At 48.4% G+C, this 141,417-nt stretch overlaps 4 protein-coding genes and 1 long non-coding RNA gene across 16 annotated transcripts in view; 2 read left to right on the top strand and 3 right to left on the bottom strand.

Moving 5' to 3' along the window:
* The window catches only part of GINS1 (GINS complex subunit 1), a 5,047-nt gene extending 2,966 nt beyond the window's left edge, over positions 1-2,081 (bottom strand). Inside the window, exons 1-3 of one of the 2 annotated variants that reach the window (XM_073339966.1) lie at positions 1,920-2,081; positions 1,554-1,618; positions 38-133 (exon numbers count right to left, since the gene is read on the bottom strand). In XM_073339966.1, the coding sequence (XP_073196067.1) occupies positions 38-133; positions 1,554-1,618; positions 1,920-1,994 (236 nt within the window). In that variant the 5' untranslated portion in view covers positions 1,995-2,081. The remainder of the gene's footprint in view (positions 1-37; positions 134-1,553; positions 1,619-1,919) is intronic. The other variant, XM_073339965.1, reaches the window with a different exon arrangement.
* Positions 2,082-8,772: 6,691 nt separating this feature from the next.
* ABHD12 (abhydrolase domain containing 12, lysophospholipase) lies at positions 8,773-60,267 on the top strand. The gene is made up of 13 exons (XM_073339952.1): positions 8,773-9,042; positions 31,101-31,225; positions 33,414-33,519; positions 35,581-35,700; positions 37,126-37,156; positions 40,801-40,846; positions 43,056-43,185; positions 46,651-46,688; positions 47,447-47,526; positions 48,961-49,043; positions 51,407-51,485; positions 53,048-53,175; positions 57,998-60,267. The coding sequence occupies exons 1-13, from the start codon at positions 8,891-8,893 to the stop codon at positions 58,035-58,037; spliced, it is 1,158 nt and encodes a 385-aa protein (XP_073196053.1). The 5' UTR covers positions 8,773-8,890; the 3' UTR covers positions 58,038-60,267.
* Positions 60,268-62,079: 1,812 nt separating this feature from the next.
* On the bottom strand, positions 62,080-104,871 carry PYGB (glycogen phosphorylase B). 5 transcript variants are annotated; one of them, XM_073339946.1, is made up of 20 exons: positions 104,551-104,869; positions 98,881-98,982; positions 93,219-93,297; positions 90,841-90,944; positions 89,750-89,881; positions 84,902-85,013; positions 82,314-82,396; positions 80,953-81,096; positions 80,241-80,333; positions 78,180-78,326; positions 77,485-77,648; positions 75,638-75,752; positions 74,729-74,830; positions 72,506-72,653; positions 71,815-71,873; positions 70,683-70,824; positions 69,123-69,330; positions 67,205-67,339; positions 66,011-66,077; positions 62,080-65,132 (listed from the first exon to the last, which is right to left on the bottom strand). In XM_073339946.1, exons 1-20 carry the CDS (start codon positions 104,791-104,793, stop codon positions 64,980-64,982), a joined length of 2,532 nt encoding a protein of 843 aa, XP_073196047.1. In that variant the 5' UTR covers positions 104,794-104,869; the 3' UTR covers positions 62,080-64,979. The 5 variants fall into 5 exon arrangements, with proteins under 5 accessions (XP_073196047.1, XP_073196052.1, XP_073196048.1 ...); XM_073339951.1 differs by lacking the exons at positions 98,881-98,982; positions 104,551-104,869 and adding an exon at positions 95,822-98,185; XM_073339947.1 differs by lacking the exons at positions 90,841-90,944; positions 93,219-93,297.
* A 3,026-nt stretch (positions 104,872-107,897) lies between these two features.
* ENTPD6 (ectonucleoside triphosphate diphosphohydrolase 6) lies at positions 107,898-132,422 on the bottom strand. 7 transcript variants are annotated; one of them, XM_073339943.1, is made up of 15 exons: positions 132,337-132,422; positions 129,218-129,657; positions 128,221-128,533; positions 125,995-126,071; positions 124,799-124,942; positions 122,738-122,813; positions 120,894-120,929; positions 119,518-119,606; positions 118,749-118,828; positions 117,651-117,715; positions 117,054-117,155; positions 113,061-113,201; positions 112,477-112,533; positions 109,882-109,994; positions 107,898-109,786 (listed from the first exon to the last, which is right to left on the bottom strand). In XM_073339943.1, exons 3-15 carry the CDS (start codon positions 128,477-128,479, stop codon positions 109,697-109,699), a joined length of 1,329 nt encoding a protein of 442 aa, XP_073196044.1. In that variant the 5' UTR covers positions 128,480-128,533; positions 129,218-129,657; positions 132,337-132,422; the 3' UTR covers positions 107,898-109,696. The 7 variants fall into 7 exon arrangements, with proteins under 7 accessions (XP_073196044.1, XP_073196042.1, XP_073196043.1 ...); XM_073339941.1 differs by lacking the exon at positions 132,337-132,422 and adding an exon at positions 132,160-132,296; XM_073339942.1 differs by lacking the exon at positions 132,337-132,422 and adding an exon at positions 130,161-130,554.
* LOC140909801 (uncharacterized) lies at positions 129,211-140,529 on the top strand. Its single transcript, XR_012158357.1, has 3 exons — positions 129,211-129,625; positions 139,396-139,639; positions 139,821-140,529. It is a non-coding gene; the product is annotated as an uncharacterized lncRNA (long non-coding RNA).
* The last annotated feature ends 888 nt before the right edge of the window (positions 140,530-141,417 follow it).

Below are 141,417 nucleotides of genomic sequence, written 5' to 3'. Positions count from 1 at the left end.
CTGTGAAAGCAAGATACACCTTCCATTAGAAACTTACAGATATGCAACAACACATCGTCGATTTCGCAGCAGAGAACAATGACGAAATTTGATTGTTCGGATTAAGTCACTTCGTCCTGATTTAGCCTCATTTCTGGTAATAAGACAAAGGGAAACAGTATTACATTACACTGAGACCAAGAAACTATCAAGCATATATTCTTCCTACTATTTTTCCCAAAACTACACATTTACAAAGCTCAGATGCAGTTTAGTTTAGAATTTCTCTGGCCCTTTGCTCCCACCTCACCACAATCTCGTTTTTATCCCACTAGGAGCTACATACTAATGTTCAGCTAAGTAAATAATCTCTTGACCACATGGGCTAGTTTGCTAGCTGTTTTGTGTGTTCACAGAACTAATTTTTCTGGCACTGGGTGATTTTGTTCTTGGAAAATACAAAACAAAAAAAGAACAAAGGCATCCAAATAATTGATCCTTGCTGCTTATCTCATGCACATGCCTCACTCCATTTTAAAACATATTTTATTAAATACAACTGAAACAGTGACTTTTTTTTCAATTTTGTAAAAAAGTGACATTTAACAATGCATCCCCTTTCCTATATTTGGGGATGCAGCCTTAGGTCAGTAAGTGCATTATGTACAGCTGAGTGAATCATCTATGGTCACGCAGTTTCACATCACAGATACGCTGAAAATGAAATTTGATTAATAGCAGCGCGATTTTTTATTCGGTCCAGTCCAAACTTTTGGACGTTTTGGTGAACATGTTTAATTCAGCTGCTTGATAAATAATTGGATGCAAAGCTGTTCTTAAAGATGCAGCATGCTGGTCCCTTCAGTTAAAGCCCGAGTTTCTAATCCACAATTCCAGGCCTTCCAATGAAGACCTTGAACAACAGGAAAGAGGTCACATCCCTTGTACGTCAGCCTTTTTTTTTTTTAAGCCCCCTGCCCCAAAAATTTAGCGCTTCTTTAATTATCATAAGAGAGACAAAAAATGCACAAACTCTAATGGCCTCTTTAACACACGTGAATACAAAGAGGAACATTCCTGTGTTTGGTTTCAGAGCAGCAGCCGGGTTAGTCTGTATCCGGAAAAAAGAACAGAAGGACTTGTGACCCCTCAGAGACGGCTATTACCAGCAGGAGAGTGAGTTTGGGGGGGGGGGGGCGCGGAGGGTGAGAAAACCTGGATTTGTGCTGGAAATGGCCCAACTTGACGATCACTTTAGATAAGCTATTACCAGCAGGACAGTGGGGTGGGAGGAGGTATTGTTTCATGGTCTCTGTGTGTATATAAAGTCTGCTGCAGTTTCCACGGCATGCGTCCGATGAAGTGAGCTGTAGCTCACGAAAGCTCACGCTCAGATAAATTGGTTTGTCTCCAAGGTGCCCCAAGTCCTCCTCCTCCATTTATTTGGGCATAAGCTTTCCTGAGCTGCAGCCCACTTCATCGGACGCGTTCATTTCTAAGTAAGAGGCTTGCTTTCCCTTTCTTCTGGTGCGCAGCCCGCTGGCCAGCCTTTCCTCCCAGGCACCCACGCTTACACATCAGCCTGGTTCTGTTCATACAGGGCTTTCATCTCCTCAAGGACTTGCCGGAGCCCATCGTCCTGCAAGAGAGGAATTCCGGGAGGTCAGCAGGTAGTCGGGGTCGGCGCGGGGCACAGGCAGAGCCGCCCGCGCCGGGAACGGGAGCGAACTCCTGAGCCCCGCAGCGCAGCGCAGCGCAGGGCAGGGCCGGCGCGGGAAGGGGGCAGCGGGCGGGCCGGGCCCCGGGCGGCGGGACGGAGCCCGCCCGGGCGCCCCCCGGGGGGGAGCGGTCTCCGGAGGCCGGCTCGAGCCCCGCCCGGGGGCCGCGGGAAAGGGGGGCGGGAGGCTCGCCGGGGCCCCCGCGCAGGGGGAGGGGCTCACGTGGAAGGCGGGAAGGTGCCCGTCAGCGGCGCGGTGCAGCCCCCGCACCAGCTCCGCGGCCCGCTCGGCGAACATGGGAGAGGCGGACCGAGCTGGGAACCGCGCCCTTTGGCCGCGGGAGCGCGCCGCCGGCCGGCGCCGCCAATGGGAGCGGCGGGAGAGGGTGGCCACGCCCCTTCCCTTACAGACGCCGGCGAGGGACAAACTGCCCCGTCCTGCCCTTCGCAACGTCCCGCCCCATGAGTCCGGGCCCCGCCCTTCTGGGTGCCGAGGGGCGGGGCGTTCCGTCGCCCCGCCCACGCCCTGCGCTGAACCGGGCCCCCCCGCACCTGTCCTAGGTTGGCCAGCCCTGAGGCCCGTGCCAGGCAGCTGCAGCCCCCCCTCCTTCCCGCCCGGCTGGTGGCGGGGCTGGCTGGAAGACGAGCCCTGTGCAGCCCCCGAAGCGGCCGGCCTGTCCCTGCAGCTCCTCGCAGGAGGGACGGCCGGGGGGCTCCGCGTGCTGCCGTCACCACGAGCTCCGGCTCCGCAGCTCCCATTGGCCGGGAACCGCAGCCAATGGGACCTGCGGGGGCGGTGCCTGCAGATAGGGGCAGCGTGCGGAGCCCCCTGGCCCCTCCACCTAGGAGCTCCAGGGACAGGCCGGCTGCTTCGAGGGAGCCCCCCCCGAGGTAAGCGCTGCCCTGCACCCCAACCCCCTGCCCTGAGCGCCCCCCAGGCCCAAACTGCTGCTGCTCCTTGGGTGCGGTGGCCAGAGACTGCCCCAGCAGCGGCCAGTGCGGCTGGCCCAGGGGCTGCCCGAGCAGCCAGCCGCACCGGCTGCTGCAGAAGTCACAGAGGAATCCGTGATCTCCGTGACAGACGTGGACCCTTAATCATGCTGAAATGTATGTAGCAACATTATAGGTAAAGTGATGAACATAAGCTGCAATTATGACCGAAATGTGTTTCCCAGACAAGTCTGTGGAGGGAGTAAACCTGTTTCTCAAAGACAAAGGACAAGCTGACACCTCTAGCCAGGTGCAATCAAACCTGATTAGCAATCACTGGTCAGGTGGCCATTCTTTGGCAGTGAAGGACGGACAGGAACAGATCGATTTGCATTTTAACAAACAACAACAACACAGAACCTCTGTCCCTGTTCCCCATGAGACTCCATGGCTCCATTCTTGCAGCTGGAAGGAACTTGACCAAGGGGGAACACTCAGGAAAATGCATTTCAAAGGGTGACTGGACTGTAAAAGTGAGGGACAAAACACCCTGGGTACAGTCTCTTTCTTTATCTCTCACTATGTCTTTTACCAAGACAAATGAACCAGACTTTGGACTTTGGGAGGAGGTTTGACCTGAGAATTTAGTCAGCCATGTTGCTAGGAGCATGTGATAAGGTTTTTATCTTGAACCAGGTTATTAAGTCTTAGCTACTAGGAAGGATTTTATCTTTATTTATCTTGTAACTATTTCTGACTTTAATATCTTGTACTTGTACTCACTCAAAATCTCTCTCTCTGTAGTTAAATAAGCTTGTTTATTCTTTAATAAAAACTAATCCAGGATTGTGTTTAAAATGAATTGTTTGGTAACTCCGATTAAAGTAGCAAACCATTGTACATTGACAACGGACCTCTAATATCTGAACTGATCACAACAGCCATTTTTGAGGAAAATTTAGGGTCACCCTGCAAATAGTAACCAAGGCGTCTGGAAGCCAAAGCATGGCTGGTGTATAGCTGGCAGGCTACAACTATACACAGACACTCAGGATTTGACCTGCGCCTGCTTGCTGTTTGAGAGTGGCCCAGGTTGGAAGTTACAACAGCAAAGCGTTGTGAGGCACCCCAAGATGCATGTTGACACAACCCTTCACTGATCTGGATTGCACCCCGGAATGTGATAACACATCCTTGCAGGGGATGAATTCTGTGATTATTTAGGTCTAGGTCAGGGGTGGGCAAACTTTTTGGCCCAAGGGCCACATCAGGTTTGCAAAATGGTATGGAGGGCTGGGTAGGGAAGGCTGTGCCTCCCCAAACAGCCTGGCCCCCGCCCCTTATCTGCCCCCTCCCACTTCCCGCCCCCTGACTGCCCCCCTCAGAACTCCCCACCCATCCAACGCCCTGCACTTTGTCCCCTGACCACACTCTCTCGGGACCCCCCACCCCTAACCACCCCCCGGGACCCTATCCAAGCCCCCCTACTCCTTGTCCCCTGACTCCCCCCTCCCGGGACCCCCATCCCTAATTGCTCCCCCAGGACCCCACCCCATATCTAACCCCCCCTGCGCCCTGTCCCCCCCTCCTGAGACCCCACCCCCTATCCAACCCCCCCTGTTTCCTGACCACCCCCCTCCCCGAACCTCCGCCCCATCTGACGCCCCCCCATCCCCTGACTGCCCACCAGGACCTCTTGGCCCCCCCTTCACTCAGAGCAGCAGGACAGGTTTGTTGGAAAGCCTGGGAGCTCAGGAGACGGGCAGGACGGTCCCACGGGCCGGATGTGTTTCGCGGGCTGTAGTTTGCCTATCTCTGGTCTAGGTCCTACAAGATTATCAGCATGGGTGCAAAAGGTTCACCCATCTGGTTCTTGTTGAGGTCTTTAATCTGGAATACTATTGTCACATAAAATTTTATTTTAGAAATTTTTGCTTAGATAATGGCAGTGAGCCCATAGAAAACTACTGAACCAGTAGTATGACTACTATGAACACCTTCCTAAAGTCTCAAAGACTTTGATTCTGGATATGGTGTGATAACAAATAAACAATTAGAATTGACAAGATACATTCTTTGAGAATCCTGAGATCCTTTTAAACTGTGTTCTTCTAGGCAGTGCTGGAGAAGTGTATTGAATACAATCTCTTTAAAAGAATCTTCATACAATTTTAAATGGTCTTTTTTGTTTATTTGTATGATAGGAACGAGACAGGAGAGGAGGAAAGTAATCTTTTTTTAGCTGTTTATCATCTGTAGTTAAAATATGACCAAAGCAAGATTATATGCGTAACTTTTCCAAATCTATATTAAGATTGCTGTGTTAAAATGTAACTGTACTGGAAAAAAACAAGTGACAAATATGTCCACAAGTCTTTAATTTAAATGCAGTAACTTTTCAGATAGCTGCAGAGCTAACTGGGATATAAAGTCTCCAGCTGTGACAAGGAAACTTGTATTATCAGGCAGAGTGATTTGAAAGATATTAGAGAGGCAAAGTCGGTGACGTAATATCTGGTGAAAGAGACAAGCTTGTCTCTCTCACCAACAGAAGTTGGTTCAGTAAAAGATATGACCTCACCCACTTTGTCTCTCTAATATTCTGGGACCAACACGGCTACAATGTTGAAAGATAATGGTGGGAATATGAAGTAGAAGGTGATGTTTAATGATTGTGCAGGGAACTAGAAGAACATAAAGAGCGGCCATACTGGGTCAGACCCTGCTCCATCTTGCCTAGTATCCTGTCTTTGACAATGGCCCATACCAAATCTTGAGAGGGAGTGTACAGAACAGGGCATTTATGGAATGATTCACCCCCTCTTCCACTTCTGGCTTCTGGTAATCCAGTTTAGGGTCTCCCCAAGCAAGGAGTGCATTCCTTAACATGTTGGGTAATAGGCATTGATGGACCTATCCTCCATTAACTTATCCAGGTCTTGTTTGAGCCTAGCTACACTTCTGGCAATCATAACATCCCGTGGCAATGAGTTCCATGGTTAGGTGTGTGTTGCATGAAAAAGTACTTCCTCTTGTTTGTATTAAACCTGCTGCCTATTCATTTCCTCAGGTGACCCCTGCGTGAAAGGGAAAAGATGATGGGGTCTACGGATCCCACACTAAGGGTAAGGGAGTTGTGGAGCACTATTGGGCCACAAAGGCCCTGTGCCTCAGCAGCTGCAGACCATGCTCCAAATGGAGGGCCTGCTTCAAAGGGGACTCTGAGAGGCAAGCAGGGGGTGAGTGAAGGAGAAACTGTCTGCAGGAAAGCAGCCAGGCTGTAGCTTCTGGGATAGAGGGATCTACGGGGAAGAAACTGGACTGTGGGTAAGACCCAATGGAGAGGCCAAGGGCTTGACCCCTTCTCTCCTCCCCCTTCTTTCTGACAAGGTGGAGCAATGAATTGGGTACTAAAATGTGAGCTGGGAAGCCCCAACTGACTGTCTGAATTATTGAGTTTGTTTGAGCAATCATCTGCTGAGAGGGAAGCTGAGTGCTAGGACCATGCCCCAAACTGAAGAGAGAACAAAAGAAGTAGGAAGTGGCCCAGGGGAGGCTGGCATGTTGTACCAGCCAGAGGAGACTGAGCCTCCCCTTCCCCTGTGGGCCCTGAACTGGGACCTGGTGGAGTGGGAGGGCCTGGGTCCCTCTACCCTTCTCCCCCCTGCAGCTGACCAGGGGACTGTGGGGAGCACTGGGGAACAAGGGATTGTAATAGCTGCCAGATTGCCCTCAGGCCCTCAGATTGCCTGGCAAGACCATCCCAAAACTAGGAGACTGAGCCGTCGCCTGTGAACTAGGCCTGCTGTCTCTGAGTGAAGCCCACTACACTAAATATCATTTTCACTTTCTCCACACCATTCATGATTTTAAAGACCTCTATCATAGTCACCTTCCTTAGTCGTCTCTCTTCAAAGGTGAACAATCATAATCTTTTAAATCTTTCTAATCTTTCCTTGTGTGTAATCTGTTCTGTGCCCTGGATCATCTTTGTTGCCCTTCTCTGAACTTTTCCAGTTCCACTATATCCTTTTTGAGATGAGCAACCAGAACTGGACACAGTATTTAAGGTGTGGGTGTACCATGGATTTATATAATGACATTATGATATTTTCAGTCTTATTTTCTATCCCTTTCCTAATAGTTCCTAACATATTGTTAGCCTTCTTGATCATTGCTGTGCATTGAGTGGAAGTTTTAATAGAATTATCTATGATGACTCCAAGATCTCTTTCCTGAGGGGTAAGAGCTAATTTAGAACCATCATTGTCTATGTATACTTGGGATTATTTTTTTCAATGTGCATTACTTTGCATTTATGAGTGCTGAATTTCATCTGCCACTTTTGTTGCCCCGTTACTCAGTTTTGTGAGATTCTTTGTAACTCTTCAGAGTCAGCTTTGGACTTAACTATCTCAAATAATGATATATTGTCTGCAATCTTTGCCACTTCACTGTTCACCCCATTTTCTAGATCATTAATGAATATACTGAACAGCAGAGGTCCCAGTACAGATCCTTGGGAGACCCTGTAGTTCACCTCTCTCCATTGTGAAAACTCACCATTTATTCCTACCCTTTGTTTTCTATCTTTGAACCAGTTGCTGATCCTCTTATCACATTACTGCTTACTTTGCTTAAGAACCTCTGGTAAGGAACCTTGTCAAAGACTTTCTGAAAGTCCAAATACACTATATCCACTGGGTCAGTGACCTTGGTCTATGTTTGTTGACCCTCCTCAAAGAATTTTAGTAGATTGGTGAGGCATGACTTCCCTTTACAAAAACTGTATTGACTCTTCCCCAACAAATCATGTTTATGTGTCTGATAATTCTGTTCTTTACTATAGTTTGTACCAATTTGCATGTTACTGAAGGTAGGCTCCCTGGCCTGTAATTGCCAGGATCTCCTCTGGAGCCCATTTTAAAATTTGGGGTTATGTTAGCTACCTTCCTGTCATCAGCTACAGAGCCTGATTTCAGTGATAGGTTACATACTACAATGATCATTTCTCCAATTCCATATCGGAGTTCCTTTCAAAATCTTAAGTAAATATCATCTGGTCTTGGTGACTTATTACTTTTTAGTTTTTCGGTTTGTTCTAAAATCTCCTCTATTGACACACGAATGTGGGATAGTACTTCAAATCTGTTGCCCAGAAAGACCGGCTGTAATGTGGGTATCTCCCCCTCATCCTCCGCAGTGAAGATTGATACAAGACTTCAGTGTGCAAGAAATACTACTTCTGTTGTTCTTTGAGTGTTTTATTCCCTTTTTATTGTATAGTTTGTGGGTAGTGAATCCTATAATATTACAGAGAGATTTTTCATTACAGTTTTCACTGACTCATAAAATATTCTAATTTTTTTCTTTTTGGGTGAAACTTCCCAGACTTCATTTCAGTCTAAAGGTGATGTGTGTGTGGGGGGGGTGGACAGAAAGAAAGAGACTTCACAGAGACCTCTTCCCAGAGTTTTGAGGTTTGACAAGGGTATTTTTTTTGCGGGTGGGGGAACAGTTGGACCTGATCAGCTGAATTTTCTGAAAATTCAGGCCCAGGGTTGAAGTCAGGGGGGCTCAGTATTTAGGGAGGGATGCTGTGATTTTCCTCCTCAGAAGGGTTGATGTATGATTTAAGTAGGAGAGGCATGAGGAAAGCGGCCTGCTCTGGACAATGTGGGGGTGTCGTCACGCCTGCAAACCCCCCATTGCACGGCCCTGGCAGGGAAACGTGGGTGCCAAGGAGGGCTGAAGAACCCTGGGTTGACATTTTCTCTTCTGGTGGTCTCCGTAGCTGCCCTGTGGGAGGGGCAGGGAGGGTAGGGGTGGCCACACGCGGTGCAGGGGGGGCAGGTCTGGGGGGGGGGGAGGGGAGGGGATGGAAGAGCAGCCTGCGTTGCCCCACGTGCCCAGACCCGGGAAGGGATCTTCCCTCGCGCTGCCTGTGGAGGCCTAGATACCACCCCCACAGTGCCCGCTTGCCCCCACTCAAGATGGCCGCCGTGGGCTTGTGCCCGCTTGCCCCCACTCAAGATGGCCGCCGTGGGCTCGCTAGCCATCTTTGGTGTGGGCAGGAGAAGCTGGGGCCACCCCCTGCGCCCCTAGCGACGGGCCGTGCCGTCACGTGGTCTCCCCGCCGCCTCTGATTGGCGGGGGCGGGCCGCGGCCTCGCCGCTGCCGGTGCGATGTAGGGAAGGGCCGGGGCTGAGCTCGGGGACAGGAGCCGCCGCCCCCGGTGCTGCCGGCGAGAGACGGGGCCGCGGGATGAGAAAGCGGAACGAGGCCGTCACGCTGGAGCACGAGCGCCCCGCCGGCCCGCCCGAGCCGGGCTGCAGCCTGAGGCGCGGCCTGCGCCTGGCCGGCGCCGCGAGCGCGCGGCCCCCCGGGGAGCCGGCCATGAAGCGGCCGCTCGGCAGGTGAGGGCGGCCCCGCGTCCCTGCGGCGCCCCGGGCGAGCCCGGCCCCGGCGGCCCCCTGGTGGCGAGCCTGAGCCGAACCCCGCATCACCTGCCGCGGGGGCCGGGGAGTCCCAGGCCGGGCCGCTGCGGAGCCGGCGGGCCCCGGGGATGGGCGGGTACCGGGCTGCGGCTGGGGGCGCAGGGGCCCTTGCCCCCGGGGTCCGTTTATAAACCCCCGCGCTCGGGCGGACTCCGGCCTGGCCGGGCTCTGCTGCCTGGGGGCGCGTCCCCCTCCTTCCCCCCCCCCGCCGCGCGCCCCTTGGGGCGCGTCCCCCTCCTTCCCCCCCCCCGCCGCGCGCCCCTTGGGGCGCGTCCCCCTCCTTCCCCCCCCCCCGCCGCGCGCCCCTTGGGGCGCGTCCCCCTCCTTCCCCCCCCCCCCGCCGCGCGCCCCTTGGGGCGTCCCCCTCCTTCCCCCCCCCCCGCCGCGCGCCCCTTGGGGCGTCCCCCTCCTTCCCCCCCCCCCCGCCGCGCGCCCCTTGGGGCGCGTCCCCCTCCTTCCCCCCCCCCCCCCGCCGCGCGCCCCTTGGGGCGCGTCCCCCTCCTTCCCCCCCCCCCGCCGCGCGCCCCTTGGGGCGCGTCCCCCTCCTTCCCCCCCCCCCCCCCGCCGCGCGCCCCTTGGGGCGCGTCCCCCTCCTTCCCCCCCCCCCCCCGCCGCGCGCCCCTTGGGGCGCGTCCCCCTCCTTCCCCCCCCCCCCGCCGCGCGCCCCTTGGGGCGCGTCCCCCTCCTTCCCCCCCCCCCCCGCCGCGCGCCCCTTGGGGCGCGTCCCCCTCCCTCCCCCCCCCCCCCCCGCCGCGCGCCCCTTGGGGCGTCCCCCTCCTTCCCCCCCCCCGCCGCGCGCCCCTTGGGGCGTCCCCCTCCTTCCCCCCCCCCCCCGCCGCGCGCCCCTTGGGGCGCGTCCCCCTCCCTCCCCCCCCCGCCGCGCGCCCCTTGGGGCGTCCCCCTCCTTCCCCCCCCCCGCCGCGCGCCCCTTGGGGCGTCCCCCTCCTTCCCCCCCCCCCCCGCCGCGCGCCCCTTGGGGCGTCCCCCCCCCGCGTCTCTCCGCGGCCGCCAGTGGCCGGACCCGCGCTGGGAGTCTCCTCCCAAAAGCCGAGGCCTGTCGGGGAGCAGGGCGATGGCGATCTGTCGGAAGAAGCCCGGACCTCCCCGAGAAAGGGGATGGTTTTCTACCAGCTGACCCGCGCTCAGGGAGTGGGTGGCCGGGGGGGAAAGGGTTGGTGCTGTTGTTGAGTTCTGGGAGTGAAAGAAAATAAACCGGTTGAGAGTCATCCTTCCCAAAGGCATAGCCACGCGCCACACAGTCCATATGGAAAAATACCACTGCAAAGTGAGGTTTTTGTATTATGTCTACGAACAAACAGATCTTCCTGATCTCCCCCGCAAAAGGGGTGAAGTGCAATGCTGTCCTGTAATAGGCAATACGCTTATCAATGAGAACTTTATTGATGCATCTTTTCCCTTCAGTTTATCTTTTGTAAATGCCCAAAGGTATTTTATAATTGAGACAAGAACTTTGTGGTTTGGGTTGCTGCAGCCAGATTGTATTTATGAAGGATAAAACCACCCTGTAAAACGTTGAGTGCCTCTTGGAATCCTACAGATTATCCTTCTCTTCTGTTGCCTAATTACCAGATAAAGTTTTCATTTATCTATTTTAAAAAGTTATTTTTGTTTAGTCATTTCTCTGTACTGAGGCAAGCTTTTGTGCTGTTTCTGCAAATTTTGGTTTGAACACTGTCGATGAAAGAGGTCTTAAAAGAGAAAATACTTATTGGTAGCATTTTTGCTTAAATTTATGACCTACAGCTAACAGGTGGAGCTGCTGTCAACACTGTGGTACATTAGCACAAGTATTTGATGATGGAGGATGGCATTCATTTGATCTTGCTTCGGATTGAATAACTGCACAGTTGATCAGCTTCCCTTAGTTTTCTATTTGTGTAACAATTTTCAAATCTAATCTATGTCTGAATAGATTACTTTAAAAACAAGTGTTGCTGGAATTGACCTGTCATTTATTTAAGTCTGGTTTTGGTGACTCTCTAAAACAGGACATTCTGGGGCAACATCTGGGAGATTAAAAAAAATAGTTTTTTATTGCATTACCTATTAAATAATACAGTATTGTTAATTGATATTCATTTTTTTCTGGGCTCAAATTGTCAATGTACTGTAATGTTTATACTATACAGATTAATTTATATAAATTGTTTTGGAGAGGGATGTTGAAGGAAACTGCAAGTTTTGGCAGCTGGATGGGGGACATTTAAGGTTTCTGGAATCTAGAAAGGTGTGTCAGACAGTTTGGTATTGTGGGATAAGCATATTAGCAGTATGTTCCTGATTAAGTAGTCATCGGTGAAATAGTTCATGACCACCAAAATGTTAGTGATAGATTTCGGAGTCAGAATGATTTTGGAGGAGAATGGGGAAGTCTGCATTTCTCAGAATTCTTGTCTTGGGCCTGGTCTATACTAGAGTTAGGTTGAAGGAAGCCGCCTTAAGTTGACCTGTTAATGTATGTGTCCACAATACTGGGTCCTTTATGCCGACTTAAATTGCCTCTAATGTCAACTTCTGTAATCCACCTCTGCGAGAGGCGCCGCGCTTAATTAGATTTTCATGGGTCGACTGTGAGGTAGTGCAGACGCAGCATTGTGTAATTCGACTTAATTGGCCTCTAGGTGGTGTACCACAATGCTCGTCTGTGACCGCTCTGGAGATCATTCTCAACTCTGCTGCACTGCAGCCAGGTACACAGGAAACAGACCCTCCCCTGCTAAAGCCCCGGGAATTTTTGATTTCCCATTTCCTGTTTGATCAGCATTGGGAATGTGCCAGCTTGAACACAGCTGATCATGGAGACTACACGCCCCAAATGCGCTCCAGCCTGGTCTGCAGAGGACGTGATGGATCTCATTGCTGTGTGGGGAGAAGAGTCTGTGGAGACAGAGCTCCAATCCAACAGAAGAAACACTGCGATCTATGCGAAGATCGCTCGTGGAATGAGGGAGAAGGGCTACATGAGGGACGGACAGCAGTGCAGCGTGAACATAAAAGAACTTCGCCAAGCGTACCAGAAGGCAAGGGAGGCAAACAGTCATTCTGGTGCTGAACCCCTCACATGCCAGTTTTACAGCGAGCTGCATGCGATTCTTGGGGGTGACCTTACCGGTACCCCCACAAGCAACGTGGACACCTCACAGGTGTGACTCTAGGACAACAGGGAGAACGATATGGTGGATGAGAAGGAGGAGGAGAATGGGAGACAGGCGAGTGGTGGATCCAGTCTCCCTAAGAGCCAGGAAATATTTTTAACCCTGGAGCCCTGTGGGTCGTAGGACATCATGGTGGCTGACTGTGATGTCGGGGAAGGCACCTCTGGGGAGTGTACAGTTACAATCAAAGTCCAATTAAACTTTAGCGGGCACACACGTTCTGTGGTATTGCATGTTTACTGTGAAGAAAAAGCAAAGTTCTGTGGTTCTCAGTTTACGAGAGGCTGCTCCAGCTACGCCCCCGGAAAAGACTTTTTATGTGGACTGGGATAGCTTGGGAATCCTCCATCTCTAGGAAACTTTCATGGAGGTACTCTGCAATACTTTGCAGAAGGTTTCTGGGCAGGGCAGTCTTATTTCTTGGACATTTTCCCACACAACTGCTGAATTAATTCGCTGGCATCATTGTGGTAACAGCATAGCAATATAAGGACCAGCATCTCCTTCCTTTTTGCCTCTGTTACTCTCAGGAGACTGATTTCCCCTAGGTGACCCTATGTGATACGGGGGAAGTTCTCATTAAAAGTGCGCTTACAAGAATAGGGCGGGGAAGCATGTAGACCCACCCCACCCCCCACATTCCGGATCGCCAAACCACACGGCCGCTAATGTGCCTTTACTATGCTCGGCATAGGTCAGTAAGTAATTTAATGGCTGATATTCTCACCACCTGTGAGATTCCGTAATTTGGGAGTGAAAACGTTCCCCCCTCCGCCCTGTTTGTAAACAGCTTCCTTTGGTGCTATGGGAAGGGGCAATTGTTCGACTAGCTACCTCTGCTCCCAACATGAGCATGCCATAAACTTCATTAAAAGTGTGGTCACCTATGACTCAGGGTCGTGGTGGGGGCGCTACTCGCCATGGCTGGCACAGTGAACCGTTGCGGGTTCTGATTATGGCTTGCACCTAGTGAAATAAGTTTTGTTAATGAAAATGTCCTTGCTATGGAAACATTTTATGCATGTACAATGGTACCTTTTTTCCCATGACTGACAGCTGGAAATGTATCCTTTGGCGTGTCATCAACATCTGAAAGCCAACTTTAGCTGATTAGAAGGAGGAAAAAGAGAACGCGGGAGGACATGTTCACCGAGATAATGAACGCCTCCGGGACAGCTGACACAGAACTGAGAGAATGGAGGATTTCATTGTCTGAGAAGTTAGACGTGGACATGGAGAGCAGAAAAGCTTCCCGTGAGTGTGCGGTGCAGGATGAGATGCTTCGGATTATGTGGGACCAATCAGACATTGAGGAGTCTGGGTGAACTGCAGGAACAGAAGCAGGAGAGTAGAGACCCTGGTGGTCAGCCAGCATCACCTGGTGCAGAATCCCCCTACCCCAAGCGTTCCATGAAGTGTGGGCAAAAAGTCCATTATCCCTTTCACTTAACTCAGGGGTAGGGTACAAGGAACAGAAGGCGCCCATTCACGGACCTTTGATGGTCTAGAATGTGGTGTTATGTTACACTGCTGAAAATGTTTCTCCTGTTCCAGCTTCATAACCCCTTTTCCCCAAAGCTAACTTTTTTTGTTCTCCCTCTTTATTTATGTTTGCTAAATAAAGTAAATGGATTTGAGAAATAAATGTTATTTATTGAATAGAAGCAGTGGGCGTTGGCATGGGGTTGGCTTTACAGGGACCATGATACAAGCCCAGGTGAAGCTTTGGGAATACACAATGCAGACAAGCAGCTCACATAACTGTGACTTATTATTGAAACGGCTTTTCAAAGCCTTGTGGATATGCAGCGCTCCTTGCTATACTCTTCTTATTGCCCTGGTGTCTGGCTGCTCAAAAATGGCTGCCATGTGATCTGCCTCAATTGTCCACTCCTGTGGAAAATTCCCCCCTTTTTTTCCACAGACATTATGGAGCAGGCAGCTATAACCATGCGGATTTTCTCTTCACTGAGGTCCAACCTTGTTAAGTTCTCCAGCATCCTTTCAAACAACCAAAGGCACATTCAACCACCGTTTTGCACTTGCTGATCCTATAGTCGAGCCGTTCCTTGCTGCTATCCAGACAGCCGGTGTATGGCTTCATGAGCTATGCGAGCAAGGGGTAGGTTGTGTCCCCCAGGATAACTACAGGCATCTCAATGTCATCAGTGTTCATTTTGTGGTCTGGAAGGAAAGTCCCAGATTGCAGCTTTTTGAACAGACCCCAGTTCCTAAAGATGTGCCCATCATGAACCTTTCCCGACCATCCTACGTTGATGTTGGTGAAACGCCCCCTGTGATTCACCAGCGCTTGCAGCACCATTGAAAAGAATCCCTTTCGGTTTTATGTACTCTTTGGCAAGGTGGTCTGGTGCCAAGATGGGGATATGTGTGCCATCTATTGCCCCACCGCAATTAGGGAACCCCATCGCGGCAAAACCATCCACTATGTCCTGCACATTTATCAGACTCACTGCCCTTCACAGCAGAAGTCAATTAATGACCCTGCACACTTGAAGCACAGCAGCTCCCATGGTTGATTTACCTACTCCAAATTAATTCCCTACTGCCCAGTAACTGTCTGGCAGTGCAAGCTTCCAAATAGTGATCTCTACTCGCTTCTCCACTGTCAGAGCAGCTCTCATTTTTGTGTTGCTGAACTGCAGGGCAGGGGAAAGCTCTGCACAGAGTTCCTGGAAGGTGGCCTTCCACATTCGAAAGTTCTGCAGCCACTGCTCGTCATCCCAGACCTGCAAAACGGTGCAGTCCCACCAGTCAGTGCTTGTTTCATGGGGCCAGAAATGGCACTCAACAGAGTGCAGCTGCTCTGTGACTGCCAGCAGCAACTCTGAATTGTTTTTGTTTTGTTTTTTTCCAATGGCTTGCAGCAGGGCTGCTTGCAGGACATCGCTATGTTCCGCGTGGTGGACCCTACTTTGGCTCTGGAGGTACTGCAAGAGAAGGCGCGAGGTGTTTGAGATGCTCACGGCAAGAGTGCACAACTGAGAAAGCTCTGTGCTTCTGGGGTTATGGCATATGCATAGGGTTTTAAGGCACGAAAACCACGGGGTTGTTTGCCACTGATATGAGGGAGGGAGGACAGTGCATCATGGGATGCCGACGCAATGTTCCCATTCTCCCCTGCGACAGTGTTTTGGTCCCATGAGGCATTGCACAAACTTCCCAAAACACACTACAGCAAGTTGCACGTTAGCATAGCTACCCATGATGCACTGTTTTGTGCATTGATGCAGGCGTTGCTAGTGAGGACATATTCCATCGAGATAATGAGTGTGGTGTGGTCACACGCGATCGACTTAATTAACTGGGAGGCTTGAGGTCGAATTAGTCTACTTAATTTTGTAGTGTAGGCAAGCCCTTAGTCTGTCTGCAGACTCAGAAAAACAATACGTTGGTTAGACTAAGTTAATGTTTTTAACCTTTCTTGCATAAACACTAAAGATCTTTACTTTTAAAATAATAGCTTAGACTGTTGCTCAACTCTGCAGCGAAGGGTGACCCTGTGGCTGATCCTATGATTCTGGAATGCACTAGACTGTGACGGTCATGCCAGTTGTGTGTGTTTACAGTGCTAGTGAATGGTGACTTCAAAGTAGTAGCAGAGTGTTAGCCTGGGCTTCCCAAACAGGATTCTCTGCATTTAAGGTTGCTCAAGTGCACGTCTTCAGAGCAACATAAGCACTAAACAGCAAAGTAATCATAAATTTAGGTAACATTTGCAGAATACAGTACCAATCTACAAGGAGTAGCCTACCACCATCAGTATGTTAGATCACACTAGTAACGTTTCTGTCCCTCTGTTTCAGTTCATGCTGCCACCCAGTGTGCATACATCCCAGAATGGAGAATCACACTGAAGTGCACAAACACCTGTTTAATTAGCTATTTTGTTGTAGCATATTATGAGTATACATTTGAAAATGGTTGTGTACTTTTGGATAAGATTTGTGTGGTTTGGTTGTATATTGTAGTTGTGACTTTTTTTAGTGGTAATGTAGATGTTGCTTTTCAGAAGGTAAGAAATAAGTGTATGGAATCAGTGCTTGAATTCTTTGTCTGGTATATGGAAATACTAAAACTCTAAATATTATACAGTCACATTTTCAGAAATGTTCACTAATTTTATGGACCTCCAATTCCTGTGTTCCTACCTTGAGAAATTTTCAGCCTTTCTGAAAATCAATCAGTTTCTTCTCAGTTCAGGCACAAAAAATTAGTGAATGATTTTGAAAACAGTAGCCATAATTATTAAATATAGCATTGGAACATTCAGGTGTAGGTTGTGCTATGCTCTGAGTTCTTGGTATCTCTCTATGTACAAAAGGTCTCATAATTTTAACTTTAAGATCTAAACTACTTCCACTGCTGGCTGGTTTAAAAGCAGGATCTTCAAGACTGCTGAAGATTGGTATGTTACAAAACAATTTTTGTCCCCACCCCTTTAAAAATGTAAATAACACTGATAAAGCAATATAGTGATAACTTACAAAGTGTGGACTTGATTCTTCTGAATCCAAATTGTATTGGAGATTAGAAACAATTTTAGAAGTGTTAAGCAAAAGCACCACTTAATTTTAAACCATCAGAAATCAAAGAAATGTTATGCTTTTAAAATGGTCACTTGATTCTCTTGTCAAATATCCTTCTCTGTTGTTCCTTTATTTTGTTTTTATTAGGATGGTAATTTCAGAGTGCTTCCTGTCTGAGTTAATAATCAGAACCTGAGCTTAATAAATGGTTGAGGAATTTCACTTGGGTGGTAATCTTATTGTGGGCTAATAGGAAGGCCTTTAACTTAATATTATCAAATCTTAATTTAAAAAATAAGATTAAAAAATGCTACAATTGCTTCCTCCCGTACCCCAACCAAAATTGTCTGTCAAACTGCTGAAATAAATATATAAAATATATTTTTAAACAATTGCCTTTCCTCTCTTCTCTCCTCCCTTGTTTCTCAAATGTGGGGAACAGTGTGTGAGAGAGACCCAGAATGACTAATACAAAAATTGTTCGTAAAGGAAACTTACACCCTGTGGGATGCATTCCTTCAGTGTAAATAACTGTCTTTAGCTTCTGTTTCATGATTATTTCTGATGTAGATACATTCTAATAATGAGTGGACACCACATATGTGTGAACTTTGGGATTGAAGTGAAGGATATTTGAGCGAGGTGTCACATCCTGTTGCACTTATCATAATTGGAAGGCGGAAAGGGCATTCTTCATCCATCCCTCACTCCCAGTTCTCTTCCTTATGAATGGTATTTGGGAAACAGGTATCAGTGGTCATTTGGCCAAAATTTCGACAATTTAGTTTTGTACTACCCTCTGATTTTCTTTTTCAAAGCTTTGTGTAATTTGAGTATTTAAAATGACATTGGCAACTTGAATTTTTTGGAGCAGACTAATTTAACATTAATTTTTCTGATAATACTTCTAAATTTTTAAATTTAAAAAAAATTAAAGGCTTTTCAGGTTCCCTCTCCTGTGTTTGTGAGGGTCTTTTGGGTGGGTCTAAAAGCAATGCCTCTAAACAGGCATGGGCCACACCCTCTCCCCCTTCTTTTTATGTATATGCTTGCCTTTTGCCTCTTCAGTTTCAGCTTTACTGCTGCTACTAGGAAACACCCTCTTGCTGAGCCGGGGGAAGAACACACACATGAGCTCTCTCCAGAACAGGGCATGAGTAATATTGTCAAGTTAGTTTGTAGGACAGAAAGTGCAAATGACCATCAACAAAGCTGTGCCACTGATTATACATGGTGCTGTCAAATACAGAGTAAACAAACTGGAAATATTTTTTTTCTTTCATGTAGAGTTGTTAGGTGTTTCTTGTGACATAGTAAGTATAATGTTTTCAGATGGAAACAGGATTTTCAAGTTAAATGTTTAATTGTTGACACCAGCTACATAAGTGCATCTCTTTTGAACTGTGACTGCTTTTAAGATCAGCACATACTTTACTCCTGGGGGAATTCTGCACCACTGCGCAATGCAGAATTTTGCAGAAATTAACATTGTGCACGCAGCATTTCCTTTCTCCCACAGAAATGTGCTGCTGTACCCGGCAGAGCCCAGCTCATGCATAGAAGACACTGCCAACGGGGGGAGGACGGAAGAGGGAGGGAGCTAAAGGGTTCCTGACAGCTGCAGTTCCCAGCATGCCCTGAGGGAAGGAGACAGCAACGCGCAGGAAACTCCATGCAAGCCTGGGACTGAGCATCAGGCTGTTTCTCCCTCTGGATCCCTGGGCTCTGGGGGTGAGGGGGATGAGTGTTTTGGCAAGGGGGGGGCCCTGCAGCTGGGCTCTGGGGGAGAGGGGGTGCAGGTGCTTGGCCCCCCGGCTGGGCTCTGGGAGGGGGAAAGGGGGCAGAGAAACAGGAACTGGGTTGTCATAGGGGAACTTCCTACTTCTGGGGGAATTTTTGTGTGTGTCTGTATTGTTAGACGTACTTGCTGACAGGTATTTTGAAATAAAAAAAATAATTGAAACTGGCCTAATTATTTAGCATTATTTTGACAAATAACATTTGCAGAATTTTAAAATATCGTGCACAGAATTTTTAATTTTTTGGCACAGAATGTCCCCAGGAGTAATACTTCTCCAATACGTTCATCTGGAGGGGTGATGAGTGCCCATTAAGGCTGAGATTCAGGTATGCCCTTTCTCCTTTAAGGTTCCTTCTAACTCTCATATCAGTGAATCTTCACCAAAGTATTACTGACCTATTTTCTTGTTTTGTTTTCCTCAAACTCTTCTAAAAATTTGGGATTAAACTAAAGAGGGGTAATTTCAGGGGCATTTGGTTTTGTTTTGGTGAAATTTGGGCTTATAAGGGGAAAATTGACCAGAATAACTATTCTATAATAACGCCTTGTGTGGACGCTCTTGTTCCAGAATAAGTCTCCACAGGGGGAGTTATTCCAGAACAGCTATAACACTTTAAATACACCCTGCCTTATTGTGGAGTAAGTTCCTCATGTAGACAAGCCTTAACTCTTCATCAAGTATGGAAGAGCTTCTGTAAGAGGGCTTGAAAAATCCACTTACAAGTTGCGAGTAGGAAACTTTTTTTCTCCCTGGAGGAAGGGCAGCCTAAGCCGCCATCAGCTGCAGAACTAGCTTTCACTTAGAAACAAATCCAAGTCCTCTTCCATAATCTTCTGGCACTTAAAGTTATGAAAAAAGCTTTCCAAACATGAATAAAAGCTATGTTGTTTGCTAAAGCTTGTGACAGACAGCTATCCAGTGTTACTGTTGTTCAGAGCTTTCCTGCGTCCCAGCAGAGTTAAAATAAAATGCTCTGGTTAATTTCACAGCTGATTTGGCAGTAGTAAAGCTTAAAATCATGTCAGTTTTGTTCTGCTGCTGTTTATGAAAGATGTGAACATCAGCAGAGACGGTCACTGGAGCTGTTGATGGGTTTGTAAGGGCTTAAATGGAAGCTGGAGTACTGGTAAATTGGTGGGGGCGGGGAAGGGGAGAGAGGGAAGGTATCTTACTGGAGAAGAAAGTACATTCTTCATTCCAGCTACCAGAGTTGGGCTTAAATTTATTAGACACTTACTAGCCAAAGGACAGTGCTCGCAGGCAGGGTCTGGGGCAATCTCTTGGCAGAAATGCCAGCATCCTTCCTTTTCCTAGCACTTGAACATGCATGTGCTGGACTTTTGTTGTCTCTGAACCTTGGTAATGGTAGATGGGCCTCTGACTAATCAGTGTTTGGTTAATATTTTAAAATGTATTCTTTGATATTAAAGCTTTGTTTACAACACACAAACTAGGGAAATGAAATCTAGATGGAGCTACTATAAGCTGGGTGCAAAACTGGTTGGAAAATGGTTCTTAGAGAGTAGTTATCAGTGGTTCACAGTCATACTGGAAGGACATAACAAGCGGATTCCTGCAGGGATCAGTTCTGAGTCCGGTTCTGTTCAATATCTTCATCAATGATTTAGATAATGGCATAGAGAGTACATTTATAGAGTTTATAGAGAGAGTACATTTATAGAGTTCTCTGGAGAGGGTCCAGAGAAGAGCAACAAAAATGATTAACAGTCTAGAAAACACGACCTCTGAGGGAAGATTGAAAAAATTGGGTTTGTTTAGTCTGGAAAAGAGAAGACTGAGAGGGGACATAACAGTTTTCAAGTACGTAAAAGGTTGTTACAAGGAGGAGGGAGAAACATTGTTTTCCTTAACCTCTGAGGATAGGACAAGAAGCAATGGGCTTAAATTGCAGCAAGGGAGGTTTATGTTGGACATTAGGAAAAACTTCCTAACTGTCAGGGTGGTTGAGCACTGGAATAAATTGCCTCGGGAGGTGGAATCTTCATCTTTGGAGATTTTTAAGAGCAGGTTAGACAAACACCTGTCAGGAATGGTCTAGATAATACTTAGCCCTGCCATGAGTGCAGGGGACTGGACTAGATGACCTCTCAAAGTCCCTTCCAGTCCTAGGGTTCTATGGATGTGTGAGAATTCTGGCTTCAGGTAAGGAAAATATGAAAAGCAGGAGCAGATGAACTTTCCTGGTTTTTAAAAATAAAATAATCCTATGTTGGAAGGCTTTGAGCGCTGGCAGCTCTGTAAGTTAGCCATATGTTTGCTATTTAGTTGGCTTTGCAGCCTTTAAGAACATGTGCTTGTCAGTTGTTTCAAAGCCTGACTTGTAAACAAGTCAGTTGCAAAGGGTATCTGAACTACTTTCTGAAAGTAGTCAGTCAGCTGACTTACAGTCTATGTAATATTTTGGCACCATTTAGTATTCTTGCTGACCTGAATGGGTAGAACCTGTAGGCAGCAGCTGTACCTCGGGGGAGGAGTCAAAGCAATAGCATTACACTTCTTTTTAGATGCTGAGCATAATGTATTTCCTCTTTTTCCTATGGGAGTTCTGCTTGAGGTGTACATGCACCTCTCGCTAGCCCTTGAGTGGAGATTTCTAGCTAGCAGTGTCCATTTGGCCTGCATATACATCCTATGTCGTCTTGTGGCAGACACTGATACTACATAGGAGTGTGCGGACAAACAGTCCTCAGTTCCTTCTCTACTGCCTTGGCCTGAGATGCAACTCTAGCGTGTCTTCCTAGCGCATACTCTGCCTTCTGTTTTTATTGCAGTTAGTTGTAGGTTAGTGTTTAGAATAGTGAGTTCATTTTAGGTGAGAGAATTTTTCCCCCCCACTTTTCACTTTGGGAGACTTGTCTGATCCTGGCAGGCATGCCTGGTTTGTCGGGCTTCAGACATTGCCTGTCTTGTCAGGAGGCTATACCAGTAAGCAACGGGCACTGGTTGCCTCGTCGAGGTGTTTTTTTTAGAGTGCTGCATCTGTGCAGTTTCTGCGCACTAAGTGGCTTGGCAGTGTGTACGCCTCGGGAGTTACCGCGCGCAAAGCTGCTTTAATGTGCAGAAACTTGCCAGTGTAGATGGGGCCGAAGAGAGTCAGCTCCAAAAAAGACCAGGTCCCCATCAAGGTCCTCTGTCTCTGAGGTTACTGTTGGAAGAATAGTAAGAGGCCATTATAGCTCCATTAGCAGCTCGTTAATGACCTATGGATAAAGTGCTAAGGAAGAGTACAAAAGAATAGCACAAGCATGTAGCGACAAAATCAGAAAGGCTAAGGCACAAAATGAGTTACACCTGGTAAGAGACAAGAAAGACGATAAGAAGAGATTCTTTAATTACATTAGGAGCAAGAGAAAGGAAGGAAAGTGTAGGCCCTCTATTTAGTGGGGAGAAGGAGATCTGATGACATCAAGAAGGCTGAGGCGTTTAATGCCTGTTTTGCTTCAGCCTTCACTAAAAAGGTTAACAGTGACCAGATACTCAACACAATTAATATTAACGAGGGGAACACAAGCCAAAACAGGGAGAGAACAAGTTGAAGAATATTAAGCTAAGTTAGCTGTATTCAAGTAGGCAGGGCCTGATGAAATTCATGCTAGGGTATTTGAGGAAGTAGCTGAAGCAGTCTCAGAATAGTTAGCAGTTATGTTTTGGGACCTCACCATCCCCCATAAGTTCTCAAAGAATGGAGAAGGGCAAACATAGTACCTATCTTTTAAAAGGGGAATAAAGAGGACCCCCAGGAATTATAGACCAGTCAGACCTAACTTTAATATCTGGAAAGATACTGGAACAAATTATTAAACATTCAGTTTGTAAGCACCAAAAGGATAATAGGGTTATGAGGAATAACCAGCATGGATTTGTCAAAAACAAATCATCTCAAACCAACCCAGTTTCCTTCTTTGACACGTTACTGGCCTAATAGATAGGGGGAAACCATTAGATGTGAGAGATCTTGGTTCTAGGAAGGCTTTTGACTCAGTCCCACATGATATTCTCATAAACAAACTAGGGAAATGATAATTTCATCTAGAAAACATAAGGTGGGTGCACAGCTGGTTGAAAGCATGTAGGGACAAGAGTAGTTGTCAGTGGTTCGCTGTCAGACTGGGAGGGCATATTGAGTGGGGTCCTACAGCAGTCAGTCATGGGTCAATTGCTAGTCAGTGTTTTCATTAATGACTTGGATAATGGAAAGGAGAGTATGTTTATAACGTGTGAATGACACCAAGCTGGGTGGGATTGCAAAGATTTGGGAGCACAGGATTAGAATTCAAAATGATCTTGACAAATTGTAGAATTGGTCTGAAATCAACAAGATTAAATTCAATAAAGATAAATGTTTAATATTACACTTAGGAAGGAAAAATCAACTACACCAGACCCTCGCTAGAATGCGCGTCTATGGAGCATGAATTCACATATAACGCGGTCACAGCCATGGATCCCAAATTTAATTACTTTAATTGGAATTCATTTTAACGCGGTCCCCGCGCTAACAGTACCGTGCATGGATCCCAAATTCCACGTTCTAGTAAGGGTCCAGTGTACAACTACACAATGGGGGATAACTGGGTAGGTGATAATAGTGCTGAAAAGTGTCTGAGGTTATAGTGGATCACAACTTGAATATGAGTCAGCAATGTGATGCAATTGCAAAAAAGGCTAATATCATTCTGTGGTGTATTAGTAAGAGTGTTGTATATAAGACACGGGAGGTAACTGTCCTGCTGTACTCAGCATTGGTGAGGCCTCATCTGGAGTACTCTGTCCAGTTCTGGTGCCATACTTTAGGAAAGATATGGACAAACTGGAGAGTCCGGTCTAGAGCAAGAAAAATGATAAAGACTTAGAAAACCTGACCTATGAGGAAAGGTTTAAAAACACTGGGCCTGTTTTAGTCTTGAGGGGAAAAAAAAGCTTGAGGCAGGATTGGATAAGTCTTCAAATATGTCAGCGGCTGTTATAAAGAGAACTGTGATCAATTGTTCTCCATGTCCACTGAAGGAAGAACAAAAGGAAATGGGCTTGATCTGCAGCAAGGCAGATTTAGGTCAGATATTAGGAAAAACTTTCTAACTCTCAGGGTAGTTAAGCTCTGGAACAGGCTTCCAAGGGAGGCTGTGGATTCCCCATCACTGGAGGTGTTTAAGAACAGGATTGGTCTGGGGGTTTACTTGGTCCTGCCTCAGCTCAGGGGACTAGACTTGATGACCTTCCAAGGTCCCTTCCAGCTCTACGTTTCTATGATTTCATAACAGAAAAAAGATGCTTTTGAGTTTTTTTAAAATGGAAGCTCAGAATTTGCAGAATGTAGCAAAAAATTGTGAAGAGACGCTGATTCTTTCAGCATAGCAGTTCCAGAAAAAAACAAAGCTACTCTACAAAATCATCTTAAATCCTGTTACATGTGATATTTGATTTCATAAGTGGTAATGGAATGGAGAAAAATGTGTAAAGCATTATCCTGTTATAAAGATGTTCCTAGCACTTAAGACTATCATTTCACACAGGAGCAGTTCTGGTATATAAACAAGATCTGTGTTGCACATGATGAGCTAAAGGAAAGTAAACAACCTTAAACTGCGAATCCCCAGGCCTGGTTTCGATCCCAAACATTCATTGTTGCAACCACCCTTGGGTGCAATTATTAAGTGTTTGCAATGTACTATGTAAGTGCTAAGCACTTAAAATAACTGTAGCATCTGCTTAGTTCTTCTTCCAAGTTTTTTAGGGCAATAGTTTTCTTGTGACATATGCATAATTCCCCTCAACACTAATGTGAATTAGGCTCATATAATGGAGAATAATGTCGCTATTGTCTGTACTGTACACTCAACATATTATGTAAATTTATTTTAATTATTTTGCCACACTTTCCATTCTTATTTTCTGTTACCTTCAAGGGGATGGGAGGATTTGTTTGTGACTTTTTCAGGTTACTTTTACTAATTTAGAGGTGATCTGGAACTGGGTGCCTATTGTAGAATACCAAAAGGGACTAATTGTGATAGATATGGTAATTTCCTGCAATATCCTTGAAAAATCATATTGTATCTTATGCAAAGTTTATGTATATTGTGGGGTGGGGCTGTATGTAACCTCTCTAGCCTGGAGATGTGATGTGAGGCCAGGAAGTTCAAAGAATTATACTGAAATTGTGCAGACAAGAATGGATTTTTGGTGACAAAAAGTGTGGTGTAGATTTCCTGGGAAATACCCAGGGAGAGTTTAATGCAGATTCCCCGTCTCCAGTTATGAAAAAACTCAGCCTTTTGAAGCTATATCATGAGGAAAGGGGTGATTGTCTGATGATTACCTGTTCCAAAGGCCCAACCTATGTAAAGGACCAGGCTTATTGGTCCAGTCTGAGTTCTGGTTCAGAATCTGATACAGTTATGAACTTGTAACCATGGGGAAAACCCAGTTGTGGGTCTCAAAGGACAGATGCCTACCAGAGCCTGAGGTTGGAGTTGAGGGTGACCTTTGTGTAAGCTTTTTAGCATGGGTGTAGGTTCTTTTATTGGTTTCTAATGTTTTCTCTGTAACATGTTCACCTTAAGAATAAATGTGTTTGCATATAAAGAGCAGTGGTGTAACTTGTAACTGCAGGCAGTACACTGGGTGTAGCCTGGAGGGAGAGCAAAGAGCAGACATTAGTCCTTTAGACAGTCTGGCTTGCTGGGGCTATCGCAGGGCAGGCAGAGAATTGTACAGCCTGGAAAACCCTCTGGTCAGGAGGGAGAGACGTGGGTTTCAGCCCAAGAAAGGTGACAGCTGAGAGGAGTGGGTGCTCTTGAGAAACAACTCGGGGGAATACAGGTGCAGTTGGCCTGAAACTGACACTAATAATTAAATCAGGCCCGATCCTTAAAAGTATTTAGGCACCTGGCTCCCAGTAAAATCAATGGAAATTAGTTGCCTAAATACTTCAGGAGGATCTGGGTCTCACTGAATGTTTTTCTTAAAGGAGCTTGCAGCCTTATTCCTCCCTAAACCTGACTTTCTGTAAAATGTTTAGAATCTCTTCTTCGGACTGTAGGTATCTCTTCTGTAATCATATTGTGTATGGAGCTGGTAGGAGGGCTAGTAAGGAGGCCTGGGGTGCAGTGTACTCAATATGCTGATGCCACCTAACTGTTGTCTCTCTCTGATTTGGGTGATGCAGTTAAGAGCATCAGCCAGTGTCTAGTTGAGACCGGGGCAAACACAACAGCAAGTTGGCTGAAGCTCAAGCCAGACAAGAGTAAGGTGATGGTGGATTGTAGAAAGCAACTGGAAGAGATGGCAGAGGTAAAACCCTTTGACGTGATTATGTCCACCATTAGTTACCACAGTTCACATTTAGGAGAGATTTTAACACCCCTGGCTGCTATTTAAGAATCACATTACAGCAGTGACCCAGTCCGCCTTTTTCCCAGCTGTGTCTGCCAAGGTGGTTGCAACCCTTCTTTCTACATGTGGACACTTGACACTATTGTCCATCCTATTGTTACCTCAAGATTAGGCAATTGCAGTGTGCTCTACATGGGACTATGCCTTGGAATCATGTGGAGGCTGAAGTTGGCGCAGAATCCAGCGCTTCACTTATTGAGCAGAGCATCTTGCTCGGCACATGTGACACTAGTGCAAAGTCTGAGATCTGCACTGGCAGCCTGTTGATCTCTGAGTGGAGTTTAAGGTGTTGGAGAAAAGTCAGTATGGAAGTTCTTTCTCTTGGTGTGGATATATTGCAAAGCAAGAAAATAGCTAGTTTAGTTACATTGTTTATTTCACTCCTACAATTTTCAACATTTCCATACTTCAGTAGGGTACCATCTATTTAATGTCCATGAAAGAAGAGTGGTTATAACTATTGATGGCTTGAGGCTTTCGCCTGGTTACATTTTAAACAGGCATCCCCCTAATGACTAAGGTGTAATGTGCCATTAACAACTAGTATTTGGAACGGGTGGCTGAGCAAACCAAGACATGGTTCAGTTCAGTTCTGCTTTCAAAAAATGGGAAATGAAAGACATTGTTGTGCTCTGACTGTGTGACAGATAAATGCAGAGTCATCAACTTTTTACTTCTCTGTTTTTACTAACGTAAGTACTCTGGGGTACTCTGTCAAACCCTTTTTGCAACCTGATTGTTCTTAAAACTGTAGCTTGCTCAATTTTGATAGTGGGTCAGAGTTCTTTCTTGTGTCATCTTGAACAGTATATTAGCTGTCCAGGATTCTGTCCTACGACCTTAGGGCTAAATTCCATTTTGTTTGAAATTAATGGCAAAACTCCAGTTGACTTCAGTAGGATCAGGATTTGGGCCCCAGAACAACTCGTTCCTTCTCCCCCCCCCCCCCCCCCGACTTTTTCCTCCTACAACCAGTCCTTGGCACTAATCATACAGTCATCCTTGGTGAGTAGGTGGTTGATGGCAAAGTAACTCCTTGAGTGTGAGAGGAGAGAAAATTGGAAAATTCTGTTACACTGACAGAGCACTCAAATGAGAGAAACAGGAGACTTAAAAAAAAATAAAAATAAAATAAGAGCAACCCTTTTTATTGCAGATCCCTAAAAATATAACTTAAAAGGAGAGGCTTAAAAACAATGACGAGACTGGTGGCACCTTAAAGACTAACAGATAACGTTAGACTCCTGGTTAGAATCATAGAATATCAGGGTTGGAAGGGACCTCAGGAGGTCATCTAGTCCAACCCCCTGCTCAAAAGCAGGACCCATCCCCAATTAAATCATCCCAGCCAGGGCTTTGTCAAGCCTGACCTTAAAAACTTCTAAGGAAGGAGATGGTTGTTTTTGTGGATAGAGACTAACACGGCTACCCCTCTGATCCTAAAAGCTTAGCTATGCTGTAAGCCATCTGAAACCTCACAACTTCAAGAAGGCTTATATGACACTTAAAATGTTTGGGGTGAGGAGGGATTTTTGTTTTAAGGATGTGGAATATTTAAAATTTTTATTAAAGCTAATGTTAAAATTATATAATACACAGGTTAGGGAAAGAGTATCTGTACATCTGGGTGTAGTGCTTAGGTTATCCAAAAGTACAAAGTTTGGTTTAAAAGTCATAAGATACATATAGTACATAATCTGTAATAACCAAAATTTAGGTGAATAAATTTAATGACAAAGTTTAGATATTAGCATCCAAGTATTTGGGTATATCACTCCTGAAAAGTTATACAGAGAGTTGACTGTAAAATGCAAATATAGGAATGAGTGTAGATTGTCCCTCAGTGATTTGAAAATTTAGGATAGGTTGTCCCTTAGAAAATACAATCCATCAGGGAAGTTTGTCAGTTACTTTCCCGACTTTGCTTCTCACTGGCACTCCAGTATTGCCGATGTTTGGTGATGTGTTCTAGATAGATGTCCCTTGATCACCTGATGGTGTCTGACACCATGAGTTGCCGCATCAGCTGAGCACAGTGCTGACCGATTCCTCATTCTTGCAATACTTGCTCGTTACTGGGGTCCCGTGTGCCCACAAGGTCCTGCTTCAGGGCTTTGGTCCTGGGTAACCCATAAGGCTTCTATCAAGGTTCCAGTTGGTTGTGTATGAGGGTAAGGGAGTACAGCTGATAGGCTCCTCTCAAGCATGGCCACCTTGTAGGTAGGCAAGACTAGTGGGTTCTATTACTACCACAAGAACCCAGAGCCCATGTGGGTTCTTCTGTTCTCTTCTGTTGTCCAGAAGCAGGGTTGGTTCCCAGCATGTCAGATACAAATGGGCAGAAAGTCACTGGCCAGTTATGGAGCTTGTGCTCTGATGTCGACACAGTGTGTGTGTTTTGGGGCCAACTTAATGCCTAGTCCACTGCTCAGTTACCATTCCCCTTCCCTTGTTTTTCCACATTACCCCCACCAGCTCCCTCCCCTCCGCATTCCTAATATCTAGAGAATATGGCAACTGGGGGTAAGGCTTAGAAATGTAATGGAAGTTTTGCTTCTTGTTCACCTCTTCATTGCAGAGTTCTGGACAGGAGGACCCAGAATTTAAAGTAGCTTTCTGTTGAACCATTCAGGATATGGGCTGGTTGGAGGAATATTTAAAATTACTTGAGAAACATTTTGAGTGATAAGAGCTGGAAAAGAGATCCAGGGATTTGATTCTTCCCAGTCTTTCAGTGTTATGGCGTTTAGCTCTGCTTTGGGCACATTTCCTGTGTCAGCTCCTATAAACAGCTCATATGAGATGAATAGCACCTTGCATATTGTAATAACTGACCTCTGCTTTCATATGCAGACAATTCCAGGTACTGAGGACTAGTTACACTTTGTCCTCAGTATATGGAACATAGTTTGCTGGTATATCAGCTTTACAACTATCTGTCGGTACAGAGCAAGGAAATCTGAATGGCATAAAGAATTTTATTTGGATTTTAGGCATTACTGATTAAGGTCTGGGCTGGTTTCTCCACTGCACCTGGCTAGTGGATGTTCATCAACAAATATTTATAAATGCAGTACTGCGTATATACTGTTTTAGTGTCTAATAATCAACTTGTTTTTGGAGAGAAGATATTCAGGGTCTGAAGATCTTATTTGTTGGAGTTGGTATCTTCTTAGAAAAAACTCTGAAAAAAATGGTTTGCAAATATAAGTAAAATTTTTGTGGGAAGTTGTATTTACTTTGAAGCTGTTCAAAGCTCAACCCAGATTTATCAGAGATCTCATATAAGAAACCTTTGTCCTCCTGTTATTTATAGAAATATTTCCTGTATTAAATAATAAATATCCTCTTAGTTGGGCAGAATATAACTTTTAGCTTGTTGTCTTCCATGCCTTTTAAGTGTGTTTATTTTTTAAAGGTGACCTTGGAAAAATGACAACACTTTACTCGAAAGATCTGTTCTTGTGCATCTTCAGAGTAACCACTACATGCAAAACGGTGTGGAGAGCCGGGTAGGGAAGGCTGTGCCTCCCCACACAGCCTGGTGACTGCCCCCCTCAGAACCCCCGACCCATCCAACCCCCCCTGCTCCTTGTCCCCGACCGCCCCATCCCGGAACCCCACACCCTATCCAACCCCCCTGCTCCTTGTTCCCTGACTGCCCCAACCCCTATCCTCGCCCCATCCCGGAACCCCACACCCTATCCAACCCCCCCGCTCCCTGTCTCCTGACCGCTCCCCTCCCCTGAACCTCCACCCCATCCAACCTCCCCTGTCCCCTGACTGCCCCCCGGGGCCTCCTGCCCCTTAATCCAACTTACCCTTACCCTTACCATGCCGTTCAGAGCAGCAGGACAGGCTTATTTGAAAGCCTGGGAGGTGGGCAGGCACAAGCCATGCTGCCCACACGGCGGCATTGCTGCGGGAGAGGGGGGACAGTGGGGGAGGGGCCGGGGGTGAGCCTCCCTGGCCAGGAGCTCAGAGGCCGGGAAGGATGGTCCCACGAGCTGTAGTTTGCCCACCCCTGCATTAGACTATATGTCAGGTACAGGAAAGCTATCAAAATTAAGGCAGGAAAAACTTAAAGGACATGAGTAGTTTTTACCAATCTAGGAATATACAGCCTGATTCTTCTTTTAAAAAGACACGAGTGATTTTTTTTTTTTAACTATTACCTTATTTAGAGTGCATGTTCTTCACAGCAGAAACTATGTAGTCTTCTGTGCCTAGTACAGTGCCAAGCACAATTATCAGAGTTTAATAAATAATAAACTAGGCCTTGAGTAATCTTGTTACCCTGTCCACTGTCTCTGCTCATCCACCCCTTTATTTTGTTTTTTCTTTCTTGTCTTATTGAGATTGTATGCCCTTTAGGGTAGGGACAAAAGACTCTCACTCTGCTGTAAGGTGCCTGGCATCTGTTTGGACTCAGTAAAATAAATAAATGATTATAGATAAACTCACTTGAGTAATTCAATATTTTCTAAACAATGATTTGTTGTTTGTTCATTTAACTTGTAAGTGTGTGTATGTATGTAAGACAACTGTGTAATCTCAGAGGCTTGCTGTTTTAGAGCCAGGGTCTGCTCCATTACACTGCAATGAATATGGTGTAACTCCATTGACTTCAGTGTATCTTTCTTCAAAGTAGTTATTCCAGAAGTACAGCAAAGTAACTGAGATCAGAATCTGTCTCTTAATGATTCCAACAAGAAGTGCACTCAAATATATTTCAAGCAAAGATCAGAGGAGCAGTGTTATGCAAACTACCTCCTCCACACCACAGACTCGGAAATCTGGAAAGTCAGCAGAAAAAATAAAAGCTGTGGAAATCTTTTGTTCTGTTCTTTGGACTGCATCTCTTATTTTCCTGTCCTGATGTTATCAGTCTAAATAATATGGCTACTTTGTTTATTTCCTTTATGTGCATGTATATTATAGAAATATACTGTCCTTTTTTAAGGAATGGCTGTATAAAGTCAAGTATTAAAATCCATATTCAGACATCTTACTTTTCTTTTCTCCTCTTACAGGCGATATGGATTGTGGTTCCGATTACGGAAGTTGTTAATCTGGTTGTTGGGAATATACATAGCCATTCCGTTTCTAGTCAAACTTTGTCCTGCTATTCAGGTGAAGCTGGTCTTCTTAAATTTTGGTAAGTGCTCATGTCCTTTTTTCCTCTCTCTCTCTCTCTCTCTTTTTCTTTTTTAAATGAAGCTGATAAAACTTTTTTTTTTGCCAGAGTTGCTTTTTAAAATTTTTTTAGCAAATCAGACACTGTATTTGTCTTCCTACTTGTGTATGTTAGTCTGACAATTGCACCCATGTGTGACAAATGTGTATTGGTGCTCCCTACTTTGTCCTGTGCAAAAAAGCTGGAAAAATCCTTTGGCCATTGTAACTTCAGCCAACTAAGGCGTAGGGTGTTGGCTGCTTTTTCATATGTGAGGCAGCTGTATTTTTGGTGTCCATCAAAATTCCATGGTGGGAACTGCCCAAAATAATTAGCAAATAAAAAAAAAACCCACTTCTGTGCATTAAGAAGCTCTGAATTTGTTTAACTGTTGTGATATTTGTTCCCCCATCCAGTTATGGTTTGTGAAGGATGTGCCTTTTTATAGGTTTTGTGAATTAGGAGGCAGGTAGCCTCTTCAAGTTTATGGCTTAAATGCTAATTGTGCGTAACAATATGTTTTTATATAGATATAGTAGCCAAACTCCAATTAGCCTCTTAATCTGAAATGATCAAAGACTATACCTGTGGGAAAAGAAAACAAAATAGAATGTAATCTGTAAAGGGATTATTAAAGATGCATATGGAGAGTATTCAGATGATCAAGATCCTATTTCAATTGAAAACAACTGAAATTGTTGACAGCGCATTAATTTTCCAGACTGCAGTTCCTCACGCAAAAGCATTTTTAGGAAAACGTACTGGCTGTAGTAGAAGAAACATTGACTCGTCAGCAGCACATTTACACCATCACTTGCAAATACTACTGCATAGGATTTTCCATATTATCAGATCAGCAGTCTTAGTCTTGTATTGTCTCAAGCCTTATCTATGCTACAAATGCTTTGCCAGCATAGCCATACCACCAGAGCTCCCAGTGTAGATGCAGCTTATACTGACAAGGAGTTTTTCTGTTAGCCTAGTAACACTGCTTTCCAGAACAAGGTTAGTTGTGCTGACAGAAGCATTCTTCTGATAGCTGCATCGAGGCAGAAGATTTTGCCAGCATTGGTCTATGTGTGGGAATATGGGTGGGGTGGGGGTTGTTTCCTGACCATACCCACACCTCTGACTAGCACCTGTACTGACAAAACTCTGCCCTAGACACACTAACTCTAGGTGCTTCAGAGAGAGGCACAAGAGACCTTGTAATGGAAAATTGTGGAATACCTGTCTGAGGGGAACTTATTCCGTCTATACAGTATTAGTCCTTTAAGTCACTCCTAACACAGTAGTTAGCATGTGTAAAGCAAAAAAGCAAAAAGAAGCATCAAACTATGTATAGATCTAGCATATCCTCCTGCTTAGCAAAAAGAAGCATCAAATTTAGTGTAAAGCATATATTTAGTTGCAAATTAACATGTTTTAATGGTTACCAGTGAATGACTATCTTTCTTTAGGAAAATGACTAAAAAGTAAAAATGCAAAAAAAACCCAAACCATAAGTTACTTAAATCAGGGTTTCCTAATTGCTGATTTAAATAGTGGTTAGAATCAGTGATTTTAAGTCATTTTGATTTAAATCAGTCTACCTTGACAAAGATTGTGTGTATCACTTGATGATTACCTGTTCTGTTCATTCCCTCTGGGTTACCTGGCACTGGCCACTGTTGGAAGACAGGGTACTGGGCTAGATGGATCTTTGGTCTGACCCAGCCTGGCCATTCTTATGTAAATATAAAAATTAAAAAACAATGCTTTTCCCAGTCTAATTTTTATATGTCTCAAGTTACAGGGCTTCCACTTGAAAGACTGCTCCCAATTTAATGGCTCTCCACCATGAGGCTAAATATCAGGAAAAGCTCCTTGAATTTCCTTTTTCCTCATTTCATCCCATTACTTCCAGTTATACCTGTTTTGTACCATTCTGAGCAATTCTTTTCCTTCCTTGATGCTTATACCTTCCCAGTACTTGTAGCCAGTTACCCATTTTCACCTGCGACAAAATGTCTTTTTGGCACAACAGACAAATGTAAAATTAGTCTCCAAACACGTTGCGGTTTTTTGGACAGGTTTTAGAGTTGCATTGCAATTAGCGGTGTTGACTTGCAAGAAAATGGAATTTAAAAGTTCAAGTTTCTGACCTTTCACTCTTTCCTTTGTGTTTCAGTGAGGGTTCCATATTTCATTGACTTGAAAAGGCCACAGGATCAAGGCTTAAACCACACCTATAATTATTACCTTCAGCCAGAGGAGGATGTATCCATTGGAGTCTGGTATGTAAAATTATGCTCCCCCTGACATCCCTTAGCATGTCCTCTGTATCCTTAGTGTGGAGATAGTACTTTGGATCCCAGTGCAGAAACCCTGTCTCTCAACAACTGTCTTTCTAGTCAATGGTCATGACCATTGCTTACGCTCATCTGTGCATGTGTGTATCTTTCTCAGCTTAGGGGCAGAGTTCATGCTAAAAGGTATGTAAATCTCTGGACCTCAACTGAACTAAGTTTTAGCAGCATGTGAAACACAGATAAATCATGAATGCAGGGAAGTTTTCTAATTTGGAAATTTGAAGGTGTTGCCCTGCATTGCTAGACAGGTCATGTCCCTGGACTGTGGAGGTGAGCTGATGAATTAGAGGTTTGCTCACCATCCATGTCTTCATGTTTTTCAGTTTTGTAAAATCATTGCAGTGGAATGTAGAAACAGAGGATCAGAGTATTCAGAGTGTGGGAGGAAAAATGTTCTCTAGAGAGTTGGGGAATGAAGAGGCTTTGCTCATATTCTAACCAGCACAAATCAGTATTGGGGGGTGGTTGTTGTGTGGTGGTTTTTTTTTTTTTTTTTTTTTAACTGAAATTCAGTTGTCACTTTAGTTCATGGAGAAGAATTTAAGGTGCTTAACTATAGGCAGTTTCTTGCGGTCTCAGTGCGTCATCTGAGGCTTACAGATGCTGTGACTGGTGCTACATAAACTTTTTTTGAGCCGGTCAGCATTCAAGATGACTAGTCTAGTGAGCTAGTTTTGAACATCTACCTTTACTGATAGCTTTCTATTCTCTCTCAGTGCACCTGTTTTTTTTCTAATTTTTTATAACCATGAAGAAAGTTTCCTCTGTCTTAAAAAGAAGAGAGATCACTACAGAGTTAACAACGAGGAGTCCAGTAGCACCTTAAAGACTAGCAGATTTATTTGGACATAAGCTTTAGTGCATAAAAAACCCACTTCTTCAGATGCATGGAAAAGAAGTGGGTTTTTTACCTGTGAAAGCTTATGCCCAAATAAATCTGTTAGTCTTTAAGGTGCCACCTGACTCCTCGTTGTTTTTGTGGATACAGACTAACACGGCTCACCCCTCTGACACTCACTACAGAGTTGAGATGTATATCAGAGTAGCAACCAGCTAAAGAAAGGTTAGGCAGCTCATGGGGGATGGGTGAGATGGGGCTAGTTTTTAGTGATCCACCCACTGAAGTCAAATTAATGAATCCTGGGAGTCCGTTTGAGTTTGTATTGTAGTTTGTGTGTCATCACACTGATACAGTGACAGGATAGGGGTCTTTCAAACTTGAACTGATTGGAAGGAGTATCCTCTTCTGAATGGTGCAATAATAGCCTATAACATAAAATTCTTTATTTGTAATGAGGTCCACAGATCCATGACATTGCATAGTCTGAGCTGTGCATCCTTGCAGGTAGACCAAGTTGGAATGTCAGACATTGCTATTTTTAGCCTTGTACCCAAACCAGGTCATGGACTGAGAGACTTGGTGCTGTGGGCTTTCCTTTGAAGTGATGACATACCCAGGGAGTGCTTAGTTTTTTTCCCGAGGCCATGGAAATGCCTCAACTGGCTCAGAGGTGGAGCTATGCCTCCCCAACCACTGACAAGTTTGGTCTGCCTCTAAGCTTGCATAGAGCAGAGGACCCAATATCATGGATCTGTCAACCTCATTATTCCAAAAAAGGAAATTTTGGGGCAAGACATGGATACATTTTCCTAACCTTTTGTCTTAAAGGAGAGCTTTGGTGAAGACTACTTTTAGAAGCTGAATCTTGAGCTTTCCCGAGCTAGATGGGAAAATCATAGCAGCTGGCCTGACTCTGCCTACTTGTATTGTAACCACTGAGCTATAATATAGTACAAATGGATTGAAAAGTACAGATATGCAGCATGTAGTGTTTGCTATTTCAAAGGCTTAGTTGATATCCAAAATAATTTGTGCATTACATGTGTCTGGCTGCACTTGAGTCCTACTGAGGTAAATAAATCTCTGATCCAGAGTGTGAAAAGTTGAGTAACCAAGCCATATTAATTTTCTGTCTTCGTACCTAGGCACACCGTTCCTGCAGCCTTATGGAAGGATGCTCAAAGCAAAGGCCAGCCATGGTATGAGGACACTTTGGGATCCAACCATCCTGTAATCCTTTACTTGCACGGAAATGCAGGAACTAGGTAAGGAACAAGTATCAGTTATAAAGAGGGATAGCATTTCTTTAATTGTATGTATTCTTGTTTACATTGGATTCCAAAATCGGGCCAGATAATGCCAGAGCAGTTTGTTTCTGTGGGTTAAAAAATAACACCTGTTTTTAAAAATGGAAATACTTTGGATTTAATAAGTGTGGGGAAGGGAGAACTGACTACGTTGGATTTACTGCTGGAATGAGTTGTCATCAGTTGCCTTTCCAATGCATTGTCTATCACACTCCTTCACCCAGAGGTCTGGGTATGAGAGAGACAGGATGAGTGTTCCATATGCTTCGCGGAGTGGGAAGAGGCTTTTGAACTTACTGGGTCAAGTGTGGGAGGGAAGGGAGCACTTATTTCCAGCATTGTCAAATGTCTGGCCACGTAAGCTGCGGAATGAAAATAGCGGTGAGAAGTTGGCTATGCCAGTTTGCTCATGCGCAGCCGAAACACGAATGCCAGATGCTGCCGTCAGTTCATTTTATAATTTCATGTTGAGGAAAGGAAAACAAAGGCAGAGAGAGCAGTTGATGAGTTTGTGTAAGTTTTGTTATTGTGTTTATACTGGATATGTGTTTAGAGCATAGGATAGGAGCATTTTATAAATCCAGAGTAACTGTAGATACCTTTTTTGTGTGTGTGTGTAAATTCTCAGGGTTTTGTTCTGGGGTCCTAAAAACCATTAGTATGGTAGGACCTTACATCAGTGGTTTCCGCAGACATCAGCATGTATGGGCAAGCTTACCATCCTATCTCTGTGTCTGTCCCCTTTTCCTTACCAATCTGTATATTCCAAAGTACGGTGACCAGATGTCCTGATTTTATAGGGACAGTCCTGATATTTGGGGCTTTTTCTTTTTTAGGCTCCTATTACCTCCCACCCCCTTGTCCTGATTTTTCACACTTGCTATATGGTCACCCTGTTCCAGGGGTTCTCAAACTGGGGGTCGGGACCCCATGGGGATTGCGAGGTTATTACATGGGGCGTCGCAAGCTGTCAGCCTTCACCCCAAACCCTGTATTGCATCCAGCATTTATAATGGTGTTAAATATATTAAAAAGTGTTTTTAATTTATAAGGGGGAGGTCGCACTCAGAGGCTTGCTATTTGAAGGGGGTCACCAGTACAAAGGTTTGAGAACCACTGCCCTATTCCAAAGAGTATTGGCACATTTCAGAGTTCATTAACACCCATGTTCTTTTGAAGCCAACATCCACTTTAGAGAGTGTCTACACTACAGGGAATGCAATAGTTAGGTAAGGTATTTAAAATGTATATTTGTAGAATACCAGCATTTGTCCATATTTAATTAGAGACCTGGAGGAAAAAGTACAACTCTGAAGATAAGTGCCTTTGGAATCTTAAATACTAATGTCTTTTCCTCCTCTTTCCCTAAATTTCCTTTCACAGAGGAGGGGATCACCGTGTGGAACTTTACAAGGTAAGTGACTCCATGCGTCCTCCAAACTGTTGCATTACACAGATTGAGCAAATAAAAGCACTAAACGTGTCATCACAAAATATCCTGGTCTTATTGTACTTTTATAGAAAACGAATTAGTTCTACAAGCCTGTGAGTATTCTCTCCTGGTTTTATAGATTATATCTTTCCCTTTATATTGGTGTCAGAGTGCTGGTGCCTGTAAAACGATCTGATTGCCATGCTGCTTATCCTGTGAAATTCCCTTTAGCAAAGCCTTCTTAAGTCAGGTCACTTATCCAGCGCAATTTGGCAACTCAAAAGAGGCAGATGACTGTTTCTTTTCCTCCAAAACAAAGAGCAACTGAGTTTCGGCAACATGGCACCTAGTGTTTAAAGAGAACGTAATGAAAATATCATCTCGATTTTTAGTTTCCTGGGAACCACTGCATTCTGTAAGACATTTTCCATTTGCCCAAATGGACAAATTAGCTTTGTAGTTATTGTATACATGAGCAAGAAAGTTAAAAAACACACTACAACTGCTGAAATAAATGGAGCCTGTGCATAGTCTAGTGGATATAGCAGAGGACTGAGTGTGCAGACACTTGGGTTCTAGTCCTGGCTCTGCTGCTGCCTTGTGGCATGACCTTAGACAAGTCACTTAACCTGCCTGCCTCAGTCAGCTTATCTAAAATATGTTGTAACAGCTGGACTCAAAAATTATACTTGGTCCATTTGCCAATGGTATGTAAAAAAGAAACCTCTGTAAGTGCATGTAGCAGCAAACTCAAATTGGCTAGGTTCTGGCCCCTTTCTTTGAGGCTGCCTGTAGGTTCTGAGCATCAGTGGAGTTGCCCAGAGTCTGGAAAATACCAGAGCTGCTTAGAAAAGATGGAGCAGTTCAGGTAGTTTTCCCTAACTTCCCTTGCCCAGATTACAAATTTCTGAGCAACTTGGTATGTCTTGCAGGTTGCAGCAATGAGATCAAGATAACATCACTCTGCTGCATGGAAACTAGATGAGCATCAGATGTTCGGGGGTGATTATTTTGGTGGGGTGTGAAGAAGATCACTAGAAAAATTGAGAAACAACAATGAGTAAGCTAGAGGAAGGAGAGAGAAATGGAGTGGAGCAGCCCTTCTCAGTGCCGGTAGTTGGGTGGTGGTGCCAGGGAAGAAGAAAACGCAAATCCTTAGACACGTACCTGCTAAGACCAATAGGAAAGTTGGTGATGTGGGAGTGGAGACATACCTGCGATGTCCACTGACAGTGCTCTGTTGAAGTTGAGTTTCTGCCCCTCCCCTAAACGCACCCTGGTGTCTTGGCATAATAATTTCTAAAGCACTTCAGGGTTAGCTGATGAAAAGCACTGTATAGGCACATATATGATTATGGATTACACTGTTTAGGACTATAAAAGGGAACTCAGTTCCCTCACACGCATCCAGCTTCAGAGACTGTCATCCCTATAGTCAAGGGTCCCCCTGCTGCCAGTGGCAGCTGGGGGCGCCCTGCCGCTCATGGGGGTTGGGAGGGGCTCCTGCCAGCAGCAGCAGCTGCTGGAGTTCCTCTGCTGCCAGGGGTGGCTGAGGAGCTCTGGGGTGGGAGCTGGGGGGTGGGGGGGGATTCCCTGCCACCCTGCAGGTCTGGGGAGCTGCCGGGGTCCCCCCGCTGCCTGTGGTGACTGGGGAGTTTGGGGGCCCGCACTGGCTGGTCAGTTGCAGAGGTCCCACGTCGGCTGGGCTGCTGTGGTGCCCTAATGGCACTGAGGTCTCTGGAAATCATGGAATCAGTGACTCCCGCAACCTCTGTGACGAAATCGTAGCCTTATACGTAATTACTGTCACCCTGTTCTTTTGGTGACCTTTGTTGTGGTGTTGGAGAGCTGATCCAGGCTTCTTTGTTCTGCATATCACAGGCCTGTCCTGTTCACAGCAGTAATTGAAACAATGAGAGCATTGTGTCTTGGAACTACGTATTTATTGGACACAAGCACAAACAGTTGTAGGGAAGACATTGTCCTGTGTACCATCCAGGGGCATGACAGCAAAAAGGTTCTGTTTATAGTTCTTGAAAAATATATAGAGCCAGCCTTTCCTTACCCGCTATCCCCCAGTGCACCACACTGAATGTGTCAGAGTAAATCAGTCTTGTAAAGCTAATAGCCATGTGCCTGATGACTAGAACAGGCCACTCTTAGTTTCAAAGTATTCACACAAAGGAGTTGCCCTGATTGCTCCAATTGTCTGGTGTAGACAAGACCTAAAAATGCCAAAATAGACTTTAGCCACTGTAGGTCCTTTAAAATGTTGTAAGTTGGTACAAAGTGATTAAAATCTGGAACTTTAACATCACTTTTGCTAAGGCATTTTAAAAACAAATTCCTTTGTTAATGTGGCAATTTTTTGCTTGTTTGCAACAGAATTTACAAGGGTCATCAGTGCTAAGACATAAATGTAAATCTTCATGATAACAGACCAGTTTTCTGAACAATTTGTTTTAGATGAGACGTTTGTGCTTGTTAAAAACATTCAAAATCTGAAACAGCCACTTTCGATCTATCGTACATGTTAATGTCATTAAACATTCACAAGCATCCACAAAATACATTCCATGTATCAGCTGGGTAGGAACAGCTTGTACATTTGAATTATACAAATAAGGTAGCCTTTGTACTGTTTCACTGAAAAATCTAAAGGTTGGGGTGTGGGGTAGACAGCAGCAGAATTTTGAAATCCCTAATGGTAAAATAGTTCCAGAAGAGGCTGCAGCTGGAATGATATCTGTCTCCTTTTGGATTTTTGCTTGATTTTTCAGATTGCACTGATACATACGAGGCAAGGTGTTGTCTGTTGTTTTCGCAAACTTAAAGCTGGTGTTCATACAGATGAAAATAGTGCTTCCTTAAGACACTGTCACTTGTGCAAAACTATAAAGCCGAGTGAGTATTTACAGTCTCAAAGAAAAAATTCATGCTTCAAGGGAACATTTAGAAAGACTGTAAGGCTCTTGAGTGGTTCGTCTTGTAGTTTATTACTGGCGCTATACAAAAAGCGACCTTAAGGGTTCTGCTTCAAGCCATCACATCTGGAAGAGTGTGGAGTACTGATCAAAACCAGATGAGGGTAACAATGAAATGTTCAGACTCTTCTGGGAGCGCATGTAGAACAAATACCTCTGTGGAATGGTCTGTCTATTTTAGGTACTCCTATGACTCCCATTACCATAGCAGCCAAGCACCTAGCTGTCTTTAATGTGTTTATCCTCACAGCACCCGTATTGTCCCCATTGCATAGATGGGGAACTGAGGCACAGAGGCTAAGTGACTTGCCGATGGGCACATTGAAGTTTAAGGCAGATCAAGGAATTGAACCCAAGTGTCATGAGTTCCAGGCCCCCACTCTGACCACAGGACCATTCTTCCTCTCTGTCTGAGGCTGGGGAAATAAGTAGAAACAAAATTACAATCTGAAATAATTGGATGTGTGCAAGCCCTTGCCTGGATCATTGCGTATTCCCTTCTTCTAGATATTGGATCGTTGCCATAAATTAGAACACGTGCCGTGGAACACAGCTCTCTGTTGCTGGGTGTGACGTTTAAGTGACAGTACAGCCGTTACTCTGTTTGTGGCTGTGTGTTAAATACTTTCTTTTTCTGTTTAGGTTCTAAGTTCCCTTGGTTACCATGTAGTCACATTTGATTATCGAGGTGAGTGTGTGTGTGTTTGTTTATTAGGAAGCTGTGTTTGGCTCTGTCTGTCTTATCTGGACACTGCTAATTCTGATCTTACAGCTAACTGCTGTTTTTTACAGTTTCAGAAGCTGTTACCAGTTAGTTAGACATTTCTTGAATTTTCATTGAGTTCTTAAAATCTCAGTAGAATGTGTTACCTTCTTCAGTGTTTCTCTGATTTGTCTTTTCCTGTGTAGCACATAAACCATGAGATCTTACTACCTTTTCCCCTTCTCAAAGCATGTAATTATATGACCCGCATCACGATAGTATCTGAACGCCTCACAGTCCCAACATCTCTCTGAGGTACAGCAGTGCTATTATCCCCAGTTTATAGGTGTGAAACTGAGTCAGAGAGAGGCTATGTGATTTGCCTATAGTCACCCAGGAAGTCTGTGCAGAGCAGGTAATTGGACCCAAGTCTGCCCAGCTCTAGGCTAGAGCCATAATCACTGAACCATCCTGAAACTCATGGAGTGAATGGCCACTGCTGCAGCAATATATTCTCTGTATTTTTTAAGACAGTCTGAGCTATCTATAGGTTTCTTTACTACCCTCCCCAACTTTTGGCGTGCTTCCAGCAGACAAGTTTTGAAAGCAGTTAATTGGGAATGCCACCCACTGGCCGTGCAACAACTGGATGTCTGGAACTCTGCTCAGCAAAATGTACATTACATCTACCGTTAGTAATGCAGGGAAGTCCATACAATTTCCACTGCTAACAAGTGGTACAGGGTATAGGCTGTTTTAGCTCAGTACTCTTTTCCTAAATCACACAGGCTAAATGCTATCTTTTCTCCAGGCTTGATCTAGTAACGTGTTGCTGCCCTTTCAGAGCATTTCACACCTGCTGTTCAAGGAGAAAAGTCGTAAATATAAATTGTTTCCAAAAGCTCATAAAATTCCTTGTTATCTTTTAATTTTAACTCACTAAAGGACCAAGTGAACATCTTAGACTGGGCTGGTGTATAATCCTGCATTAGCTTGTTGAAGGATTTGACCCAAGCCATATATATAAATATGCTACTTACAGTCGTCCACAGATTATACTGGTGTTCTGATCTGTGAACCAATATCAAACGCCTGTTGAGTAACAACCTCTTGTAGCTCAGCAGCGACTCTGTTGGACAAGGTCTCAGCAGAATCTACTGCACAGCTTGTACCCCCTCTCTTTAGAGATCAAGCATCCAAATGTTTTGAAAATTTGTTCCTTACTCTTGCTGGTGTGTTTTACCTCTGTATTTGGCACTGGTGTGACTGCTGCTGCAATACTTTGTCCAGTTCTGGTGCCCACAATTTGAGAAGGATGTTGAAGAATTGGAGAGAGTTCATAGAAGAGCCATGAGAATGATTAAAGGATTAGAAATCATGCTTTTTAGTAATGGACTCAAGGAGCTCAATTTATGTAGCTTAACAAAGAAAAGGTTAAGGGGTGACTTGATCAGTCTATAAGTATCTAAATGGGGAAGAAATATTGAATAATGGTCTCTTCAATCTAGCGGAGAAAGGTCTAACATGATTCAATGGCTGGAAGTTGAAGCTAGACAAATTGAGTGGAAATGAGGCATACAATTTTAACCATGAGAGTAAATTAATCATTGGAACAGCTTACGAGGGGTCACGGTAGATTCTCCATCACTGACCATTTTAAAATCAAGTTTGGATGTTTTTCTAAAAGTGTAGCTCTAGGAATTATTTTGATGATCCTCTCTGGTCAGGAGGTCAGACTAGATGACCACAGTGGTCCCTTCTGGCCTTGGAATCTGAATCTGAGGAGAGGCATTTAAGACCTGAAAGTGGCCGCTCTGCATGCAAGAACTGGCCTATAGTGGAACCAGAAATGCAGGATACTGGAACATTCACTTCCAACAGGAGCACCAGCTCTTGCTTTCATTGTCTGCCAAACCTACAATCTGCCTGGCAGCTGACAGTAGCCAAGTTCTAACAGTAGAAGCTTGACTGAGGCTTTAAGCAAGACACGCTGAGACACTGTGCTGTGCCAGTCTTTTTTTTTTTTTTTTCCTTCCAGCTTTAATTTGGCGTGCAGGTACAATACAGCAAGCAAGAATATTCTCACGTTTCAAATGCCTTCACAGTTGTGGGCATGCAGCTTTTTGATGAAGGCATAAGAAATACCTTATTTTGCTGGATGGCTTAGGTGTGACTTAAAATGTTTGTGTTTCAGGGTGGGGAGATTCTGTGGGCACTCCGTCAGAGAGAGGAATGACCTATGATGCACTCCATGTTTTTGACTGGATAAAAGCAAGAAGTGGAGACAATCCTGTCTATATATGGGGGCACTCCTTAGGCACAGGGTAAGCCTCCAATTCAGATGGCAGCTCTCTAGAATAATCAAAGTAGATCTATGTTGATCTTTGACAAATGTAGTATCATTTATGGATAGTGGCTATAATCCATTCTGATTTGTGTCTAAATTATTTTGCAGTGATTAAATTCAGATTCATTCTTTGCTCTTTTTAATTTAGGAAATGGGATAGTGAATAGAACTTGTATCCTAAAATTCCAGAGGGCTGGATTGGAAATTAGAAGGCAGTAAGATCAGCATTGCATCATGTAATTAGAGAAATAATGGGCAGATCGTGGGGAAGAATCGTCACTGGTGTAAGCAGGCCCAGTTCCATGGATAGCAGTGGAGTTGCACCCCTTCATACCAGTGTGTTGTGTGTGTTTTTTTAAAGCCATACCCACTGGATTCCATCCTGTACACTCTTGAAAGGGTAAAATTTTGTGTAGCTGGAAAATATATTTCTCAAACTATCTTACTGCACATGTGCATGATTTACAGATCAGCACTGGGGCAATTAAGCTGTTAAAATGGTGATTTCACTTGTAGAAATGAAGTATGAAAAATTCTTTAATAGCTCGACACAGCAACAAAACTGAATGCATTGCCTTAATTGGCAGGATGCGGATTGTGAAGTCGTTTCAGACACGGTCTGGCTATTGGTTCATAGTAAAAAGTTTTGGAATCACTGACTTAATAAGGCAACCAAACCAACTGCTTTTTGTTGTCTTTTGCAACCACCATTGCATATATGCATCCTCCACCCTGGCGCCGGGACACTAACACTGGCCTGTGGGCAGGGGAGACCCTCAGGGGAGGAAGGGGAGGGCGAGTTGGAGAGTGAGCCTGGCCTGCACTCACCCCTCAGCACGGCTCCTGTCCCACAGGCTGGGCCCGTCTCCGGGCGTTGTGACCCAGCGCATGGGGTTGCAGCAACACCCATGTTTGGCCTAGCCACCTCTCCATAAAGACAGAAGAGCAGCCAGGCCAAATGTGAATGAGTGGAGTTGTGACCCAATACTTAAGGTCACAGTGCCACTGAGGTTTGGTGCGACTGCTCCTCTGTCATGGGGAGGCCTGGCCAAACCTGAGGGGTGCTGCGACCCTGTGCACCAGACCATGATGCCCTTACCAGGGACCTGGGTCCAGTTGCACAGGGCAGGAGACACTTCTAAGGGGTGAGCATGGGGCAGGCTCATTCTCACACACTCTCCCCTGAGAGCTGGGCTGGGAGAAGCAGGTGTGCACCTAGGCCAGGGCCCAGTGATGGGTTAATCTGGCCCTGGACATGGCAACCCATCTAGAACCTTCCTGTGTCCCACTTGTGGGTCAGGACCCACCATTTGGGAAACACTGTATTAAGCTGCCTGCAAATTTAACTTTGTGGCACTTCAGAACTGAGTGACTTTCTGGAGAGAGCTGACTTTTGTTAACGACATTGCAAAGCTCTTTCCAGAATTGAAAGGAGGAATTACCCCACGGAAATGGGAACACTATGAGGATATGTGTTCAGATCTGTCACCATTGTAGACATTAGACTGTCCTGCTTTGAGCTGGGGGTTGGACTAGATGACCTCCTGAGGTCCCTTCCAGCCCTGATATTCTGTGATTCTATCATAGTGTGTAGTTTATGATAGGCAAAGCCTGCAATGGAAGTACTGGGATATTTTATATTTACAAGAGAGAATAAGTGTCTGGTCTTAAAAGGGGAGGGGCAGGGAATTTTTTTCAAAACACCCTGCCAGAACCCTGCCCGTACAGTAGAATGCAGTTGTCACTTCAGATTTTTCTGCCTATCTCTCTCCTGTCTTTGAAAATGTGCTGCCTTTAATTAATAAACAGCTGTATTTCTATAAATGATTGGGACGCTCAAATTGACACCGGTTCTGTATTGCTGGAATGCCTGCTGTTGCACAAATCATATGGGTAACAGTGAAGTGTGAATATTAAATGGTAAGTGTTTATCTGAAATTTGTAAGCTTCCACTTTCTCTCCCTCCACTCAACCCGCAGTCCTCCTTTAGGGCCTTGTCTGCACAGCTGAAAAAGGTGTGTGGTTTACCTTTCGGTAACTAATATGCATGAGCTGTCCCATGACAAAAACACAATGAAGACTAAGAGGTAAACTAGGCAGGCCCAGTGCTTTTATAGCAGTGAAGACAAGGCCCAAGGTCTCAGCTTGCCTGATGAGCTGAAATTTGCAAGCTCTTGAGCTGTGCATCCCAGAGCACAGTTACCTATTCCAGAGTGAAAAGAAAAGGAGTACTTGTGGCACCTTAGAGACTAACAAATTTATCTGAGCATAAGCTTTTGTGAGCTATAGCTCACTTCATCGGATGTATCTTATGTCTGCATCTGTACGAGTTTTTTCATGAAGTTGATAGATTTCCACTCCATACGGCTAAATGCTGTGCCTTGCATAATGACAGGTTTCAGAGTAGCAGCCGTGTTAGTCTGTATTCGCAAAAAGAAAAGGAGTACTTGTGGCACCTTCGAGACTAACCAATTTATTTGAGCATAAGCTCAAGCATAAGATGCACAAGTATTCCTTTCTTTTTTGCGAATACAGACTAACACGGCTGCTACTCTGAAACCTATTCCAGAGCGTGCGTGTGTGTGTGTGTGTCGGGAGCTCAGCGGTAGTGGGGGCCAGCAGAGGAGAATTTGTGAGCAGTAAGAGGACCGGAGAGCCTGTGGAAGCGGAGCCTTTGGGAAGCAATGTGTGAAAAGAGGGGGAATGGCGGTCTGCTGGAAGGTTTCAATGCAGGAATGCTGGTCATGTTAGGAGAGTGCGTGGAGCATGAGTAAGGCTACGATTTAGTCACAGGTATTTTTAGTAAAAATCACGGGCAATAACCAAAAAGTCACGGCCAGGGACCTGCAGTGAGGTTTACTAAAAATACCCCTAACTCTAGGGCTGCCCCAGCTGCTCAGGCAGTCCTGAGGTCAGCGACGCCAGCAGCTGAGGAAGTCTTGGAAAGTCACGGAATCCGTGACCTCCTTGAAAGACTCGAAGCCTTAAGCATGAGGAACTAGGGAGGGCAGATTCTGTCTGAACTGAAGAAAACTCCTGCATCTCTCATTGACTGTGACTCATCTCCCAGCTATCTCTATGTCCAAGGAAATGGAATCTGGCTGAATAGCAGCTCCTTTAATCTCCAGTCATATAAAACAGAGCAGTAGGGAAGAGGAGGAAGTATTTTGAGGTGTTCTTTAAGCCCTCTGAAAGTCTTTCCAGTATCTGAGTGTTAAGAATTGCAAAACATCAGTCAGTTGAGCCACTCACTGTCTTGCCCTGTTGCCTACACTTCCAGCCCTGACACTGGCTTGAAGTGCAGCTGTCTTGAGATCCGTCTCAGAGATGGATCTTCCAAGTGACAGTATGTCATGCTATCGCTTTGAGTTGCTGCTGGTCTTTAACAGTGAGTAACGAAAACACTTGATTTAACACTAAATTTATTTTTTTTTCCTTTTAGAGTTGCAACAAATTTAGTGCGACGTCTTTGTGAAAGAGGTAAGGCTAATGAGAAAGGGGCACTTGCTGTGTGGCACAAATTCCACTTATGGCCCTAACTGCTGCTTGGTTATCTGCTCACTTACCTTGGTCTGACTTCACTGCAAAAGTAATTTTATCTTATGCTTTTGTATAGTATACTCTTACTTGGAACATAATTCCCCAAAACTTTTATCTTTTAGTATTATGTAAGCCTTTCCCAATGCAAACCATGGCATCCGTCAGTGTGAACTTTGTCTCTCTCCTTCGGTGGTTGTATTACCAAAAATTATTTTATTTTATTCAGAACTTTCAATGTCGTATGGCTAGATGGAGTATTTTAGTTTTTGGTTTGGCAGCTTTCATAAGGGTTGAATTAACTTAGACACCCCTTCTTCCCCACTCCAAAAATGCAACTGTAAAGCTTTCCAATATTCATCACAGCTCTTTAAAATGACTTCATGAGCTTGACCGTGACCTCGGTACGCATATTTGTGCTGCACATGTTCCCAGCCATAACTCAGTGGTTCAAGGGAGGATCTGAGGCACATGTAATTGTTTTATGTACCTTTTCAGACATTAAGAAATGGGTAACTCATGTCACTATATCTGAGAGGAGAAAATATTGTCTCACTTTGCAAATGTACCCTGTCTTGTAGCATCTCTAGCATATAAAGATTGCCCCACTGTAGCTCCACTTCTGATATATTTGCTCTGCTTTGTCTTAATTCACCGGTGTTTAGTGCTTTAACAGGCTGTGCTGTGTGCTCCTATTTCAGAAACTCCTCCAGATGCCCTAATACTGGAATCACCGTTTACTAATATACGTGAAGAAGCAAAAAGCCATCCGTTTTCAGTGGCAAGTACAGACTTCAGTTTTTATTACCTCATAATTTTAGTCACAAAAACTTAACATATTTAAAAATTACTCTTGGGCATTACTAGCACATACCTGAGTTAGTTCTGTAAGCCCTTCTCCCCCCCACCCCCACCCCCGGTGATTGCCAGTGTTTGTTATTAAGACTAAGACATGTAGGACACAAAATGCCTTCATAGAAATGCACCTTACAAATGAAATTAACAACCATGTTTGGAGTCTGATGCAAGAAAAGGAAAATTGGGAATGAAAAGTAATAAATCCAGGGGTGAGAAATACAGACCAAGTTGGCTATGTCAGTGGGGACTGTGTTTCCCACCACAGGGTTCACCAGTGCAAAGGCATGGTCCCCTGCTGACATAAGGCATGACTGACACACTTACAGTGAGTAGCATGTGAGTGCAGATGCCACTCAGAGGAGGCTCAAAGGAGCATCAAATACAGCCAGGGTACGCGCTGTTTGGGGCTTTTAAAACTGTGCTATTTAATAATCAACATTCCATTTCATAGCCAACCAGTCCAGTTTTGAGCTGGCTGAATGTGGTGGAGAAGCTGGGCCAAGAAGTTAAAATGGCCCAGACTTTCAAATGAGTGCGCTTCTGCCTGAGGCATGGAGCTGTGTACACACACATGCAGATGCAAATCCAGCTGGCATCCGCACATAAGCGGTGTTATACTCCTAAATCAGGAGTGCACAAAAGTGCATGTACATTTAGGTGTACAGCTGTTTGAAGGTTGGACTAAAATAATTACCAGTCCTCATGGTCACAAGGCCATGTGTGGCTACTACAAGTGCACTCCCTGGGCCGGATTGGTCCTGTGATGTAACTGGAAACACTTCACCTACCTTGCAGCTATGTGGGTTTCCATGGAAACAGCAGGGTTGAAAGCTTTGCCACAACTCATACCCTGACTACTTGCCAGTGACTCTCCTGTGCAAGCCAGGTACCTGACAGCTGGGTGAACCTCCTTATGGTCACATCTCTTCCTAGCAGCCAGACTTCTGTTTTCCCAGGGTGGATGGTGAAGTTGCTCTGACACCCAACAGAGGTAACCAACACACAAATAAGCAAACCTGCAGGCCATGTCAATGTGGCCAGGCCTGTGGGAGCTCTTGTGACATTCTGGGTAAAACAGCAGCAGATTGATACCCAAAAAGACTCAAGCAGCAGCAATGCTGATGTTAGCTTGGAGAACTTGGCCCTTAAAATCATCCATGACTGTGCACTAGTAGCCAAAACAACAACAAACAGTGAAGTGTCTCTGCAGCAGTACCTGTGAGTTTGGATGCATATACCCGAGTAACCAACGTGATATCTGGTAGTGTATAATGCTCTCTTATTCCAGGCTGGAATGGTCTCTCTCGCTGTTCAGTGGAATATGTCTATTCATATACTTAAAATTTTTTTTCTTCAGATATATAGATACTTCCCTGGATTTGACTGGTTCTTCCTTGACACCATCACAATGAGTGGAATTAAATTTGCAAATGATGAGAAGTAAGTAATGACTCTCATCTGTGATCTGACCTGTGAGCCCTTTGAACGATATACTCATAGATGAGACTGACTAGAATAAAGCCAACACCATGGGAATATATGCCAAATTGCAGTCTCTCTTCTTTTTTGCTGAAGCATTTGGAACTTGCGTAAGGAGGTTTCAACAGCCCTAACTGGCCTTGGGTGTGACATAAGTGTATAAAAGTGTGGGTGTGTCTGGCTCTGTCTCGGGAAACTCCAACACACAACTCAGTATCATTTTTTCTTGGTTGCTTTTTCATTTTTTAATGTAGTTCATCATAGTGTAGGTGCTGTTTAAACCAACATTTTTTTCCCTTGCACAGGAAATAGCCTATCTGACTAGCTAGCTAAAGAGACTGCATAAAAGTGAGAGACTATATGGGTGTCTATAAATACGATTTTTTTGTTGTTGTTGGTTTCTTACAAACATCTCTATTTAATACGTTGAATAGAACTATCCTATTCAGAGAGTTAGATAGTTGGAGATTTGGCTGTTATAAACTGACATGATCCAGGCTTTCTCTAATAATACTTTTCACTATTATAGGTCTGCCATCAAAGAATCTAAGCACTTTACAAACCTTAATGAATTAAATCTCTCAACACCTCAGTAGAGAAGGATCATGCAGCTCTACAGAGAGGTTAAGTGACTTGCCCAAGGTCACACAAGAAATCCGTGGCATAGCATGAATAGAATCCAGGCCCTCTGTCTTCGCCAGTAGACTAGTAGACCAGACGCTAGACCAGTGTTTCTCAAACTGGGGTGCGTGGACCCCTAGGGTATTCAAGAGGATCAGTTGGCCCTGCTAATCGGCTCCTCCCCCTCCCTCAACTCCTTTCTCTCCCTCCCAGTGCCTCCTGCACGCCAGGGAACAGCTGTTCAGTGGCATGCAGGAGGTGCTGAGGGAGAAGGGGACGAGTGGGGATGGGGTGCGCTCGGGGGAGGGGACAGAATCATGTCCAGGGCCACTGGCCCCACTGATCAACTCCTCCCCCTCCTTCCTAGTGCCTCCTGCGTGCTGGGGAACAGCAGTCCAGCACTGTGCTGGAGGCGCTGGGAGAGAGGGGGAGGAGTGGGGATGGGGTAAACTTGGAGGAGGGGGCAGAAAGAGGCAGGGAAGAGGGGGGGCAGGAAACGGTGGGGTGTGGCCTTGAAGGAAGGGGTGGAGTTGGGGGTGGGGCCTGGGGCTGAGCAGGGGATTTGAGGGTCTGTGAAAAAATTTAAATCAAAATGGGGGTCCTCGGGTCGCTAAAGTTTGAGAACCACTGCACTAGACTGTTCTTCCCCTTTCTTTGTAATAAAAGCACTTTTTCAAAATGCACAGTAATTTCCTTTTATAATAGTAAAAAAAAAAAAATCTACCATCTTGTTGACCTTACCGTGGGGTGATGAGGTCCCCAGCAAATAGATTCTCCAGTGGTCTTGTTAATCATTTTTTCCTTAGATCATATTAATTGGTGTTTTTAACAAAATCTGAAATGTGGTTAATTTTATGTAGGAATTGTTTGTAACTATAACTTCCCTGGAAATACCACCAAATATAATTACAAAACTTGTTGGTCATAAAACTCCCTAATGTCCCCTAATAAGCACTTTCTGATTAGTGTGTAGTGGAATAGTTTGTTGTTTCGTTACACACGATGGGCTCACTCTTTATTGTTTAAAAAATAAACTCTGTAGCAATCCACTGCGCTGCATATTCTTTTGCCAACTTTGCAGAATATGAATGGGACTCTTATTTATTAGTGGTGTTTGTTCGAGAAGAGGGACAATAAGCCAAAGATAACTGGCTCTATTTGCATTTGAAGGGACAAGTGTTGAATTTGATGAAGCTAGTAGTTTTGATTGTGACTGTAGCTTAGCTTAATGGTGATAAAATTGTTTTTCAGAGGGCAAGGAGAGATGGAAATTGTTGGCTTCTCTATAATTTCTCACTTCTAAAACCATCTACGGTAAAGAACTGCTTGTCTATAGACAGGCAAAATCTTACTCAGAAATAACAAGTATTCAGAAAAAAGAAAAGGAGTACTTGTGGCACCTAAGAGACTAACAAATTTATTTGAGCATAAGCTTTCGTGAGCTACAGCTCGCTTCATCCGATGCATGATGAAGAAGTGAGCTGTAGCTAACGAAAGCTTATGCTCAAATAAATTTGTTAGTCTCTAAGGTGCCACAAGTACTCCTTTTCTTTTTGCGAATACAGACTAACACGGCTGCTACTCTGAAAAGTATTCAGAAAGCATGTCTTTTTCAAAAATGTAACCAGAATGTGCAGAGTGATTAATCCTAAAGTTTACTTGATTATTTTTATTCCTGGTGACAATTGTAATCCTTTTTGCAGTGTAAAATACATTTCCTGTTCGCTGCTTATTCTTCATGCTGAAGATGATCCTGTTGTACCATTTCATCTTGGAAAGAAGGTGCCTTTCTTCTGCTATCATAACAGATCTGCTTCAAGTTACCCATTTGATAGGAGGGAATAGTGTGTCTTAAACAACCACCCAAACAAATTATTCCATTCTGTTCAGAAAAAGGTAGCAATATGATGTTAAGAACTAGCAGCTTTAATAATTACAGAGGTGCATAAAGTGAGTGGTGCTGAAGGGATCAGATTTTGGGTGGCAAACCTTATCTGTACGTTGAAACAAACTCTCCAAGTATCTGGTACTTGCCAAGGGAAAGGAGTGTGAAGAATTCAGCCTGCCAAAAAAAATTTTGTGGGAGAAGTTAGGGGAAAAGTGTTACGGTTATACTAACCCAAGCATGGGAATGAGAGAGAATGAGCACAGATTGACAGAATACCCGTTCGGTTCCTGGATCCAAGGGTTCAAACACTATTAAATTAATTTTAAATAGTTGTTTTAACTAAACTATGCCAGGCAGATTTTACCTAAATAGAAACTTAATTGCAACAGGTCTTTACCAACCTACTGCTCAATTAGTTAGTTGAAAGCACAGGAACTTGATCTCTGGTTATAATTAATCCCATTGCCCAGTGTGGTTTGGGATTTGTTTGTGTGTGCATAGTTATGGTGTTTGTAATTCATATGCATTATTAGTGGGGCCCGAACTGCAATCTGCCAACTCATCTCATTCAGGACTTTAGGCTGATTTCAGCAAAGTTAGTTATGTAATAGCTCTCCTACAAAAGCTCAGTTTTGTCCAACTGAATCTACTAACTGTCCTTTGTAAGCAGAATTTTTGTTGGGAGAGTTACTGCATTGTCCATTAGAGGGTGGGGGGAGAGATGATTAGGTAAAAGGGGAGCTCTGAGAGTGGAGACGCAAAGTGAGAGCCACAGAGATACAGTAGAACTGCAGAATTACGAATGCGTCGGGAACATTCGTAGCTCTGAACAAAATGTTCTGGTTGTTCTTTCAAAAGTTTACAACTGAACATTGACTTAGAGAAGGTTCAGATCTGTACTATGCAGAAGAAAAATGCTGCTTTTAACCACTTAATTGAAATGAAACAAGCACAGAAAGAGTTTCCTTACCTTGTCAAATCTTTTTTTTAATTTATTGTTTTGGTAGTTTGTTTAACACAGTACTGTATTTGTTTGGGGGGTTTTTCTGTCTCTGCTGCTTCCTGATTGCATACTTCCGGTTTCCAGTGAAGTGTGCGGTTGCCTGGTCAGCTCATAACTCTGCAGATTCTCTGCATTGCAAAATATATGGTAGATACATATCCCTTTGGGCATCTATTCTGGGACCTTCCCTTTTATCTAATGCTACGGATTTTTTTCTCTCACCCGCCACTTCCTAGTGGATGCTGTATTTACCTTTTTCTTCCACCAAAATCCCCCCTCCCCTCCCATCCGTGTGTGTGTGTGAGGGTTTACACCAAATTACTATGTATTTTAATAAAATAAAGCCCATTGTATCAATACAGCAAGTGTACTGTTAGCCAGCTAGCATTGCAGCACTATTTTGAAAAGCTGTGATTTGTACCTCACTTTTTTTTTTTTAAATCCTTTCTACAGCTTTATAACATTGCTGCACCATCTCGGAGTTTCCGTGACTACAAAGTACAGTTTGTTCCATTCCACAGAGACCTCGGCTACAGGCATAAGTACATATACAGGAGTCCAGAGCTACCTCGAATACTGCGGTAATAAGCAGGGTCATGTTAAATGTATTAAATCCGCATTGTTACGGAAGTGTCACAGTTTGTAGGGAACAGATGGATAAAGCTTGTTAGATCAAGGCTGCTCTGAGCTGACTTGCAATTTGGAATCTGTTCTAGCTATAGACAGTCTACTGTAGATAGTTGCTGGGATCCATGTTTAGTTTTGCCCCCTCAAATTTCTGTGTGACCATAAATGAATCAGAACACACTGAATGCTAGAAACCTTTATAACAACACTTGGCATTTACTAATTTTCATCTTCAAAGGAATATGTAAATATTCCTCATAAGTTTGGCTATGTTCCTGAAATATAGGCTCCAAAAATCAACTTGCAAATCTGTATGTGTATCATTTATAGGGTGACCAGATGTCCCGTTTTTATAGGGACAGTCCTGGTTTTGGGGGCTTTTTCTTATATAAGCGCCTATTACCCCACCACCCCCATCCTGTTTTTTCACAGTTGCTATCTGGTCACCTTAATCATTTATAACTGTGTATTGTATGTGATTCTATGTGAGGAGAGGGAGAATTTGTATTGCCCTCATTATGAATTAGGGAACTGGAGTCAGAGCAGTGACATGACTTGCTGCCAGAGTGTGAACCTGGTTTAGAAGTCAGGAGTTCATGATTTCTACTCCTGCACTCAGCCCACCAGCCACCTCTGTCCCACACTCTTCCTGTAGGGTCTCCAAGGGCTTGTCTACACTTACTGGAGGATCCATGCTGCGGCACTCGATGCATTGGTGGTCGATTTAGCGAGTCTAGTCTTCACTTCACTGGTAAATCAACCGCCGATCGCTCTCCCGTCACTCTCCTGTACTCCACCGGATCAAGAAGAGTAAGGGGAGTTGACAGGAGAGCGTCTCCCGTCGACGTAGTGTGGATCGCGCAGTAAGTAGATCTAAGCTATGTCGATTTAACACTATTCACGTAACTCAAATTGGGTAGCTTAGATCGACTTTTCCCTTTAGTGTAGACAAGGCCCAAGGCAGATTTTTCAAAGCTGGATGTCTAAAGATAGGCACCTAAATCCATAGAGAGTCCCCTGCACAATGGCCTGACTTTGAGGTTTTGGTCACCCCCCACTCCTGTTGACTTTAATGGAGCTGCAGGTACCCCATACCTTGGAAAATCGGACCACTCCTTTGGATGCCTGCATTTAGATATCAAAGTCAAAAGTTTTTGCTTGCGTCTATTCGTGGATGTGACTAAGGTCTAAACTCTGCCTCCCCTGCACAGGAACTCTATGGGAAGGGCTGGTAGTCCTCGCCCACCCCGCAGGTCACCTCTGGGGGCAGCCCACCATACTGTGGCTGTGGGCGCTCTGGCAGGGCTGTTTGTGCTGCCAGCTGGCACCACAGCCGCAGACCACGTATCACGGGTAAATCATTGTCTTGCGTTTAGGCTGCATATATGCAACGTAAAGCGCTATGGACAAGCTTGCGATGGCTGTCGTTCTCCTTCGAGTGACTGCGCGTGTGCATTCCTCTGTAGGTGTTTGTGCCCCCCAGTGCACGGTTGTCAGAGAGTTTTTCCCTTAGCAGTGTCCATCGGGGCAGCAGGAGCACCCCCGCTGCCTTGCTCGCCACGTACAGGTATAAAGGGCCGAGCCACCTGCCCTCCTCAGTTCCTTCCTACCCTCTGTGATAGGTGTTGGAGCTCCCTGTCCTTGCTTCTGCAAGTCTTCAGTCAAATCCTCTATCTAGTACCTGTCTAGTTAGTGTAGTGTATTAGTGAGTTAGCTGATTGACTAGTTAAAATAGTTGTGGTGTTTTGTGTGGCTCTGGTACCAGGTCTAGGTTCTGGACCTGGCACTGGAGATATGCCACACTCTCCGGCTTTCAAGCCTTGCTGCTCTCATGGTGAAGCAATGCCCAGTAGTGACCCTCACCCCAGCTGCCTTAAGTTCTTGGGGGGGGGGGGGGGGCTTGTGAGCGACAAATGTGTGACTTGTAAGGGTTTTAAACCTTGTTCTAAAGAAGACAGGACAGCCACATTAAAATATCTGCCACTGGAATCGGTGCTACCTCCTCCATCTGAGCGATCTGCCTTGGTCCGGGTACCGAGCAGCAGTATGTACCTTTGGCGGTACCATTACCGAGAGGCAGATCGGTGTTGCCGGTACTCAAGAAGAGGCATTGGAAATCAGACTCGGTACCAGATTGTCGAAAGAGATGAAGAGGTTCAGCTGTTCTAAAGACTCAGGAGGGTGTCAGAGAGGAAGCACTCTACAGAGCACACCTCTAAACAGGGGAGTTCATTGACTCCAGAGCCCAGTGCAGGCTAGTCGAGACCAACTCCTGAAGCACCTTTGTCGGGATCTCCTTATGCCCCGGTACCATCTACTCCTGAGGTGTTTGAGGCTGCAAGAGAGTTGTTAAACCTCTTGGAGTCGCCCAGCACTGGCATCCAAAATGCCATCATCAGCGCCTTCCCCTCTGCACCAGGCAGTTCCATTGGATTTGGCCAACAGGGTACCAATTAATGAGGTGCTCTCTAGGGGGAAGCCACAGATGACAGCTCCCCTTTCTTCCAAGTCCCTTACAGGTACAGCACCACAGTGCTCACAAGAAGAGGCTTCTGCTTCACCAGACTCTGAAGTGGGCTCCTATGTGTCCAACCTAGGCAGTCCCGTCATCAGGAGTATGTCAGCTGCCTGCTTTCGTTTCAGTTTCAGTACCTGCAAGGGGCTTATACTGATTGCCCCAGTGTGGCCCTGTCAGCACTGGTTTTCACAGTCAGTGTGCGATTCTCACTCCTGATGTACACAGACCTCATTTCAGACTCATGGCTGCCTCCTCCATCCTAATCTTCAGGCCCTTCACCTGACAGCCTGGAAGCTTCCTGGTTAGCATCGGCAGGAGAGTCTTGTTCTAGAGTGTGCAGGAGGTGCAACTGAACTGTAGAAAACCATCAACTGGGACAACTTGCCTTGCCAAGTGGAAGAGGTTTTCCACCTAGTCAAGACTGAAAGGGGTCTCTCCTAGTACAGTACATGCTGAATAGAAGCAAGAATATCTTCTGTATGGCGGGCTGTTTCCCTCAGTCAGGGTACCCCTAGTGGTTATACCAGCATTTCACCCCGCTGTGGACTACCACTTCCAACCCAATGGCAATAACTCTTTAATGAAAGTTGCATTTCTAGTAGCCACTGTATCAGTCAGGAGAGTGGGGGAGTTGAGGGAACTAGTGTCAGAACCTCCAGATAATGTTTTTTTACATAGATAAAATCTACCTTGATCTTCCCCATCCAAGTTTTCTTATGCAAGTGGTCTCCACTTTTTATGTCAGCCAAGCAATTTTCCTACAGATCTTTTCCCCAAATCCTCACGGTAGTAAAGGTGAGGAGAGACTACACACTGCAGAAATCAGAAGAGCTTCAGCATTTTATCTGGAATGGACTAAATATTTCAGGTCTTCATTTCAATCGTTCATTGCATTTGCAGACAGAGTGAAGGGCAGGCGTGTTTCCACACAAAGAATTTTGACGTGATATCCGGTTTTATTCACCTGTTGCCAGCTGGCTAATGGAATCCACTGGATAGAGCACTGGGTCATTCAGCTGGATCCCAAGCAACTTCTGTGGCATTTCTGGCTCACAAGCCATATTAGACATTTGCAAAGCAGCAACCTGATCATCCGGTCACATGTTTACCCCCCACTGCACCTTCTCTCAACAATCTAGAGACGATCCTGAGCTTGGATGAGTGGTCCTCCAGCCCCTGTTCAGATAGACTCCGAGCCCATCTCCAGGGAGACTGCTTGTGGGTCACCTACAGTGGAATGGATATATGCAATTACCCCAGGAATTAAAAAGGGTTACTAACCTGTCCATAACTGTTGCTCTTTGAGATGTGTTGCGCATGTCCATTCTACAACCCACTCTCCTTCCCTTCTCTGTCGCAGTCTTGCCCATAGAAAGGAATTAGGGGAGTCAGAATGGTTAGGCCCTTTATGCCTGTATGTGGCAAGCAAGGCAACAGCGAACGCTCCTGCTGCCCCAGTGGGTGCTCTCGGGGGAACTGCTGACGCCTCTGCAGTAGAGGGCACAGACACCTACAGCGCAATCGACGTGCAGTACATCTAGAAGAACAACAGTTATGGACAGGTAGGGAACCATTTGTTCAGTGGAAATGCAAAAGTTCCTGTATAGGGCATTTAAGATGTCGTCTCTGTTGCTCTGTGCCCAACTCTCTCTTAACTGTTGGGGCATTCATAGTCAGCGGTGACTATCACATTGGGAAACCAGGCTTCCGGAGCCAAAGAGCGAGCTTTACTCTGTAGGACTGTTCATGATATTTTATCAGCAGGTCAGATCATACAAAGGAGGGCAGATTCTCTTCTTGATAGACCGGGGGGGTTCCTGTTTGCTTTAACAGGAGAGCTCTGTGCGCGGGAGGCCTGCTCCCTTTGAAGTCAGTGCAGAGACGCCCTTTGGGAGTGTCCGCGCTGCAGAGCGAACGTGTGACTGCAGTATGGTGCAAGCTCACGATGCCGGCTTTAATCCAGCTACCACGTGCACCAGTAGCAGCGAGGATGTGGTGGCGTGGGCTAGCAACCAGCGTGCAAGCCCTCCAGGGGCCTGGATCCATGCTCAGGTAGCCAGCCTGGGCTGATGCCTATGCTAGCTAGGCTGAAGCTCCCACAAGTATGCCTACCTGTGCTACAATCACACCTTCGCCGGGAGCATAGTCAAACACCTTGGTTTTAACGGGCTGTGCCTCAGACCTGAGAGGAGTGTGACCTGGTTTTGGAAAGTGGCATAGTGGATTTGTCACTGTCGGTTTCTTGTTTTCTTTTCTAGGGAATTCCTGGGAAAATCTGAACATGCACATCATCACTGAAGACGGGCTGCTTGGTAGCATTAAGGTGGTTCTTTTTGTTTTTTCTTTCGGTAAGTGTGCCATTCTTTAGCGCTTGGCACTGGCTAAGCCAGGAATTCCTTCGTTTGTCCTGATGCATACCCTTGGAAATCCAAACTCCCACATCAGTGTCTAAGACAGTAGGAGAAGAAAGAAATGAAGTTAGCTGGCTTCTGTTTTAACATGGACAGAAAAACAAACCAACCCATGCACCAATACCAGCCCATTCAAAACTTGAGCACAACAAAGACCTACCAATGCAGCATAATAATTAAAAGAACAGACATTCCTAGAAAACATGTTTTGGGACAAATGGTGGTACTTCTACATTTAAAAACAGCGTAACATTTTGGATCACAAATGGACTGTGATTTACCCACAAAATGGTGGCTGTGACCATCTTTAAATATTGCAGTTGTCTTGCTTCAGTTCCAGGGTGTTTCCTTTATAGAATATATATATTTAGTTCATCATTTTCTCTCAATGGTTATAATCAGGAAAGTGCTGGAGATCATGGGGAATATTGATGTTTTATTGAAATCAGTTAACTTTTAATTTGAGGTGTACTGCAAAAGCATAAGGGTACTTGCAAGACAAACACATTTTGAAATAAAAAGGATGTTTTTAAAAAAGTAAGACACAAATATTTAATGTGATGGGGATGTTGTAACACTTTTCCATTCGCCCCCCGCCCCCCATGTCCTTCTTTCTGAGTATCATTCCCACTCCATACATGCACATCTCTGGAGTATTCCTTTTCCCCCTTCCCATATACCTTTGGTAGGAGTATTGGTACCTTAAGTGACTTCAGCAGATGGGATTGTACTTTAGAGAAAGTTTTTTAATTTTTTTCTGAGATTTCCCCTTCTCTGAATCATATGGGCCTAGAATATGTAGGAATTTATTTAAACAAAAAATGTCTTCCGTTCTTCTTTAAGCATAAAGAGACACAAGCACTTTCTTGGGGATGAGAGGACAGAGATCCGTAAGAAACATGTTTTAGCTCCAGTTGTCAGGCACAAAGGGAGAGGTGAACTTGTCAGTTCCTTAGGCAGAGCAATTCCTGCATAACTAAAAGCAAGCAGCAGTAGATAGTTAGTAATGCAAATAAACTGTGGTTCTGTTTTTTTCTTTATTCCCCACACCCTGATTTCCATGCCTTGGGCAAAGACTCAGCTCTCCTGTTCACACGGAATACACCTGGTTCATCTGTGGCCTCAGTCCGTCTTTCCTCATAGCAACATGTGCTGTCCTGGATGGGTGGCTGGCCATGCTGGGAGGCTGTAGATTCATAGGGCCCCACTCCACTGGGGGAGATGCTCAGTGGAAGCTTCCTCCTTGTACAGCGGGAAGTGATGCGCAAGCTGCTCTGTGGTGGAAAGTTGGGCTGCTGGCTGTGCATCCCTTTATCATACCCCTTAGGGAGGCACATCACAAGTGTCCCCATTCTGTTGTGCCTTCCATTCCCCCCCCTCCTTCCCTGACTGCTTCCACAAAACAATTCCTAGTTCAGGACTCGCACCTCCACCCCCACTAGCATGGCACAGCCGTTTGGGGCATGTGGGTGGGAGAATGTCACGTGCTGGACAATGGGAGCTGTAGCTGGAGAACCCAATAAACTGGGGCTTTTCAGGGTACTCTAGCCTTGTTTGAACTGGTCCTAACAAATCATCCCCTGTAATACTCGGTGTAATAGTTTTAGTTCCTAGTGTTCAGAAGTGAACCTTACAGCCTTGAGGGGTCTGTTCTCTTATGCAGTTGTATAAGGCGTAGTGTAACCAGTTCAGCATGCATCCAAGTTATAGCTACAGGCTCATAATAGTTACAAAGCGGACAGTAGATTGTCTGTCTGCCGTAGTGTGGTTATACTAAGGTTTTGACCCATAACACTTCTGAGCTAACTGTGACACTTAAATTCTATTTTATGCACTTACTGATATTTATTGCACTGACAGGACAGAAACACTATTTGGCTCTTTGCAGTTCAGTCTCTACATTCCATCTAATGCTGCTGCTGTCATCTGACTCATGTTAAAGTATAAACTTAAATGAAAATGTTGACTCTCCTCCCATGTGACACAGATTAGATTCCAGAGCATGAACCAGTGCAGTTTATTTCAACATACATTCCAGTTAATTAGGCCAGTAATGTGCATTGATTGAAATGTTTATCTAAAAATGTGTAGCTTTAATAAAACTTCTGATCACTCCACTGTTGACTTATTTGTCTTGTTTTTAACTTGGAAGAAAGGAGAGAGCTCAGCTTGAGGCAGAATTTAATGCCTCCCTTGGAGTTGGCAAACCTCAGATCCATCAGTGAGTTTCCAAGCAAAACCTGCGTACATTGAAGTATCCCTTGGCGTCCCAAACTTGTTCTTTGCTTCTAAAGGTACTCGGTGCTCCTCTGACGACAAGTAATGCTGGAGAGATGATCAGAATGGGCTATGCCATCGGTTCTCCGGGGGGGGGGGCACCTCACAACACCACCTTTTCATGGGATTGGGGGTCACTGGAACGTTTTTCCTGCTGTATGAACAAACGGGGAGGAGTGCTGGGCTGTGCCAATGAATGTCATAGGGGGTAAAAGAGGGGCTGTGGTGGGTTATGCAACAACCTGTAAGTATACAAGGCATGTAGTTAATATAAAACCACCTGCAGACTCAGTACTTTCCCACTGAACCTAGTTCCTGTTCTCGACGTGGTTCTAGGCCCTGATAAATGAGTGTATGGTAGGAATTAAAGGGAGGGTGGTAGCTTATCCAGCCAGCAATCTTTGGCCAAAGCTGACAGTGTAGGCATGGAGGCTGGTGGGACCAAAGTAGGCACTGCGGGTCCTGTGTTGGTGAAGGGGTGAGAGCTCTTGGCATTGGCTGCCTGGTGAGGGTGTGAACCTTTGGGCCTGGGGGGGGGGCTCTGTTCTCCACCCCTCCCTTGGACCGATTGTGATCACACTTAATCCTTTGGGTGGATCTGGATCTTTGGTCTCCTGAGTGGCTTTCAGCTCTAGCAGCTTCTATGATGTTTCTTGCCTATTTCTATAGTGCATTATTTTTCATCTCCTAAGAACGCAGTGGGAAGGAGGCCGTCACCCACGCTGAGCCGTTTTCCATATTGCCCCTCAGCCCTGCCTTCTAGGTGCTTTGCTGCAGGGGTGACATGACTTAATTAATACCCTGCTGAATTCCCAGCCTGCTGGGGGTTGTTGAGCTTGTCACTAGTATGTGTTAGCACCAGAGCTTCTTAAACCATGTCATTGGCATATGGGAGATGTGTTGTATAGCCAGAAATCGCTTCCGCAGGGTGGCATCAGGGCTGTCCCTAGAAGTTTTGGTGTCCTACGCAGCCCCCCCTCTGTGGGCAGGGGGCTGGCCCTAGGCCTCTGTGGGGGGACAGGAGCAGGGTTGGGGGCACAAGGGGGAAACTGCCCCCCAGCATGTGCCAGCGGAGTGGGTTGGGGCCAGGTCACTCCACTTCCTGCTGCCTGGTGACTGCAGGGCAGGCCCGACCCTGCACTTATGGGGTGGCGGGACGTGGAGTGACCTGGCCCCAGCCTGCCTCTGCTCTGCTTCTCTGGCTCCCGGCCTTGGGACTTGGGGGGCAGAAGGGAACCACCCTCCAGCACTCATTGGTGGTGTGGCTGGGAGCTGGCAGAGAGGAGCGACCAGGCCCTAACCTGCTCCAATTCCCATCGCCTGGTGAGTGCGAGGGCATACCCGACCCCTGCTGCAGTCCCCCAGGCCATAGCTTGGGGAAGGGGTGAAATGGAGGTAGGGCTGGGGCAGACCAGGGGTGGGAGCTTTGGGGAAGAGGCAGAGCAGGGGCAGTGGCAGCTTTCCTAGCTGGTGCCCCACATTTCCTGGTGCCCTACGTAGCTGGTGTATGGGTAAGGATGGTCCTGGGTGGCGGGGAGGGAAAGCAGAATCAGTGATTACTTAATTTGCTGAGCCCCCAGTCAATTTCTAAGGTTTATATTATTGTGAGGCTATCAGTACTAGAGAGCAAGGATTTGAACACAAACCAGCTGGCCGTTTTGACTGTTTTAATCAGTTTCCAATGCACAAGTGAGGAACACAGATTCACTACACAGATTAATATCCATACTTCATGCCAGCATGTTGAAACAATACACTAAATCTATTTGCATGTCCCATTAGAGGCAGATACGGAAGCAACTGGGATGCTCTAATTTCAAAACCTTCCACGTTCCTGCTCAGTACGAGCTGATCTGCAGTTCAAATATCCCAGTTCGTGGAACACAGACTATGAAATGTGAGTAACACATTGACAATCCAGCAAGTACTCTGCCTAGTACAGATCAACACAAAACACAATGGAAGTAGATCAGCAGCTGCATGCAGATGAAGTATGGTACATTCTTTAGCAGAAGTAGCGTTGTATACTCAAGAAATTTGACAGCATTTAAAAATCCTAGAGCCACAAGGTGAGTGAGATAATGCTACACTGAGCTCTTCAGGTCTTCTCCAGCTCATGAGCCATTAAAAGCCCTTTTTCACCCATCTTGTCTCTCCACGATTCTTGGTCTAACATGGCTGCAACAACACTACAGTGAAAAATTGTTAAGTGGACTTAAGGGTTGGTCTTTTTGATCATTTAAAGAAGGGACTGTACTTGATTTCAGTGCACACCAAAAGTGTATCCCCTTCCTCGCTGGGAAGTGACGGGCTTAGTCCCTTTCTTTGCTCATGGGCATAGAGACATGATGTAAGTTAACACATCAATGGTCACAGCAAAGGTGCGCCAGCCCGGACACAGTGACTTAATTTCAGGTGTGCTATTGCAGATGAGCTTTCCCAGCAATTCTGTATTTGGCAGTCAGCTCCTGGGCCCAGAGCCTCACCTGTACTGAGGTTCCTACTGACTGTGCTTTTCCTGGCTCCACTCGTAGGACTAAGGAAATGCACAGGGGGAGGCTTGGCAAGGACAATGCAGTTATCGTATCAGATCGCGCTTGCTCTGGGTGAGCTGGGCCAAGGGAGACCATGCAGGAACCTGGCTCTTCCAGCAATAGGAGCTTCAAATTCCAGCAACGCATGGGCTGTGATGGAGTCCAGCTGTGGCTGATAACATACATGGAGCCTAATACTCAGGTCCTTCCCTGGGCTGTGGAGGCCCCTTGCTGTAGAGCCCATCCATACTGTTCCAGGCCTTTTCCCCTATTGGACAACAGGGGCAGCCGCTAAGAGCACTGGGGCTGTCATGGTCCCTGGAGCAGGGGGTTGCTGCCTGCCAGGCTGTCCTGACCCTGCCTTATAGCTCTGAGCAGACTGAAGGGCTTTGGGGGAAGTGACTTGCCTGCTAGCTGATGGTTCCAGCTTTGGGCCTCTTTCCTTGATGGAGGTGGTCTGGTTGGTAGCCAATGCCCCAGGGTGGGTGATGGCTTGTTCTGGGCATAGGTCACAGAGACAGTTGGGCTTGGGTGGGGTAGAAAAGGGGATGCAGCAGTTCTGTGCAGGAACAGGTCAGCGTGGCCAGCAAGGGCCCTTGGCCAGCACAGTAACTGCAGGGCCCTTGGCCAGAGGGAAAGTGACAGTGTCTTTGTCCCTTACTGCGGGGCCAACAACTGCACCAACAACAAAAATGGATCTTGGGTTCAGGCGGGGCTTGGGAAGCCAGGGGAAGTGCTAAGCTGATGGGTTCCTCTTTGCCCTGTGCCTGTGGCCACATGCCTCAGAAGCCATCCAGCCCCACCATGCTATCTCACAAGCACAGCGTTTACAGGCTGGTGCTTGCAAGTATTTCTTCAGAGACCAGTCAGCCCTTCGGCCAGCATGGGCCTTGTAGGCGTTACAAAGTGGAAACAGGAGCGCAATCCAGGCCCAGCCACAAACTGCTTGATGAAAGCTAATACAATCTCACATGCCTTCCTAGCAGCTCTACAGACACCACTTGGAGCAAGATAGTGCCTTAGACCAGGACCTATAACAGCTCCAGGGGGCACCTCCATATTTAATTGCTGTCTGCAAGCTGCTTTTTAATTCAAATGAGGTGCAGTCTTTGGTAAGGAAAGCAGGTGGTTTCAATCTTGGCTGAAGTCCAGTAGCTGCTTCCTTTCAGCATGAAAAACACACCCCACCTGGGGCTGCTAGATGCAGAAACAACCATGAGGTTAGGGCTCAGGTGTTCTCCAAAAGCCCCCTGCTGTGCACACACAGAGCCTGTCAGCTCCTTCTGCAAGTTTCCTACAGGGCAGTTTAAAAATAAATAAATCTCATTTCTTGATCATTAAAATGGGCCTGCTGGCTAGTGGAGTTTAAGCCTCTTTCACCCCATGCAGCAAAACCAGACACTTGGCTAGAGTGGGGTCATTTACCTTTAAATAGGGAAAATGACCTGTGTTGGTTCCACTCCTGCTTCACCTAACCAGTGTCCCAGCACTGACTGTGGCTAGAAGGTGTAAGAACCCAGGTGAGGCTCCTAGCAACGACTGGTGGGGTAGGAGGCGTGGGCAGGTTCAGACCATGCTGGCAGATCATCTGAGCAGGGTGTTCAGTGATCACCCCCTCTATAGAGATTAGAGCAGCCTTTCTACGGAAGGGGAAAACAAGAATTTCACTAAGTGCTTGGCCTAGCATGGGATGTATCTTCAGGAAGCCTAGGCAGCCATTAGCTCACTCAACATGGTACAGGACATGCAAGTTGGTTAAATGAGTAACAGACAGAATGGCCTTAGTTCTAACCAGGTTTCCTGCTGCTCCTTTTGTTTTACCTGTTTTCACACACAAGGCTTTGGCCAACATCTCTCCTCTCTGCTCTTATTAAAAGCACCCGCCTCTTCTCCCTAGCAAATGCCCTATTTTATAGATTCCAGACCCTCAACTGGTGTTAAGTTCATCTGTGCAAACCTAGCTGGAAACCAGAAGCACCTTAAGCCTGGATCAACCAGACACACATTTAGTGCCAAGCTTAATCCCTGGGGATGTTAGGTGGGGGGATCTTCACAGCTGATGGCTCCACACCCCAGATTTCTCTGGCATACTCGGTGATCGTCCTGTCGCTGGAAAACTTCCCTGAGGAAGCGATGTTCTTGATGACCTTCTTAGTCCACTCTCTTGGCTTCTGTAATGAAGATGAAAAGGCAACATGAAACCGCATGGGTCACAGCTTTCGGAGTGTGACTTGGAGCGAGCTGCTTCTGGGCTGTCCCCTCCCAGTCACTCTGCTCCCGATTGGAACAACAGCCCTGTACAGACTGCCCCGCTCGCTAGCATGGACGGGGTCAGAGTGTGGGGCAGGCAGCTTGTTCACGCTTTGCTTTGTGAAAACACAACCACATTCATTGCTGCTGCAGCAGGGTTCCTGACGCAACAGAACCGAGAGCCGGAAAAGCCGGACAGGTCATCTACTCTGGCGCCCGGCCAGTGCAGGTCTGTTCTCTTGTACATTTATTTACTAGCCTTTTGGCCAACATACTTCTAATATCCAGGGGATGGGGTCTCCACCACTTCCCCTGGAGCAGGACGGTGGCTGAGGACAGCTCTGCACTAGAAACTTTTACCCCTGCTTTTTGCCAGAAGCTGGGAATGGGCGACAGGGGATGGGTCACTGGATGATTCCCTGTTCTGTTCATTCCCTCTGGGGCACCTGGCATTGGCCGCTGTCAGCAGACAGGACACTGGGCTGGATGGACCTTTCGTCTGACGCAGTCTGGCCGTTCTTATGTGCAACAAGTTTCGGTGACACTTTTAAGACGGCAAAAGCCCTAGTGCAGATGTAGTTATATCAGCACCAAAGGGCGTGCGCTGGGCTGGTTATTTCACTTGCTGAGCCAGTGTGAGCTCTACCGCCACAAACTGGCTCTGTACTAGGAGGGGTTGCCAGCAGGGCTACGCCGGTTTAGCTTTGCCAGCAAACCCATGAGTGGAGATGAGGCCTTCGCGTTCACCGTCGGTGTTGCTGACCATCCAGCCGCTTGCTGCAGTGCGTGGTTCTCTTACCCTGTACAATTGGTCAACGTGGCCTTGACACTCCATGTAGGCCTGGTAGTCGGCAAACACTTTAAATCTGAAACCAGAGCAGAGGAGAGTGAGATGCGGAACTCAAGCCTGAGTCAGCTGCTCAGGTCAGTGCGAAGGATCAGGGACGATCAGGAAATGTGCTGCTGGGTTTCTCCAGCATTAGGAACCGACACAGCCCTGAGCTGCTGAAGGAGCCTACGTGGCTATCGCAGACTGAAGGAAACTGGTGCTGTCTGCTCATAACCCAGTCCGTGCCCTGTTTCTTGGCTCTCATTTCCCCCGTGCATCTGTGAGTGGCAGGGAGATGAATCCATGGTGTTAGCCAGGTACTGGCGCTCCCCGCTCCCCTGCAGAAGCCCCAGGTCCGGGGTGGGGAAGCGGGGTAGAGGGCTGCAGGCCCAGTGGGGCCCCTGGAGCGAGTTACTGCACGTTGGCACCGGGGAGGGATTCCGAGGGCAGCACCGTGCCATGGCTGCAGGGGTGGTGATGCCAGGCAGGGAGGCAGAGATCCTCCGCAGCAGCGGCTCTTGTCTTTAGAGAATCGCTAGGAATCCAGGGCTGCCCCCCTGCTCTCTTCCAGGGTGGGGGGACCAGCCCCCCCCCGCAAGCCACCCCTGCTGGAAGGAAGAGAAGGAAGCTGGCTTGACATTCACGGCGTTTTACCCTCCCCGGGGCAGCAGTACCCCAGGCACAGGAGGGTGGGGCCCTGGCCCAAACGTGGGAAGGAGCCTGGCCCGCAGCCCCAGGGTTACAAGCGCAGGGAAGGCCCCAGTCACTCACTGCGGGCCGGCTGCGTCCGCACGAGGAGAAGGGAACCAGTGGGTGAGACCGACGTGCACTGGGCCGGGCATTACGCCTGCTGTGACAGCTGCACACTAGCCCTGGGTACAAGGGCCAGCCGCTGCCCTGGGCTGGGAGTCCACGGCCAGAGCACGGGTGCAGCGTGAAGTCCAGCCCACTCGGCTCCGTGAATGGGGCCATCATGGGAAGGGGACCGGGGCTTTCACAAAGGGGCAGGTTGGACCTGGTCCGACGTCCTTAACTGGACTCCAGCTTCCATGGCCACCCGACCACATCTCCCCAGGCTGGAGATGGATGGGGAATATTGCACCAGAGGCTCACAGGGGCTTCCATACCGGATTGGAACGAAGGACCAAGTTCACTGGCTCCTACCTGTCGTGGTTCATCAACATATTGATGACATCCCGGAAGCAGCCAGGGTCTCTAGGCGAGAAGAAGCCGCTGCTGAGCTGGTCGATGGCTTGTCTCAGCTCCGGAATGCGCTCGTAGTATTCCCTAGCATTGTACCTACGCAGGAGAGACGTGCATGCTGCAGCCGGCTCCGTACGGCTTGGGCACACCCAGCAATAGGAGCCACGTTCTCGTGGCAGTGAAAGGTTAGCGCCTTCCCCCGGCAACAGCTTTCAGGGGAGTACCAGTGTTTGCACCCAGCGCCGCGGGTCGCCGACTGCCCTCGGCTTGCCAAGGCAGCGAAGTGACCGAGGAGCCGAGGCCCCATTTCCAAAAGGGGCTTTTCGACCAGGGCTCTGCTAGCAGCTTGCTGGGATAGCGGCAGTAAGCAGGGATTTTTTTAATCCTATTTTGATACCAGAAAAAGACGTGTCCTTTTGCCAGGCTGGCTTATTTTGTTTGGGGGACCTGGGCTGAACTGTACCAGCCCAAGGCCCCAGTCGCTGGTCCGAGCTGCGTCGGCACAAGCTGTGTGCACAGGAGGGGGGTTTGGCAGCACAGCGCTACCAGCAAGCACCTGCTAGTGCAGGCCAAGCCTGAAGGATTTAGGAGCCGAAGGACCGTTTTTCAGTGGTACTTCAGCACTTAGAGAGGCTCTCAGTGTGGCTTTTAAAAGTGCCTGAGCATCTAACCCCCCTTGGTTTCAGTGGGAGTTGGGTGTGTCAAAAGTCCTACTAGGTACCATCTTTAGGTGCCTAAATCCCTTTGACACATCTGGCCCAAAGTGCTGAGGTCGCGTCTGACCAGGGGATGCAGGTGCTCTTTGGAGTGTCACCATGTGTCCACACTGGCCTTTTCCTCAATGCCCTGCGCTGATGATTCACTGGGGCGGGCTCCTCCACGGCGTGCTGATGCCACCAGGCTGCGAGCCCTCGGCCCTATCCTCGAGTTCAGCTGGAGCAGGGTTTAGAGGCGGGGACCTGTCTCCGTTCATGCGTCCAGGCTTCCTCCCACTGGCGGGGTTGCAAGGGTGGGAGTTTAAGAGCTACTTAAGCAGACCTGGTCTCTCTGCCATTCCAGCCCCTCTGCGGCGGGGCAGGACACGGGACCAATGTTCCCTCTAATTTTTGACAGGCCATGTGCGCTAAAAATGTCTTCTGTGTGCATTTTTGTGCGCGCGGGGTTTAGGATCTGCGTGCACAGCTTAGAAGGAACAGTGCACGGGACGCGGTGCTGGCCCGGACCTGCTGGATTCCGTGACGCAAGGGGACTGCGTGTGGAGCTGGGTGGGGGGTTGGTTTGATTTTTTTTAACACATCAGAGGTGAAAACTGATGCTACAGCCCCGATCCGCTGCAGCCACGTACCCCAGCGGCCACTGCTGCTTCCCAGGAGCGGGGCTCATTCCCCAGCGCTACGCAGGGGTGGGGGACGTCTCACCCAGCAACCTCTGCTAGTTGCTGCTTGGCATGGCTACCCAATGCAGCAGACGCATGACGGTCAGTGCCCTAGACCAGGCCCTAGTGCCCCTCCCACCCGTGCCAGGGCCATGAGCAACGCTCCACGAGTCCCTGGCTCTGAATCCAACCAGAGCGACCTGCTCCTGGCAGCTATTCCTGCTCCACTCCCGTAACGCTGACTCGGACCCAGACCCGTCTCCTTCCCGCACGCGGCTGCACCTATCTCGCCCTCTCCCCTTTCCACACAACAGCTCGCGTCCTTCCCCCAGCTCCCACTCCGGCCCACGGCCAGCTTGCCCTGGAACGCCTGGGGCAATGGGGGAAGGGGGGGCGGGGGGGCTAAGGACGTTCTGGCAGGGGGCAGCCTGGGATGCACTGGGCAAACACTTTAAATCTGAAACCAGAGCAGGGGTTTGCTGTTCTTATTGATGTTCTACAAACCCTCGCTTGTCTAATGCCTCCACGTCCTCCACCCGCATGCCGAAGATGAACAGATTCTCCTCGCCGGCTTCCTCCGCCATCTCCACGTTGGCCCCGTCCATGGTCCCGATGGTGAGGGCCCCGTTCAGCATGAACTTCATGTTCCCCGTGCCTGAGGCCTCGGTGCCAGCCGTGGAGATCTGCTGGGACAGATCGGCCGCGGGAATCACTGCGGGTGGGGGGGAAGGAGGCAGTTAACAGGCCGCTGTTCTTTACCCCTTGTCCCAGCTCTTACAGGGGCCAGCCCGCGGGGGCGGGCCGTGGCTGTTGGGGCCAGCTGGCTAACAGCCCTGTGCACCTCTCTGCCCCGCGGAGCCAGCCAGGGACAGGCCCCTCCCTCCAGTACAGGGATTGAACAGCAGTGTGGGGCCAGCACCGTGGCTCCTACGCACCCCTGCCCTGCTGCTGGCTCGCAGCTCCTGGGGCCTGCCCAGTCCCCAGCGGCTCCGCTGGCCCCGTGGGCGGATACAACGCAGGGTGCTCAAGCTCAGGGCACCAGCTAGGTGCAGAGCCGGCCAGGACCTGGGGGAGAGGGGCACAAAGTCACCTCTGCAGCCCAGACCCAAAGCTCCACAGCCGAGGGGCTGGGCCGACATCTGCAGTCAGGCTCTCCCAGGCACTCGGCACACACCCCCATCCTCACCCCGCTCCCAGGAGCCACTATCACCAGCCAGGAGCACTGCACCCCTGGCCGGAGCGCCACTGACAACCCCTTCCTGGAGCAAGTCTCTTCCCAACCGGCACCAGGAAACCAGGATCCAGCCCGGTCCTTCCCCACAGGAGCCTGGGGTGAAGTGCAAGTGGAAAATCACGTGGCTGGTGATGGCTGGGGAGGTGAATCCACGGCTGGGCACCCGAGGACAGGCAGCCGGCTGTGTCAGAACAGGAGACCCCAGAGCAGCGCTATACATGGGCGCGTGTTCCTGGTTCAGGGCTGCCTGAGCCGGGACATTCAAACGCAGGGAGAGTTTCCATGACAACGCACAGCCAGAGCTCCAGGCCCCTTTGAACGCATCAGGTCTCCGACACACGTCTCTGGTTCGCCCAGGATGGGGAGCACTCAAATATCACCCTCGGGGCTGTTCTCAGCTGGATCTCACTCCTCGCGTTTACGTGAGTGGACACATCGGAGCAGGAAGAGCGAAGAGCTACAGGGGCTGCATCCTCGTGGCGAGGTCTCTTCTGCCCGTGCAGCTTCTCTGGTACTTACGGCTGGAGCACCCCACGCTTTGCAATCCCACAGCAGGGAATGCTGGGAAAGCTCCAAAGGGAGGTTTCAATGGAGACCCACAACCTGTGCCCTGCTCTGGCCAGATCCACCCCGCCCCACAGTCTGCTCCCGCATTTCCCTTGCTGCGTTTGCTATTGCCAAATACACAGAGTTCCCTTATCCCCATTTCTCAGTCTGACCCTTAATCCCAGCACTGCCCCTAGTGAAAGCGGTTCCTGGTTTCCCTTACGAACGGCCCGGACGCCACCAACTCACAGCATCCACGCAGTCCACGCCCTTTGCTGTCTTACCTTTCTCAGCGAAGGACACCCTGTAGTTCTCCAAGAAGATGACTTTCAGTCGATCTCCTATATAGGGATCGTTATTGACGATGTCCCCGATGGACGTGATCAGTTTGATAATCATTTTGGCCATGTGGTAGCCGGGAGCTGCCTGCAGAGGGGGACAGAGACACAGAAAAAGTTAAATAAAGAAATACACAGTAATGCGAAAAGAAGGGACTCCCAGGGGGACTGGACCAGTGTGTACAGTGGGGGGTGCTGAGAGCCACTGAACCAAACTGTAAGCCCTGGATAGGATGGAAACCGCTGCAAGCCAGGGCGTGTGGCAGCCCCCCAGACTGCTAGTTCCAGTCCAAGTGGAGGTTGCCAAGATGAACAGCCTAGGCCAGGGGTTCCTGAGATGGTAGGCGTGAGCTTGAGCTGTTCTCTTCAAACGGTCTTTCAACAGGGTGGTGCAAGACCAAGAGAGTTTGGGAGCCCGGGTCGTATGCTATTCCTAGGGGCAGGGCAGTGAAAATTCTTACTTTGGTTCAAGAGGCCGGGGCCCTGCGGGCTTACACGGGGCACAAGGCTTACAAATGGTTTTAAACCTATGTGCTGAGGCCTGCGTACTCCGCGAGAAGCGGGCACCGCAAGCGGCCGCTGCAGAGGAGCTGCGATCGCTCCCTCCGAAGAGAAGGCGACTACGGAACGGCAGCCGGCTCCAGGAGCGGGGCTGAGCAGAGGCAGAAGAAAGGCGCTTTCAAACCAAGCATCCGCTCTGGCGCCGGAACACAGGGTGCACGGGACTGCAGCAAGACGATCCGGCCGCGCTGGAGTGAAGAGCCAAAGCCCACCGGAGTCCTGCAAAGACCCCCACTGGTGGCCACAGCCTGTGATTCTTCGTCCCCAGGCCAAACCCTTCCCCAGGTGGTTTGAGTCTCTCAGCCACTGGGCTCCCTCGGCCAGGCCTCTGCCTCCACCTTCGTGCTCTCCCTCAGTGTCTGTGCAGTGGAGAACGGGGTGGGGGGGGGCTCCGGTCTTTACAGACCGGAAGCCATAAGGTCAGTAATACACGCGCTCTCCAGCAGAAGGCAGAGGTATGCACCCAGTTCAGCGTATTAAACGGTGCTCAAAAGGAAGAGTTAATGGAACGTCTCACCTTTCCTCCAATCATGACAGTCCTTGGCACGAAGGACTTTGATGGGTCTTTTCTCATGCCTGAAAGATTCAGAGGATAAAATTAGAGTAATGCAGGGTGACGGTGCAGAGTAACAAAGAGATGATGCTATTTGGCTGCAGTAGCGGTTGGAGGCACCGGTCACGAACAGGACCCCGTCGCGCCAGGTGCTGTACAAATACAGAACATGTGGTCACTGCCTTAAGGACTTTATACTCTAAGTAAACATAACTATAGACACCAGATCTGCATCTGCTTCTGTGCTAAACCTTCCAGTCATGGCCACCTCAGAGCACCATCAGCATTTCCGTGAAGACACAAGAATTGACATTGACCATCCGTTCCCGGAGCAGAAATTGGGCTCTGGTATTTCTGGAACACAGCGTGACCATGGGGTTATACAGCCCACGTTAACCAACAGTAACTGGGGTCTTTGGAAGTTAGGAAACCCATTTGCACTGAAAATACATATTTAGGAACCAAACATTGCTTGGGAAAGGACCAACAACAAGGCCAGAGGGGCAGAACTTTGTGAGACAAACCCAGTCGTCCCCCCCCACTGCCCCTGGACTGGCGCCTGGGGGCACAGCCCTCCTTCCTGCACCCAAAGGGCCCTCGGGTCCCAGTGAGCCACACAGCTGCGTGGAGAGGTGGGAGTGAGAACCCAGCTCACGGTTGTAGAGGGTGATGATGTGCAGGCAGTTGAGGAGCTGCCTCTTGTACTCGTGAATCCTCTTCACGTGCACGTCAAACATGGAGGACGGGTTGATTTTCACCTTGTACTTCTCCTCCAAGTAGGCAGAGAACTTGAGCTTGTTCTCCTGGGAAAGAAAGTGGGGAGACAGCTGAGTACCTGTCTGACAGCTCGTCTGTCACCGTGCAGCTGCTGGAAAACAAGAGCTCCTCTGGCAGATTCTCTCTCTGGCCAGTGAATATTTACCAAGTCCCTGCTCTGTCCGATTCACAGCAGAGCCTCGAACCTGGGTTTTCCTAGGTGAGAGCCTCACCATTGGGCTGCTGGCAATGCTGGGGTGGGTTTCTCTCTCTCTCTCTGTCACAGTTCCTTCCTGGATCTGTGGGTCGTTCTCAACAAAAGTTCCACTGAAACGGACACACTTCCAGGAACAGTTTTGGTTTTCATGAATCGCCATTTTCTGACAAAAAACATTCTGCTGAAAAATTCCTGACCAGCTCCAGTCACGAGTGCTCAGCGCCGTGGGTGGGGAGTGAGTGGTGAACTTCCACCCACCCAGGGATTTGTAGGATGGGCGTCTTCTACCTGCACACCAGACACCTGCCTCCAAAGCTAATGCCACGGATTGCTCGACAAAGGTGCAAATACACGCTGTGTGCACGTGTTTGGAAATGCACGAGGAAATCCCTCTTCTTCACAGCTTGAAGCACTTCCGGGAACCTCTGGGATGGGCGGATGGCTGCCTGAAGCAAGGACTGCGCAGAGAGGTAGATTGGGAACTGCTAAGGCAGTGCAAGAACAAGAGGACAGTCACTGAAATAGAAAGATCCCAAATTTCAAACTGATCACTGGAAATACCTCTTCGCACAGCGTATAATTAGCGTGTGGAATTCACTGCCACAAGGTATCATGGACACCCTGAGCTTAGCAGTATTAAAAAGGGATCATTTATACAGATAACAAGAGTCACACGAGTAAGGGTCAAAAAACCAAGAGTTTTGGAAGGGCTATAAACCTTCATGCTCCAGGGCACAAACCACCACCCAGCTGACTGGGGTCAGGAGGAAACTTTCCCTGGGGTCACATTATCCCATAACTGCTGGGCTTTCTTGCTCCTTCCTCCGTAGAAGCTGGGAAAGGCCACTGTCAAAGACAGGATGGTGGGCGAGATGGCCTGCTCCAGTCTGGCAGTTCCCAAGTTCCTGCCCAGCCAGCTGTGGAAAGGTGGGGCCAGATGGAAGATGGAATGAGGATAAGAAAAGAAGAAAACAAGAGCATGAGAAAGACAGGGGCAGGGGGAGGGAGTAAGAAGATAGAAATGGGAGGAGCATTTCACTACCAATGGGGCACAGCCAGACATCTAGAAATGGGGACAAATCCAAAGCGGCCTGTTGCCTCCAGCATGAATCTCTTTGGTGCTGCAGCTCTCTCGGGTCCTCTCTCTGGTCCTCTCAGTCAGGTCTCTTATATTAGAGCTGGTCAGGAATCTTCCATCGATGTTTTTTGCTGGAAAAGGTGGTTGCAGCAAAACTAACGTTTCCCGTTAGAAAATGTTGATTGTGCCAAAATGTCTCGATTTTCCGTTTGGAAAATCAAATTAAAACATTTCCTGCTGGTTCAGCATTAATTTGTGTCCGCGTGAGCCATCGTGGTTCAGGTACATCAAACCCCATTTCCCCTATGGGTTAGGCTCCTTGGCCAGACTACATCTCCCATGATGCACCAAGATACCCGTTCTGACTGAGCTGCCACATTGCATCATGGGAGTACCATGAACACCATGCATCATGGGAGATGTAGTGGCCGTGGAGCCCAGCCCATAGGATGAATGGGCATGAGGTACCCAAACTACAGCTCCCAGGAGGCGATGAAGCAGCTTGGGCAGGTACAGGGTAATGCTGTGCTGCCCTGAATCAAAGTGTTTCAAAGTTTCCCCATCAAAATTTTTCAGAACTTCTCATTCTGGAATGAGTTTTGGTATTTCAACTTTTCAACCTGAGTCAGACAAAAAATGGACAATCCTGCACGGTCAGGGGAATGGGCAAGACCAACTAATAGGTATTTTCCATCTCGAGATTCTATGGGCCCAATTCTCTGCCAGGTAAAACACCACGGATGTCAACAGAGTGCACCCATTTGCCCCAGCAGAATTTTCAGCCTGAGAACTAGGCTGTGAACTAGTTGCCCCGATGTCCACGTTACCTGTTTGACTTTGGCCACATCCCTGATAAACACCTCGTCAGTGACAAAATCCAGTAACTTCTTCAGCTGGCTCAGATCGGTTACAAAATCTTCTCCGATTTTCTGAGGAAATAAAACCGGAGATGAATGTCCTTTGCTAGATGTCTGACTTGCTGCAGAATTTCACTTCCCTGCTAGAAGTGCCTCAGTCCTGACTGGGAAAGAAAAAAGAAAAGAAAAAAGCCAGGCGTGGCAAAAATATGGCAGCAATTATTGTGGCTGGGTTATTACTATGCATTGTTTTAGAGTTCAAATGTACTGGGAATAAATGATTGGTACAAAAACATTTCAGTCTATCACACAATTCCACAGCACTCCCATACAGCTAAGCAAAGAACGGCCGTATGTGCCGGGAATTACTTCCAGCTGGAATATCTGATGGACAGAGTACTTGCAGTGTATTATCAGCCACTAGATGTCTTAGTGTGCTGTATGGAGTTCTTAGCAAGGTGTGGTCCTGGTAAACAAAGGAGACAAAGCTGGAACTCAAGCTGTGTGAGAGCCGGTTTGTGAGAGTGGCTGTACATATTTTCTTTAGTGCATGCCCCATTTAAGACAGACTGTCATTCCATATATCATGACATCAAGGGAGGTGATGCTGTTCCGACAATCTACCCTCAGCCCATGGGAAGATGGAGCCAAAGGTGTGCAGTTCTTTGATTAACTCCTGATGGCTGATTTTAAAGCTCAACCATCAATGCATGTGTGTGTCAGAGGCTCAAGAAGAGAGACAGCTGCCCCTCTAGACTTGCCTGGAGCTACGTGGATTGACACCTGCTGAAGATCTGGCCCCCTGTTTGTTTACATTGCTCTGAAGACTATTTTGTGGCCAAACACTAGGATTAAGTAGCTCCCGTTCGAGTGGCTCACCTCAGCAATTACACTTGCTAGTCCTGGGTTGCACAGCAGGAGCCAACGCCTCGGAGTGATGCCGTTCGTCTTGTTCTGGAACTTCTCTGGTTCCATCTCATAGAAATCTTTGAATCTGAAATGCATGGGCAGTAGGGGAGACACTGAACAGGTCCATTCCCAGCAGAGTTTTATCAAACTGTAACCTCGGATGCTCCTGACTCTATTTACAACTCCAGCTAAAATCTTTCTGCTGACATCAGTTGGACCTGTACTAGGCCCTTACCTGTGCTCCAAGCTGCTGAAACTGCGATTCCACACCTAGGCTCTGAATCTACCCAAAGTCTGCTTCTCTCTCTTGCAGAAGGCCCTGATCTACGGTCCCCTCCATCACCATGATGTAAGTGCATGCGTCCTTCCTTTTTAGGAGCAAGTGGTGGGAAAGGGGGAATTACAGCAGGGTTTGCAAGGGTGTACTTAGATTTTCAGAAAGCCTTTGACAAGGTCCCTCACCAAAGGCTCTTAAGCAAAGTCAGCTGTCATGGGGTAAGAGGGAAGGTCCCCTCATGGATCAGTAACTGGTTAAAAGATAGGATACAAAGGGTGGGAATAAATGGTCAGTTTTCAGAATGGAGAGAGGTAAATAGTGGTGTCCCCAGGGGTCTGTTCTGGAACCAGTCCTATTCAACATATTCATAAATTTTCTGGAAAAAGGGGTAAACAGCGAGGTGGCAAAATTTGCAGATGTTACAAAGCTACTCAAGATAGTTAAGTCACAGGCAGACTGCGAAGAGCTGCAAAAGGCTCTCTCAAAACTGGGTGACTGGGCAACAAAATGGAGGATGAAATTCAATGTTGATAAATGCAAAGTAATGCACATTGGAAAACATCATCTCAACTATACATATAAAATGATGGGGGCTAAATTAGCTGTTACCTCTCAAAAACAAAAAGATCTTGGGAGTCATTGTGGATAGTTCTCTGAAAACATCCACTCAGTGTGCAGCAGCAGTCAAAAAAGTGAACAGAATCCTGGGAATCATTAAGAAAAAGGATAGACAAGACAGAAAATATCATATTGCCTCTCTATAAATTCATGGTACACCCACAGCTTGAATACTGCGTGCAGATGTGGTCGTCCCATCTTTAAAAAGATATATTGAATTGGAAAAGGTACAGATAAGGGCAACAAAAACCATTAGGGGTATGGAACAGGAGAGATTTTTCCAAGCTGAAAAGTCCCCATCTTATTAGAGACGACAAAGGGGGGATATGATTGAGGTCTATAAAATCATGACTGGTGTGGAGAAAGTAAATAAGGAAGGGTTATTTACTCCTTCTCACAACACAAGAACTAGGGGTCAACCAAATGAAATTAAGAGGCAGCAGGTTTAAAACAAACAAAAGAAAGTATTTTTTCATACAACATACAATCAACCTGTGGAACTCCTTGCCAGAGGATGTTGTGAAGGCCAAGACTATAACAGGGTTCAAAAAAGGATTAGATAAGTTTATGGAGGATAGATCCATCAATGGCTGTTAGCTAGGATGGACAGGAATGGTGTCTCTAACCTCTGTTTGCTAGGAATGGATCACTTGATGATTACCTGGTCATTCCCTCTGGGGCACCTGGCATTGGCCACTGTCAGAAGACAGGATACTGGGCTAGAAGGACCTTTGGTCTGACCCAGTGTGGCTGTTCTTACGTAACAGAAAGCTCTGTATGGCCTGCAGAGTCGAGTACTGGTGGTGTGAGGAGGAAAGAACCCAGCTTGACTCTCAGCTTCCAGGCTAAGTTTACAGGGCTGGGTGGTGAGGAAAAGCAGCGTGCTCTGAATGGGAGGCTGCTCTGTGGGTGAGTCACTCACACGGAATTCTTCACGATTTCGGAGTGAATCCTGGCCACCCCATTGACGGCGTGGGAGCCGATCACGCAGAGGTGGGCCATGTTAATCCTCTTGCAGTCCCCTTCCTCGATCACGGACATCCTACGCAGACGGTCTAGGTCTCCAGGGTAGATGGCGGCCACATGCTGCCAGGACACACACACAGAAATGTCAGCAGCGCAGCCTTGAGGAGCAAAGGGGGGGTGACAAGAGCAATGGGGGGCAGGGAGGTACTGTGCCTTGGAGCAGGAGTGGGTCACAGCGCCCCCAGGGCTGCTCCTGGGCTGGTGCACCCCACACATTCACATTTTTAGCGGGTATTTTCAAAGGCAGACGGGGCACCAAGGACCCAGGGGGGCCTTTACCAGCCACTCCCTTCCTGGTGGTGACAGGGACCAGCCGGGCAGCGCTGGAGGCTGATCGCCGCTATCTATCCACAGCGTCCCGAACCGCCCTGTACGGGGCAGCCACGGCGGGAGACGGCAGAGCCACGGCCCGGCGGGGAGCGGCAGCTCAGAGCGACAGTGATTCTGAGCTGCAAACGCTCGTCCGGGGGCAGCACGCCGAGAGCAGCAGATCCACGTCCCACAGGCCAGGCCTGGGCCGTGGGACCTGGGCGAGACGAGGTCCCTGTTAGCCGGGGCCAGCTCCTGTTCCAGAGCACGCGAGCCCCTCACATCCAGATGCCTTTGGTTGATGGTATAAATGATCTCCAGGTGGCGCGGCAGCAGCTTCTCGAACATGGAGACCGGCCAGCGCTCCAGGGCCTCAGGCAGCACGGTGTGGTTGGTGTAGGCGCAGGTTCGCTTTGTGACCTCCCAGGCCTGCGGGGGGGACAAACACGCTCACATCAAACGCCTCAGAGGCTCGAGTCTGACTCACGTCATTACTGGGGCCTCTGGGTGAAATTCAACAACAGGGTCAGACTAGGAGCCCCCGCAGGCGCTGGGCTGGCTGGTCCACGTCCTCAGGGTCTAACTGATCGCCACACGTGGGGTGGGGAAGGAATCTTCCCCCCAGGTCACCTCAGTCCCTCCTGTTCCCTGCCCAGGGCACATGATTGTCTATCTGCTGTGGGCTGCGATACCCTGCGGAGTTCGGTTGTCGGGTTGTGCTAGAGGCCGTCCGACTAGCTCATGGGCTGGTTCCTTCTGGCCTTAAACTGTGTCAAATTGTGACCACATCTCAGAGCAGAGGGTGGCACTGCCCAGAGACAGGGAACGTCTCTCTCTCTCTCTCACACACACACACAGCCGATATCTCTAACCGCGCTGCCCAGGAACGACCTTTCAGCGCTCAGACCAGCTCGGTGGGGCCGACTCACAGGCCGACGACGTTTTTCCGTCAGAAAATGCTGACTCGTGGTCCTGCTAACAGGCAGGGGTTGGCTCTGATGAAGCCCCTGGTCCCAAACATTTCTAAGAAAAAGCATGTGGACGCTGTTGAACGGTCCCGTTTTAACCGCCTCAAACCCTAGATCAGGCTCGTATTTCAGTTCACAACCATTTCCATTTTTTAGCTTAATTTATACTAAAAAAGGTAAAAACCAGGATTTAAAAGGTCAAAATTGAAAGGGAACATTTCGGTTGGCTCAATCGGAATTTGCATTTATTTATTTTTGGTTCACAAAAATTTTCGAGATTTTGACTTTTCATCCCGACTTGGGACAGGAAAAGGGTGTTTCAGGTGAACGTGCTGCTCGGAGGGTGGGCTCAGGCTGGAGCCTGGGATTGGGGATCTCACAAGCGAGCAGAAGCCCAGAGCCCGGGCTCCAGCCTCAGCATCTGCACTGCAATTCTATAGCCCTGGTCAGCTGACACGGGCCAGCCGTGGGTGTTTTACTGCAGCGTAGACATACCCCAAGGCTCTTACAGAGTCCCCCGATAGGCCAGCGCCTCAGGCCCTCACCTGGGATTTGAGAGCCCCCAGTTCAAGTCTGTGCTCCAATCAATGAATTTACTCTGAAGCCCACTAGCCCTGGGCCCTCCAGAAGCTCTGCCAGGCCTATCCAGTGCAGGCCAGCCCCACAGCTGCTAGGAGAGCGGCCTTCCCTGCTTCTAGGTCGCTTTGCTTCTTCTCCACGAGATCTGTGCCGGCAGGGGGCACTTCCTGCCCAACAGGAGGGCAACCAGGACTCCAGTTACAGCAAAGAGCCTGTGTGTGGGGGGGTGGGGGAAACAGGACAGAAAGCAGACCCAGCTGTGGGGCGGGAAGGGAACAGTGTGGGAGAAGGGAGCGCAGTGGAAGTGGAGTGGGCAGGACAAAGCCCTGGCTGGGATGATTTAGTTGGGGACTGGTCCTGCTTTGAGCAGGGGGTTGGACTAGATGACCTCCTGAGGTCCCTTCCAACCCTAATCTCCTATGATTCTATGGGAGATGGGGAGAGGGGAACAGCCCAGCACAACAAAAAGAGAGGTGGATATCAGACAGCAGGAAGTCAGCAGGAGAAACTGCAGGGCAAAAAGCTCTTGGAGAAGGCACGGTCAAGAGGGACCCGGGCCGCTGTGGGCAGCTCCCCCACTCACTGCAGCTGCAGAGAGGAAGCAAGAGGCAGCAAAGACAGGAAGGCTTGAGAGGGAGAGTAAAGTCCCCACAGAGGAGGATGCATGACTGGGGAGAGGGTCAAAGTCAGGGTTAATTGAGGCTCTCCTGGGTCTGGCCAAGGCCACCCTCCTGCAAGAGCCGGCGAGGCAGGGTCTGAACACAGGCCCGGCCCAGCTCCACCCCTTCACACTCACCTTCTCCCACTCCATTTTCTCCACGTCCACCAGGATCCGCATGAGCTCCGGGATGGAAAGTGCTGGGTGAGTGTCGTTCAGCTGAATGGCGACCTGCAGCGGAGACATTCCCAGGTGAGACCCACTCGCGGGGACATGCTCCTGTGCTCCCAGGCTGGGTCTACACGACACAGCTTTGCCGCAGAGCTATATCAGCTCTGAGTGTGGAACCTCCCCCCGCAAGATCGCTATGCCAGCAAAACGCTTGGTGTAGACACACCCACCCCGAAAGAGGAGTCTCTCTTTTGACATAGCTAATTTTGTTCGGGGAGGTGATGCAGCTCCACCGGCAGAACTCCAAGGTCTCCACGAGAGGTTCTGCCAGCAGAGCGATACCAGCCCACGCTCTGTAGAGCGGCCAATCCACCGGGCAGCGACCGAGCTAATTCAGCGTCCATGGCCATCGCCACCCGCCACGCACAAGGTCTCTGGGGCGGGATGGATGCCAAGGAATGCCTCTAGCGGAGCTGGCCAATGTTCTTCCAAAAATTCAAAGGAAAAAGGGGCACATTTTTCACAAGAAATGTTCACTCTTTTGAAAGTAGCTGTAGGGGCTGGAGTTCGACACCTAAATCCTTTGGCAATGTGGTCCTTAGTGCCTGCTTTCGAAGGATGTGATGGAGAGAGGTGGTATCAGCAGGGCCTGGGGCGGCAGCATCTGCCGCGCACTCACCTTGTCTGGGAAGGTCTCAAAGCACGTCCTGACTGGGTCTCGGGAGCCGAAGTTGGAAGACTTGAAACGGCGAATGATGTCCTGCAGGGTGGCAGCTACCACGAAGTATTCCTGCTTCAGCCGCAGCTCTTTCCCTTCAAAGAACTAGACACACAAGGCCCAGCCATCAGCTTGGCTCTTGCTAGCACCCCGCTGCTGCAACGCACCCCGCTGCGGTTAACCACCACGTAGGTGCAGTGTGACCTGCTGGGGGGCCTGCGAGGTCAGTGGAAAGGCGCCCAACGCCTGCAGTGGGCTTTGGGTCAGGCCCTAGGTAACCCCAACTACTGCTCTGGCCCCCTTTAAATGTTCACTAGGCACAATTGTTGGATCATATTAAAGAAGTTCTGTATTAAAATCACAAATGAGTTTGATTCCCCATAGTTTAAATTCCAGGGTATTACTAATTAAGAGGTCTCTTGGTTTTTGGTGCTGTTTCTCTCCCTCTCTGTGTGAAACTTGCAAGCTGCTAACTGTGTTAGTACATTCTAAGACAGAGTCTGTTCTCAAAGCAATTCACAGAGAGAGAGACTCAAAGCAATACTCTAACAACAGAAACAGCACCCAGAGACTCCCCGCCCTTTTGTTGTATTAACCATTGTGATTAAAATAGAGATAGAGGATGTATGTGGATGGATGCTTGGTGTGGATAATAACTGAATGATCAGGGAGGTGCCAGCCTAAGAATCCAGTGTCCATCGGCTGAAGAAGGCGTCAAGTGGAAATAACCAGAGGACCCCCCCCCCCCCCGGAGGGCAGACTGGAATCCACCCAACAGCCTCAAGAATGGGAGAACCAAAGAACAAGATAACATCTTGGAGCCGTCAGGAATGTGCTATCTGCTGATTGATTCAGCAACAGCATGATGAAGCAATTCCCATAGACTGCCATAGGAAGAAATTCCTATAAAAATAGACTCTAAAAAGTGAGAACTTTGGGGTCTGATTCTGCAAACCAACTTCCAGGAGCATCAGATGAGCATCTGACAAGGCCCTGCTCCCTCCTCATGTCCAGGCCACCTGGCCAGTGGCTTGGCATGAGCAACTCTAAGGCTGGTAACTATGATAACAACCTTGCAGAACCTGTGTGTGTGGGTGTGTATGTGTGTGTGTGTGTTTGTATGAATGAATGTGTGAATAAATATGAGATTGAATGGAATGTTATAGCTATAACTAACTGCTTACTATGATTCTTTCTGTATTCACAATAAATGTGGTATTTTGCCTTTTTCCCTTTAATAAGATCCTGCTGGTTTTTATTTTATTGGTACAACACAATGCACCCAAGGGGTGAGAAGGTGCATAGGGAAGGGGGTCACTCACATTGTCATTCGGATACAGGACTCGGGAGATGTTTTCTGCCAGGTTTCTATCCAACACAGCCTCGATATAATCGCCCACATTGACTGAGGAGAGAGACAGCATGCAGAGCCATACAGCCGTTAGGACAACACACTTTTACCTTACTCCCTAACACGCGCATGCCTTGGCATGTGTTCTTCCCACAACTGGCAGGAGGGAAGGAGGAAGGGAGCTAGGACCTGATTCTGCTAGGCGCCACAACACAGCATGCCAGTCCCAGCCCCGAGGAGTTACAGACTCAGCAGATAAGACAAAGGGTGGGAGTTTAGAGCTGAGGAACTGAGGCACAGAGAGATCACGTCACTTAGCCGAGATCACACGGGGCATCAGTGGCAGAGCCGGGACCTCACAGAATCAGGGAAATAAGGGACCTCGAGAGATCACCAGTTCCAGCCCCCTGAGCTCAGGCAGGACCAAGTAAACCCTAAATCAGCCCTGACAGGGGTTTGTCCAGCTTGTTCTTAAAAACATCCAGTCACGGGGATCCCACAACCTCCCTGGAAGCCTGTTCCAGAGCATAACTGCCTTGAGCGTTAGAGAGTTTTTCCTAGTATCTCACCTAAATCTACCTTGGTGCAGATTAATCCCACGGCTTCTTGTCCTACCGTCAGTGGCCATGGAGAACAATTGATCACCGTCCTCTGTAACAGCCCTTCACATATGTGCAGACTGTCGTCAGGTCCCCCCACTTCAGTCTTCTTTTCTCCCGAGTACACACACCCAGTCTTTTAAGCTTCCCTCAGAGCTCAGGTTTTCTAAACCTCTGTTCGTTTTTACTCTGCTCCTCTGGACTCATTCCCAAAGTGCGGCGCCCAGAACTGGACACGGGACTGCAGCTGAGGCCTCAGCGGTGCTGAGCAGAGTGGGACAGTGACCTCCCTGCCTTATGTACGACACCGCTGTGACGAGCCCCCGGAGTGACATTAGCGGCAGCATCCCATCGCAGCTTGAATAGGCGTCATCAATCAGCTAGAACCCCAACTCCTTCCCAGCGGTACGACCACCTTGCCAGTCCTCCCCCATTCTGTAGCTGAGCATTTGATTTTCCCTTCCTAGGGGAAGTACTTCGCACTTGGCTTCATTGCACCCGGATCCCTTGAAGCCCGGTCATTTCATCCCCCTCCGCTACTGCGTAACGCTCCATTCGGCCCCCAGGGCTTCAGGAGAGCTAGATTAACCACCTGAGCCCCTCGGCCCCGCGTCCGGAGTCCACGATGCGTAGCGAGTAGCGACACACGGGGGGCTGCACGCTGCCCTCCAGCCTCTCACGCGGCTGTCGCACACACCTCGACTGAGGGTGGCAAGCAGCCTGGAAGGTAACCACAGAGGCTTAGCGGGTACTCGCTGTCCCAGCGCTGCCCAGCTGACAGCTTCGGGATGTCTCTGCGTGGTCTGTTTTATCCAGGACTGGCCAATGAGCAGCGCTGAGGTGCACTGGACGACCATGTGTAGCCGGGGAGATGGAGGAGCAGAAAACCTTGCACAGAGCAGGCTGTTAAAATGGCATCCCCAGGCATCCCTCCTGTTTCATGCCAGTGCACGGCCCAATCGTCACACCCCGGCCAAGTTTTCTGCGGCTCCACATGACACGGTATGCAAACGATTGAAAGAGTCAATTTACATCTTTACAAAGTCTGTGCATAACCTCAGGGACTTGGGTGTACGGTCTGCAGATCCTGCCCCAAGCCCTGCGGGGGAGGGGACTGGTGGGGCGGCACAGAACTTGGCAGCTCTAGGGCTGGGCAGGGACAGGGTGGGTGGCTAGGTGGGAGGGTGTCCTAGGGTGGTGGAGGCTAGAAGCTGCCTAGGTTTAGTGGGCGGATGCTGGGGTATCTGGATCAATGGGGGCTAGCTGCAGTCACGGGGTGGCTGTGTAGAGAGGGGGTGCTGGGATGTCTGGGAGCACTGGGGTAGGTGAGTAGTGGGGTGTCTGGGACAGGTGGGGGGGTGCTGCGATAGGCAGGTGCTGTCTAGGCGGAGAGCTGGGTCCCTCAGCCGGGGAAAGAGGACTTCCCTGGGGCCCCAGGGTGGGGCAGAAAACCACCGCTCCTCATGCCAGAGCCTCCAGCAGCAGGAAGCCAGAGAGAAGCCGCCTGAGGCAGGCTCAACGGTGGCCTCTCACAGCCACAGGTGGAATTGCCGCTTCTGCCCCGTGCAGCCAAATGCCTGCTGTCCCAGTGGGGCTGCAGGTGTGTGAGTGGGGCTGGGAAATTCAGCCTGTGGCCTGAGATGTGCGACGCCTGGTAGCCTGGCCGCATCGCTCCACACCTGCATGGCAGATAAGTGGACTGAAGGCTCAAACTGACTTGCCCTCCAACAGAACCGACATCTAAAGACTCAGAACAATTGTTATTTTGGCCAGACGCCAGCCCTTCCCGCACAAGTGGGGGGACGGATTTAAATATACCCGCACGTGTTATGTGTTATTCACAGGGTGTGCTATTGTATCTGGGCCCCCCCCTGCCAGGTGCCACACCCCCCCCCCCTCCCTGCCCCAGCGAGCTTCTGAGATAAGCAATGACCAGAGACTGCAGAGACACAGCACTTACACTCCTGAAGGTTGAAGTCATTGGGTGCTTTGGCAGACCACAGCCGCATTGTGTTCACGGTGTTGTTCTTGTATCCTGGCACGGGGGTATCATAAGGCATGGCAAGAACTACCTGTAAGAGGAGAATACGTCACTACCAATTAGTGACAGGACGTCCTCAGGGTACAAAATGGGCAAGAAAACAACCCAAACCTAATGTGAGAGAAAGAGAGAGAAGGAACAGCAGAGACATAAAATTCCTGGTTTATTTGAAGATCACATAAACTAAAATCCATTGGTCGTTACAATGGTCACACTTTATATTATGGGCACATTTATAAATAGTTTATAAAGGGTTAATAAGTGATGAATAGACGTAGCGTGCTCTTATTTCTGTAGCAATAGCATCCAAGCAGCCTGTGTTATAGACAGTAACTAGCACATCAGTAAAAGGTGCAATCGATGATCATAAGCAACCTGTTGACCTTTAGAACTGCTTAACATCTATTAATTAAAAAGAAAAGGAGGACTTGTGGCACCTTAGAGACTAACCAATTTATTTGAGCATAAGCTTTCGTGAGCTACAGCTCACTTCATCGGATGCATACCGATTCATGGTATGAATGAGCTGTAGCTCATTGAAGTGAGCTGTAGCTCACGAAAGCTCATGCTCAAATAAACTGGTTAGTCTCTAAGGTGCCACAAGTCCTCCTTTTCTTTTTGCGAATACAGACTAACACAGCTGTTACTCTGAAACCCATCTATTAATTATTCATTCACATGTCATAAATGCACCCTCAGCGGCCATTAAAATCCAAATCATCCTGCAGAATTCAATATAAAATTATATGTCTGCCATAGATGGGTAAATAAAACCCGTTACAGAAAGGCTTTCATTCTCTGTTTCTAAGCGTGATTCCCCCAGAACCCCATTAGATGTTTATTGAAACGTACTGGTTAAATTCCACAGGGCTTTTACGTAAGGGCTGCACGTGAGCTATTGCGAGTGTAGTAAACTGCAATCACAACTACACCCATCTAGGGCTTGATCCTGCAAAGACATAGATACATGCTTACCTCTAAGCACGTGAGTACAATCCTTTGGGCTCGTATTTAACGTTAAGCATGTGTGTAAGCGCTTGCAGGGTTGGAGGATTTGCAATGGTCTATCCCCCTGTGCTTCCTGGACAGACACTCCAGGAAACATGCGAGTTCCCTTTCCCCTGGCGCAGTGGGTGAGGAAGAGACAGTCGGGGGAGAGACTGAAGGCTCCCACTACAGCCACAGAAACAGCTCAGTTGGAGCTGGGAAATCAGAAGGAATCTGAAGGCTTCCTGAGCAGAGATTCCCCGGTCAGCACTAAATTGCCCTAACTCCAATTCCTCTTCCTGAAGCTTAGGAGAGCTCATCAGTAGATCATTCTGCATGGCTCAAAACCTGCCAAGCAGCAAACGTGGGGCACATCAGAAAGGAACCAAAATAAGGGATGCAAAGAGCAGCAGGGCATCGAAAAGCAGGCCCCGATCCTGCACAGACTTAACACGTGCTTAGCGTTAATACTGTGAGTAACCCCATTGAAAGGTACGGCACTACGCATGGTAGGGCAGTTCAGCACGGAAATGTTTGCAGGATGGGGGCTGATACGTGGGCGCCCATTGTAACGGAGATGTGCTGTCGGCTGAGAGCTGTATGAATCTGCTCTTCTGAGCATAATGCAGCAGTCACGAGTTGTTATTTGTTTGTATTACAGCGCTGCCTAGGAACCCGGGTCATGGGGCAGGGCCCTGTTGTCTGGACAGGTTACAAAGTCCCTGGGCGCGGAGAGCTCCCTATCGGGTGGTTTCCAGATACACTTCCAAGGGCAGAGCTACAATTTTACTGTAGGGGAGGATACAGTACGAGGAACAGCTTATGTCGAGTGACTGTGCCAGGGACGCATGTTCAAAGTGCTGATCTGTCCTGCACCGTGAGGCTGCAGAAGTGGCAACTTGGGGAGGTGGGCGTGGGATCTGCCAGTGGCAGGCTGGGCTCAGAGTTCTGCCGCATTCTTTGCGCCTCCCGCATGCCATCCCCCGCTGCAGGATAAATTCTGCCTTGCTGACCCTCCGCGACCCCCTGGCCCTGGACAACACCTGGCGGATCCCTAGCAGATGTGCAACAGGGGGAAATTTTTCAGATACAACGTTTTTTCCACTGAAAAATGCAGGTTCTGGTCGATGGAAACATCTTGCGAATTCACATCGAATTCGCCGATTTATTTGGTCTGGAGAAATGAAACTCACCTCTCCCCACCTCCAAAGGCTTGGATTTTTTAATTTAAAATGACTTTTCGTTTCCAATTTCACTTCACTTTTATTTTTTTTTAAAGTTTTAAAAAACTCTAAAGCCAAACAAAACGCTCCATACGCCCAGAGACTTTTTTTTCCCATTTTTCGGGTTGGCCGTGCACCGAAGCTCACCTAAAGAAACCAGTTCTTCGCGCAGCTCTCATTAGACACCAGTGGGCTTGCGTAAGTGAAACAGAGGGACGATCCAAAGGCAACGGGGGGCCCAGCTGGGCCCAATTTGTCCCGCAGAAACTCAACTGCTGGTGATGCTGCGCGAGACGGGAAGACGACTGCCTGATTCTTTTCTGCTGTGCTCCTTGTGTTGTCACTGATGCCCGGGCAAAGGGCTCCCTGCCTGGCTGCACAGTCCTAGCGGATCAGAACCGGAGCATTCTGAACCCAGTTGGCCCAGCTGTAAATGACAGCCCCAGGCACAAGAGGGTGGAGACCCAGCCCCAAGCGCTCAAACATCACAGGTCAAGCCCCTCATCAACCATAGGCCTGGCTTACACATCATGAGGTTGTAAATATAATACACTTGGGGCTCTTCTGCCTTATTTGCCTTCTGGTATTTGAGCCTTCAGAATTCATATTTTCAAGCTTTTCCCCACTCCCATGAGGATTAGACACTTACTGCTTTTTTAAATGAAAACTATGAGTCTCTCAGAACCAGCTGACTCCAGGAGCTGGGGCTTTAATGAAAGCACCAAATTTCCTGAGCCTCGCAATCAAATGGAAAGCGTGGTCACGTGGACAGCCCAGGAGGAGTTTGTGGGGCTGGCAGTTACAACAAACAGCCTTTTACCTGCAAGCGGAGCAAGTTTCCCACAGAAGCCCATGAGAGACCATGAACAGGGAGTTCTGGGGGCTCGGCTACGGAAAGGGTGGGCGGCGGTTGGTGTGCTAGGCTGAGAGGGGAGCCCTGGGGTCCATTCCCTGTCCTTGCGTGACCTTGGACAAGTCACTTAGTCTCTTGGTCCCTTAGTTCCCACCTGTACCACGGGGATAAATCCCCTGAAGATCATGAGCTGCTCTGCTGCCAGTGATGAGATACTCTGCCCAGGCAGAGACCTGAGCTAGACAGACTGGGATGGCGGGTGTTTATTTCCACCCACACATCACATTCCCCTGCAACGTATGCTGCTGGGTGACCCAGCCGCTGGCTCCTCCCGATTTACCAGCAGAGACCTAGAGCGCAGCGATGCTGATGTGAGAATGAGCAGCATCCACAGCCAGAACAGAAAGGGCTCATTCGGAACTCACATCGGTTAGTATGTTAACCCTATCTTCTAGATGAGGAAACTGAGGCACAGAGAGATCAACTGACTAGTCACGCTCACACCGGGAATTGTGGCAGACATACAGAACCCAGGTCTCCCTGTTCCCAGCCTTACCCACCTGAGCATCTTCCCTCTTGTCTAGGGAGCGTGTACTAGAGGACAGGCTCTTGTCCAGCAGGTGGTAGGTAAACAGTATGGGCGCAAGACTCACCTTCTCTCCTGTTGGGTGCCTCTCTGGGAAAGCACCCAGGACTATATGCAATAATCACGGTTATCTGGCAACTACTGGATTAAAAGACCAGATCTTAGAAATTCACACTTATTAAAACACCCTGAAATCAAACGTTTCAATCCAGATGCGAAATTCTCGACCCACTGAAGTCAATGGCAGTTTTGCCATTGACTTCAATGGGGCCAGGACTCTACCCCAATGTTACAGTCTTTGCTTCACTCTTTTCATAGAGCTACTCTCACTTTCATTAGTGCCACTCAGGGTTCAGGGCCCAAATGTGCTAGGCGCTGTACAAAACACAGGATAAAAGAATCACAGAATATCAGGGTTGGAAGGAACCTCAGGAGGTCACGAAGTCTAAGCCCCTGCTCAAAGCAGGACCAATCCCCAATTTTTGCCCCAGATCCCTAAACGGCCCCCTGGAGGATTGAACTCACAACCCTGGGTTTAGCAGGCCAATGCTCAAACCACTGAGCTATCCCTCCCCTCCAACATATCCAGCAACATATCCAGCAACTGCAATAACGATGAATTAATCTTCTCCACCCAAACCTTCCGGACTATCCAAAGACACCACTCTTTCTCAAGAGCCACAGAGTAAATCTCATACAAAATCTCCACACACACTGGCTTTGAGACATACATAGCCAGAATAAAAGGGAGGAAGATTTGCCCCAAAATTGAGGGAAGAAAAATAAACCACCCACCATGAGTCTAAATCTCCACCAACCTGCACTGGGGTAAATCTGGAGTAGCTCCACTGAAGTCTGTGTAAGTAAAGGGAGAACCGGGCCCTGAACAGTTTGATGCTACGTAGGTTACTGCACCCTGCCCGATTTGTCTTGGCAAACGATCATCGTGTGAAAGCGTAGGCAGATTGGTTTAGAGTTGGCAAAGCTGGGAGTGTGGCTGGGATCATGTTTTTAACGGGAGACCAGCTTCAAACTTAGTTCTGGACAGACCAGGGTCCCTCCCTCGTCGCATCTGGGCACGTCACTACCATTCCCAAAGTGAGTGGGGATCTTTATACCTGAGTATCAATCCACTTCACGCCCTCCGCAGCGTGCTCCACTCGGCCATAGAAATGCACAGGAAGCATATACTCAGGGCGGGCTTTTTCCCAGGGGTTGCCATAGCGCAGCCAATCATCAGCTTCCTCCACCTGAAACATACCAACCATAGAAGATTATTCTAGCTGTGGCCAAACTGGGTCTCTGCTAAGAAGGAGATTCTTTTAATCGGCATTTTAGAAAACTAAAAAAAAAACCCCCAAGCTTTAAAAAAAAGGAGTTTTAAAAAGAGACACATGAACCTCTCTGTATTTTCCACTGCATGCATCCGATGAAGTGAGCTGTAGCTCACGAAAGCTTCTGCTCAAATAAATCGGTTAGTCTCTAAGGTGCCACAAGTCCTCCTGTTCTTTTCATGAACCTCCCTGAAACCCTAACCATTAATGGCTGGATTCCCCACTGGTGCAAATCGGGGCACTCCACGGACGGCATGGAGCTGTCCCAGTTCACATCAGCTGCTTGTTGTGCCTCCTTGATTCGCCTGCCAAATGGCACAGCTGAGAGTAAAAAGGCGGGGCTCTGTCCACCCCGCAGACGCCGCCAGCGATCTGAATGCCAGTCAAGCACGTCCTTTGCTCATGAACCATCATCCGTAGCCAAAATTCTACAGCTTGTTGCGGTGCTCAGGCCAGCAAAGAAACCAGCTCTTTCTCCCATAACTGGGCTGGCTTTTGCAGAGCTAGCGTGAGTAAGAATGAATGACACAGTCACGTGGGTCCGTAAGGCAAGCGGCTGTCTGTCGGAATACACAGAGGGACCGGCCCGGCACTGGCAACCTGGAGAGCCGGGCTCCGTTCCCAGCTCTGCCACAGATGCCACGTGTGACCTCGGACAACTCACTTCATCTGCCTGGGCCTCAGTTCTCCACCCTCGGTCTAGTCAGATTGCAAGCTCTGCGTGGCAGGGACGACCTCTCCCTACGTGTCTGCAGAGCACTGTGCACAAAGGGGCCCCGCTCTCCGTTGGGCGCGACAATACCAGCCATGATCGATTGTCAGAACAATCAAAGGGAACGGTGGAAACCAAACGCTGAACTCCCCCAGCGACAGACCTGCCAGCCATCGACAATCTTCTGATTAAATATGCCAAATTCATATCGGATCCCGTAGCCATAGGCTGCCAGCCCCAGCGTCGCCATGGAGTCGAGGAAGCAAGCTGGAACATGAAAGCGAAAGGACCCTCTTAGGAGCAGGTTTGCAGAAACCCAGCCAGGAGACCTGGGCCTGTGTCCACATCTCAGCCATGTGACTGGCTTGGGGCTACGGGCCCGAGACAGCCAGTAGCTTTTCCTTCCTGGGACTTGAAATTTTTCAAAAATAGTGCACAACCAAAGGGCCAAGGGGGGTGTTGGGAATTTCTACCCGACTTTGGATTAGGCTGTGCCCCAGTCCCCAGGAGTAGCTGCCCTGACCTCAGAGAACATGGTGGCAGAGGGAAGGGGCAGAATCTGACCCCTGTTGGGCTCCATTGGTGAGGGCAGGGGGGCCGAGATTGATCCGTTCTCCAAGGAGCTTATGTGGAGGGAGGGAACAGATGGATTTGTTGGGAGAATGGATGGGGTGTTTGTACAAACATGTGCGCCTGGTAGGGGGTGGGATTGATGGATTTGGGGGAGCTGTTTCAGGAGCACCCACTTTGTATTTTTATGCCACCCATGCACTATTGTTTCTTTGGTTCTTTGCCAAACACCTGTAGGCAAGTCTGGCTGGGCCCCAGCTTCCCCTCCTGCGTCTCATCAGAAAGATGTATGCTAGAGGCTATCTGAGCTCTGCTGTCGTCTTCCAAGGGGACGCAGGGAGGTGGAACTGGAAGCTAGAGTAGGAGCTGGGTGCATTCTCCCATGCTCCCGGTGGGGGCAGTGACCTGAGCCTTGGGCATGATGCAGAAAGGGGATACTGATTCCAGCTGTGCCTTCCCGGGGCGCGCTAGGGCTTGCTAGCTATTGTTTATAAAGTGACGCCAAGTGTGATTTTTACTAGTGTCCACAGCACTAGTAAGTGCGTGTCAGGACTCCGTGGCTAACAACCAGCCCTAAGCTGGACGGGAGCAGTGAGATCTGGTCTTGACACAGGGCTACAGGGTGCTGAACAGTGATGGGGATGGTCCCGGGGCAAAGAACAGTTCAACAGCCCTATCTCAATGTGAGTTCAGCACAGCTGTGGCCAAAATGGACCCAGCACGGCCTGGCGGGGGTCAAGCTGTTTTATAAACCAGTTAAAACCAAGTCTTTGTCCTGGGCTCTACCTGAGCTAAAGCAGGGCTTTCATCTTCCCACGGCTGCTCTTTGACTATTAGCGGTAAATATGCCCAATGGCCTGTGATGGGACGCTGAATAGGGTGGGATCTGAGTTACTACAGAGAATTCTTTCCTGGGTGTCTGGCTGGTGAGTCTTGCCCATATGCTCAGGGTTTAGCTGATCGCCATATTTGGGGTCAGGAAGGAATTTCCCTCCAGGGCAGATTGGCAGAGGCCCTGAGGGTTTTTCGCCTTCCTCTGCAGCATGGGGCACGGGTCACTTGCTGGAGGATTCTCAGAGCCTTGAAGTCTTTAAACCACGAGTTGAGGACTTCAATAGCTCAGACAGAGGTTAGGGGTTTGTCACAGGAGTGGGTGGATGAGATTCTGTGGCCTGCGTTGTGCAGCAGGTCAGACTAGACCAGTGGTTCCCACACTCGTTCCGCCGCTTGTTCGGGAAAGCCCCTGGCGGGCCGGGCCGGTTTGTTTACCTGCCGCGTCCGGAGGTTCGGCCGATCGCGGCTCCCAGTGGCTGCGGTTCGCTGCTCCAGGCCAATGGGAGCTGCTGGAACCGGCACGGGCTGAGGGACGTACTGGCCGCCACTTCCAGCAGCTCCCATTGGCCTGGAGCAGCGAACCGCGGCCACTGGGAGCCACGATCGGCCAAACCTGCGGTCGCGGCAAATAAACAAACCGGCCTGGCCCAGCCCGCCAGGGGCTTTCCCTGCACAAGCGGCAGAACGAGTTTGGGAACCACTGGATTAGACGATCATAATGGTCCCTTCCGATCTCTAAGTCTATGAGCAGCAACACAAGGTAGACTGACCCCTAGCATGTCAACCAGCACGTCACGTAACCTCGCTGCAGCAGGCCGAGATGACACACTAGCTAAAATGACGGCAGATGCTGGCACCTTGTCTACACTAGAGCTGCACCCATGTTAGCAAGGGTGACAAATTTTAGGGGGGAAAAGGCTACTGTAGCCAAGGCCTTGGGCCTCCTCCAGTGCTAGCCCAGACGTGTTAGCAGCCAGCTTGGTCAGCTGTGCCTAAACCATGCATGGCCACAGTCATCAGAGGAAGTTAATTGCCCTTTGTAGAGGGGGGCTAATTAAGGAGCACAGGGGCCAGCACTGCCAAGCAGCCAAGCCTTGCCAAGGGTATCACTGGGAATACAAAGAACAGGGGCATTACCTGCCAGGCGACCCAGCCCTCCATTACCCAGGCCAGCATCTTCTTCAATCTCTTCCAGCTCCTCCAAGTCCAGACCCAGCTGTTGAGAAAGCGGCAACTTCAGCACCAGGGCATCACCCCCACAGAGCCCTGAGGCATGTTTCCCTGCAGCCCTCCGAAGGAGAGAAACACACCCAGGCTCCCCCCCACTCCCACAGCAATCTAATTCCTCGGACAAATGACCCTATCCCACTGCCAACGTCATTTTTATTAGGATCTGCAGGTTTCCTTTGCTACATCAAACACCAAACGCTTCTTGGCTGGCAACCCTCAAAAGTATAAAGACCTTTAATCTGGGAAGGGATGCCAATCAGCCAGTCACAGTACAAATCATCACTGCTGGTTTATTTGCCTAACGATTTGAGGATGCGCCTTCTTTCTAGGGTTAATAACTGTACCTTGAGCCTCGAAGGATTCTGGGGCCCAGGGGTTTCTTATCCCAGAATATGGTTAATGCCAAGTTCACGGGTTGACCTTGCAAGTTATTCCTGCTATGCTGAAATGTCCCCCAGTGTTCTGGCTCAGAACTTCCCAGCAACAAAGGCTGCTTCAGCTTCTGACCTTCCAAAACCTGTCCCCTGACCTACCCCCAGCAACAGTCTCTCCTTCCCCCACCATCTCCACAGCCACTCAGGAAGGCCAAGCCTCCACTCCCATCACCAAAACTAATGCCTAGGGCTGGCTGAAAATTTCAAAGATAACCTCTTCCCATTGGAAAAATGGGGTTTTGTCAACACTGAAATTTTCGGTGGGAAAAGATCAATTTCGGCAGAATTTTCCATTGGGAAAAATGGAAACAAACTGCTCCATTTCAGATCTGCATTAACCTTTGCATCTGCCAGAGTGCATCATGGGAGATGTAGTCCAATGGGGGAGCAAGGCCCACAAGAGAGACTGGGAGCAAAAAGGACTCAGAACTACAACTCCTAGGAGGCAACAGAGCAGGCTCAGGGGGATGCAGAGATTAACGTGGACCTGAAACAAAGCACTTTGTTTCTGAATTGAGATTTTTCCAGAACTTTCTATTCCATCAGAAGTTTCAATATTTCAAATCGGGATGAAAACAAATGTTGAACTATTGGGAATATCCTACAGGACAGAAATTCTGGTTTTCCATCATCTCTTCTAATTCCACTTTAAATTCACTTTACATCTGAGGATAGCTGGTTACCAAGAGCAGAGTGGGATCAGGAGCTGAGGCTGCCATGTTTGCTGTCCAAGTATGGAGGAGCAGTTCTGGGTGTGATTATTTTACCAAAATAATCCCGTGCGTGGAGGCAGTTATACTGGCACAAAGGTGCCTTACACTGGTTTAGCTTATTCCCCTTCCCGTACCGGGATAGCTGCACTGCTCTAAAGCACTTTTATACTGGTATAAAGTCTGTGTCCACACTAGGGAACTGACACCATGTTAGCTACACCAGCATTGTTAAAGCAGCACAACCAGTGTGTGTTGACAATCCCTTGGTTGACCTAAAAGGCTTTTCTTCCTCTAAAGGGATGTGAATGGTGCGGATGGGAGGGAAAGAACTACTTAATTACACATTTCCCCACAAAACTCTGTCTGCCTTTCCTATTACCGATGTAACTCCACGTAGCAGTTCCCGAGTCTTGCACTTTATTTAGCCCAGAATTTGTTTTTTATTTCTAAACAGGGAGCACCACTAAGTTACCGTTTAAATACAGAAATAGCTCACTGATATAATGAACTACTTGTCAGCTAAGGATCTCAGAGCCCTTACCAGGGAGGAAGTGGTTAGACTGCTAGGCTAGGACTCAGGGGACCTGGGATCTTTTCCCAGCTCCATCACTGACCTTGGGCAAGTCACTCCAACTCCCCATGCCTCAGTTTCCCATCTGTTAGAAGAGGATGATAATACTTCCCTTAGGGGACCATTATGTGTGTTAATTAGCAATTGTCAGTAGATTGCTTTAAATAGTAAAATGCCAAGTATTAACAAACATTCAGCCTCTGCACTATTATGCCCACTATTATGCTGTCACCCACCATTTATGGTGAGTAACAGCAATGGAGAACTTTAGCGTTGGTCAGAGACGCTTACCAACATGTGGTTTTTGGACAAGTCCAAGTAGGTAATTTTGGGTGCGATTTATTTTCTTTTACCAATATAATTATGCCAATACAACCCCTAGTGTGGACACCACTACGCCCCACAAAGGCATGCAGCTAACCCCTAGAAGCACATTTATACCAGTATAACGGCGTCCACACTAGAGGGATTGTTCAGGTACAGTCATATTGGAATAGTTACAGCAGTGCAACTTGTGTGTGTAGATGCGGTCTAACTGTCTTCTCCTTCGGCCCAGAGATGGATTGTTCAACATCTCTCCAAGTCACCCTACCTCGGCTGGTTGGGTTTAATTTCCAGGTGGCTTTACTGAGCCGCAGTTGTGAGCAAAGACCAGGTAGAAAAAGGAGACTGAAGGCCTATGTGATAAGGCCCTGACCCTGGAACGACCTCTGTGTGGGCAGAGCCCCAGTGGGGCTCAGGGCAAGTGCAGGGCCATGTGCAGGATCGGGGCTTAAGTCCCCTATTACTCACAGAGGATGCTACAGTATGAAGAGGTTTCAAGTTTATTCCTCACGGACCCGACTCCCATTGCAATGTATTGTGTTACCGGCAGCCTGTGCATCGCACACTGCAGACGGATCCTGCAGCAACCGGTTTCCACGAGAAAAGCTTTGTTATGATCAACAACCTCTGAAACAAAAATATGCCCAAGCCAAGCCCAGCCTCTTGAATCTTTAACAAGCTGGATGATACACATATACATTTCAAGCTATTAGAATTGCTTCAAGGACAGAGGGATACTGGGGCCTCTGCCAAAGTAACTGGCTTTCATGAGTCACGGCACTTTCAAGGGAGTAATAACATTAGACCAAACGTGGGTAGATTAGATGGACACTTCAGGATGCTGTAAAATTAATTAGCTTTGCGCAAGCCGTTTGCTTTGGTTACCGATGGCAAAAGGGGGAGGAATTAAAGAGAGAGAGTGAGCGCACTGATGCTGATAAGACACGGACCACATGTGTAGGTTACATCCCCATTCCTGATTCTCCATTTGTTCTGTCTGCTTAGGCTGTAAGCTCTGGAGGGCAGGGTCACGCCGCTGCCCTGGTCCATGACAGGATACAGAACAATGACGAGCCACCTGGGTTTGCATTTCCCTGCCTGCCCCTGTGTTTTGACAGACTCCTGCCCAGTTCCCCCTCCACACAAGTTCTCTTCTGGCAGAGGCAACCTGGTGGGAGCCTGACTGGAGCTGGGCAGGGATTCAGGACACAGGAATGACAGACTCATAGAAGCGTGGGGCTGGAAGAGCCCATCTCGTCCAGCCCCCTGCACTGGGGCAGGACTCAGTAAACCGACACCCTCCCTGTCAGGGGTCTGTGTAAAGCAGTCAGTCTTCAAATGGAAAGCGAGTCTGTTACAGAAGCACGGCATAACTGTGGGAGCGGGTGAGAGGAGGGGCTGCTCCATTTTTCTTCTCTTACGATGCTTCCAGTCCCAAGGAGCCCATGCTTTGCACAGGGCCGCACCACGCCCGGATCACAAACACTTCGTAACAAGCTACCACAACGTGTAGGCTCTACCGCCCAGATTCCCAGAGGTATTCAGGCTCCGAACGAACACTGAAATCAGTGGCAGCTAAACGGAGGGTCTGGGCCTACCGCCCCGGAGCAGGCTGCAGAAGAGTCTGGGCTCTGCAGGCCAGCTCCAACACCCACCGAACTCAGGAGAAAGCCTCCCAGTGGGGCCTCAAACCTTGGGCCTGAGTCTCCTCTCACTCACACTGGTGTAAAGTACAGGTAAATACACTGAGGCCAATGGAATTACACTGGTGTAAACGAGAGGCCTCAGCTCCCTCTGATCAATGGCTTCATGCATACAAGAGCCCCCGTTGGGTGGCGGATGTTTTGGCTTTAGACAGACTCTTCAGAGTGACCTAGATAGTAACTGGTGCACAGTCCCAGGCAAAAGCCCTGAAGCAGGACATTTAAACAGGAACGATACTTTTATATTGGCCTAGTACATCAGTGTAAGGGACAGAAAGCTTTTGAATGGGATTGTCACAGGGCAAGCTGGCCCTTTAAGAATGCTGGGGCTCCGCCTCACCTGTGCCAGGTGTAGCTAGGGTTACCAATTCTGATTGGACGTATTCCTCAAGGTTTCATCACATGGCATAATCTTTAATTAAAAGGTTAATCTTTAATTCCTGGGGACTCCAGGACAATCCTGGAGGGTTGGCAATCCTAGAACCTCCCCAGGTGAAGGGAGTGAGTCCAAGGGTCATGTGATGGGAGCATGGGATTCGGAGCCAGGCCTACTGCAGGACATACGGGCAGCCTGGGTTCAGAGACTGACTTTTGTGAGCTCCCAGGCAGCAGGCCTGGGTGAAGGCAACACCTTGAAGAGGCCGGGCTTTCAGGCCAGAGTGACAAAAACTATGAGTTCGTAGGAGAAGCTTTTACCACAGAAACCGCATCATGCTACACTTGCCACGACAGGCCCTGATCTTCCGAGCTGCATTCACGTGAATAACGTTTTGTTGTGGTGTCCCATTGACTGCACTGGCCTTCATTGAAATATTTCTGTTTCCAATTTTTTAGCTAATTTTTTCATCAGAATATCAACCTTTAACCAACTTCCCCTCCACCCTCAAAAGTATGGACATTTTAATGAGAAGATTTTCATTTTTCTGACAAGTTATAGAGCTGGTTGAAAACTGAAAAGATTTGACCAACTTTTGAAAAATCAATTAAAAAAAAAGTCATGAAAATTGTTATTCACATTTCACTGCTTTTCACCAGCTCTACGTCGGACTAAACGAGCATGCTTGTAGTGAATCACGTCTAAACATTTCACCCTGTCGCATGCAAAGTGCTCAATGCCTTGCAAGATCAAGCCCCGAACCATTAGCCGGCTGCATCCCTGAAATGGATGGGTGTTGGGCCACTGTCTTCAGTCACGGCTTCCTCAGACCCTGTGAGTCCCAACTGATGCTAGGAGAAAATGGGGAAGGGAGCTGGTTGGAAAGTGGGCTTTTTTCTGGGGAAACGTTGACAAAAATGAAAACACACGTACTTTTTGTTGCATTTTCTACAGAAAACTGACTTTTCAGTGACAAACAAAGCTTTTTTCTTTTTAAACCAAAACCTGAAATATTTCTACTAGGAAATGCCGCCGTGGTGCCTCAGGGGAGTTGTGGGAAAAGCCTCTCATGTTCCCATTCGTCTCCTAGGCTCGGCTCCCTGGTCAGACTACATTTCCCATTATGCACCATGATCTCTCCCCCGGGTGATAGGAGGCAGTTGCATCATGGTAATCCTTAGCTATAGTGCATTTTGGGAAATGTGTCTGGGTGGGGAGCAAAGCCCACAGAGGAGAATGGGGACATGAGAAAACCGAACTACAACTCCCAGAAGGAAATACTTTCATTTACAGGAGTTTGGCTTTTTGATGAAAAAAAATCAAAAATTTCCATAGAAACCAGACATGGCTTAAAAAAATTAGTTTTGTCAAAATCAATTTTCTTTCTAAACAAATTTTGGCAAAAAAGTTTTGCCCAACTCCAACCAGGACTTGCCAGAGAAATTTACCTGGTAAATGGCTTCATCACAGACATTCTGCATACCCAGGTTCACCATTGTATTCTGCAGGGTGCGGCCCATGTAGAATTCCAGAGACAGGTAATAAATACGCTGGTGGAATACATCAAAAGGACAGAAGGAAGAAAATTAATTTTACTTCCCAGGCTGAGACTTTGCAACACAAAGGGGGCTGAATATGGAGGTGAAATTTACACATATTCTATGAAGAAAAACTAATGCTAATGCACAATTAAGACTGCAAAAATGCAATCAGGTCCGTTGAGAGACATACTGCCTCTTGTTCCAGGACATGTGAACAGTGAGGACAATTAGCACTGGAACAAGTTACAAAGGGCTGTGATGGAGTTTCCAACTCTGGCAATTTTTAAATCCAGATTGGATGTTTTTCAAAAAGCTCTGCTCTAGGAATTGCTCTGGGGATGTTCTCTGGCCTGTGTTAGACAGGAGGTCAGGCTAGATGGTCACGATAGTCCCTTCTGGCCTTGGAATCTGTGAATCTTTCTGTTTCTGAATCCATGCTTTCTCTCTCAGTAGCTATTCTGTCTTTGAGCCAAGTACTGATCCTTCCTCACAAGGATGTCTGAGCAATGTGCAGAGAGGGACACACTCCACCAGACCCCGGGAATGGGAACCCTCCCCCCGTTCTTGCCCCTCAGGTCTAAAGAGTGGGGTTTGTATTTCACATGGAGGGACTGTATCCTCCCCTCTACCCAACAGCAGCAGGGTAGTATCCTTTGCCAGAAAACACCCTCCCCCGCCCCCCCTTGTTAGCAGATGTTGATCCCGCTGGGGAATGTTAAGTGGGTTCTGCTGACTCAGGCTCATTATCCTACTCAGATATGAGAGAGGTGGGAGTGACACGACCTCATCTCGCCCTAGGAGCAGCCAAGCCTGGGAAGAAGATCTGCCCTGAATTTTGCGTGATCTTTGTTCTTATTTCCTTGTTAATAAAGCCAGTCCCTGGTCAGCCATTAAGTGCAGGCTGTTTTAGAGCAGGCTGGAAAAGCTATAAAGATATCATTAATTTTATTAGTTATTGGTGTGAGAGCACCCATGACTCCCACACCGCATACGTGCCCCATGTCATGTTCCTGTGTGGCTTGCTTTGCCTTTTGAAGAACAGTTTCTGAAGTACATCCTACCAGCAATGTCCCCCATATGTTCCTCCCCAAAAGGAGGCATGCAGCCACCAAGCAGTCCCTCCTAACACAATACACTTCATTGTAAAGAAGGTTCACGTTAGGTCTCTCTGCACTCAGAAGCGATTCTCAACTTGCCTCGCTTCAGGACAGCACTAGAGGTGGGGAAGGAATTGTTTTCCCTTTTCCGCACTGGGACAAAACAAGACCCTTGGAAGGTTTTTTTGAGAGAGAGCAAGCATGCCCCTGGGATGTGGGAGGCTCATGTTCACGTCCCTGGTCTGAACCAGGCAAGCCCAGCCTTGAACCTGGGTTCCAGTCCTGAACCTGGGTTCCAGTCCAAGTGCACTGACCACTAGGCTATTGGCGATTCTAGGGTGGGTCTCTCTCTCTCCAGTTTTGATCGGGAATTCCATCCTCGGTCTAAGAAATCTTTCCCAAAAATTGGATTGAAACTGGCACATTCCCGCAGAAAGTTTCACTTTCATTGGATTGACATTTTCTGACCAAAAAGAGTTCCATCCAAAAACTCCTGCCTGGCTCTAGTGAACACGCGCTTGTTAACCCCTTGAAATCAGATCAAGCGACGCGACAGGGAGGCTTTCATGAATTGCGGCCCGGCCACCTGTTGCGTAACATGGATCACGTTTTGTTTGCCAGAGAGATTCTTGTGAGGAACTTGTCAGCGGAGCGCCCCTGTGCCTATCTCGGCCCAGAGCGTGACTTTCCTACAGCAGCTGTCATTTTCTGATAAGATTGTTTCCCCAATTAACTTAGAACGCAAGTGATCGGGGAGGCCTGGCGGCGTATTTACACACCAGTTCTTCACAGTACAGTGCTGCCTTTTCGCAGCTGAAATGCCACGCCCAGGCCCTGTCGCATAAGATTCCTAATTGTATTCATCAACGTGGGCTGGATCCAAAGTCAATGGGAGTCTTCAACAGGCTTTGGATCAGGCCCTATGCCATGCACTATTTCCTAGTATGACGGTCACCCCTGCTGAGAAGCGTGGAAACGAACCAGTGCCACGCTGATCACCCACTATGAGATTCTGGGAACAAAAGGAAAGTGCCGTGACTGGGTATCGCTCAGTAAATACGGACTCAACTTTCCACAACCATTTTCAGCAACGCACATCCCTCTGGGGCTCTTATGGAGGGCTGGAATTTTAAATGAATCCCATCTTCCAGGAGACTTGGCTTGCTGAGGCAGATTAGGGCTGAGAAAATGTCATGGCTGGAAATCAGGGAGAGTCAAGTGTTATTGACGGGGGGTTTTGGTTATAGAAGGCCATGGGGTGAATTCCATCCTAAACAGATCCACCCAACTATTCTGTTTCAGAAATCCATTTCACACAGTGAACAGGAAACTTGAATTATTGATCCAGTTGGTACTTCAAACCACCCTTAATTTTGAGACTGTGGCATTATTTTAAGTATCACTTGTCTTTCTACACCATCACTGCAAGCATACAAGAGCCATGGGGATTTATGGATTAAACAGCCCCACTTGTCTGATCCACACAGTGCAACAATATTAACTAATATCTGATAGGGACATAAACACGGTAACAAAAAGTTATGTGGGGAGACATTCCCCTCAGCTCCCGTGAGTCTGGCTGTAGCAAATGGCTTTATCCGAGCCCATTTTCTCACTGGACAAATATTTGATCAGCATCCGTCCTATGGTTCATTTCTTCCCTAGAAAACACTACGTTAAGGAAGTAGGATAAGCAATAACATTGGTTAGTTCCCTCCCACTCTGACTTTAATACGTTTCATTCCTTTAAAATAAGCAACTGGTACACACCCCTGGGGTTGCTGTTATATTCTTCCCAGCAAGTATAATATGCCTAAGGAGGAACTCTTGTTTGGGGAGACCATCCTAGTTTTAAAAGAGCCATATTTTGAAGTTTGATGCATGCTAAATAAAGCCCATTTGTAGGATTCATATCAGGATGTGAGTGACTCAAACAGTAAGAAGAAGTGGGCCACACAGAACCAAACCATTCCTTTTACAGCACTAGGAAACTGTCCTGCAAGAAAACCAGGATGTATGAATCAAGGTTCACATTCTCAGCTTGTGCACAGCAGCTGAGAATCTGGCCTCACATTCCTATGTTAAACCGACACTGTTCAAGGCAAATTTGACTTAAATTTGAGGTTCCGTAAAAGCTTACAAAACTTTAGACACGTTTCCATTAATTTTTGTTCATTACAATAGAAACAATTTTCTTTTAAATAGATACCTATTTCTCTGCACTTTTGGCATCTCAAACATTACAGCACTCGGTTAGTATGAGAACTTGACAGTGAAATCGATTAGAAACTGTCAAGTAGAAGAAGTGAAACAGAGTTGCCCATTTCCATTGGCCAAGCTGAGCGGAATTAAAAGTGTCAAAAGGCACAGAGAAGAGTTCTTTAATGTTCTCAATTTTAATAGTCTTCTGCAGCTTCCCATATCACTGCATGCCTTGATTTTACTAAGCTGAGAGTAAATATGAGTGCGATGTTTTAAATCTTTCTTCAGACACTTTTCCCTGTATGCCTCCTAGCGAGCCTCTGTCCAGCCTAGTTTTTGAGTGTGCCAAGTGATGTGATTGATCGCCTGCAAAACACTCTCTCCTTCCTTGTATCTTCCTGGATTAGGAGGAAGGATGGTGCATATTTGCTCTTCTGTATTAGGGACAGAAAAGGTACTTTAAGACAGAAAACATGGAATGTTCTCTTCATCTAAATCTCTATTGGGCGCATATTATAAATGAAACAAACACAGGGTCCTGCGACAGTCCCTGGTCCAACGCCCACTGACGTCTATAGCGACGTCTATGTGAAAGACCTTTGTGGTCATAGCAAAGGCAGTGGTTAAAGTATGACTTGTTGGGGGGAGGAGAGGAGGGTGTCACATTTCTATCCCGGCAAAAGCTCTAAAGTAGCCATGGTAATAGCAGCATAACAATGCTCTCAGCAACATGTCTTCTTTCACTCGCCGAACCGGTCCAGGAGATAACAGAAAAGGAACTTTTCTGACAGCATAAACTGCGTTTACGGTAGCAGGCTTTGCAGGTATAGTTATTCTGGCAAACTCTTCTAGAGCCTGCCTGGCCTATGGAAGCCTTTCGGAGCTCCCCGAGATCAACAGAAGCACTGGCCTTTAATCCGCGCTGAGGATTTGAGCTGACAAGTTTTACATTTCCTGATTTTTGTAACACAGCTGTTCTGCTGTGATGTGTCGGCAAGTAGTAGTCACAGCTGCATCCTTGTACCGCTCTCTCTTCCCCAAAAGAACTACACAAGCATCGGTCCCCCCTGCAAGGATGCAGGAGACAACCTGCTGAACTGGGTGAAATTCTCTGGCCTGTTATATGGATCAGATGAGACCTGTGAATCTAGGACAGCCTCACGACTTGGCACATTTAAAGTCACACACGGAACAACCCTCCTCTGACAAGGGGATAGACTAGATCAGCATTTCTCAAACTGGGGCCCGCGGACCCTTGGTGGTCCCTGAGGGTATTCCAGGGGGTCCGCAGGCCCCACTGATCAACTCCTCCCCCTCCCCTTATCTCCTGGAGGCTACTGAAGCCAAACCAGGAGATTTTAGGCGCTAAAAGTCCAGCAGTGGAATGGGGCTAAGGCAGGCTCCCTACCTGCCTTGGCTCTGTGCCGATCCCGGAAGCGGCCAGCATGTCCCTTCAGCCAACCCCCTGCCCCACCCCAGAGCCCGCACCCAAACTCCCTGCCAGAGCCCGACCCCGCACCCCCTCCCGCACCCCAACCCCCTGCCCCAGCCTGGTGAAAATGAGTGAGGATGGGTGAGAGCCAGTGACAGAGGGAGGGGGAATGGAGTCGGGGTGAGGCCTGGGGATGAGCAGGGGGGCTTGGAGACCCCCAAAAAGTTTACAATCAAAATGGGGGTCCTGGGGTTGCTAAAGTTTGAGAAGGGCTGGACTAGATGAGCCGACAGCTCTTTTGAGGAACAATTCTAGGACACCGCCTTCCTCCCATGCCGCCTTCTGCTTCCCTCCCAGTTGCGGTCACTCCCTTTCCCAGCAGATTGCTTCCTTGCCCCAGTAGCGACCCCCAGACCTGCCAGGAACACGCAGCCCTTGGCCACCACCGGTCGCCTTGACTCCAGGGATGCTGGACCCGCTGGGAAGTCGTAGGTTTGCCCTGCCCGGGCCTCAGAAACCTCTGCCAGGGCACCCCCGCTCCGGCCCCTGGATCCCGGGGCAGCCCCCGCCCCGCACGGAGCCCTACCGGCTGCGGGCGGCGCTGCAGGGCGGGACGGGCGCTTTGAACCCGGCCGGGAGCGGGGCGGGAGGGCGCCGGGCTCAGGCGGGGTGACCGCCCCGCCCCGCACCGCCCGCCGGCTGCGGGGCCCCCCCCCGCCCGCACCGCACCGCACCGCCCGCCCGCCGGCTGCGGGGCCCCCCCCGCCCGCACCGCACCGCACCGCACCGCCCGCCCGCACCGCACCGCCCGCCCGCCGGCTGCGGGGCCCCCCCCCGCGGCCCTACCTTGGGGTCGCGCTCGTAGTAGCGCTGCTGGGTGCGGATCCAGCGCCCCACCAGCTGGTCCCGCACCGCGTGCGCCAGGGCGAAGAAGTAGTCGCGGGGGGTGGCCACGTTGCGGTCCTTGACCAGCGTGAAGTGCAGATGCCGGTTGAAGCTTTTCCGCACCTCGGCCACGTCGCCCAGCCCCGCGATGCCCCGCACGCTGATCTGCTTCCGCTTCTCGCTGTCGCTGCGGGGCGCCGCCATGGCCGGGGCCGGGGGCTGCGGGGCTCGCTCGGGGCTGCGGGGCCGGGGGCTGCGGGGCTCGCTCGGGGCTGCGGGGCCGGGGGCTGCGGGGCTCGCTCGGGCCGGGGGCTGCGGGGCCGGGGCTCGCTCGGGGCTGCGCGGAGCTCGGCCGGCGCCGGCTGCTGCAGTGGGGATCGCGGCGCCTGCGCGCCCGCCAAGCCGGGGGTGGGGGGAGCTCTGCAGCCTGGCCGCGAGCCCGGCGAGCCCAGCGCGGCTCGCAGGCGCCGCGCTCCGCCCCGGGCTCCCCCTCGCCGGGGCCTGCAGCTCCGGCCCGGACCCGCCTGCGCCCCCCACGCGGGCTCCCCCCCGGCACCGAAATCCGAGCTCGCCAGCCCCGCACGGGGTTTAAGGGCTGGTCCCCGGCGCGCACCACCCAAAGGCAGCCGCCCCCCCCAGCAAGCGGGGTCCCCCCAGCATCCTCCAGCCCGGGGCAGAGCCCCCCCCCGCGAGCAGGGTGCCTGACACCCCCAGCCCGAGGCAGAGCCCCCCCCCACGAGCAGGGTGCCTGACACCCCCAGCCCGAGGCAGAGCCCCCCCCCCCGCGAGCAGGGTGCCTGACACCCCCAGCCCGGGGCAGAGCCGCCCCCCCCCGCGAGCAGGGTGCCTGACACCCCCAGCCCGGGGCAGAGCCGCCCCCCCCCGCGAGCAGGGTGCCTGACACCCCCAGCCCGAGGCAGAGCCCCCCCCCCGCGAGCAGGGTGCCTGACACCCCCAGCCCGGGGCAGATTCCCCCCCCACGAGCAGGGTGCCTGACACCCCCAGCCCGGGGCAGATTCCCCCCCCACGAGCAGGGTGCCTGACACCCCCAGCCCGGGGCAGATTCCCCCCCCCACAAGCTGCCCCCCGCTACCTGCCAGCCCGAGGCAGAGCCGCCCCCCCCCCCCGCGAGCAGGGTGCCTGACACCCCCAGCCCGAGGCAGAGCCGCCCCCCGCCACCTGCCAGCCCGAGGCAGAGCCGCCCCCCCCCCGCGAGCAGGGTGCCTGACACCCCCAGCCCGAGGCAGAGCCGCCCCCCGCCCCCCGCCACCCCGAGGCAGAGCCGCCCCCCCCCGCGAGCAGGGTGCCTGACACCCCCAGCCCGAGGCAGAGCCGCCCCCCGCCACCTGCCAGCCCGAGGCAGAGCCGCCCCAGCAAAGGGGGCAGGTGGTTCGCTGCCCAGCTCAGAGAAACCGGTTCTGAAGTTCACTGCATGGAACAAACGTTGCGGGCTCTCTGGCATTGCAGGTGGCATTTCCCCAGGGGAAGCTGCTTGCCTTGGCCCCGACAACCAGGTGCCCCCATCACCCCCTCCCGGGAATAAAGGTAACCGCTCCTCTCACGCTCGCTGTGTGTAAAATCCTGTGCCCATGGTTTTACAGCGTCTCTGGTGCCCCCTTTCAGACATGTCCCAGGGGCCGGGTGGGCAGAGGCTCTGTTCTGGAAATCACACCCCTTCCCGGTGTCTCACGCTGGGCACCCACCCGCCCTAGCCCTAGAAAACACAGCCTGCGAGGTGCGGCGCAATTTGGATAGAAAGGGGCCGCAAGCTCGTCGGCCTTTCCCTGCACCCCGGGCTTCCTTATTCCTCAACCCTGGCGCAGAGGGTGCGTCAGGCCAGGCTGGAGTAGCCGCAAGAGCAGCTATTTCAGAAGGGCATAGCCCCCCCCTTTCCCTCACTAGCTCCCAGTCTCCTTGACCAGCCAGTCCCAGCCTCCCTCCCACCAGCTCCTAGGCCCAGCTGCCTTCCCCAACCAAGAGGGAGTGTGTCTTTCTCAAGCCCCACCATCCTCCAGTCCCACTCTACTCCTTTCCCTCTCCCCAGCCCCTGGTCCAGCCCTTGTCCCTCTCTGACTTCCTCCTCCCTGGTGCCTGGCTGCCAGCAGAGGAGAGGGGTCACAGAGCATTAGAGGGGCTCCCTGCTCTTATTTCTGGTGCCTGGCCCCAGCTCAAAGCAGCTGGGAGCAGGAATTACAGGGAAAGCCCAGTTTTGACCTAGCAGCCTGGGCTGGAGGGAGAACACTCAGTTGCTCTGTGGGGATGGCACACAGGCAGTCCAGCCATGGCTGAGAGTAGCGAGGAGACGAAGCATGGCCAGTTGTCTGTGGAAACGGTGCATGTGCAGTGTGGTTAACACTAGGAGCCGTGAAGGGATGGAGCATGCTCAGTGAGGATGGAAGCTTTGGAGACTTCTAGCTGCTAAAATCTAAGATGTCTCTACTGAGCAGATACAAATGGAGATTTTTCAGAAGTCTGTAAATTGGCCAAATCTGAGCAGTTCTTCATAGGGATGGCAAAAAGGCACAACCCTGAAATAAAGGCCCCTCCCTGCCCTATGTCAAGTCCTTGTCCGAAAGCATGGGATTGCTGGAGATTCTGAAAGAAAAGGTCACCAGGGTTTGGTTTTTTTAAGTTGCAAAGCATTTTCCCCTAACCTTGTTCTCAGAAACCATGGAATAGTTTGGCTGAAATTAAAACTATAAATACATAATTCAGTTTCAGACAGACAAGCAGCATGGAAAATTTCAGCCCAAATAGTTAAAGTTTGGCAAAGTAATTAGCAACCAAATACATGGTCTTAAAATTGGAAGTGTTGGGCAACCTTTAATAGACACTGCTACCAGCCCCTATAATATTAAAGGCAAAGGAATTGCCAGAGTGGGGTCCATCTAGTTCAGTGTCCTCTATGACAGTGTCTAGCATCAGTTGCTTCAGAGAAAGATGAAAGACGCTCCAGTAGACGCACATCCTAACCCACAGGGAAATTGTCTTCCTAAGCCTTGACAGTTAGTAGCTGACTTATGGCAATGAAACCAAGCCCAACCCTTCTTAAGGTAAGCCCATCAGTATGATCCTGGTCAAAACAAAGAGCTGGAAATACCATTACTGTATCTTACACTTATGTAGCAACTTTCATCCCAGGACCTTGGTATGTATTCAGAAGTTTCCATGTTGCAATAGAAGAGAGGCTAAGATGCAGTGTTTTCCCATTAACACATAGCAGCTTACCTTCATTATCAGTGCAATGACTTGTTATACAGAGACAATCACTCCACAGTACCATGCATTAATCCAAATAGGAAACGTCCCAATTTATAATTAAAATTTTATTGCCAATAAAATAGTTTTCAAATATTCATCGTACAGTCACATACATGCTACTTTACAGACAAAAACGCCAATGACAAGCAGAACAACATTTTAGAAAAATCTGATGAGTTTCCCCACATGGGTTTTACACCAAGTTTGTGCTTCTCAGGCAATGAAGATTGAGCTTTATTCAATTAGGGTCTAACCCGAAGTCCTTGGACAGACTCCTAGTGACTGTATGGGGCTTTGGATAAGGCCCTTATAAAATATTAAAAACCGGCTAGTGTCTATGCTGACTACGTATTAACATGACGTAATCCACTACTTATGGATAACTGACACATCGTTTCCCTATTGCAGTGTGTGTGTGAGGAACAGCCGTCCCCCTGTATACAGTACACCGATAGAAGTGTTGCAGCCAAAGTGCCAACCACCTCTGCTGAGCCTCCTGCCTCCTCACAGCTCAGGCTTCTGCAATCCATGCTCAGGGCAGCAACAATACATTCATCTGTCCAAGGGAGACAGGGGCACTCCAAGCACTGGTTAAGAGCGAGTCTCTTCAGGTTCCATGCCTCTGAAACCCAGAGATACACCAGGCTCAGGATTTTTCCTGTATGAAGTTATGTTAATTAACGACTACACCTATTCAAGCAGCAACAAATTTCAAGTATATGTGGACGTGTGTAAGTACTGCCCCCCACAAAACCACATGACAGATTCTTCTCACCATCACTGAAGATTAAAATACATGCCCTGATGTCTAGGAACTACCCATTTTACTAGTTAACACTTCATGTTAGGGTGATGAATACCAATTGCCCAGGAAATCCAGCAGCAGGGGACCTGAGGAAGCGGGTGGTTCTGGCAGTGTGTCCTCCAAAATTCTTCCACTTGGGAGTGGTGGTAAGGGTTTGGCCCCTCAAGCCCTGCAAATCTTAGGGGAGCAGCAGGAGGCTACCAGCCCTATAGGAGACCTGTACCAACTCCAAAGCCCCATCTCCCTTCCAGTCCCAGTGAAGTCATGCTGCCTGGGACTCCCCTAAGGACTGAAATGGAGTTCCACCACCCCACCTCCAACAGCAAGTGCCTAAAGTACCTCAGCCTTTAGGGCCAATGAAGAGCTCCCATAGATTGCAATGGGCTGTGGCTCAGATCCTTAAGTGTGCCCGTCATCTCCACAATACGCCCGAGTTCTGCTGGAATAGGGGGCCAAAAGCTTAGCCATACTCCAGCAGAATCAAGTCTGCCACACTGCATTCCAAAGCCAACATCAGCTCTTACCAGCAGCTTGGCTAGGCAATGCCATTGTCTTCACTTACATACATTAATTTTCAAACATTTCAATAGTTAAAAATTCACCAGAGACCATTACCAAAGAAATACATTATAAATCAGAACCATAAAAGAAGAGGTCCATCTGGAGTGGCCATTTCTAACATTGACCTCAGCAAACAAGCAAAAATGACACAGACATGTTCCACAAAGGTGTACTTTTCTCATAGAATTTGTAGTTGCGTTGTGAACAAAGCCCCTTAATGAATCCCAGAATTCTCACCAAGATGATCTACTTCAACATCAAGTCTTCTACAAACACTGCAAGATCAATGGCGAATTCTTTAGCTGCCATGCTCTGTATTTTCATAAATTGGGATTTTGGGTACCCAACTTAAGATCACCTTTTAAAAGGGTCTGATTATCAGAAAGAGTGAGCAAAATCAGTCGCCTGTAAGTCCCCTTAGGCTGGGTACCCATAGACTGAAGTACTCAAAATCCTTTTGAGGGTTCAGGCCCAGAAGCCTTAATATTGCAGTCTGTGAAGTGAATCAAGGTAGTGAAAGGTGGCTCCCAAAGCCCAGCTTGTTTCGACATTGTCAATTTTTCGGGCAAGCTAGAAAGAAAAAAGGAGAGGAGTAAAACTATTGTTGTGTGTGTACATCACTAGCAAGTTGAGAGGCATCTCAACACAGCACTGAGAAGTATTACCTGAAACACCTGGCTTTTTGGAAAGCCCAGTTCTTGCAGTAGCAAACTGATATAGGTGAGGTCCATGCAAAGGAAAGGATTGTCTCCCGGCTTCACCTCCATGGTCTTACACACTAAGAAGAATGAAGAGAGAGAATTGACTCTTCAATTTATAAACGACTATTCAAATCCCTAAGATAGGTTAGTTTATTCTCCCTGTGCATGGGTGGAACAGAAACAGAAGGAGGAAAAACAGGCCAAGATTTGCAAAAACAGCTGCCTAAAGAGAATCCACATTTAGGAACCTACGGAAATAGCTTATTTTCAAAAGCGCCACAGTCCCAAGGTTGAAATTGACAGGTGCTCAGCACTGGTGAAATTCAGGCCACTTATTTCGGCACGGAAATATGGACTCAGGAGCCTAATTTTAGGCTCCCCAGTCTTAACACCCCTTTCATCAACGGACATTATGTCTACACTATGGAATCTGTGTCCGCATAGCTCTGTAGTGTAGACACGAACTATACCAACAGACAGAATGATGCTGTTTCTAGGACCACCGCCCTCAAAACGAAGTTAGCTTGGCTATATCTACACGACAAGTGCTACGGCAGCACCACTGCAGACACTTGCTACAGCGATGAATGGGGTCTTCTGCCGCTGTAGTTAACCTATCCCCTTGAGAAGCAGAGAATTCCTCTACTGACCTAATGATGTCCACACTGGGGCGTAGGTCGGCTGAACTACTTCTCTCAAGGGGTGTGAATTTTTCACTCATGAGCAACATAGCTAGATGGTCCTATATTCTAGGTGTAGACCAGGCCTATGTCAACAGAAGCCCTCTTCCATCAACATAACCTCCAGCATAGAGGCAGCTGTGTCGGCATAGCGACATCGGTCAGGGTGTGTTTTTTTCACACCCCTGCCTGATGTAGCTATGCGGATAGAACTTTTCTTTGTAAACCAGGCCTAAGGTAGATATAGAAAAGAGTACGCATCTCAAAATCTGTTTGCACCTTGTTACGCAGCCATCCTCTCTCAAAAGCATTCTCCTCCCTTCCCCAAAACATATTCAAAGTCTAGTAAAGCGATCAAAGAGGCAGTGACCCCTCTGCGAAAACCTTTACTTCCTAAAAGTGTACTTGACTGTACTGGCAGAATGATCCTGAAGGTGACGAGGCTCTGCATGGGTGCCAGGGTGCGACTGCAGGATCTGGAGGTTAATAGGATGTAGTCAAGAGACAAAGGGCTTGATTCTCCACTACATTAAAGTGGTTCTGCTCTCGTTTACACATCCCAAGTAACCAAATCGTAATGAAATGTCTTGGAATAGTGCACATTTAACAGACGTTTTTAGCAGAGAATATGTACAAACTGCTCAGATGCATAAACATTTCTATTTATTTGATATGGATGTGTTTAAGCGAGCAGAGAGAATTAACTACTGTACTGCAATAATCTGCAACCCAGAAAAGCAACAGTTTATATCCACAGACAAATTCTTACCTATGGTGACTTGTAGGCATTAAACATTTTATAATCAACCAGTCAGTCAATCAGTTTGTGATATTAGTCAATATTATTTGGGTATATAAACAAACTTGTGACATACCTCTGCAAGCTAAGAAAAACTGGCTTGTGTCTTGGGGTTTTTAAATTTTTTTTTGCTTCTTTACAGATATTTAAAGAGGGCCTGCAAGTTTTTTGTAGAATCAAAAAACTTTTTTCTGCTTGTTTAGAACCTTAAAATACCAGGAATTTCAAGCCTGATCATCGCTGGTTTTTGCTGGAGAATTCATGAAAGTGTTGAGATGTAGACTGTGAACAATCTCAGCCCTTGCTTGACAGGGCAAGAATGCTGAATCTTTCACAAAGGCAACTTCTCTCTCGAGTGTTTTTAAACCATTTGAGTTAAATGTGCATTACCAAAACCAGAGGCATGTAAAGAGTCAGAATAAAAATCACTTCCTTTCACAAGTAATCAGATTTTACTTGAATGGTATTTCTGATGTCAAAACAATAACATGTCATGCACAGAGTCTCCGGGGGAGGAGGGGGAAAAAAGGAGGGGGGAAAAAGCCAAGTTTCTAATAAACAAATACATTTACCGATTTTTAAAAAACTTTCAGATCGTCTTTACACAACAAAAAAGTCCCCACCCCCAAAAAAGTAAAAATCTATTTTCTCCTCTTTCCAGATCACCTTTAAACACAAGTATAAACTTTAAGAAAAAATAAACTGGATAAGAATAGATTAAGAGGACACTCCACTTATTTTACACTTACGATTTCAAGGTAATTGCTAAATGACATTTATTATTCTTATTGCAAGAGAGCTCAGACATCTATATTGTGAGATTTTTTTTTGCCGTCTTTGTAAAAAATAAGGACTTATTAGAAAAATTGTGGCCAAAACTTTCAGAAGTAACTAGTACTTTTGGGTACCCAAGTTGAGACACTTTAGAAGGGGTCTGATTTTCGACAGTGGGTGCCCAACGCTTTCTGACAATAAGGCCTCTTTAAGATCCTTCAGATTCACCCCCGAAAAGAGACAGCCCCCAAATCATGAGTCACTTTTAAAAATCTTGGCCAGTGTTTTCTGCTTTACTTTACTTACCATACTTGGCTGCAATTTCGAAGTCACTGACTGTCAGGCTACCTCCTTTTCCCTTATCTAGAAGGGGGGAAATAGGGCATGTTTTACAGTGTGCATGTGAAGTCAGTTGTAAATGCTGAGCGCTAAACTCTTCTGGAAATTGGACCACCGAGGGCTGGATCCTGCACTCACTGAAGTAAGTGGGAGTTTTGCTACCAACTTCACTGGTGCAGGATCAGGCCTTTATTTAGATGCCTTAATATGGACCGAGAAGCGGAACTTCAGCCAGTCTGTCCTTTTTTTAAAAAATTGTTTTTTAGCCTTAACAGGACACTGTCTACTTTTGAAATTTAGTCATTAAAAATAAAAGGTTGAAAACTGTTTCAGGTCAGACCTCCAAGTCCCTCTGCCTTTTTTCCAAAATAATTTTATAGTACCCGATCTTCCAAAAAAGATTATAAAAAGATTATATAACTGTACATTATATAACCAAGGACATAATGCCTTGATAGCTTTGTGAAGTAACTGGATTTTTTTTTTTTAAGGGCCACAAACTCTCCCATTAGCTACCTTTGCATTACAAAGAAAATCAGAAACAAATGTACCTATTAGACCAACCTCTGCTGCACAGTCATAATAATAGGAGAAAGCATAAAAATCCAAATCCTTTACGGCTTCTGTTTTATGCACCTTCTTGTAGAGCAGTTTTGCAACTTTGTTAGCACAGGATTCATACAGATGCTCTCCTAAAAGAAACAGAGACACCCAGCAAATCGTATGCTGGTGATTAACCACCACCACCACCGTTTAATTTCTTCAGGGTCCGCAAGGCCTCTGGTCCCCTTAGGTCAGCAATGCTCTAATTTACTAGAGACTATCCATGGAAATAAAGGACCAGATCCTCTTTCTGATAAAGCCAATGGCAAAACTTACTGACTTCAGTGGGAACCAGATGGGTCCAAAGTACGGACGAGATCATCAGTGGACAAAGCAGCCCATAGTAAGACTATTGCAGGGCTGCTGACTTAGAGAGGTACAATCTCTTTCCTGTGCTCTCTGGTGCTCCCAGGAGAGTGTTAACTGTGCTGGGCTGGCAGCATATTGTGATGAAGTGGGACTGTTCTTAATGTTTCCTCTGAATATTGTAGGGGTGCCTCAGTTTCCCCTATGTATTTCTTAAGTCTCTAGGTGGTTGGATGAGGGGGTGTAATTGTTGCAGAGCAAGGGCCAGTATACCTAAATGGCAGACACTCTGTCTCCTGGCAACTGATGGCCTGGGTCCTTCCCCCCTGCAAGGTGACAGCTAAAGGGTTGAAGAACAAAGGAATCAGGTGACCTCCTGGCCTGGGAAAGGTACTAAGCCCAGAGGAAGAGGGGGTGGAGAATGAGTCATTTGGGGGCTGGCTGGGGACGTGGAGTGAAGTGCAGATGTGGTTGTCTGGCTCACTGCCCCCCAAAATGGACCCAGCTGAGGGGTCCTGTTCTCTGTACCTACAAGCTCTGCTTTAGACCATGTTCCCGTCATCTAATAAACCCGTTTTACTGGCTAGCTAAGAGTCACATCTGACTGTGAAGTTGGGGTGCAGGACCCTCTGGCTTCCCCAGGACCCCGCCTGGGCAGACTCGCTGTGGGAAGTGCACAGAGTGGCAGAGGATGCTGAATGCTCCGAGGTCAGACTCAGGAAGGTGCAAGTCGTGTGAGCTTTTTGCCTGCAGACAGGCTGCTCACACAGAGGAGACTTCACCAGAGTCCTGACTGGCTTCGTAGGGAGCAGTTCCAGAGCATCGCCTAGGGACTCCGTGACACACATGCTCTCCAATGCACTGGTATAACCACACGGCTGGCAGTGCTGGGAGGGGTGGGATCAGGTCTCTGCTCACTCCCCTGTCCCATTCACTTGCATAAGTTGGGTACTTGCAGGTTGGCACTGCAGACCCTGCTTCCCCCCATGTGCAGGGAACGGTGGAATGGCACACCAGTGCAGGGAAATACAGGGGTTCCCACACCCTCTTTACTCCCTCATGCCAGCACACTGGATGGTCCCCAGTTTGGTCCCATCTAGGTTATAATACATCATTCAGAAAGGATTTGTAGGTGTGGTATGACTAGGAGAATAAGGATTAGTAATAGGGCTGTCAAGTGATTAATCATGATTTTTTAATCATGCAATTAATCGCACTATTAAACAATAATAGAATACCATTTAAATATTTTTGGATGTTTTCTACATTTTCAAATATACTGATTTCAATTACAACACAGAATACGAAGCGTACAGTGCTCACTTTATATTTTTATTACAAATATTTGTACTGTAAAAACCAAAATAGTGTTTTCAATTCACCTCATACAAGTACTGTAGTACAATCTCTATCATGAAAGCTGAACTTACAAATGTAGAATTATGTACCAAAAAACTGCATTCAAAAACAAAACAATGTAAAACTTTAGAGCCTACAAGTCCACTCAGTCCTACTTCTTGTTCAGCCAGTCACTCAAACAAGTGTGTTTACATTTGCAGGAGATAATGCTGCCTGCTTCTTGTTCACCATGTCACCTGAAAGTGAGAACAGGTGTTCACATGGCATTGTTGTAGACGGCATTGCAAGATATTTACATATCAGATGCACTAAAGATTCATGTCCCTTTATGCTTCAACCACCATGCTGATGAGTGGATAACAATCCAAAGCAGTGTGGACCGATGCATGTTCATTTTCATCATCTGAGTCAGATGCCACCAGCAGAAGGTTGATTTTCTTTTGGTGGTTCGGGTTCAATAGTTTCTGCATCAGTGTTGCTCTTTTAAGACCTCTGAAATCATGCTCCACACCTCATCCCTCTCAGATTTTGGAAGGCACTTCAGATTCTTAAACCTTGGGTTTAGTGGTGTAGCTATCTTTAGAAATCTCACATTGGTACCTTCTTTGCTTTTTGTGAAATCTGCAGTGAAAGTGTTCTTAAAATGAACAACATGTGCTGGGTCATCTAAGACCGCTATAACATGAAATATATGGCAAAATGCAGGTAAAACAGAGCAAGAGACATACAGTTCTCCCCCAAGGAGTTCAGTCACAAATTTAATTAACGCATTATTTGTTTAACGAGCATCATCAGCATGGAAGCATGTCCTCTAGAATGGTGGCCGAAGCATGAAGTGGCATACGGATGTTTAGCATATCTGGCCTGTAAATACCTTGCGATGCCGGCTATGAAAGTGCCATGCGAATACCTGTTCTCATCTTTCAGGTGATACAGTAAATAAGAAGCGGGCAGCATTATCTTCTGTAAATGTAAATAAACTTGCTTCTCTTAGCAATTGGCTGAAGTAGGACCGAGTGGACTCGTAGGCTTGAAAGTTTTACATTGTTTTGTTTTTGAGTGCAGTTTTGTAACAAAAAACCCCACTACATTTGTAAGTTCAACTTTCATGATAAAGAGATTGCACGACAGTACTTGTATGAGGTGAACTGAAAAATACTATTTCTTTTAGCATTTTTACAGTGCAAATATTTATAATCAAAAATATAAAGTGAGCGCTGTACACTTTGTATTCTGTGTTGTAATAGAAATCAATATATTTGAAAATGCAGAAAACATCCAAAAACTTTTAATAAATGTCAGTGGTATTCTATTGTTTAGCAGTTCGATTAAAACTGCTTCGGTTAATTTTTTTAATTGCAATTAATTGTTTTGAGTTAAACGTGAGAGTTAACTGCGATTCATCTACAGCCCTAGTCCGTGATAAGGGAAAGGTAGGACTGAGTGGCATGTGAATAATTTGAGAAATACTCTCGAGTTCAAATTGAAAATAGGGCCTGGGAGCAGGCAAAGAGGCTGTTTCAACTGAGAAGAGCACTGTGGATGAAGAACAAGGTTTGGGAATATATGACTGAACGTCACAGTGAGAGACACAAAACAGGATCTGGGTTTTTTCAGATCCCCTGTACAAAACCGACACCTGCAAAGCAGGAGGTTTGTGGGAAGGGAACAACAGTTTCTGCAATGAAAACTCATTCGCTATTGCAAAACAGGCTTCCTTTCCATTTGAAAACCCAGCAAAATAGGTAGATATGCTATGAGCACAAATGGCTTGGAAAACTCGGACAGCCAGACCTCTAGCTGGTGTGAATCAGCCTAGCTCCACAGGTTTCAATAGTGGCAGGCTGGTCTGCAACAGCTAGAATCTGGCCCCAAGTGTCTGGACCTGGTTATGCTAGACTTTTTTCTTAGAGTTTCCCGCTGTTGCAGCTCCTCCAGTGGCAGACATGATGGAAGGGCTAGTGTAGACAGGGCTCCAGAGGTTCTTACTGTAAACCATCATGTTATGTAGACATGCTCTGACCTGGGTTTGACAGGATGGGTTTTAAAATGCCATTGACTAATCTTCATTACAGCTCCCCCTATTACACACTGGAGCAGATGGGGTGTGGATGAAGGGAGAAAAATCTCTTGGGCAGGAATAGCCTGAGGTCAAAGCAAAGTTACAGTAACAAAACAACTGAATATCTCAAACAGACTGAGATCCAGAAAGTGCATGCTGTTTGTTCTGATTTTAACATGCAAATCTAGAACATAATAGAAATAAGTTACTATACCTGCCTTCTGCCCTTTAATTCTGTACACTATTTCAGCATGTTCCCACTCACACTGGAAGCCGGGTGATAAACAGGGACTAATTAGCTCCTCTCCTTCCTTTACTGTAATAGAAAGAAATAGATCAAGCAGCATTAAGACACATGCTGAGGAGTCAACTGCCAATCCCTCCTCTCCTGGCCACAGTCCTACTCAGCATCCTCCCACCTTCCCAGCAATTTCTAACTCACTCATGGCCTGAACATCCCCCCTATCCCCATATGGACTGGTAATGGCCCATGCCTTCCTTTGACAGCACCATCCTCTGCCCACACCCATCTCGCTGGTAGATGTGCCCAGAGACATGCAGTGGTCCCATCTATGGCACGGGCAGGCTGAGAACGGAGAGAGTAGCAAGTGAATGAACTTCCACTTCCCCTTATAACAGGCTATGCTCCTATGGCCCAGAGAATGCGTTTTGCACCCACGGGGGAAGGATGAAGTTACTGGGAGTGCGCAAGGACCTGATGTTGGGACCCTCTGGCCCAAAGGATCATTTGGCCTATAAAAATTATCCTACAAGTCACTGAAATGCAAGAGCTCTGTGCCGGATTACTTACAGGCTTGTCCCTCAATGCCGCCTAAAATCGCAAGCCTTGCTGACATTAACCCGAGTCCCAGGTAACTGTGGAGGAGAAAAGCCGCTGTGAAAGAGTACACTTCTACTGGCATCACGCTGGGGCAAGTGAGTCATGTCTATTTGCAGGACGGTTCCAGCAAACCGTCTCAACGCAGCAGCGAATAGCCTGGTTCGAGTGAAGGTCGAGCTGTCACTTCCATTAACAACATCTCTCCCACAGTCTGACAAACGAGCAAAATCATTTCCTCAAGTGGAAGACAGTGGATGGACTGTCAGAGTGAAATCCTGCTTGTTCAGACTGCAACTAAATCAGGGCGGGTGTCTTTTTTGGGAGGGTGTAGAAAACCAGACTGCGGTGCAGCCAAGGAGCAGCCGCCCTCCAGGATCTCCCCTAATGTTCTTCCTCCCATCTCCCAACAGCTCCGCATTATCTCAGCTCTTCTTCCAGCCCAGAACAACGTCCCGCCGAGACATGAAACACTCTCTCCGCCCATGGGAACAAGCTCTCCCAACCCCTTTCAGCCCAGCGGCCGGGGCCAAGTCACAACCCCCTCTCTGTTGTGCTGCTGTTAGAGCGTGTGTCTGACAGGCTGCGCAGCTGTCATGATACCCTCGGAATCAGACTGATCACAATGGTAACGAGCTAAAGTACTCAATTTCCATCAGCTTTGCACCGGCTAGAGCGTGTTAGGATTTCAGCTAAGGGTTATAGTTATGGTTACATATACGCAGAAAATAAGCAAACCTAAACTGCAACACAGCAAAGCACAATAAGGAAAAAATTAAGGTGGAGTCTATTTGGCTGTAGCTATATGAGAATATGTGGTATGATTCCTCTGACTGGATCTTCTTCCTGTTGTCACAGTGTGTCCGCCACTCTAATAAACTTGTGTGACTATTAGGAGCAGTAATTTTCCAGAAGTCAATCTCTCTGGCTTTTGTATCAGAGGTAAACACTTGTGAGATCCCCAGTTCTGCAGAGCACATAAACGCTTAAAGTTAAGCACATGCGTAAATCACATTCATCCAATAATTGGCTTTCATCTTTACCAGACGCTCTTTTCCCCCCACAGCTAACCTGTACGAATACAGTTTGTATGTGTTGTTAAACATCTGAAATGAAGTGATATGGCCAGCTGGTGATGTCTGGAGAGTTATCTAGAAGGAGAAACAAAGAAGTCATTGTAAGATTTTTTTGGAACTTCCAGAAACAGCAAGGAGTAACAATACAGTATTTGAGCATACAAACAGGTTACCATCCGCACAGAAGTCCTATTTGCAACATGGCTGGCTGTGGAAATAAGTTATTTACAGACTAGTCTCAGACTAGCCCTGGATCTATTAGAGATGACCAGAACATAGGCACAGGAGTTAAAACAATGACCTGACACTACAGAGTCACATCAGCTCAAACATTTATATTGACACCAAACCAATGCAAATAAGGATTTTAAACAAAACAAAATACACTTCTTTCCATGACTTCCATCAATGCACCTCATTCCTAACCTGCAATGGCCCCTTATTCCAGTTCTGAACCCCTTTGGATGAAAGATCAATCCTGCCCCACTGCATGGTACTTTATGGACACAAATGGAAACTACAGAAAGATTGTGATTTTCCTAACCAGAAAGTAGCTCACGTAAGACTTGTCTTCTCTTGACCGCAAATCATTGACACCACCATCATTGTACCATGGCAACTAGGAGGAAGTGACTCCAGATTTGTTAAGAGACAAGTAGGAGGCACGCCTTCATGTAACACAAACAGCCTCAATTCTTTTGCAAGAATAGCAGAATGCCTGCTCATTAAAACCAGTGTTTCCCTGCAGTACGTGTTCAGTTTACCTCAGTGATTGGAAGAAATGTCATTTGTGTTGATCCACCTCCTAAATCCAGCATTCCTACACTTCTTTTTCTTGAAGCATTTAAGCTACCTGAAATGAATCATGTGACATAATGAAAGCCATTGTGTGTCAGTAATAACTCAAAGCCATAAAGCAATAAAAACAAACATGGCTACGAAAAAGGGAAAAAAATCCATCCTCCCATAGACAATAAGAGATGAACAGCATACACAGTTACAACTAGTTTTCATATAGCGGAAAGCAAGTCTGTAATTAACTACCTGGGTTTTTGGCCAACTATAAAAACAAATGAAAGGCAGACTAGTTGGATGGAGTGACAAACTGCACAGAGATAACCTTTCACAGTATGGAAATAATCATTGTATTTTTTCCCTTAGATCCTTAAATCAAGAAAGAAAAAGAAAAAAAACCCCCACAAAAACCCAAACTACTACTATTCGGCCTTGAGCCCACCAAGACTTAAACACATGCTTAACTTTTAGGTATGTGAGTAATCCCTTGAACTTTAAGTCTGTAAAATGGGAGCCATAAATACTGTTCTTCAAAGAGAAATTTAGGCCTAGTCTACACTGCCATCTCTTGGGGAGGTAGATTAACTACATCAACAGACAAGCCCCCTTCTGTTCATGTCGGAAATGTCCATGCTACAGTAGCATAGACGCAGCACTGCGGAGGTGCTGCCGTGGCCTTTGTGGTGTAGACACAGCCGTTACCACTGTTTTAAGCCATTTTATTTTCTCTCTGTTTAGAAAAATTATATCCCGTGTCTAAATTTTAATTTCACAACACTGAAGCAAATAGTCTAGATGCACGGGAGCACACTTGCTTCTTTAATTTCCATTCTCTCTCGTGTACCCACAGTACACATGTGCACACACTGTGTAAGTGTCCAGCCTGCCTGATAACGGCAGCACCCGCAGTATAAATACTAGGAATTAGGGCTGTCAATTAATTGCAGTTAATTCAAGCAATTAATGCAACACAAACTAACTAGATCAAAAAAGTCGTGATTAACTGCAGCTTTAATTGCGCTGTTAAACAATAGAATACCAATTTAAATTTATTATAAATATTTTTGGATGTTTTTCTACATTTTCAAATACATTGATTTCAATTACAACTAGGGTGACCAGACGTCCTGATTTTAACCCATTTGTCCCACGTCCCGACTGGACATCGGTCGGGACACCCTTTGTCCCAGTATCGGGGATGGACCGCTCACCATTGCCGGCGAGGCGGCGCTTCCTGGGGCAGCTCCCAGTGGCATCCATTATATATAAGCTCAAGGGAGGGACACTGAAGACAGGAAAACTGCACAAACTGCAGGGTATCAGGTACAGCTACACATGCACATACCTGTTAAAAAGTTGATCGTGATCCAGGCTGAAATTCCTGATAAGAGAACATTCCAGAGAGACATGCCATTAGACAACGTCATCTGCTCATGTCCAACAATGTCAAACAGCGAGTTAAACCATAAACATTTTTCTTGATTTAGATTTTGTCACTGGAGATTTAGGTTTTGTTTCTTTTTTTTTTTTTTTTAAATACAGCTGTCTTTTTCAACAGTTCAGCTACAGATTTTAGATTAAATGATCAGCAAATTGGGTCTGTCACCCTACACCAGACTAAATGCAAAAGGACCATCAATCACATGCCCCCCTTTAGCAAGTAGTTCTCTAATGCAACCCTCAAAAGAATTAGAAACGAAGGGCCAAATCCTCAGCTGGTGTAAATTAGCATAGTTCTATTAATCTCAATGGAGCTATGCAGATTTGCAGCACCTGAGAATCAGACCCACAGACTTTAGAAATAACACTTCCATAAAAATCGAGAATCATAAACATAAAGTTAGGGACCTTAAACATGGAGAACATGCTTCTGCAGCCAACATTTATATTATTACTAATTATCTGTAATGCCTAGGAGCCCCAGACCAGGACCCCCTGGTGCCAGGTGCTGTACAAACATAGAACAAAAAGACATTCCCTGTCCCAAAGCGCTTATATAACATCCAAGCCAACTGGCAGAGTCCCTCTGCGTGAAGTGGCTGGCAACCACTTTACTTTACAGATTAAACACATCCGTGGATAAACAGCAAAGGCTTTGTTCTAAAGCTTTCATTTTTTAGCTAAAAGATCAACAAATAAGCGATCCTTCATGCTGTAGAGCAACTCCTGTCTGGTGTCTGGGCTGTACTGACTGAATTTTGTTACACTTAAGACATTTTAAAGTTATTCCCTTTTTAAATACTAAGAATTTGGGTTTTCTTCATTTTCCTATTTTTCTCCCCCAAGAACTTTGGAGAACTGAACATTTTGTCCTTTTCCCACTTCACAAACCTTGTCTTTTCCTATTAATAGAAGAAATGAATAGGCCTCATTAACAACTTAAAATACTTAATCAATGTTAAAATATCAGCACACCACCGGGAATAAGCCCAGTGCATGTGTTAGTTAACTGTTGTCACAGAGCAAAAAAAGGAGCTATTTTAAAGTTTACTATCTGAGCACCATGAACAGCATTTGATATGTAGAATTTGGTAGATTTTCCTTGAAAATTTATAAAGTTAGATCAAATTTTGGACCCAACTTCAGCATTCTTTTTATTTTAACCTATCTAATTTCAGTTTGCATTCTCTTACATAACAGGGTTTCAGCTTTAATTCACATTTACAGACTATTAAGAATAATATTAAAAAAAATCTTAGTACATTTACAGTTAAGAATTGGATTACATAACAACTTGAACTAATACTGTCTACTGTAAGGCAATTCAAAGCCAAGATTTTCAAGAGTGGGAGCCTAACTTCAGGCTTCCAAGTCTATATTTTGGTACTAAAAACATGGCTTGATTTTCAGAAGTGCTGAGCACATAGCAGCTCCCATTGATTCAACTGAACCTGCTGGATGCTCAAGCACTTAAAATCAAGCCACTTATTTAGGAGTCAAATGTTAAACCTCAAAAGTTTTTTGGTCGGCACAAATTAAAAACAAACATTGGCCTCACTCCAGCAATGAGATCTGCTAGCAGAGATCCACATGCACGTGGATTTCCACTGACATCAGTGGTGACTCAGCTCGGACGCAAAAGTCTGGACTAGAGGATCCAGCTGTAGGATTGGGGCAATTTTGTCAACCCTTTTATACAAGTGTTCATGTGTAAGACTATAAAAAACATGCCTCAGAAATTCAGCCTACCTTCATCAGTTCCATTCATTATGGAGACACAGTCATCCCTTACAAAGAAAGGAGATGCCTGGAAAATTTCTTTTACCTAAATGTAAAGGAAAAGATAAAATCAGTGGAAGTTTTTGCTAGACAGGGATAGGTGTGTGGTATAACATTTTACTGCCTCAGAGTCAAATCCTGAGCGCTGCTGAGCACCTTCACTGAAGTCAGGAGGAGTCTCGTGCGCTGAGCAGCTCTTGGAATCCAGCTTGTAATAACCACTGCTCAGCTTTCTAACGACGTTATCAATCTAGTCAATGGCTTTGTACTGCGATGCAGAGACAGGGTTAGTAGAGGCCGCATGGCAACGCTCCACAGCCAGTGGATTCCACCCCAAGACAATACCTCGTTTTGTTCAACAGTAACCAATCTGGACAAATAAGGACAAATGTTGATGGGGTCTTGAAGGGAATCTGGTTTAGCCTGTTTTAGCCAGAAGGATGACGACTGCAACGTGGAGCCCACAGGGTGTGTAAAGACGAAGGCAGGAGAAAGACATGTTAAAGAACACCCTGGCGAAAAACATTACTAATGGGCACAGTAATGCCTCATGACTACACTGGAAGTTAAAGCCAAAGTCCCACATTCTCTAGTCTAGATTCTGCAGCAAGACCCCTCAGCTTCCAGTACAAGTCAAACTGGAAATTCTGCAGCAGCTTTGACTAAATTCAATACGGAAATGAGGGATAAAGTCAGTTTCCTGTGTTATATACTTTGATATTAAGTTCAATTTCACATTGCCCTGGAATTGTCACTTTCCAGTGTGCTGCAGACTTTTGTATTGCTAACACTCAACTTCTAGGGTGCAGCTGTCAGGGAGAAGCTAGAGGCTGACAGATAGGATGGGACAGTTGGGGCTCTGGGCACCAGAAAAGCATGAGAAGCAGTTTGGGATTCTAGCATCCAGTGGGCGAGACATCTAGCACAGATGAGGGCATGCTGGGTCAGAGGTAAACTGACATTTTTGGATAGGGGAGGAGCTTGATATCGGAATTCACCACTCTTGTAACTAACCAGATATGCCCCAGTATCCAACACTGTAACCCACAATGATTGCTAAACACATTGGCTGGATGTTTCTGCTAAAATTATCAGTACTAGAATAGTTGTCATTAGGCTTCAGAGTCCACACATTGAGCTGACTGAGACAATTCACATTTCTCTCAGAGCCACTGTTTCATGCTGCTTGTAAATTCTGGAAAATATGGCACCGGTGCACATTTGATAGGTATTCCCACAACCATAAGGGCTAGAAACCCAATTTTAAAAATGAAAGCTTATTTGAGCAGAACTATTCGGCCTCATCATATTTATTGCGTGGCTAATTCAGTGGCCAGTGAACTTTCAAAAATACAGGACCCTGATTAAAACCAGGAAGAACTGACATCTAAAGTACTAAACCAACCATTGACAATAGCTAAAAATGCCTCAAATTTACATGAGACATATTTATAATGAGTTTTAACTCAAACACATTTAGGATGCCCAAAAATATTCATTTAAATCAAAGTCCATACATAGACTAATTACTCTATAGCTGCAGTTAGTTGTGGATGGACTTTTCTGTAGCTCTCATTAATCTGTTGTTTTTGAATAATGCACTATTTCATTTTAATTCTGATAACACCTACAATCTTGATTCCAACAGTATCAACAATACTGAGAAAAATATTACTTGCCAAGAATATTTTTGACAAGTTCTTTAAAATACCTACACAGTATTAACTCATATTAAAGATTTTTTTATTTTTAAATATGGTTACAAACAGTTTTTAGATACAAAAGGCTGAACACTAGAGGCTAGTCATTCAAACCTAGTATCATGAAGTCTTCACCCTTTTGTAATGGACTGATGTCTTGTATTAGGACTTACATGCAGTGTATTATGTGATCAAACAACTGAGCACTGCTATACTGTCTAAATGGTAAAAATGGAATATTTAAATTAGACTGAAAGCAGCATATGAAAAAAGTGTATGTATTCTATAGTGGACCAAATTCTGCTCTGAAGTGTAAAGAAAAAATAATTACCTTATCCAGCAACTTCTGAGCTTTATCTCCTGGCAACAGCCGTAAACCAGCTGTTGCTTTAAGGACCAAAGGAGTAAACTTCCACAACTCCATAGGAACCTCATCCTTAGCAACTTCTAGAAGTTCTTGTATCCCCTGAGCACTCTAAGAGGAGAGAGGAAAAAGCAATACAGACATTTTGTTAGATCTCAGGAGTAGAGCGGTTATATTACTTATGTATCCAGCACTGCTGCAACCACTACTGGAAAGTTGTGTCCAGTTCTGGTGTCCACAATTCAAACAGGATGCTGATAAATTGGAGAGGGTTCAGAGAAGAGCATGAGAATGAACAAAGAACATGCCTTATAGTGATAGATTCAAGGAGCTCAATGTAACAAAGAGAAGTTTAAGGGGTGACTTGATCACAGTCTCTAAGTATGTATATAGAGAACATATCTAATAATTGGCTCTTCAATCTAGCAGAGAAAGGTATAATCAATTAAATGGCTGGAAATTGAAGCTAGACAAATTCAGACTGGAAATAAATTTTTTATCAGTGAGAGTAATCAATCAGTGGAACAATCTACCAAGGGTTGTGGTGGATTCTCTATCACTGGCAATTTTAAAATCAAGACTGGATGTTTTTCTAAAAGATGTGTTTTAGGAATTACTTTGGGGCAGTTCTCTGACCTGCGCTACAGGTCACACTAGATGATCACAATGGTCCCTTCTGGCCTTGGACTCTGTGGATAGAAGACTATGCAGAGACAGGAAAAGACCACAACATTCAAAGAAGAATCCCTATCCAGGAGATAACATAAGCATGTGCTTTTATGCAGTCCTGAATTGAGGCTTAACTGACTGTTTAGCTGATGGAATTTGGAAATTTATCAATCATGAAAGTGATGAAACATGGTACATTACTTGTTCCATCCTTTTCCAGGAAGACAATAATATTGTTTCTATCAACGTAGTCATGTTAATCAGTTAGTAGAAATATTTATGCTTTTAGCACATGGGTTGGACACTCCAAGATGCTGGGAAATTCTTGGAGACGCCAAGTGCCCCAAATTCCCATTGAAGTCAATCAGAAAGACTCTGGTACAAAGAGGAGTCTACTGTACTATAGCAAAATTCAACACTGCTTCATTTGCAAAGCACATAAAGAGTGAGTTTCTATCAGACATCTTTTTACAATTAGAAAAAAGCATAGTTACCTTATCAACATCATCAGCATAAGCAGAGAGTCCTGGCTTCAGTGCTTTAAATGTTTCATGGGTTAATTTGGGAGTCTCTGTGCAAAAGCAATAATTTTTAAGAGTAAGAAAGCATAAATCTTGATATAAAATAAAAGATCATTTTGCAAGTTAAACCTTTATATGCTAATTTTGCATAATTAAGGCTAATGGGAATAGTCTTAAGCCTAATCTAAAGGGGAAAATCAAAGGCAGCCTTACTATTAAAATGCACCTGTTATTAGGGGGGGGTCAACCCTTGTCAAAATGGTTTTTAGGAGTCACAATTAATTGATAAGAAAAGGAGTACTTGTGGCACCTTAGAGACTAACCAATTTATTTGAGCATCCCTCAAATGCTCAAATAAATTGGTTAGTCTCTAAGGTGCCACAAGTACTCCTTTTCTTTTTGCGAATACAGACTAACACAGCTGTTACTCTGAAACCTGTAATAAATTGATAGACAGGTGCTGGTTTCTGCTCATATCCTGAACAGTAAGAATCCAAGTTTCTCAGAATTTATTTCATGTCCTCACTTTTTCTATTACCAAGGCTAATCTACCTTCAAAACAGTCCAACTCACAAGGGTGGAACTTTTCAAAGTGCTCAGTATTGGCCTAACTCTGCTCCAATTTACATCAATGGAAGCAGAGTTAGGCTAATGCTGAGCATGTTTGAAAATCACACCCATAATGTTTAAATATGGTTACAGCCAAGTTTCTGTCCTCAAGGACACTGCCAAAAGTTATCTACAATGCAATTAAAAGGTTTATTTTCTTGCTGTAAAAGAATAAGAATCATCTGTTTAATGATGAACTGATATGTGGAAACCAAGGTAAAATTACACAGTTCAGATGTGTGAACTGGGTGTGAACTGTGTGAGGAATAGGGCAGCCCTTACTCACATGAGCAGTTCTACTGATGTCACTGGAATTGCTCGCGTGAGTAAATGCTCACCTAGATAAGGACAATCTGTCCCTAAATCATATATTCGGGAGACCATACACTTAGCACTCATACAACATCTTCCACTCAAGGATCTTATAGAACTTCACAAACCAACTGACAAAGTCTCACAAGAGCCCGGAGAGATATGGGATTAGTGTGATTGTACAGACTGGCAAAGACGTTAAGTGGATATTTCTAGTGAAACTCAGCAAGACAGCAGAAGAACTAGATCAAAACCTAGGTCATCTAAGTACAGGTCCCACACTCTATCCATGATGCCTCCCTTACAAGTATCTATCAATGTTCATTTTGAAAGCACTGCTTTATTGTACATGCACCACAGAAACACTTAGAACAAAACTAGGATTCAAGCTTGTTGAGTTTTATTCATTAATTATGAAAACATTTGGGGGTGGGGGGGAGAAAAAATTCTCCATGTCTTCACTAACAGACTGAAGAACAAAATCCTTTGTTAATACTTAGGCCCGGATCCTCAAAGGTATTTAAGCACCTGACTCCCACTGAAATCAATGGCAGTTGGCTACTTAAATACCTCTGAGGATCTGGGCCTCCATCGTGTAGGGAAGTAACTTTGGCATTTAGTGACCAAAGTGCTTCACTTTCCGTCCTTAGCATTCTCTTCATTTAGTCTTTTTGACTGGATTCACTGTGCAGTACATTTAAATCACTGACGCTTGTTACTACAAGGCAGAACTAGTGTGTGGCAACTAGTGTCTTGTTTCTCTAAAATGCTTTAGGCCCAGTTTCAGCACAGTATGTAAACACGTTTAATTTTAAGCATGTGCTTAAGTCCCACTGAAATCAGTATGATTTCAGCATGTGCTTATGTACTGTGCTGAACTGGAGCACCAGAGGACGCTATTGTTTCCAGGAAGTTCAGACAAAGGAATGTCCAGTGGCTAAGTCACAGGTCTGGGACACAGGAGATCAGCCCTGCCACAGATTCCCTGTGTGACCTTGGTCAAGCCACTTATGCTCTCTCGTTCTCAGAGCAGTGTACTGAGGACTGAGGCGCTACTGTTTATGAGGACCTCAGATATTACAGTAATGGGAGCTATACAAGTACAGCTGATCAGTCACATTCGTCTAACAGCGATAATCACCAAGTCAGGGGCTGAGATGAACAAATTGGTTTTAAAATAGGATGGTCTCCAAGAAACTTTAATTAAGATTTAACTAATTTCTTAAGGGTGCCTGGAGAGAAATTAAAAAAAGCGTTAATTTAAAGAGCTTGTCATACCTTTTGATTTCTGTGTAAATTTAAAAATATGTATTCTAGTTCCAGTGCTTCCAGCGTCAAACATAATTCCATAGAACACTGCATGATCAGTCGTCAAAGTCGGATGGTCTAGTTCGTCTCTCCTACTTTCAGTAGCACCTTCTGTTATAGCCGAGATTGGTTTGGAGTCCACATGCCATTTTATATAAACCACATAAATAGCTACACATGCAAAAATCCCCAAACCATAGAACAGTTTTGGTATCTTCATGGCTTCCATTTATCAAATGTCGCTTCTTCTCTTTCACTCCAAGAGTGTGGATTCCATGTCACTCTACAATCAAAGAAAAAGAAAAACATATTTTAACTCTTTATACATTACTATGACACACATAATCAGAAGTGAAAATAAGTCGGCATGGTCCAGTACGGTGTACCGGTAAGAGCAGGACACAGTCGACTGTATTGGCAGGGCTGCTGATTGCGAGGGTGGGTGGGGGGGGGGCGCAGAAAAAGGGACAGCTTCCCCGGGGCCTGGCAATTTAAAAGGGCCCAGGGCTCCCGGCTGCTGCTGCCACTACCATGGGGCTCCAGCGGTGATTTAAAGGGCCCAGGGCCCTGGCTGCTGCGACCGCTATTGCACCAGCGGCTGGAGCCCCATGCCCTTTAAAACACCACCGGAGCCCCAGGCAGCACAGGCTGGGCAGTGCTGAAGGGCTGGCTGGGGGAGTCTGGCCCCAGCCCTGCCCCTTCTGCCCAAGGGTCCCGCCCCCTTCTGGGGCCCAGAGCCGCTGTCCCCTGCCCCCCTTGCTCAGGACCCTGGCCGCCCTGTGTACTGGTAAGTCCCTTAAGTTAGTTTCACCCCTGCACATAATACATTCTTACAAGCAGACATAAAAGCAGAATCAAAATAAGATAACAGGGTCACTCCCACGCATACACGTGCCATCTGTTTTAGCTTAGCAGTTGTTCAGAAAGATTGCACAAATGCAAACTGATGGAGCGGAGAGAACAGTACCTGTTTTAGTAGGAAGAGGGCCTGAAATATACAGCCTTGTATTAGAGGCCTGAAGCCTGGGCTAAAGCAATTTGTTTGTATCAGTGTATAACGATGCATCTCAGAGGGAGTGTCTTTGGCCAGCTTAGGGAGCAGTGGAAAGTCCCATCACTGACTGAGCTGCGTCCATTGTCACAGGCATCCATGTCTTAGTATCCTCATAGAGTCTGCCAAGTGCTATTACTCTGCTTCATCAACAATAAACCCGGCCGGGCACCTTCACACCTTCATGGATTTTGTGGACGCTGGGCGGTTCGCTCGAGGTCTGCCGTGCCAGCTGTCTGAGCAGAGCTGGGGCAGCACACAGGGAGAACACACACGCAGCCGAACATCTGATGACATTGGTGACCCCGACCACTTATCTAGTGGGTAAGTGAGCTGTCCTTTGTAGGAATCGCAATCTAACATGACAGAAAACCACAAGCTGAGGAACTCTCTTAACCCCTCCCTGCAAATCCCCAGAGCGTAACAAGGTATGGACCTGCTGAGTTGCTAGCAAAAGAGGTCCATATGAATTTAAAAAGTATAGTGGGGAAGAAACATGGAATGAAATCTGTAAGGCTAGGGCAGAAACCGTAGCCTTGAAAGGGGGACGGGGGGGGAGAGCAACCTAGGAAGGTGGGGAGACCTGAGCCAAGAGAGATTAACTCCATCAAAGTATCTTAAAGTACAGATGGCAGCAGCAAATTTAGCCAACTGAGAGAGGATATAAAGGAAAACTGAACTGGTATGTAAAATATTTCAGAAAGAAGGTTCTACTTTCAGGTCTGAGCGTGGTTCTGTGGGTCAAAGCAGCGGGAACCCGCCCTGGGGTTTTATCCTGGCTCTGGGAGAAGCCTGGGGGTAGTTACCCGCTCTTGTAAAACCTGAGTTTGTTCCCCCAGTGTATGTTGCTTCTGTGCACCTGCCAAATGGACGGCGGGAGTGCCCTTTTCTGCTGCCCTTAATTCTTTTCGGGCAGCTCCATGGGTTAAGGTACTTTGGGTGTTCACCAGGGCCAGAGTATTTTCCGCTGCATGCGCCCGACCAAGTGGGCAGTAGCTCAGGAAAGCTCATGCGCTAACACACGGGTTGGTCTCCGAGGGCCACGAGGCCTCCTGCGCGCCGGGAAAGCGATCAACCGCGGGCCGTCGCGCTCAGAGGCGCGCACCACCCGCCGCCGTTCAGCGAGCTGTAGGAGCCGAGAGCGACCAAGCCCACGGCGCTCGGGCTTCGCGCTGGGCCGCCGGCGGGACCGAACACCGGACAGAGAGCCCCGCCGCCCCGGCCCCAGCCCGCCGGGACCGAACACCGGACAGAGAGCCCCGCCGCCCCGGCCCCTCCCGCCCCAGCCCCAGCCCCAGCCCCAGCCCGCCGGGACCGAACACCGGACAGAGAGCCCCTCCCGCCCCGGCCCCAGCCCGCCGGGACCGAACACCGGACAGAGAGCCCCGCCGCCCCGGCCCCGCCCCGCCCCGTCCCGTCCCACCGCCCCAGCCCCGCCCCGCCCCGCCCGCCGGGACCGAACACCGGACAGAGAGCCCCTCCCGCCCCGGCCCCAGCCCGCCGGGACCGAACACCGGACAGAGAGCCCCTCCCGCCCCGGCCCAGCCCCGCCGCCCCGGCCCCGCCCGCCCGCTCGCCCCGGCCCCAGCCCCGCCCCGCCCGCCGGGACCGAACACCGGACAGAGAGCCCCGCCGCCCCGGCCCCGCCCGCCCCAGCCCCAGCCCGCCGGGACCGAACACCGGACAGAGAGCCCCGCCGCCCCGGCCCCGCCGCCCCAGCCCCAGCCCGCCGGGACCGAACACCGGACAGAGAGCCCCTCCCGCCCCGGCCCCAGCCCGCCCCTCCCGCCCCGGCCCCAGCCCGCCGGGACCGAACACCGGACAGAGAGCCCCTCCCGTCCCGTCCCACCGCCCCAGCCCCGCCCCGCCCGCCGGGACCGAACACCGGACAGAGAGCCCCGCCGCCCCGGCCCCAGCCCGCCCCGGCCCCAGCCCGCCGGGACCGAACACCGGACAGAGAGCCCCGCCGCCCCGGCCCCAGCCCCAGCCCGCCGGGACCGAACACCGGACAGAGAGCCCCTCCCGCCCCGGCCCCGGCCCCAGCCCGCCGGGACCGAACACCGGACAGAGAGCCCCGCCGCCCCGGCCCCTCCCGCCCCGGCCCCAGCCCCAGCCCCAGCCCCAGCCCGCCGGGACCGAACACCGGACAGAGAGCCCCGCCGCCCCGGCCCCTCCCGCCCCAGCCCCAGCCCCAGCCCGCCGGGACCGAACACCGGACAGAGAGCCCCGCCGCCCCGGCCCCTCCCGCCCCAGCCCCAGCCCCGCCCCGCCCGCCGGGACCGAACACCGGACAGAGAGCCCCGCCGCCCCGGCCCCGTCCCGTCCCACACTCTGAGATAGCGCGTCCCGCCCGCCCGCCGGGACCGAACACCGGACAGAGAGCCCCTCCCGCCCCGGCCCCGCCCCGCCCCAGCCCCAGCCCCAGCCCGCCGGGACCGAACACCGGACAGAGAGCCCCTCCCGCCCCGGCCCCAGCCCGCCGGGACCGAACACCGGACAGAGAGCCCCTCCCGTCCCGTCCCACCGCCCCAGCCCCGCCCCGCCCGCCGGGACCGAACACCGGACAGAGAGCCCCGCCGCCCCGGCCCCGCCCCGTCCCGTCCCACCGCCCCAGCCCCGCCCCGCCCGCCGGGACCGAACACCGGACAGAGAGCCCCGCCGCCCCGGCCCCTCCCGCCCCGGCCCCAGCCCCAGCCCGCCGGGACCGAACACCGGACAGAGAGCCCCGCCGCCCCGGCCCCAGCCCGCCCCAGCCCCAGCCCGCCGGGACCGAACACCGGACAGAGAGCCCCGCCGCCCCAGCCCCGCCGCCCGCCCGCCGGGACCGCGGCCTCCGCACGGGGCCGGGCCGGGCTCACCGGGGGCCGGCGCACGGAGGGAACGCCTGGTCCACCGGCCCCGTCCCGCCGAGGGGCCCGCGCAGCCCCGGCCGCCTCCCGGCCGCGGCGAGGAAGGGCCGAGGCGCCCCGGGCAGAGGCCAGGACACGCGCCGGGCCCCTCGCCCCCGAGCCCCGCCGGCCCCCCGGGGCACCTACCCCCGCTGCCCACGGGCCGCCGGCCCCGCCCCGCGGCCCCCCCCGCGCGGGAATCCCCGGACAGCGGCAGGCCCGGCGGCCAAGAGCCCGTGCGCAGGCGCGGCCCGAGCCAGCCCCGCCCCCCCGCTCCCGGCCTCCGCCCCCCCGCCTCGGCCCCCCCCAACCTCCCCCAGCCCCCCTCCGACCCCCAACCCCTTCCAGCCCCCCCCACACTCCCCACTGCCTCAGCCCCCCCTGACCCCAACCCCTTCCAGCCTCCCGCCCAGACGCTCCCCACTGCCTCAGCCCCCCCCTGACCCCCAACCCCTTCCAGCCTCCCGCCCAGACGCTCCCCACTGCCTCAGCCCCCCCTGACCCCCAACCCCTTCCAGCCTCCCGCCCAGACGCTCCCCACTGTCTCAGCCCCCCCTGACCCCCAACCCCTTCCAGCCTCCCGCCCAGACGCTCCCCACTGCCTCAGCCCCCCCTGACCCCCAACCCCTTCCAGCCTCCCGCCCAGACGCTCCCCACTGCCTCAGCCCCCCCTGACCCCCAACCCCTTCCAGCCTCCCGCCCAGACGCTCCCCACTGTCTCAGCCCCCCCTGACCCCCAACCCCTTCCAGCCTCCCGCCCAGACGCTCCCCACTGCCTCAGCCCCCCCTGACCCCCAACCCCTTCCAGCCCCCCCCCCACACTCCCCACTGCCTCAGCCCCCCTCTGACCCCCAACCCCTTCCAGCCTCCCGCCCAGACGCTCCCCACTGCCTCAGCCCCCCCTGACCCCCAACCCCTTCCAGCCTCCCGCCCAGACGCTCCCCACTGTCTCAGCCCCCCCTGACCCCCAACCCCTTCCAGCCTCCCGCCCACACGCTCCCCACTGCCTCAGCCCCCCCTGACCCCCAACCCCTTCCAGCCTCCCGCCCACACGCTCCCCACTGCCTCAGCCCCCCTCTGACCCCCAACCCCTTCCAGCCTCCCGCCCACACGCTCCCCACTGCCTCAGCCCCCCCTGACCCCCAACCCCTTCCAGCCTCCCCCCACACGCTCCCCACTGCCTCAGCCCCCCTGACCCCCAACCCCTTCCAGCCTCCCGCCCACACGCTCCCCACTGCCTAAGCCCCCCTCTGACCCCCAACCCCTTCCAGCCTCCCGCCCACACGCTCCCCACTGCCTAAGCCCCCCTCTGACCCCCAACCCCTTCCAGCCTCCCGCCCAGACGCTCCCCACTGCCTCAGCCCCCCTCTGACCCCCAACCCCTTCCAGCCTCCCGCCCACACGCTCCCCACTGCCTCAGCCCCCCCTGACCCCCAACCCCTTCCAGCCTCCCGCCCACACGCTCCCCACTGCCTCAGCCCCCCCTGACCCCCAACCCCTTCCAGCCTCCCGCCCACACGCTCCCCACTGCCTCAGCCCCCCTGACCCCCAACCCCTTCCAGCCTCCCGCCCACACGCTCCCCACTGCCTCAGCCCCCCTCTGACCCCCAACCCCTTCCAGCCTCCCGCCCACACGCTCCCCACTGCCTCAGCCCCCCTCTGACCCCCAACCCCTTCCAGCCTCCCGCCCAGACGCTCCCCACTGTCTCAGCCCCCCCTGACCCCCAACCCCTTCCAGCCTCCCGCCCAACACGCTCCCCACTGCCTCAGCCCCCTGACCCCCAACCCCTTCCAGCCTCCCGCCCAGACGCTCCCCACTGTCTCAGCCCCCCTCTGACCCCTAACCCCTTCCAGCCTCCCCCCACACGCTCCCCACTGCCTCAGCCCCCCTCCGACCCCCAACCCCTTCCAGCCTCCCGCCCAGACGCTCCCCACTGTCTCAGCCCCCTCCGACCCCCAACCCCTTCCAGCCCTCCCCACACTCCCCACTGCCTCAGCCCCCCTCTGACCTCCAACCCCTTCCAGCTCCCGCCCAGACGCTCCCCACTGCCTCAGCCCCCCCTGACCCCCAACCCCTTCCAGCCTCCCCCCACACGCTCCCCACTGCCTCAGCCCCCCTCTGACCCCCAACCCTTCCAGCCTCCCCCCACACGCTCCCCACTGCCTCAGCCCCCCTCCGACCCCCAACCCCTTCCAGCCTCCCGCCCAGACGCTCCCCACTGTCTCAGCCCCCCCTGACCCCCAACCCCTTCCAGCTTCCCCCCCACACGCTCCCCACTGCCTCAGCCCCCCTCTGACCCCCAACCCCTTCCAGCCTCCCGCCCAGACGCTCCCCACTGTCTCAGCCCCCCTCTGACCCCTAACCCCTTCCAGCCTCCCCCCACACGCTCCCCACTGCCTCAGCCCCCCTCCGACCCCCAACCCCTTCCAGCCTCCCGCCCAGACGCTCCCCACTGCCTCAGCCCCCCTCCGACCCCCAACCCCTTCCAGCCTCCCGCCCAGACGCTCCCCACTGTCTCAGCCCCCCCTGACCCCCAACCCCTTCCAGCTTCCCCCCCACACGCTCCCCACTGCCTCAGCCCCCCTCTGACCCCCAACCCCTTCCAGCTTCCCCCCCACACGCTCCCCACTGCCTCAGCCCCCCTCTGACCCCCAACCCCTTCCAGCCTCCCCCCACACGCTCCCCACTGCCTCAGCCCCCTCCGACCCCCAACCCCTTCCAGCCCCCCCCACACTCCCCACTGTCTCAGCCCCCCCTGACCGCCAACCCCTTCCAGCTTCCCCCCCACACGCTCCCCACTGCCTCAGCCCCCCTCCGACCCCCAACCCCTTCCAGCCTCCCCCCACACGCTCCCCACTGCCTCAGCCCCCCTCCGACCCCCAACCCCTTCCAGCCTCCCCCCACACGCTTCCCACTGCCTCAGCCCCCCTCCGACCCCCAACCCCTTCCAGCCTCCCCCCACACGCTCCCCACTGCCTCAGCCCCCCTCTGACCCCTAACCCCTTCCAGCCTCCCGCCCAGACGCTCCCCACTGTCTCAGCCCCCCCTGACCCCCAACCCCTTCCAGCCTCCCCCCACACGCTCCCTATTGTCTCAGCCCCCCTCCGACCCCTCCCAGCCTCTTTCTAACCCCAACCCTCACAGCCTCCCGCCACAGCCCTCCCTCAGCCTCCTTCCCGCCTCCCCCCACACACCTCCATTGCCTCAGCCCCCCTGCCAGACTTCTTCAGCCCCCCTCCACAACCCCCACTGCCTCAGCCCCCACACCTCCATTGCCTCAGCCCTCCTCCCAGCCTCCTTCCAAGCCTCACAGCCCCCTCACAGCCTATCCAGAATCCCCCCTCAGCCCCCAACCTCTCACAGCCTCCCTGCGCCCTCACGCACTCACCCCAGCTCTCCCGAGGCCCTTCTCAGACTTCTCTTCCCCTCCCCACTGCCTCACACAATCTCATCCCAGCCTGGCCCTGTCTCCCTCAGCGTCTCCCACAAACACTTCCACCTGGTTGCCCTACTCTCCCTCAACCCCTGCACAGAGACTTCTTCTAACCCCCCTGTGCCCTTACCTCCCTTAGTCTCTCTTCCCAGCCTTCCTGACAGCCCCCACCCCCTCCAGACAGTGCCCCCGGACCCAGTTTCTTTAAGGGGTTAACAAGCCCTCCCAAGAGCATTAGCAGAATTTACAAGGCTGCTGCTTCTGGATCCTCTGCTGCCTGATTTGTGCACAGCAAAGGCCACTTTGGTTCTTTCTGACTGTACCCTGCATCCTTCCAGCCGCATCTCGAGGCATGCTCCCCGAGAAAGAGTCTATACATGGTGGATGTTGCTGTTCTTTGCTTTCCCCATTAGGGCATGCTGCACAAGGTTAAAGATAAGCACAGGTGTAAGTGCTTACAGGATTGCGGCCTAACTGGCAGATAGGAGAGTGCTGCTATTCGCAAACCCCAGGGCATAGGGAAACCATTGTGTCATCCAAAACGAGCCTGGAACATTTATGCTAACAGAGATGAAACTCTGGGTATGCTGTAATTCAGCACTGGAGTGAGGCATAGGCAGCTAAGCTCCAATTTGTCTGTACCCTAAGGGGTTTATAACTTGAGTCTAGACTAAAGCTAGGTGAACTATTTGAAGCAAACATTTCACTTGAGGAAGTTATTCATTAATTATTCAGAGAAAGGCTTTCATTTCTACAAATCGGTTTGTTGTTCAACGTGATTGAACAAATAGTTTCTGCAATCACTCTGAACCCTATCCCTACCCTCCAACATGCTTCAAAATGGATTCTTTGAGGACTTGCTCCATGATTTTTCCAGGGACTGAGATGAGGCTGATCAGTCTGTAGTTCCCCAAATTCTCCTTTTTCCCTTTTTTAAAGATGGGCCTTTTTCCAGTTCATAGAATCATAGAATCATAGAATATCAGGGTTGGAAGGGACCCCAGAAGGTCATCTAGTCCAACCCCCTGCTCGAAGCAGGACCAATTCCCAGTTAAATCATCCCAGCCAGGGCTTTGTCAAGCCTGACCTTAAAAACCTCTAAGGAAGGAGATTCTACCACCTCCCTAGGTAACGCATTCCAGTGTTTCACCACCCTCTTAGTGAAAAAGTTTTTCCTAATATCCAAGCTAAACCTCCCCCACTGCAACTTGTCTGGGACATCCCTTGATTGCCACAAGTTTTCAAAGATAATGACCAATGGCTCTGCAATCACATCAGCCAACTCCCTCAGCACCTTTGGCTGCATTAGATCTGGATCCACGGATTTGTACAAGTCCAGCTTTTCTAAATAGTCCTAAACCTGTTCTTTCACCACTCAGGGCTGCTCACCTCCTCCCAGTACTGTGCTACTCAAGGTCATTCTTGGCAGTATCATTGGTGCCCATGTGGAGAAATAGGAAGGGGTAGTGGTCCAAGGGCTTGATCAGTCTCAGCAGACGCTCCGTCACATCCTGAATTCTAGCTCCAGGCAAGCAGCACACGTCTCGAGTTTCCCAGTCTGGACAGCAGATGGATGACTCTGTCCCCCTTAGGAGGGAGTCCCCGACTACCACCACCTCTCTCCTCCTCTTGGGAGTGGTGGTCATGGAACCCCCATCCCTAGGACAACGCATCCCATGCCTTCCTGTCAATGGGGTCTCCTTCTGATCCCTTCCCTCAGATGACTCTTCCAAACCATTCTCCACTGTAGTACCTGGGCAGAGAGCCTGAAAATGATTTCTTACCTCTATCTGCATTGGGAGTACATGGGTTCTCCTCTTTCTTCCTCTGGAGGTCACGTGCTGCCAATTTTCTTCCCTGTGCTGCACTGCCCTCTCTGATTCTTCAGCGTGCTGTGCCTGAGGTACCAAACACTGACTTCTATCCAGAAAGTCTTCATTTTCTCTGATGCAATGCAGGGTTGATACTTGGAGCCCTGGAGCTTCTCTTCCAATATGGAGACCAGCTCACACTTCATACAGACAAAGTTGCTTCTGTCTTTTGGGGAAAAGACAAACATGGCATATCCTGTGCAGGTCACAACAGCTGATCGCTCCCCATCCTTAATGTCTTCCTTCTAAGAGCCTCTTCAGATGTTGTATTTACTGCTCATAGAAGCCTGAAAGGCAAAAACACTTTGTGGGAACTTCCCCAAGGTGAAATCCCAGGCAAACCCGCTCTGTTTGCCTGTCCTCTGTTCGCCACTCACTTGGTTCACAACTGTTGTTTTCAACTGTTCTCATTGGGCTGGATTGTATATTAAAAAAAAAAAACAACCAAGCTGTGGATTCTCCCCAGCACTTCTGACAGGAATGGAGTTTGCCTCCTGTGCAATGAGTAGGGCCCTACCAAATTCTCGGCCATGAAAAACGTGTCATAGACCGTGAAATCTGGTCGTCTTCTGTGAAATCTGATCTTTTAGGTGCTTTTTCCCTATACTATACAGATTTCACAGGGGGAGACCAGATTTCACGTTTCTCAAATTGCGGGTTCTGATCCAAAAGGGAGTTGCAGGGGGGGTCACAAGGTTATTGTAGGGGGGGCTGTGGCATTGCCACCCTCACTTCTGCGCGGCCTTCAGAGCTGGGCAGCCGGAGAGCAGCAGCTGTTGGCCAGGTGCCCAGCTCTGAAGGCAGCATCGCCAGCAGCCGCGCGGAAGGAAGGGTGGCAATCCCGTACCAGGCCATCCTTACTTCTGCGTTGCTGCTGGCGGGGGCTCTGCCTTCAGAGCTGGGCTCCTGGCCAGCAGCCGCCGCTCTCCAGTACCCAGCTCTGAAGGCAGCACCGCAACCAGCAGCAGCGCGGAAGTAAGGGTAGCAGTACCACAACACCCCCCTGCAACCTCCCCGCAACTCCTTTTTGGGTCAGGACCCCTACAATTGCAACACTGTGAAATTTCAGATTGAAATAGCTGAAGTAATGAAATTTACGATTTTTAAAATCCTATGACCATGAAATTGACTGAAATGGACTGTGTCTTTAGTAGGGCCCTAGCAATGAGTCACCGGGCCTGTCCTCAATTGTCACAGGCTCTGTGTCTTTGCAGTATTCTTTGAAGCCCCACCTTCTGGAATTGTTCTATTGTGAGAGAATTTCAGCTTTCATTTTTTAAAAAAAGGGTACATTTCTAGTCGTCCTGGCTGCAGAGAAAAGCTTGAGAACCCAAAACAAGTGCCTGCAAAAGGCTATAAAACCACAAGGCAAATAAAAAGAACTCAACATTTTTTAAAATTCTCCTGATTTTTAAGCTGACCTTGTGATTTGGGGGATCTGGACTCATGACTGTTGAACACTGAGAGCTAGCAATGCCGTGTTTCCATGCTGGCGCTAGAATCCCAGCATCCCCGATATCCACAGCCAGTTGGCATGCAGGGAATTTGTATAACTGGGAAAAAAAAAACCCTGTGGCATTATATACCAGTAGCTGGTTAGTGTCCTTGAATGCTAATAGGCCGAGGCAAGGCCATTTCAGTGTATTTGTGTTTCACCAGTGGGCCAGATTCGGTGTGTTTTGTTGCTCTGTATGTCGTGTACAATTTCAATATTTCTTTGGACTTTTTAAAATATAATTTTCAACCTGGAAAATACTGGAAATCTAAAAAAAAAAGTGCTCAAGTGAAAGCAGCATTTCGGTGATCCTGTGGCTTTCCTTGAAAGCTGCATTAGGGTGGGAGAGAGACAATAGGAAAAGTAAACCTTGTACATGGCTATATCTTTTTCTTCCCCTTTTAAGATGATAAAACTAGGATGTAAGGAGGGTCGGAGGGTCAGAATGGAAATACCAACAGCCTTTTATGCTGAGGAAGAGAGAGACTCTGCTCAGTGGGACTGAGGAACATATCTCCCGCAGGCTGCTTTGAAAATCCCAACCTAGAGGCGTATTCCCTGCCACCCAGAGCACTGTTTCGATCCCTTGATTTTGAAGATATGTCCTCTGATGGAGAGCACAGGGAGCATGAGCACACACCACTAAGCAGGCAAGTTTTTATTAAGATTGCAAAGGCTTTCATTAGTCTCCAATAAAACAAAACCAACCCAGCCCCACTTAATATTTAAATTCCAGCAACTCAGGTATCTCTCTCCAAGGGACAAAAGTTAAGCCGCAGGGAGCCTCTGCCCACCAATAATCTCATTTCTGTTTGTTTGTTTTCTTTCAAGGTGGACAACAAATTGAAAAGGACCTAGCCAAAGCTCAAGGTGTAGTGTGAGGACAAAAGCCACAAAGGAACTCTAGAACCACTCCATGCTAGGTGGCCCTGCCATCAGTTACAAAAACAAATGGAATTAAACAGCCAGCAAAACACAAAACCCTTCTCTCCTCCTCACTGTGGGAGCTGGGTTCACCTTGCTGTGCAGTGACTCTTCTAATCCATGGGTGTCCCTAGTGCCAACTATGGGGAGGACTTGTGCCCGACAGCAGCACTGATCTCATTGGCTGCCCACCCATGCAAGGAGGTGAAATACATCACCTCCGTGTTTGACCATGGGGGCCTTGTGTAAATTGGTACTGACTAAATAAAACAGCTGATGTGAGATTAATTGCTGTACATTTGGATGGAGATCATTCTCCCCGGCTCTCTCTTCTCCTTAGCCAGCCATAGGTTTCACTTGAAACCACAGTTCCCAAATACACAGAGATTGAGCGAAGCAGAAGTGTGTGTGTGTGTGTTGTAGGGAGGCAGGGAACTACCCTTCACCACCGCTGGGCTGAGATGGCACAGAGAAGTGATCTCGGAGTATTCCCTGACAATGCCTAATATAGTTAAGCCAATAGGGGGCAGCATTTTACCAGAAACAGGCTTTCCCAGGCTGGGTGGCTGTCTCCCCTACCCCCAGTTCTTCTGCAATTAAAAATAAATTTCTATTTGAAACGTCTTGTGTATAATCATATTTACCAATCTGCACATGTAATTCTAGTGATTTAATTGGGCTGCACTGTGTATTATGGACTCCAATATCACCTTCTGGTGTTGATTTCCTTTTCTATGTAAACTGTTAATTACATACAGGCAAACTAGATCCTGATTCTGTTCTCAGAGATACACTCGTGCATCATCCAGGCCCAGTGAAAGTGTACTGACATTTTGTAAAAAGATCATAAACTTGCTTTTAAGACGCAGGCACGCTGAATATCACACAAACCCTTGAATTCCACAGTGATGCCTAGAACAAGCTTTGCCTTCTCTACCTTGTGCAGTGCGGGCTAACACATTTTGGGTATGACACCTGCCACCTTGGTAAGTGATTCTGCAGGTCAGATGGTGACATAGAGCTCCACATCTGAATCCATAGACTGATGCATAATGTACAGTGTACCTCAGTTAATGAGAACACAGTTTACTGGGAAATCTGGTTAGTTGGGATGGTTTCCATGGAAACTGACCCACTCACTCCAGTGTTATCCAGTGGAAAGCACTGCTATTTAATTGGGACAGTAGGGCCTCCTAATTGGAATGGTCCATAACATTGGATGAACATCCTGATTAGAACTGATGCTGCTGCAAATTTCCTGAAGTCTATCCCAGTCCCTGTCAAGTTTACGGTCTCTCCAGTGATGGCTAAATTGGCAAAGAACCATAATGTGCCTTTTGGAGTTAAAGGTGCTCCTCATTTGGCACCAACAGCCACAACACAGGGGGTCTGCATGGAAGTAGGCATGAAGAAAAGCCACCTGTCTGGGACAAGAGGCCATTCTCTGTGTTGTCCCGATTAAGCGGCTTCTCCAATGTGCGCATGCAGATGTGTGGTTGAGCTG

The sequence above is a fragment of the Lepidochelys kempii genome, chromosome 3, assembly GCF_965140265.1.
Source record: "Lepidochelys kempii isolate rLepKem1 chromosome 3, rLepKem1.hap2, whole genome shotgun sequence".
Taxonomy (NCBI): Eukaryota; Metazoa; Chordata; order Testudines; family Cheloniidae; genus Lepidochelys; species Lepidochelys kempii.
The sequence above is the reverse complement of the archived record's forward strand: the minus strand, read 5'-3'. Positions and strand labels throughout refer to the sequence as shown.

Bases quoted from the DNA above. Each gene is read 5' to 3' on its own strand.
- ABHD12 (XM_073339952.1), top strand. From the start codon at position 8,891: ATGAGAAAGCGGAACGAGGCCGTCACGCTGGAGCACGAGCGCCCCGCC. The intron at 40,847-43,055 runs GTGAGTGTGTGT...TTTGTGTTTCAG, and splicing joins AGTCACATTTGATTATCGAG to GGTGGGGAGATTCTGTGGGC. The intron at 46,689-47,446 runs GTAAGGCTAATG...CTCCTATTTCAG, and splicing joins GCGACGTCTTTGTGAAAGAG to AAACTCCTCCAGATGCCCTA.
- PYGB (XM_073339946.1), bottom strand. From the start codon at position 104,793: ATGGCGGCGCCCCGCAGCGACAGCGAGAAGCGGAAGCAGATCAGCGTG. The intron at 89,882-90,840 runs GTCTGTCGCTGG...GGTATGTTTCAG, and splicing joins AGATTGTCGATGGCTGGCAG to GTGGAGGAAGCTGATGATTG. The intron at 75,753-77,484 runs GTGAGTGACTCA...CATGCATTTCAG, and splicing joins GAAATCGTGAAGAATTCCGT to ATTCAAAGATTTCTATGAGA.
- ENTPD6 (XM_073339943.1), bottom strand. From the start codon at position 128,479: ATGGAAGCCATGAAGATACCAAAACTGTTCTATGGTTTGGGGATTTTT. The intron at 120,930-122,737 runs GTAGGCTGAATT...TTCTCTTATCAG, and splicing joins AATGAATGGAACTGATGAAG to GAATTTCAGCCTGGATCACG. The intron at 119,607-120,893 runs GTATGTGCATGT...GATTCATTTCAG, and splicing joins CACGATCAACTTTTTAACAG to GTAGCTTAAATGCTTCAAGA.